A 144,179-nucleotide genomic window follows, 5' to 3' on the forward strand; every position below is an offset into this window, starting at 1 on the left:
ATAAAATTATGTCATTTTAAGGTCGTACAATGATATTTTGAAAGAGAAATTAAGCTAACCGATTTAGATTGTAGACCATCCAAGATTCGAAAAAGGGTTGCGTTGACAAAGAATTAAGTTGGAATTTTAGAGATCAAATTGACAAGATTCTTCTAAAGATATCAACACATCTCCAGCCACATCGAAAGATATCAAAACGAAAATCAAGCCACATCGAAGCAATCTAAAGAGCACCACACTACTATTCGACCGCAAGAGGGAATCCATATATATATATATATATTAAAGGCTACTCACATCAACCAAATCCTCAAAAAGGGATCTCTCTCTGAAACATCAAATTCAGCATGTAACTACACATTTGAAGAAGAAGAAGAAGAAGAGATGGGAAATAGAACTAATTAAGGAAGAAAGGCAACATAAGGAATATTGGGAGTTCCAAAACCAATGTAAGTAAGCTGTGGGGTAGAGTTCTGGTGGAGGACGATGCCAACAGCTTCGGCTACAACCATGACGAACTCTATGGTGAGTCTTACTAGTTCTATACACATCTCCAGCCTCTGAATCACTATAACTTGGATAAAAAAAGGACCCTTTTGTATGATTGAAGATCTTCTGTCTCTTCTTTGCGTCACTCTTCTTTATCCAATTTCATTGCCTATATTTATAGCACACTCATCGGTAACTCTGAAATAGAACTTGTAAAAAGAAATGGGATTAGCTTCTCTTATGAGATTTCTCATAAGATGAAAGGGGTTTCGGGTAACAAACACGTGTATGCGTTAATGAATTTTACTTTAAATAATATATATATGTGTGTGTATGTATGTATGTATATAATCCAACTTTGAAGAAGGAATATGCATAGGGTAATGCGGTTGGAGCAAGAGATATGCTTCACGACAGGGGATGGCCATGAATTATGATAATTAATCGGCAAACAAAACTTAGCCTCACTTTTGGGAAAACGGCAAATATAATTATGCATATGGGGTCCAAAGCCAGCCTACAGCCGCAACCAGACGGTACACCAACCAATATAACTGCGAATATGATGGATCAGACTTTTAGCCCACATATAAAAAAATAAATTCACATATTAACATGGTTTTACGTGATGCATTAGATCTATTTTACATTAAAAATTATTTTACAATTTAATGCACTGCATTACAATTTGACGTATTGCATCAAGCCACGTCAATTTGTAAATTTACTTTTGTATAATGTCTTTGTAGCTAAAATATTTCTCATATATATATATATATATATAGAGAGAGAGAGAGAGAGAGAGAGAGAGAGAGGAATGACTTGCTTAGACATGACTTGTCATCAATAAAACTAATATGATAATTTAACATGTCCTAACACATTTACCAACAATAAGGTCCAATAATTTACCTGAATTGTCTTGCGGAAGTTCTTGCCTGTCCAATATTTGCCTGTCCAATATTTGCCTGTCCAGTTCTTACGATGAGAGAAAAAATAATGCGGCTTTCCCACCTTGTAGGAGTGTCTGCGACTCTGCATTATAAGGTGAAAATTTGTACTTTAAAACAGTCTGCTTTATTAATTAACAAAAAAACAATCGGGGAAGAAGAAGGGAGTTATCTGCCAAAACAAAGGCAAATATCTGAATCGTGGCTAATAACCAGTAAAATTCTTTCCAAGGTGAACCTAGTTGTAACCTCTGGGAATGCAAGTGGAGTCATCATAGATTTCAAGGGAGAAGTTGGATCCAAAATACCACAAGAGATGTCCATCAATACATGTATAAACAATCAAATTACAAGCCTATGATGATGAAGTTCTGAAGTATGTCAGGTTTCAAACGCAAAGACCAGAGCTTTCGAAAAGGCAACAGAGTTGTACAAAATAATAGGCAAAAGGCCAAAAACAAGAAAACATACCTTGGAGTACCCAAAATCACAAATCTTTAGGCGAGGAGCAGGACTTCCATCCAATAATGTGTTCTCTAATTTCAAGTCACGATGGCATACTTGCTTCATAAGAGATACGGATAGAAATCAAGCTCAGACATATAGTGGTATCCTCTTTAAGATATATATTATCAAACTTAGCTAACTTCTGATATAAGTTGCTGGAAGATGAAGCGTGCCCGCAACACAAGACAAGTAAACAATAAGCAATGAGTACAGGGTTACCGTCATAAAATAAATCAACGCAGTGGATAAGAACCTCGTCCTCACTGAACCGCCCAGCATTGCAGATCCGTTCAAAGAGCTCTCCTCCAGACGCATATTCCATCACGATAGCTAGATGCGTTGGTGTTAATATGACCTATAGTCACATCTTAATGTTAATGAATTTCAGAATAGTCTCTAGGGAAGAAAATATGATAAGATATTGGGATTGAAGAAACCTCTTCGAATCTGACAATGTTGGGATGCCTCAATGATCTGTGGTTTATAATTTCCCGTTGTACATTCTCATCTATCTGTTAACACAATACAAAAGGCGGGTAAGATACAATAGCGAGCAGAAATCCAAAGAAGTTCCAAGACTTTGCACAACACGACACTATATTTGCAAAGCATATTCAGACATGGTCTGTAGCCTATATCAAAGGGGACTGCACGACAGTTTCAGCCACCACAATCCAACAAAAGGATAGAAATAGGGCTTCAGTTGCCATGAAATATATACAATGAGATCTTGAACAATTACATAGCATGTCCTACTGTTTGCATTATAAATAAGATTAGTTTTATAAGTTTATCACTACTTGAATAAAAATTTGTGATCGAATAAGATGGTTTAAATTTTCAAAACTGTTTTATAGAAGAGTATAAATGCAGGGCAGTTAAGGCTCAACAAATGAAATTCTAATTCATTTATATAACTAAATAAGATCTGCTTTAAGGCCCTCAGATCTTTATAATTTGGACATAGCCCTTTCAATTGGGAACCCAGTAAACTATACAAAGCCGAATAGCATACAACATGAACAAGACGGTCCACGTAGGTTTGTAAAAGTTGAAACTCTTTTTTTCTTTTTTTTTTTTTTTTTTTTATAATAAACGATATTATTGATAAGAATAGGCAAAGCCTAAGTACACAAGATGTTATACAAGAGACAAAGACCTATCTAGGTCGCAGAAGTGTAAACAAGAAAATCATGTAAATTGCGGCCATTAAAATCTATAGCTATGGCCCAAAGAAATAAACGGGAAAATAAAGATCGAAGCTCCTCTATTGTCCGCTCCTTATCTTCAAATGTCTGATCGTTACACTATCGCCATATGCACCACATAATACAGATAAGGACCATCTTCCACACGGCTTTGATTTGTGTATCACCTCCTAGACATGTCCAGCTGGCCAATAACTCAACCACAGTGGCAGGCATTACCCAACTTAACTCTACTCGACTGAACACTTCGATCCACAAAGCTCTAGCTGTCTCACATTGTAGCAAGAGATGACCCACTGACTCACTAGCTTTCTTGCACATACAACACCAATCTAAGATAATGACACGACACTTTCTCAAATTATCAGTTGTTAATATCTTGCCTAAAGCAGTTGTCCAAGTGAAGAAGAGTGCTTTTGGGAGGGGGGGCGCCATGGGAAATGAGTATTCGGTAAAAGAGTAAGGGATTTATAATAGGATCGAACCGAGAAAACTCCATTACCTGCAAATGTCCACCACAACTTACCGTCTCGTATTCCATTCAGCTTGACAGAAAACACTAGGCTGAAAAAAGCATCAAATTTGTCTACTTCCCAGTCTTGGGCCGCTCTACTAAAGGTGACGTTCCATTGAACTTGGTCCCCCGATCAATCCATGAGGTCCGCCACTGAAGCTTCTGGGTCACATGCCAACTAGAAGACGGATGGAAATGAGTCCTTTAGAGCCTCCTCCCCACATCATAGGTGTGGCGCCCCCAATCCCCCTTATATAAATACACAGGGATCGAGACGCCAGGATGGTGACAACACGGTCACACATCCCAACGAAGTGCCAGTGTGTGTACATGCAACAGTGTACAAATATAATAACGCAGCGGATAGTCAACTAAGTACCAGAATTTAAATACAAATATTTAAAACAATTTATCTTTAAAAAATTATACAGTCATCCCAAATATAATACAAAAGGTGAATACATAAACTGATAAAAACACATAACTCACTAAACAGGAGCAATCCCAGATCACTCCTCCAACGGAGCCAAGCTAAGGCTCGTCATCATCATCTGCATCAAAATCTGCGATACCATAAAATGGTACCACAGGTAAGTATAAATCAAACAACTCTCGGGATAAAAATACATTAATGCAACCAACAATATAGCAAAATACAGTTAACCATAAAATACCATTTTTTCCCAGAAAAATGATTATTTCCAACACACGCCAAAAATCCCATTTTGGCCCAAAATATCCGTAACACATTTTCCCATAAAATGATTCACACAAACAATCCAATTATCGGACACTGTAGGCGGGAATCGCAGGCGGGACTCTACCACCGTCCCTGCTTACCACCATCCCTACCGCGTGCACCGTAGGCGGGAATCACAGGCGGGCCACAACCACCATCCCTGCTTACCACCATCCCTAACGCGTGCACCGTAGGCGGGAATCACAGGCGGGACTCTACCACCATCCCTGCTTACCACCATCCCTACAATCTCTTTTCCTTTTACTCACATGAAAATCCAAATCCAATAAATACATAAACATGTATGCAATACACGAAAACCCAGTTTTCTTTACAAACATGATCATGCATGCAATATGCGATGTACGTGAACAAGTCATAACCAACAACCACAATTCACAATGCAAACAAACACAACTCCGTCCACAATCCATCCAACCCCCGAAACTCCTCGGACTCAGTCCGGCAAAACAACCCAATTCACAGATAATATGCGTTAGTGCAAAAATATATTTAAATCACGAAAGTTCTTTAAGGAAAATACTTACAGTGCAATATAATAATTTCCGGAGGATCTCGAAGTTGCAAGTGGTGATTTCTGAGCAACACCACAGTGTAAAATACACTGTGGCCGTGGGTCACAATTACCAACTTTTCAACGAGGACAAACGAAGACCCAAGATTGATAGGGTAGGGCCTAGGGAGGTCGGTGAAGCCAATGGTGGCGGTGGTTTGCCGTGGGTGGCGGCGGAATGGGCGGTAGAAGACCAAAATGTCCAAATCGGAAATGTAGTTGGTGGAGCTTCACCGGTGACGGATCGGAGGTGGGGTTGGGTCCAATGGGTTGCCAAGAGGTCGGGGATGAAGTGGTAGGAAGATGGTGGCCAATGGTGGTGCGACGGCGGCGCAACGGCGGAAGGAGTGACGCGGCTTCGAAGAGCTACTGGTGGTTAACGGCGGCACGGATGGAGGTGAGATTGGTGGGGTGAGGTCGCCGGCGGCTGGGGAAGCTAATGGGCTGGGCGGTGAGGGCCACCGCCGGCTCACGGCGGCGCTGGCGTGAAGGTGGCCCGCGGCTTCGTGGGGGGCGTGTGGGCTACCGGCGGCGAGGTAGGGGCTGAGGTTTGGGAGGTGAGGTCGCCGGAGGGAGGGGGAGCTGGTCGGCTGGGCGGTGTCGCGCACGGCGGCGCGACGGCGGCGCTGGGAGGAGACGATGGAAACGGGCGGAGGAGAGGAGAGAGAGAGAGATCGCGCGGGAAGGAGAGGAAATGAGGAAAAAAAAAGAAAAGAAAGAAAAGAAAAAGGAAGGAAAGAAAAAATGGAGGAAAAGAAATGAGGTCCAATCCTCATAACTTGGGTCACAAAAAAGATCCAACGGAGATGATTTTAAAACCACAAGTTAAATAAAATAATTTAAACGTAATGGTAAAGTCAAATTGAAATAATTAAATCCCACAGTAATTAATTTAAATATTAAAAGCAATTTAAATGCATAACAATAAATAAATATTTAGAAAGCACATAAAATTAATTTTCACCAAATTAAAATCATAGAAGTAAACTTACTAAAAATCCAACCAATTTTAAAATAAGAGGATAAATTTTTGAACAATCAAAAATAATCCTTCAGTAAAAATACACTGAAATACGGGGTGTTACAATAGGTCCCTCCAAAATTTTATCCGAGTGCCCGTACCCAGCATAAATTTGGCATGGCGGGTAAACACCCCCTACCCTCGTCTAATGTGCTTCCAAATCCCCACTCCATAGGCCCTGTTCTTCTCTCTAGTACACCATTCCCCCACATACTTCCTTGTTTGCAATCAAACACCAATTTTCATAGGGCTTCCGGTTCCATATTATATCTCCATAGCCACTTTCCGAGTAGGGCTCGATTGAAAGTTCTCATATTTTTTAGCCTCAATCCACTAGAAGACATTGGCCTGCACACCTTGTCCCAATTGACTAAGGTCTCGTTTGTTTTCGCAAATGAGATAAGATAAGATGAGTTGAGATTAAAGTTAAAAAATTGAATAAAATACTGTTAGAATATATTTTTTTAATATTATTTTTATTTTGAAATTTGAAAAAGTTGAATTGTTTATTTTATTTTGTATAGAAATTTGAAAAATGGACCAAAGTCAACGCAAGCCAAGGATATGCCTAGGGTGTTGAGTCCTGCTTGATTGTCCACATTCACAACAGTGACGTTCGATCCGAGAGGATTTGAAGAGTTTCTGGGAACGTTTAGTCCCGAGAAGAAGAAATCATTGGTTGAGACAAGCTTTGGGTCCTTACAGAACTTTCCATTCACAAATACTGCAGGAAAAGATAAGTACCGTGTCATCATCACAAATGGGACGTACAAACCCTTCACATAACAATGGGAAATAACTGATTCAAAAAATAAAAAATAAAAACAATGGGAAATAACATAAACGTACATATGATGCAGAAACTGAAAGTATAGTTACATTAATCTATGGATTCATGACATGAGATAAACAATCCATGCATGCAGATGCTTGAAATAATTTCTAGTGCAGAACCTAATGATAATAATAGTAATGATAATGTTTACGTACAAGCAGACGCGGGATCCTTGACTGCAACACAAAAAACTTTTATTTTTGTGTAGTGTGTACAAGGTACTTAGCTTTCATGATCTGCATGTTTGAGGATGTCTCTAGCACTTGCTTTTAGCGTTGTGTGTAGTGTGTACTCTCGCTTGGGTGAGGGATGAGATATGTTGCCTGGAAACATGTCTATTTATAGATCGAGGGGGAGTCTGAAGTACCGAACGGGTCTATGCACGTTTTCTTCTTAGCACAGAAAAGATCAACGAGAGTTGGTAAGTCTTCTATATCTAATGTACTTGAAAATGTAGATGTAATAAACTTTGCTTCACACATATCTGGCCTCAAATCCAATTATTTGATCTTATCTCATAGAGCTAGCTAATTTTTTTTATTTTTTATTTTATCGTGCTAGCTGATGATCAAGTGTTTGTTCATCTGTACCGAATAATTTTACATGGTAGTTTGAATTAAATGATTTCCCAGAACTAGCAACTACGTACCATATGCCCCAAGGCATTTGGTATATTCTTGTTCAACATATATATATATATATATATGACTTATTCTAACTTTTCTTGATACCTGCCCTCGCTCTCTTCCAGAAAAATCGTGAATATTTACCAATTATTAAATAATTAATAAGTAAATGTTCATATATAATTAAGATCAAGAACGGCATGGTGGGTTTAATGGCGTACGCTAGTTGCAAAAGTCCAGCATCAGTACTAATGATCATCATAATCTATATTTTATTTCTTCGCTTTACGGCCTATCATCTGCAACATAAAAAATTTAAAATAGGTTGTTGGGCTCAAACTGCCTTAGCTTGATTAATGGCAAAAGCAGTACTACTACAGGCGTTCATGTGCGACGTATATTTATTTGAAAAATGTTAGATATAGTAGTTTTGTAACACCCGTCTTCGTGGGTCTGGAGAGTTAATTTATATTACCTAAAATCATCTCCAATAATACTTTAAAAAAGTAACCTAGTCTCTATAAAATATTAACCTATTTGATCAACACAATTATCAATGTTCCTACATAAGGACACAACAAAATTAGTATCTCAATAATATACATTAACATTTTCATAAATACTTAGAAATATGTATGATTGAAAATACCAAAACAACATAAAATATCAACACTACCAAACAGACTCTCCAAAAAAAATCCTTGCACCCTCAGACACTCAATCTTGATCTATGATCAACAAAACTTGCTAGCACTCCCTATTCCTGACTTTCAGCTGATGCATCAAAATTATCTGAAAAATCTTATGAAGATAAGGGATGAGTTATCAACAACTCAGTAAGCAGAGAACATATACTAGTATGCAAATATGAGCATTTATAAAGTTCATAATGCAAAACAAAATATTTTTATTTTCAGAATGCATAATTAGAACATGTTATCAAAAATATCAGAGCAAAAGTTTAAAAATATCTATAATCAAAGTCCATTTGGCATAGCATAACTAAAACATCATATCGAACATAATTCCATGTTTCACCCCCATGGTAGGGTTGGGCAAACCCCGACGGCCAACCAAGCAGAAACAGAATGTGATTTTTTTCCTTATTATTCTTGAAGCCCCGAGTGTGCACATAGAAAAGACCACGCAGAAAATCACTTTGTTTCCAAAGTAGGTGTACCAGAAACAGAAAAGTTGGTACCAACCCAAACAGAGGCCACAGTTTTACACCCGTGGTAAGGTTAGGACATAAACAGAATGTCATGCCAGAGGTTTTAGAAATCACATCATATCATATCAAAGTACATAACATTTTCAGAACAGAATCAAATCACAAAAATATAATTTAGCACAAAATTTCATATTCGCTCTCTTTTGCACAGTTCAAAAACAAAATGTCAAAATAAGCTCATGTCTACACCAGTCATGACAAAAAATACATTCTTCTTATACAGAATTTCATGAGTAATGCAGAACAAATAACTGAGGTCGTTTCTAAAATTTCTTTTTATAACAAAATATGCATATTTTCCAAAATCAACCTCAGGTCATTTTATTTTATACAAAGTGTAGTATAGGAACCCCGCTTACCTGAACTTTTTATTCTTAGCTTTTCAAATTTTTTTCCATAATAGTGTTGAACAAATTTTAACCGTCACCTATAAAATAGTCACGTAACTTCCATAAATTCGCAATCCACGTATTTCGATATTTAAGCCTAAAATCCTAAAATAACTTATTTTAATTCCTCAAAAACCTAAATTCACGAAATTCCAAGATATTAACACTTCTCAAATTCCAACTAAATCTCTGACTAAAGTATTAAACTCTAACTTATTTAATAAACTAGAACATAATAAAATTACAACATTATCACTTACTTTTGAAAGAAAACTTTACTTCAAATAAAATTAACTTACCAAAATAATTTATGTAAACATGGAAAACTTAGAGTTTACAAATACATATTAAAACTTTAAAACACAAGAATGCAACTTGTAACTCAAAGGTAATAATGTAATTTTTATTTATTTAGTAGACAAACTATGCAATAGCTAGGGGTGTAAATTTAAATCGGAAAACTGGAAAACCGGACCGGACCGAACCGGACCGGACCGGTTTGTCCGATTTTGAACCGGTCCAGACCGGAACCGGTTTCTATATTATGAAAACCGGCCGGAACCGGTCCGGTTTCGGTTCCGTAGTTTCCGGAACCGGACCGGACTGAACCGGACCGGTTGGAAAAATACATATATAAAAATTAATTTATATATTATACAAAATATTTATATATATAAGTTTTATATATAATATATAATTACATATTAAACTTTTATATATAATACATAATTATATATCATATATGAAATAATTTCATATTATAATTTATAAATTATAACATAAAATGTTAATCTTAAATATGAACATTTGTAATTTTTTTGATCATATGTTATTAATATAATTATATATAAGATAATTTTATTATAATTTATAAAATAAAAGTTTAATCTTAAAGATGAAAATTTAATTGATTATATGCTTTAAACGTAATATATATATATATATTAAATTATTAATAACATTTTATTATAAGAAGTAATAATTTATTATATATTTTTTACATTTTAAAAAAATGGAAAACCGGACCGGAAACCGGTAAAACCGGATGTACCGGTTTAGGAGGATAGCCGGGGCGTAATCGGTTTTGAAAAATGAAAAACCGGTACATACAGGTTCGGTTCTAGATTTTGTCCAAAACCGGACCGGACCGGACCGGTTACACCCCTAGCAATAGCTTCTGTAATACTTATCATTTGAAAACATGATCAAATGGCATAACGGTAATAACCCCTATTCAATTAGGTTACAGAATTACCCATATATAAATATGAAAAATTCTACATTCAGTCGACTCAGGTAGACGCCGCGTAAGCGGTTGCTGATGTGGCAAAATGAAAACCAACTGTTTCACTCCCTCAATTTTTTTTTTCATTTCATTCCCTCCCTCAACAATTTCTTCAGTCCCTCCCTCTCTGCGTTTCCTCTCTTCCTCAGTCCCTCCCTGTTTTGCGTTTCCTCTCTCGATCCTTCCACAAATCGCATATCGTCGAAGACCATGAGTCCATCCCCTGGAAGCACCGAAGAAACCTCGACGGCACATCCCTCCCCTTGAACCTGCCGCCCTCCCTCCCTCAACTGACTGATGGAAGTCTGAGATCACAAATTGCCGCCTTCGTCTTCAGCCACAGCGTTACGTCGTCTTCCTCAGTTTCCTTATCTCGAACCATACATAGCCCGCCCCAATTCCGTTCATCCCGAAACCAGTTAGCCCTAACCCTAGCCCCCTTCCTAATTATCCTGAAGGCAAGCAATTTCTTCAAACTCTTGCAATATTTTTATTTTTTTGAATTTCAGGACTTATATAGTTTTATATATATTAATATTGCATATGCATTGTCACCGAAGATTAGCTCTGGATTTAGAGTCTCATTGCTTGGAAACATGGGATTCAGTTGGTGGGTTTGTGTTACTTTTCAGTATCATTTTTCATGAAAGCTAAGGTTCTGATTTCTTAGGATTTTAGGACTTATTTTGTGTTGGATCAAGTGCTTAGATATTAAATTTAGCCGAACATTCTGTTAAGGAGGTTTCTCTGTAGAATTGAGAATGTTTCTCTGTGGATTGTTTTGATTTTCTCTTTTGTTTTATTCATGAGCTTTGCTACACATCATTGTTCTGATTTTCTTAGGATTTTAAGACTTATTTTGTGTTGGATCAAGTGCTTAGATATTAAATTTAGCTGAACGTTATGTGGAGGAGGTTTCTCTGTAGAATTCAAAATGTTTCTCTATTGATGTTTGTTGATTAATATTTCATTTTTTTGAAAAGAAAAAGGTTCTAGTCAATGTAGTCATTGATCATAGGTTTCGTGTTTGATATTATCCAATTTATTTATCTACTCTCCGTAGATATTAAATAGTGTATTGACTTAACTTAATTTGGTAAAGTTTTATGTTTACACAAAACGAGAACATAGCAACTTGCATAGCCACCTGAATTGAAAGCAACTAATGAATCATAATCGAGTCTTGACAGCTGCATCCAAATAAGGTGTTGTTCTTATTTTCCATTGTTTAACAAGACTCTCTCTCTCTCTCTCTCTCTCTCTCTCTCTCTCTACTTTAGAGGCATACCAAACACTGAAACAAAGGAAGAGATTAATTATTAAGAATTATGGTAATAACTTTAAAGTTGGTTGCAAAAGTGATGAGAGAATCCCATGCAAAGAATTAGATTAGGGCAAGATTTTGGTGTTGAGCATGATTTTGATACTCTAAGCAAATTTGCCTTTTGAAAATTAGCATAGTTTTCTTTTTGGGTTCCACTGACTTACAGTACCATGTTTTTAAAAAAAAAAAAAAAAATCGAAGTATATGACTAATTAATTAACAAGTCCAGAGGTGTCCCTCTCCTCCCATGCATCTGCCTTAACTTATTCCCTATGGCCTACACTATCTAATTGATGCCTTTGCAAGGTCTTAAAAAAGTGTATCTCCTCTAAGCAGATTTGCCTTTTGAAAATTAGCATAGTTTTCTTTTTGAGTTCCACTGACTTACAGTACCATGTTTAAAAAAAAAAAACAAAAAACATCGATGTATATGGCTAATTAATTAACAAGTCCAGAGATGTCCCTCTCCTCCCATGTATCTGCCTTAACTTATTCCCTATGGCCTACACTATCTAATTGCAAGATCTTAAAAAATTCGTTTGTATCAATATATTAGCACCCTTTCATGCAAATGATATTTTCTTGAATATGTCTTTTCATATGTGTGCCTTTACATTGTGCTTCTAATTCATGTTAGAATGTCGTCATTAACTGTCTTTTTTATCCTCCGGTATATGTACTTTGGGTCAACCATTCTGCTTCTATGAGCTTCAAGCTATATTGAGATACTCAAATACTATAAAAAATTCAAGACGACCATTCCTAGGGTGTCCAAAGTACAACACAAAGATAACTAAATGACTTGTAATGTAACTTTAAAATAAATTGATTAATATTACGTACATCTAACAACATTTATATATGTTTGCAAATATTAGGGATTACCATTCTGAAAGTATTTCAAGTGGGCAGATAGTGATCAATACATAGAGTTGGATCTACAAGAAAGACAAAACGACCTGTTAAGGAAGGAGGAAGAGGTCGAGAAGAGATCCCGCGATATCGAAAAGAGGGAGATTGAGTTCCATAAGAGGGCCGATGAAATTGAGAAGAGAGAGATGGTGCAAGATGGTAGAGATGAGGAGTTTCTGAAGAAGACAGAGATGCTTCTTGAGCAAGAAGATGGAATAAGACATTCACGCATGCTTCTCCGGGTGTATTCGGCTTTTGTAGTTGTTGTTTGTTGTTACTTAGTGACTTGGTAGTGGTTTTATGTTATAGCTTTGGCTGTTTAGTGAGTGCAATGTAATAGTTGGGGACTTTTTTGTTGCATTTTGCCTCTTATGCTTGTGGCATGACAAACACTAAATTGGTTGTAAAATAGCTGTATTATAATCAATGGATGCAGTGGTTTTGTGCATTCCTTTCCAGAATGAGATTTATAGCATAAATAAATGTTATATTGCACATTCCTTTCCAGAATGAGATTTATAACATAAATAAATGTTATATTGCACATTCCTTTCCAGAATCAAATTTATAGCATAAAGTAAAAAGTTATATTGCACATTTCATTCCAGAATTGATAAAGTAACAAGTTATATTGCACATTCCATTACAAAATCAGATTTCTAGCATAAATAAATTGTACATACAAAGAGATGACCAAGCCTTTTTGTCACTGGTCAAGCTTCTCAGCTTATAGTCTCCGGGAAGCCTCATACGCGGCAGCTCTAGGAGTGAGGCTAGCTCAACCGTGAGTGCGCCCCACCCGGGACTCACTCTTGTTTTGACCATACAAAACCACATGACTCTTAACATCTTATCTTAATGCCAAATGGCACAAACTATAATAACAACAAATCGATTGAATATGCTAGCAGGTCGCTTGAGGTTTATATGAAAATGCAACTGTTGAGCTTTTGGCCTAATATCTCTACATTGAATTTTTCCTCTACATTTGCTAGTGTGATCGAGGCTTGCTCTGTGTTGACAGATTCTTGAAACTGGCCAACAAGATCAAAGTTCTATATGATTTGCTTTCCTAGCCCTCGTTAATTAGGGATTCCCATTTCCTTACATGTTTCTATATAAATTGTCAAAGTTCTTTTAAAGTGTATTTGACAAGCCCAAACATATGCATTTCCTCCTTAATAAATTCAACCAATGTGCCAAATTGAAGTTATTACCAACAGATTTTCTTAACATTGTTCCTAAAACAATAACTCCCAAGAAATCATGAAACATGAGCAAGTAAAAAAAATGGTCCTTACCATAATAAAATTACTGAGAAGCTACACGGAAAATGAAGAAATCACTCACACATGTTAGAATTTGTATTTCAAATATTTATCTCACTTCACTTATAAGCGTTTATACTGTGCTCTATTTATAGAGCTGAGGGTGCCGAGGGTAGTCTGTCATTTTAACAAACATAAGGTGTGCATGATGCCTATTGCTAGCTGTACAGATCATGGTGATAACAGAAAATATTCCTTTTATACAAACAGGATCACAAGAATTTTCTAGAGAGAATTTACAACAGAATTTCATTTTCTGGAAGGTTCTTATAGTTGAGGCTGGTTGTTGTCATCGTGTGCTGGTGAGGTGGAGTAGTGAGTCATGGATGAGCTGGAGATCATTGGTTTGCTGTCAACACGAAATGAGCTCGAGCACAAATCCACTTCAAAACAAATGAGCTCGAGTTCCGAAGACCACACCACTTCACAGATCCACAAGAGTTCAAGCTGCTGAGCCGAAGACCACAAATCGCAGAAGAAAACCAAAGCACCAATGCAAGAGAAGTTCCAAAATGCACTCAAATTGCCATCAGTTTTTGGCAAGAAGAAAACCAGAGCAAGATGAGAAGCTAATCGCTGAAGACAAGAAAATGCACTCAAATCGCCATCATTTTCAAGTAGCATTCAGAGAAAATCGTCGAAGAAAGTTCTGGCCGAAGAGAAGCACAAATCGCCAAACAAAAGGAAGAAGATGAGAAGCGAAGCGGGAATCCGAAATGCACTGCACTCTGTTTTTCTTTTTTTTTTTTAAAAAAAAAAAAAAAAGCAGCTGCCACATCAGCTAACTGACTGCACGGCGACTCTAGCCCGCGACTGTACATAGCGGAACTATATAAATATATAACTCTTCAAGTCAACAAACATGAAAACAAACAAATGAATTAAAGTGTACCGGCATGGACTTACAACTAAAACTGAGATATGTGTGGGGGGTAAGGCGCGACGGGCTGGGCGAGTGGAAGGTGGCTGTCTCAACGGTAGTGCACTGAGAGAAAGATGAGAGAATGAAGAGAGAGTAATCACGGCATGAGGAAGAAGTTAATACCAAGAGAGAGAGACGGAGGGGTGGTAGTGACTTACAAAGGAATTAAAGGGAGTCTTTCGGCAGCAACACGGAGGAGCAGTGATAGCAGCTGGGAAACTTGGGTGGCACTAGGAGGGTCACGGTGGTGGAGAGGGCTTCGGTCTGTGGTATTCCAACAGGGACGGTACTCTGTTTTCGAGAGCTAAAACAGGGGATAAACGATTGGGTTTTCCGTGAGATAGGGGAGGGGTGGTGGCGTCGGTGGCTTCTGCCGTGTGAGGGAAATCTCGTCCAGTTGCTCGGAGCTGTTGTACCGTGAGGTGGGGAAAATTTTATTCATCTCCGAGTGAATGGGAAATCGGGCTGTGATGGAGTTGGGACGGCGTGGCTTGTTCACGATGGTAACGTGGTTGACACTAGGAGAAGTGGCTGCTGGACAGTGGGCTATGGTGGTTGGCATATGGAGGTCATGCTAGCGGAGAAAAGATGAACATGCATGAGGTTGGTGATGCTACGGTGCGGAGGATGGCGTTCGGTGCAATTTGTTTGGCCTCGGGTGCTAGCTGGTTAACAACATGAAGAAATTGTTTCAAAGATAAAATCTAGTGGTGGCAACACTATAGGAAAGAACACTAACGTCTAACGCATAGGTGTTGTATAAGAATTGTGATAGTTGCCATAAAAGTGAGGGATAGAGATGTGCATTAGGGGTAGCAATATGTAACACGATCCGTTAACCCAATACGAACACGGCACAATAAAATCAGGTTAGGGTTTAACCTTAACTGGTTCAGGTCAAAACGGATTGACCCGTTAAGACACGATTGCTTAACGGGTCACTAACGGGTCAACCCGTTATGAAAATTAAATTTACCTTTATACCCTTAGACCTAAAGGGCAAGGAGGACGCTCCACTTCCTTCTTCAAGTTCTAAATTTGTTTAGATCTGTATTTTTAATTTTTTATTATATTTGGGATTGTAACATTAATTTATTTACATTGTATGTTTTGTTTATTATATTTGAAATGTAATTTTAATAATGAATATTATTACAAATTGTGTGGATCATATTTATTTGAATTGTAATTTTAGACTTGTAGTTAGTTTTTTATTTTTTATAGATATTATTTATATTTAAATATTTATATAAAATCAATCAAGTCAAACGGGTCGTGTCGTGTTGTATTGTGTCTATTCAACCTATTAACATAAACAGGTGAAACGGGTCATCTCGTGTCAATTTATTTATTATTCATTAACGGGTCATAGCAGGTCATGTCGTGTCAACCCGTTATCTCACCATGTCGTGTTCGGGTTTGGAATTTTAACAACAAATTCTTAACGGGTTGTGTTCGTGTTGACCCATTAAGTATAATGTATACACCTTGACACAACACGAACACGACTTGACACCCCTAATGTCCATGGGTGGTGAACGTGGACTGCTACAGTTTAAAGGGAATAAAAAAATAAAAAGGTGGTACGTAGTCAAGTATTTGTTTTACTGAGTAAATTAGGCCACGCAGTGGGAACTTTGCTTGTTTCCGTACACGCAGGGACGTGCATGGCAATTAGCATGCACTAAGTATTGTGGTGGCCCTATGTTCAAAAAAATAAACCTCTCGTCCAACCATATCTTTCAATCATTGAGCCTAAAGAAATTTATACTCTGTTAAAAGAGAAATTTTAAGCCTGTAAGCTACTTTGAAATTATTCGTTAAAACTCAAATGAACTTTTCATACATAAGCTCAAAAATATTTAATAGACTTGGCTAGACCCTAGTGTTACAAGTTTCCAAGTGCCACGGGCATGCACTCCACTTGAAAAAAAGTTGATAAATATGAAATTCACATAAAAATTTATTTCTTTATTGGTTTGCTCTACTATTTTTTTAAAATGAGTACGTGACGCTTGCATACTTTATGATTGTATATCTAGTATTCCTCGTATTTTATTTTTATTTTTTATTTTTTTTGGCTAAAAAGGAGGGCAGCACCTCCGACACTTTATTAAGAAAGTCCTCACTCATAGCGGAGGAAAAACTTATACATGAGAAAATCAAAGCTACACTATAAATAAAAACAAACCCAACAAAGCAAAATCAAACCTAACAAGCTTACAAAACCAAGTTGCAATCTAACATGTGGTAGACCAGCCTTACCCAACTTAAGCATACCTTTCAATTTATAAGGCAAAGAAACAAAATAACAAAAGTATTATTGTGACCTTCCTCTCCCCGACGAGCGAGGAAATCTGCCGCATTATTCCCTTCCTGAAATTAATGTTCAATGGTGAAATGCACATCCCTCAATAAGACCAAGAGATCATCCCAATAATCTCATAAGTACCAAACCATGCACTTGTAACTAAGCAATTAAGAAACCACCAAATTGGAATCACTCTCAATAATAATCTGACTGAAACACAATCTTTACATAAAGATATACCAGCAATTAACACCCTAAATCCAGCCTCATTGTTCATACCCTGTCCAAAGAAAGAGGGAAAAAACCCCTTTGAAAGTACCTCGATGATCACGAATGATGCCTCCTCCACAACCCCTCCCCGGGTTGCCACAGCAACTCCCATCTACATTCAGCTTGACCCATCCTTTAGTTGGTTTTCCCCAATAAACAAGCCTTGGTCTGGGCCGAACACGATCAACGCAAGAAACTTCAAGAGCCCGAAGAATATTCTCATCTCTATCTGAAAGAGGCCATTGTTTCACTTGGAGAGATGAAATCTTCCTTAGCCACATTTTAACTGCCATCCAAACCTCTGACGCCGACTCTATTTTATTTTCCATCCGAGCCTTGCATCGTCATAACCAAAGACGCCAAGTGATAATGGACGGGATGATGCCAAGCAAAGTGTCCTTATGGCTCGATTTCTTTGCTAAACTAAACCACTATAGAACTATTGCCCACCATGACATACCAGCAACATAATTAATTCCCAATGCAATGGCAACCATCTTCCATACTTCTGCAACTAGACTCCCATTACGAAATACATGATTTAAATTTTCAGAATGGCCTTGAGAGCAGCAGTCACATTGAAAGGCCAGTGGGACTCCTAGATCTTGCACCCGAGAGTCAAAGGACAGCCCATTAAAATGAGCTTTCCACGTACACACAAATACCTTGTTTGGGAGGAGGTGGTACCAAATCCAATCCATACCCAGATGCTCAATAGCTTTTACATGAATTACTTCCCACGTCGAGGCCAACGTAAACACTCCAATTCCTACCGTTTCGAGATGGTAATATCTTCTCCAGTCTTCCCAGCCACTATTTCGTGCATAACTTCCTTTGTTTTATCAATCCCGATTAGTTCAACAAGGTAATTCTCATCCCATGATCCATCGATTCAAGCATCCTTTATTTTTATTTTAGTATGCACAACATCCCTACTGGCATATAGAGGCCCACTCGCCAACCAGCAATCAAATTGCTATGAATGTGTGAAGTAAAAAAATCATGTGGCGCTTGCACAGCTTATGCATGTATCTAGCATTACTATTCATTTGTTCTTCCTGGAAATATGGGAAGTACCCACGCATTATATTGTAGCTTCTGCATTCCCTTTTGACAGGGATTTTGTATCGTTTCAGCAGTTGCTCAAAGTTTTGGTCGATACTGTACCTAAAAAAATATAAAAATTATATGCTGAATTTAAAGGAATGGTGATTGTGATACTCTGTACATCGGTTGGAAAAGACTGAAAAGATGTTCAATGCACTGAATTCATCGTATTTTAGTTAAAAGAATTAAAACAGTAGCATTTTGTGTCGATTAAAAGTAACCCTTTTGAGATGGGGGCTTGGGACTCGGGAGTACGATGTTATCCATACGTAAACATGATAATAGCTAGATCTTGGAGGCCTTTGACTAATCCACATATTTTCAAACTCTGATTTAAAAGTTTTGATAGAGCCAGAAAATCACTCAGAAGGACTGCAAGCAAAGTTGAAGAAGCAATGGCTAAAAAAAACCTCTACAAGTAAAACAACCCAAAATGCATGTGGTCGGGTTTCTCGTGGAGTACTACTCCTGGTCCAACTACTACGGTCTCCGGAAACACGTACGCCCGAGTAATTTAGCAGAGAGGGTGATTACAATGTTAATTTTTGTGCACATATATAGGGATTTGTGGTCTCTAGGACCATGGGCGTGTAACTGTTCAACCCATTCTTTACTAGTCTTCGAGCTTACAATAATTATTCTATTCGAACATATTTTTCTTTGTAATTCCTTGAGAAGAATATCACTATATAAGAAGTAAGCATATGGACTCGATGTCTGGAAAGCAAAATACTCTATAATTTTCATATACATATATATATATATATATATATATATGCGCTGCTACCCAAAAAGAACAAAAAAAGAAAGAGAGAAAGAGAGAGAGAGAGAGAGGATAGTGCATAAATTAAATACCATCTTATTTCATTGTAATTCTAATTTTATGACGTTACAACGAAACATAGGAAATCTTAATTTATTCGAACCATGCATACAATGGATCGTTATGGTTGTTACAAACATTTCTCTAACTGTTGTTCAACTAGAACTTCTTCTGAAGGTACTCGACCAATTTCTTGTCCACCTGGAAGGCCTTGGTGAGAACATTGGGATTGATTTTTGGGTCAGATCCGAAGACTGCATTTGCAATGGTGATGTGTCCTGGATTCTGGCTGTTAAATCCAGAAAAGGCAACTGCGTTGGTCTTTCCCACATTCAACTGGAAGTGAATGAGACCAATTGGGAATACAAAGACATCTCCTGGGTATAGCGTTTTGGTGAAGAGGCGGTTACCTGCATCTTCGTCGGACGTGACAAACCCAACGTACAGAGTACCCTCTAAGACTATGACAAATTCACTGCCACGTGGGTGGATGTGGAGAGGATTCAGACCATATGGAGCAAAGTCAATGCGACCCAAGGATATGCCTAGGGTGTTGAGTCCTGCTAGATTGTCCACATACACATCAGTGGCGTTCGACCCGAGAGGATTTGAAGTGTCTGCGGGAACGTTTAGTCCCGAAAAGAAGAAGTCATTGGCTGAGGCAAGCTTTGGATCCTTGCAGAACTTTCCATTCACAAATACTGCAACAAGAAAAGTAGTGTATCATCATCACAAATTGGACGTCCAGACACTTCCCATAACAATGGGAAATAACATAAACATATGATGCAGAAATCGAAAGTATAGTTACATTAATCTATGGATTCATAACATGAGATAAACAATTCATGCAGATGCTTGAAATGATTTCTACTACAGAATGTAATGATAATAATAGTAATGGTAATGTTTACGTACAAGCAGAAGTGGGATCCTTGACCGCAACACAAAAGTCCTGCAGAGGACTAGGGTCATAGGCAGAGGCGAGAGAGCAAACCAAAGCCAACAGGGCCACTGTGACGATCAGGTACTTAGCTTTCATGATGATCTGCATGTTTGAGGATGTCTCTAGCACTAGCTTTTAGGTTGTGTATTCTTAATTGCTTGGGTGAGAGGTGAGATATGTTGCATGGAAACATGTCTATTTATAGACCCAGGGGGAGTCTGCAGTACTAAACCGATGTTTATTTTTTGGCATGGATAAGAGCATCTATTGGCTTGGTAAAAATTAAAAAATTATTAAAATTTAGATAATTTGTATCAAAAAGACTTCACATTAAATTTTTGTTACAGTGGTTGACCAAATATTAAAATATTAATTTCTCACTCAAACCACTTGTAGGTGTATATGTAGTTACAGATTTTTTATTGACATCGAAATAGGTATGTTGTTAAATATTTGGTTAGTGAATAAGAAATTTAGATAGAATTTTAGATAATTTTAATCTCAATTTTTTATTATTAGCATTAAATGACTTTTGAAAATATGATTTTTTTTATATTAATTTAATTAGAATATAATTATTATTAATATTAAATTTATTGAATTATAAAATGTGATACAAATAAATTAAATAAATAAATTATTAATTTAATAATATTTTATTATTATATAAAGAGTGAATGATTAATTTAATGTGATGATTGAATTTAAATAAAATAGATAAATATAAAAAGAGAATGATATTGATTAAAAACGGAGAGGACGTTGTTTTCAGAGAAATTTTGGGCGTTTAGATGTTTTAGGATTTGCACGTTACGACTTTAAAGAAATAAGAGATCAAAGACGTACTGAAAGTGGCCCGGAGAATGACTGAGGAAGTCCTAATTTCTTCTTCTTCTTTTTTTCTTAATACACGTGATTATGTATATGATATAGATTTTTTTTTTTTTTGTCTTTTTGAAGTATTTGTTGTTGACAACTATCTCTATAGCAACTGTTTATCGGATGGAAAACGTTGCGTCTTAATATTATAAAGTTAAAAGTCCCTCCCATGAGATGTTTTTAAAATGAGTTTTACTATAGAATAATCATTGTAGTTGTGCACACATTATATACACTATGTAGTTACTTCTATTCTTTTAGTTTTTTTTTTCTTTTCGTTTTGCATCAAATCTTCTCATTTCTCTCTTCCTCTCTCTCTCATCAGATCTCTATCATACCGTGTCTCTCATCTCAGTCTCTCTCTCATACCGCCTCTCTCTCTCATCTCTGAGTCTCTCTCATCTCGGACTCTCTCTAATCATTTCTTTTGTCGGCTCTCTCATCTCTATATTATCAATGGTTGCTCTTATGACACGTAATGTGTACAATTTTGATGTACCAAAACAGTTGCTCCTATCAAGACTTTTTCTTTCAAAATAGATAGTGAAACTAGAACAAAATACATGATCCAATGGCAGATCAAACTTGGGATTTGGGTAGCTCTAACTGCGGCCCCCTAAAAGGAAATTCCAACCCCCGCCACAGGTTTCTTAAATCAGTTCATACCCAACGTTTGCCTGCAGCTTGATTGGGAAACCTCAACCATCTAGACTAGTCTACAAAACGTCACGACATGACACTTGACATAAATGGAAGCTGTTTATACGTATAACGTTACTTCTACAAAGCCGTAAAATCCCATGAAATATAAATAATGAATTAGTATCATCCAAGGCAGGCATCAACAGAGCAGACTTTATCTAGCAAATTAAACTAATAGAATATTTAGCTTAATGAGAAAAGATCAGATCGACCATTATAAATTGAACACGCATGCCCGGCCTAGTGATCTGGACTCAGGACTAGGACTGGACAGGGTGAATTTTTTTTCCGGGAAAGGAAAATAGAAACGAATGGGTCAAATTAATTACATGGCCAGACTTCACCCATTTCAAGATATTTTAGGTAACAATGTGGACTTTATCATGAGTTTTGTGGATTGATGTATGTCTAGCTAGATCACGTCGTTGTTGCGTCTTAATCGCAAACTGATTCTGTTGATGACTTTAGCACTAAGGAATATCTTATACCACTATAGATGAATGCTACTTATTCATCTATAAGCTGCAACCAAAACTTAAATGGAGGCCCATTACAACGTCACCCTAGCGGCCAAAAAACTCATATTCATATAAGTAATGTTTTTTTTTTTATCTTAAATTAATTGTATCATTAGTAATTATATATGCCATGCATTGATGTAGCATATTTTAAATTTTTTGTATTGGTTAAATATTGAAATAATTATAAGTTATTTAAAATATATCATATCGACCTTATTTGCGGTGTGACTGGAAATAATAAAATTCATAATAAAGAACAATATTTTTCTTCAAATGTAAAGTATATATAACGAAATTAGGAGTTCCTAAGTACAAAGTTAATATTATAGTAAATATTAGAAAAACTATATTTATAAACCGGTATAAAAAATATCATCTCCACGCTAATTTGTAAGTAGAAAGACCTGTGAACGTCATTAAACTAAGACCAAGATTTAACACAAACCACATTCTAGTATGGAGATCGAATATTCGAAGAGCTAGATGGGCTTTTGCTTTCTTGTAAAGCTCAATTGTATAATATTAATGTGTTATATATGACGACATTATTAATGTAAAGGCCATGATTTGTTTATTAGTGAACTACGCTATTTCATTCCCATTAAATATTATATAATATCTCATGAAGAGGTCGACTTTGCTTGCATTTTCAATAATATATATAGGTGCCTGCCCACAATAGTACTGCATTATATATATATATATATATATATATATATATATATATATCTGGCACATAAAACCCCGTGGCAAAATTGTTAGAATCTAGATAAAAAAAAAAAAAAAAAAAAATCTAAATAATAAAATCAGAGTAATTATTTCTACATTCTTCGAATATATTAATTTCTCGCAGGACTTTTGTAATCTTATATTGAAAAACAAAATGTAAAAAAATCACCGTTTTCTGCTGAATTAGTTCACTTTTCTATATAAATATACAAAATATCTTCACAACCTCCTAACACTCCACATTCCACATTTTTTTTAATTTTTATTATTTTTTCTTTTATTAAATATTTATTATATGAATAATAAATAAAAAATTTAAAATAAGTTAAAAAGAATAAACTCAAAAAAAATTTTAAAAAAATATTAAAAAATTTTAAAATTTAAAATAATGTGGAGTGTGGAGTGTGGAGTGTGATGGAGGTTGTATAATAAAACTCATAAATATATAGTTTGTGCAAGATCCGCATCTGTGCAAGCGTATGACTTGGACACCTGGAACTTATCTGTCAGAATCCTGAAAAAATAAAAATAAACATGCAAAATTCATGGCTGTTTAATTTCTTGCATAATACTGATTTTTTAATTTTTTTTATTTAATGATTAAAAAAATATTTTTTTAATAATATTATAATTTTTTTTATTTTTTTTTCTTACCCTCATCTGTTACATTTGTCAGGATACCCAAGACAGAGGCAGGTTCAATGAATGTAGAATCCGAAAGAACAAAAAGCAAAGTAAACTACGGAAGTTGTCACATTTGAGTTTTTCTACACACCTACCAGTTTCTCTCATACGGCACGTAAAAAGTGATCTGGCTTTTCTTTTTTTTTTTTTTTTGAAATATTCTACCCATCTGCCTACTTTCCCCCACATACAGCATACGAAATCTGATGTGACTTTTTCCTTTTTTTTTTTTATTTTTTGAATTCCAGTTAAACGTGCGTTTAACTACAGAACACCCAAAATTGAATTTTAAATTCCCCCCGCCCCAGGCATTCTTCTTCTCAATATTTTGAATACCGTATCGGACGCCGTATCGGTTAAGATATTAGAACGAAATACTTCAGTACCGGTACGGTTTCAAGATAGCGTTTCAAGATAACGTTTTGGAATAGTCGATCTATACATAAATTATATATATAAATATATATAAAAATTATATTCCAAAATAATAGTCTATATATAAATAAATTATATACAAATACATATATATATATATAAATTATAAATAGTCTAGTCTGAATTGGGGGTTAAAAAATAAACTTGTAGTTTGAAAAAACGAAAAAAAAAAAAAAAAAACACAGGCCGAAATATAGGCCGGTACAGGCCGAAATTGAGGCCGGTACGACCGGTACGGAACAGGTATAGTACCTGTACCGGCCGGACGGTCGAAATGAAAAATTTCTGCTGTACCGACCGGTACGGTACGAAATTTAAAACACTGCTTCCTCCCCCTCCCTGAATCTCGAGGCAACCTCCTTTCAGAAATCCCTCTCTCAAGACTCTTGACTACCACGACGGCAACTCGACGTCTCGAGCTAGTTGTAGGACGGAGCACCCAAAGTCGCGACGGACTGATCTTGACGCTGAGAGAGAGAGAGCTTCCTGTCAGTGTTCTTCACAAAGGCGAGTAACACTCATTTTTTCAATTTTTTCAAATGCCGTGTAAAGTACAAGTGATTGTAATCTCATTGTTATGGTGATTGTAATCTGGGCTATGAAAATATTTTGGCATATGGTGTGATAACGCCACTTTGAGAAATGAATAGCATGTGTTTGTAAAAAAGACTCAAAGAAAACATTCTGCCTCTCAAAGAAAACATTTGCTCATTTTGTGCTGTGGTGATGGGAATGATGCGAATGGCATGCTTCATATCAAGTCAGCACTCATTTTGTTTTTTCCCAAGCCATAACCAGTCTGCACTTGGCGATTTTCAGTTCTTTTTCTAGAATATTATTAGCTGGATTTCAGAATTTACAACTTAGTCAAAGGTTGATGCATTTCAATGTTCCACCTGTGATTCTGGTGTATGCTCGTGCTATACACACAACTATAACTTTTGGGATGGGATTGTGGAGCATTGGTAATGTGGTGAGTTACATATATATATATATATATATATATTTATATAATAGGCAAAGAAGAACGATAGTAAGATGAAGATGAAAATGGCCTTCAATGATAAGTATCTGACTTGCTATTTTCCTCGATGCATGTGAAAATAGACTAAATAGTCTCATTCTAATTAATAGAACTTTTGGAGTGAAGGCATGCAAATTATCTTTTAATTACTAATGAAATGTACTCTAATATTATAGTTAGCAGATAATAAGATTGTGGTTATAGTTATAGTTTATGACGAGCAAGCTAAAAGAAACATGAATTTCTGTTGTTTGGGGTTTAATCAACCATCTCTATATATATTGGTTTTTTTATATTGGTCGGTGTCTTTAATCATAAGGGTATAATTCAGGTTCCAGTTTGGTTCAATTGTATGAGAGAAATGCAGAACTCTTTCACGAGCATTAAGGACCTGCATGCGAAGTAGACTAGCTCTTTGTTGTTGTTGGTAAATGACTACCTCTTGTCAAAATTTCCTCTATTTAATCGGATATTAGTACTTTCAAGACAATCTCAGGCTCTTCATTTGCATGTCTGAAATTGATTTTAATGGCTAGAAATGCCTATCTTCTTTTCAGAACAGTAAGCTAAATTCTAGTAACATTAGTGTCATTTCTGGGGTGGTTTATTATCTGCATTTTGACATAGTTTCTCACCTGATTTCTCATTCATCTCCGAGCTGTTTTATCATTAGATTTCCCATAATTATGTTGGTTCTGCTGCTTCACTTGAGCTTTGCCCTCTTTGTAACCACTTTCCAAGTGATAGAAACAATATGCTCGGAGGTTTGTTTTATGAAGTTAAGGACAAAAGGCCAGCTTGGCTGCTGTGTTGCTGAATGTTCTTTTTACCTACTTATTTGTGTAATTTTGAGGAGGAAATTAATTGTGGACATGTTAGTTAAATATCAAGAATATCTATCCATTTGTTAGTGAAATATGAGGTTTCCTCCAACTTTATTCTTCTCTTAACTATGTATATATATGATTTTGTATCTTATAAAAATTGAATTTGCAACTATGAATCTTTCTACCTATGCTTAAACTACGTGGTAGATAGACTGTGGATTCTTGAATTCCTATCTATTTTGAATTGTGCACCCAAAGTATCCATTTACCAATGACACAGCAGCCTATGTTTATCTATTTACTAATGACAATGTTTATCTATTTTTTAGCAAATGACAAGTTTAAGTACCAATACCGGTTCAAGTGTGTGGACTTCAAGAGGGAAAGACAAAGCAAGTTTGGACAGGCCACTTTGCTACTGTCGCATTCCATCGAAACTTCGAATATCTGGGAAGGGTCATAGTTTTGGCAGAAGATTTTACAACTGCCCAAACTATAAGATCAATAAACAATGTGAATATTTTGAATAGATTGATCTTGAAAGTCAACAAAATCCATGCTGCAAGATGACATTGGAGTTAGCTCAACGAAGGAATGAGAGGTTATTTCATGAACATGTAACGATCGAAGAAGCCAAATATAAAGCAATGGAAAAGAAGTATAAGGGAACCTTAAAAGTGTGTTGACATCGTGGTTGTTGTTTATTGCGATTTTTGTTGTAATTTTTATGTATCCCAAAAATAGTTTTGTATGTCGAGCAGTGCTTCGACTCATGTAAGCTGTTTTAGTTTTGGACAATTGATTGTAATGAACATGTGATGTAATGAGTTGGCTTTTGTCAATGTTTTAGAATGTTATGGACATGTTTTGACACAGGGGCCTTTTCACTCTCTCTCTCACTCTCTCTTGCTAGTGCAAAATGCTCAAGATATTGAGTTTCTTGTTTAAGCATGGTTGAGTTTCTTGTTTAGTGCAAATTAATTAAGATTGCAGGCAAGAATATATACATGCAGGCAAGAATATACAACGAATTAATTAAGAAGAATCATGTAAATGTTGCAAGGAGGGACTATATATACATGTAGCAACCTGTACATCTAGCAACATTTTTTTGTTTATTTTTTTAAAACAAAAAAACTAGTTATTTTATATACCAAAAGGTGGCATATACGAGAAAGTCACAAAACAATAATGAGAAGCAAAACAAAGCAAAACTCAACCACAATTGTCACATACAACCACAACCTCGAAATAAATGTGCACAAAAACATCTTCAAGATTTCTATGATTTATATAATAATGATTTTTATACAAGTACTGCATTAGACTATCTGTACATTCTTTACAACCACAACCGCCAACAAAAAGACTCCAGATTTTCACAAAATCTTTCAAATAACCCACCAAAAATATAATAATGATTGTCATACATGTTGAGCACCCACAACCTTGTCTTCCCAAAACCCATAAACAATGTTTCACAAATTTTCATCATTGCCCGATGGTGTTTGTTGTGTGACAGTACTATATTGGGTTCCAACAACAACATCTTCAACGTTAGCACCAACTTGGGGGGTCGGGACCCCACCAACTCCAACTTGTTCATCATCAAATATTTTCCTGCAAGTTTAATTTCCAAAATACCAGAAAATACACATCTATTAGAAAGGAAACACCACTAGTCCAACATATAAAACGTTAATAGAAAAAAAAAATCGAGTACCTGTTTCTTCTTTCTCTTGGTTGCAGCCTTCTCCACAGGTGGAACCTTTCTCTTCATTGGAGGTCTCTCTTTTCCTCGAACAACGTTAGGACTTAATATTTTCTTACCCTTATCCACGACGTCGCTCTCATTGACCTTGGTTGAACCGGACTCAAGTGGTAATCCTTTAAAATTATGCTCAAACTCATCCAAAACCAGCATGAATGCATTCACATGGTCATCACTTGGGGAGACACGCGTCGCTAATTTCATACATCTTTTAACCACAAGTTCATACCTTCGTGAGTCCGCATTATCCCGCAAATCATCATAGCTACTTTTGACAAGTGTGTATCTTCTCTTTAAGTCTTTCCTCCACCGATCCAAGATGTACCTCTCTGGCAAAACATGAATCTTCTTAATTTGACAAACTTTAAATACATGCCTACAAAGAATGCCCCTCGTCTCAAACAGTGCACACGTGCATTTGATATCACATTCCTCCTCATTATAGTAAACTACGTAATGGATGGTTTTGACATGATCACCCGTGGAAATTTCTTCGAACACGTCAAAGGTGGAAATACAACCCTGTTTGCTAACAGGTATGCAATTACAACAAATCATTCCCCACACCTCCCCTTGAATTTCTTTAAACTTTGCATTTGTATACACTGCTTGAAACTGCTTCTCAAAGTGGAATGGAGTCACACATGGGATGGTTTGGTTGCACGAATTGAAATCAGTCGTCGTCTCTACTTCCACTTTCTTTTTTAGAGCATTGTCAAATTGATCAACAAATTCCTTTAACGTTGTACTAGAATGCACATATCCGTCGAAAAAGGCATTCATGCTTTCAGACCGCTGTGTAGTGCTCATACCAGTCTAGAATACACCTTTCAAGTAAGCTGGAATCCAAAATGATCTCTCGGTATACAACCCTTCCAGCCACGCATTATCACCAAGGTCATATTTCTGAATTAGTTCCCCCCATTTGACATCAAATTCTTCACAGGTATGCAAATCATATAGGGCACTCTGAATGTCAGTCTTCAACCATGCGTTGAATTGGAAGTGAGATCCCAATTTCTCAGGCAGTTTCCACATGATATGCCATAGACAATATCTATGGCGAGTTTCTGGGAATACCATCGCAATGGCACTCTTCATTGCCCGATCTTGGTCTGTTATGATTGCTTTTGGAGCCTGACCATTCATGCAGTCTAACCATGCTCGGAATAACCACACAAAAGTACTTGTATCCTCGCTTGAAATCAATCCAACCCCTAACAGTATGGACTGCCCGTGATGGTTTACCCCAACAAAATGAGCAAAAGGCATACCGTATCTATTTGTTAGATACGTCGTATCGAAGATGATCACATCTCTGAAATACTCGTACGCGGCTCGACTACGTGCATCAGCCCAGAACACATTTCTGAGTCGCAGCTCATCATCTACATCAATCACAGAAACAAATCCATCATTCATCTTTCTCATCCTCTTAAAGTAATCACTAAGTGCTTCGCCACCTCCTTTACCCAGCCTCAAGTGTCTGACTATGTCAATATAATTTCGACAATCTTTCTCTTGAAATTCAAGATTCTCGAACCCGCCCGCATCAACAACAAGTGCTCCAAAATTTTTGTTCATTCGAATACCTGCCCTGTCATTTAGATCGAGCATTCTTTTACTGTATTCATCTAAACACTTGTGACTTCTAAAAAATCTAGACTTATGTGGGCTAACAATACCATGATTGTGAGTATTCTCAGCAGTGGTCAAAACCCATACACTCTTTTTGTCCAAGTGAGCGTTTAACTTTGCCTTACAGTCTGTTTTAATTGTTGGTCTCAGCTTCGAGATATTACTGTGACTCAGATGGTACTTGCCGCCACGTGCACACCCAATTGCCACATACTTCGGTTTTCCAGATGCATCTCTTTTCGTCCTCTGTGTGATAACACCAAAACCTTGTTGTTTGGCATATTGCTTATAATATGCAAGAAGCTCTTTATCAGTGGCGAACTCCATACCAGGTTTTGGCTCCTCAACTCGTTCATCATCATCAGATACTTCATTAGTTTCCTCAGCCTCTGCCACTTTATTTACATCCGACGAAGTTTCTGAAAATGAAAATGTATATTTTATATTAGAATTTATATTATAACACTGTATGTTTACTAACTGGATTAAGAGTCTAATACCGTTTGTCAGGTGACAGCTCTTATCAGTCGTGTATGATGTACCTCCAATGCAATTTTCAATTTCAGCACACAATGGCAATGGCAGAGTTGATGATTCACTTGCTAGTCGGGGAGTCTTTTCAGATCTCGTTGACTCCTCTGGATTACTCGATGGTGGTATCGATGGATGTTGTAATGAGGCACGGTGTTCAAATAAATTCAATACATATATATATATATATATATAACCTAAAAACAATTAAAATGAGTATACTTGATAGGTATGTTGAACTCGTGTGGACTCCTCCGGATTACTCGACGGAGGGTAGGGCATCATTGGTCCAAAAGATGGCATCGATGGAAGCTGTAGTTAGGCATGGTGTTAGAACATCCGAAATGCAGAAAAACTCAAAAAAAAAAAAAACTTAAAAATGTTTAAAAATAAGCTACCTGGATACCCCAAGTGCATGTATATGGATTTGGATATGCGTTTTGAGGCAACATAAATGGTAGGTAGTACGGGTTTCCTGGACTGTAATATCCCTATAATACACAAATAAAAAATACGTTTAACTATGTATAAAAAAAATACATTTAACTAAATGACAATATCAGACACAACAACATTTTCAAATGATCAGTATGTTCATACCTGACTCGGTAAAATCGATGTAGAAGGCGTAGATGGCGTAGGTGATGTTTCATCTTCCTCTTTGTCCATCCCGCTATTTCAACTGAGTTTTTAGGACAAAGTTACTAAACAAAAAGACATAAATCATTCCACAATTGAGTACGCTAAAAGCATGGTGGTTGAATACTTTAAAAGCATAAATCTTCAACAAAAAAATGATTACTCGTACTTTTAAATTTCAAACATCATACATTTGAAAACTAATGCTCAAAAAATAATTGGTTTTTAATGCAATTTTCTCATACTTACTTCATCAACCCTGTTACACAGTGCATCAAAAAAAAAAGCTTACAATGGCACTCATATGTGCAACCCAATTGGCTTTTAATGCAATTCCCACTCTTACATATAAAAAAAAAAAAAATTAACCTATACTAACACCCATCCCAAGTTCCAAGTTCACAAACAGATTGAAAAATGAAACCTAACAAATATACTGTGATTTTCGGGCAATAGTAGAACAAAAAAAAAACAAAAGCAAAGAAAAATCTAAATTTTATCTATTGTGATTTTCGGTGCTCTGTTTTCTTTGCAAGAGTTTAAGTAAACCATCAAATGAGAGCCTCACGTAGAATGGAAAAAGCAACAAATCTGAAAGCGAGCTGAATGTCTGTGTGAATTGAAAAAAAAAACATTAAAAACGAGATTGTAACACATAAGAAAAACAGAAATGGCTCAAAGATTATAAAACAGGAAAAAAAAAAGAAGAAAAAAAGCAAAAACCTGCGACATTGAATGTGGAGCTGTAGACCCGTCGATGCAAGCTGACGTTGGCAGTGGGTCTGTCGTGCTGGGTTCTCCTCGGCGGTCCCAGACGGTGTCGAAGGTGAAATGGCTGCTGTTAGAGGAACAAGAGACTACTGGCGGGAGGGAGAACAGAGGAAGCTGAACGTGGGCGTGCGGGGGGTGGGGGGTGGGGAGGGAAAAGAAATTCGAAATGATATTGGATATATTTTAGGTTTAACTAAACGCAACGTTTAACATTTTGAAAAAAAAAAAAAACTGTAATGTTATTCGTAAGCCTATCATATCCTTTTTCTACATTTTCTCACCCTCTTCTTCGAATCTCAGTTGCCGGTACCAGCCATGGGAGAGGTAGACCCTGCGTTCGTCCAAGCCATCGAGCACAGGCCCAGGCTCGAACCCATCGAGGTGGCTGACGATATCCCAGTCATCGATCTGTCCACCGTCCTCAACCCTCCTGATCACAACACCACCCAGCAAATCATCACTCGCATCGGCGCTGCATGCGAGACATGGGGATTCTTTCATGTCGTAAACCACGGAGTCCCAGCAATTCTGCGTAGAAAAGTTGCGGCCGTGGCTAAGAAGTTCTTCGACGGGTCGTCCGAGGAGAAGAGAAAGGTGAAGCGGGACGAGGTGAATCCCATGGGGTGCTATGAAAGTGAGCACACTAAAAACGTGAGGGACTGGAAAGATGTGTTTGATTTTTTGGTTCACGATCCGTCACAGATTCCGGCCTCCCATGAACCTGATGACAAAGAACTGAAGATTTTGACCAATCAGTGGCCCCATTTTCCGGCCGACCTCCGGTAATTTTTAGTGTTATTTGTACTGATCAAACTCTTGCCTTGGAACTCAATTTGTATTAATGGCCAGACCAAACTTGATTTTTCTAGGGAAGCATGTGAGGATTATGCACGTGAAGTGGAGAAACTGGCGTACAAGTTGTTGGAACTTATTTCTATGAGTTTAGGCTTATCTGCTAATCGCCTGAATGGTTATTTCAAAGACCAGACCAGCTTTCTCCGGCTCAATCACTATCCTCCGTGCCCTTTCCCCCACCTGGCTCTTGGTGTCGGCCATCACAAGGATGCTGGTGGCTTGACTGTCCTTGCCCAAGATGATGTTGGCGGATTGGAAGTGAGGCGAAAATCAGACAGGGAGTGGATTCCTGTTAAGCCTACCCCGGATGCCTATATCATTAATGTTGGTGATATTATTCAGGTACCATTTCTGAACATTTTGCACAATATTGTCAGCATTTAAAACTGTGTATATATCTCTCGGCATTGGACAATCTAATTCATTCAATCAGGGAATTAGAAAGAATATCAATCGGGTATGTTTATACAGGTTTGGAGCAATGAGAAGTATGAGAGTGTGGAGCACAGGGTGGTGGTGAATTCTACCAAGGAAAGGTTTTCTATTCCATTCTTCTTCAACCCGGCCAACTACACCATGGTGAAACCTCTGGAGGAGCTGGTAAATGAGAAGAACCCTGCAAAATACAGGGAATACAACTGGGGAAAGTTTCTGGCCACGAGAAGCCGCAGTGATTTCAAGAAGCGGGATGTAGAAAACATCCAAATTTATCATTTTAGAGTATCGGATAATTGAAGTAGTGCGGTAGTTGTGTGGAATATTATATACATCTACTAGCAAAGAAGAAACAGCTAAGCTGGCTTTTGGAAACATTAATTGCAGTACTAGATCCGGAATTTCGTTCTAATCCATGTTCATATTTAGCTGGAGTATTTATGGGCCAAATTAAATTGGGTCCTACAGCAAAAGCGGTTAATTTCAACCGAGAGAGAGAAACTTTTGTGATATACCATTTTCAGATAAGTGATCTTGGTATATAGATCCGTATTGTTAGGAAATGTAAATTTCTTATTCCTTATAATAATATTTTAATTGGATTTCAATTATATTATTAGTCCTTTTAAATTATAGACCACAAGATAAGTGATGAGAGTAGGTGCCATAAGAGAAGTGATAAAGATAGGTAGTCATGTGTATGATCTCATTATTTGGAATTGAGAAATTCTTATTTTTTATAATATTTTAATAGGTATAGGCTATAAGAAATAATATTTGTAATCGTAGATTGTATAAGTACTGCACAATCTTTTTAAAAAAATGAGTAAATATAATATTCACATAAAAAAATTATTTTTTTAATAATACACCCACTCTTTTTTAAAAATATTTTACGGTGTTTACGCATTCTACGACTGTATTTAACATTACTCATAGGCTATATGATTTGAGTTTTATAAGTCTCATTTACTCATTTTGAAAAAAAGTGAATAAATATACATAAATAAAGGAGAAAGAAAGGATGGTCAGTCGCCGGCCTTAGCTAAATACATACATAATCCCGTGAGCACTTCAACCTGTTTGTCACAATAACAATTTCCTAAAATCTGATCGAACCTCTAACCAAAAAAAAAAAAAGACCGCTAGCCCATTAGAAAAAGAGTCCATCTTCAAAACCTACCCCTTCAGGACATTTATAATAAGAATAAATATAGAAAAAAATTACTGTTAAGAGTAATCATTTAGCACACATGATGTAGCATCATCTAAACCACACATCTCTCAAGTTCAAAATTAAAAAATAGAGAATTAAAAGCAGCCATGTAGTAAGTGCAAAGTGTGCACTATTACAGTGACTTCTCTCTGGCATTACTCTTATAATAATAATAATAATAAGCCATTGATAATTTGCTTGGTCCACGGGAAGAAATTGGAACATATTATGGAGCAAATCAGAAAGACAAATCAAGTCCCTTAATGTCTTCTTTTACTTCCTCTCATCCACTGCGATTGGTGCCGCTATGGAGCCACCACGGCCTAGCATCAGCAAGCACTTTGTGCTGGTTCATGGATCATGCCTTGGAGCCTGGTCCTGGTACAAGCTCCTGCCTCTGCTCAAATCTTCCGGCCACAACGTCACTGCACTAGACTTAGCCGCTTCTGGTGTCAACCCAGTGCAGCTGAGCGATCTCCGATCCATTTCTGACTTCTTTAGACCCTTGAGGAACTTCATGGAAACTCTTCCTCCTCATGAAAGAGTCATCCTTGTCGGTCATAGCCTTGGTGGGTTAGCAATTTCTCAAGCCATGGAGTCTTTTCCGAGTAGGATTTCTGTTGCTGTTTTTCTCACTGCCTTAATGCCAGGCCCAACACTCAACATTTCCACACTCAATCAAGAGGTACTACAGATTAAATTAAAAGATGGTATCTTTTCAATTTCTCTCCATCAAAATTAATCAGGGTCCTTAGGGACCAGGGTAATAATGCAAGAACATGTCTACTCTTTGAATTATGAATTTATGACACTTTTTTTCCTGCATTTACTACAGTCGTTTAGCAGACAAGATACTCTATTGGACAGTCGTTTTTCATATGACAAAGGCCAAGACAAGCCTCCAACAAGTTTCATTTTCGGTCCCTTGTACTTAGCATCCAATGTGTTCCAGCTCAGCCCAACTGAGGTAAGAAAAACATTTTTGTAGGGATATTTTGTTGAAAGTGAGATATCAACCGCTGCATCATTATCAAACGGTTGCTGTTATAACAGTGTACGTGTATGATAAAAGAGAAATGATAAAATTGCTGTAGGATTTGGCACTGGCAACAATGCTGTTGAGACCATTACCTCTGTTTAGTGATGAAGACCTTTCTATGGAGCTGATGCTTTCCACTGGAAAATACGGCTCGGTAAATCGGGTTTACATCATGTCCGAAAAAGATAAGGTTGGGAAGAGGGACTTTCAATGGTGGATGATCGAGAGAAATCCACCCAACTGTGTGGTGGAGATAACAGGATCTGATCACATGGTCATGATGTCCAAGCCTAAACAGCTTTGGGCTCGTCTCCAAGAAATTGCTGAAAAATATTCCTAAATCGCTTTTTGATGTATGGGACTGTTTACTGTTAACATATTACCGTCAAAAGATGTATAGTTATCGTGTATTATTTGAAACTTTTTCCTCTAAATCTATTAATTGTCTGATAATTCTCTAATCATTTGAGAAACAATACTAATTCAATAGATTACAATGTTAAAAAAAAACATGTTTTTATATTTTCTTGCTTATTTCTTTTTCATTTTTTTTAAATATTATTAATCATCTTTTTAATTATCTTGTATCAAACAACAGTGAAAAAATGATGAATATCATCTCTCCTACCTGTCGCCACTAAGCTACCGACATACGTACCAATCCTGAGATATCCATAAAAACAATGGACACAAAGTGCTTGATAAAATGTCTCAACTAACGTGAGAGCATAGAGAATCTCTTATTCCTTTATTTAACGTGTATTACATCAATACATAAGTTATTGTACCGTTGGAGACTAAAGCTTAATAACGTAACTTCTGGAAAATGGAAAACAAATACAATTAACTAACCATGGCATGAGTCAAGGTGATTGGGAGAATCTTTAGTTGATCATGCTTTGGAGGTAGTCATTGTGACAGTTGTTGTGAGGTGTGGGTCTTCATTTGGTAAGTTTCCTTCTGTGTTATTATGCCCCCACAAACTGTGCCAAGGTATAAGGCCAAGTTTAGCGCGAAGATCCAAAACAGCAGGTTGTCCAAGCAACTTGGTAAAAATATCAACAAGTTGGAGAGAGGCTGAGACATACCGAGTATGAAGGAGGCCAAGAGCAACACGTTCACGAACGTAGTCATAATCAATCTCAATGTGTTTGCTCCGAGCATGAAAGATAGGGTTAACTGTCATATAAAGTGTACTAATATTATCGCAAAGTAAGAGCAAAGTGGAGGTGAGGTGAATGCCCAGATCACGAAGTAAGAATGATATCCAAGTTATCTCAGAAGTAGTATGGGCCATTGCTCTGTACTTAGCTCCTGAGCTTGATCGAGAAACTATATGTTGCTTTTTTACGGACCAGGATATGCAATTGCTATCGAGAAAGACACAGTAGCCAATGGTGGAAAGTCTAGTGAGGGGGCAACATGCCCAATCTGCATCTGAAAATGCATACAGATCAAGTATAGAATGGGAACTAAAATGAAAACCAAGATCAACAGTACCTTTTAAATACCGAATGATGCGCTTGACCATTTTATAATGGGCTTCAGTAGGGGAATGCATAAGTTGAGAAACAAAATTAACACTGTAAGAGAGGTCAGGACGAGTAAGAGTAAGGTATTGGTATGCACCCACAATAATGCGGTAGTGAGCAGGATCAGAGAAAGGTGTCTATGAGGTAAGTCCTTTGGTCTTGGGAATCATGAGAGTACCCATGGGTTTACAGTCACGTATTTTATCTCGTTCTAAAATATCAGTAGCAAATTTGGTTTGAGACAATGTAAGTCCATCAGTGGCTGGGGTGATCTGAATACCAAGAAAATAATGTAGGGGCCAAGTCTTTCATGGCAAACTGACCATGAAGAGTGAAAATAAATTCAAGAAGATAAGTAGAGGAGGAACCGGTCAATAAAATATCATCAAGATACAATAGTAAAATAAGAGTACCACGAAAGGAATGACAAATAAATAAGGAAGAATCAGCAGTGCTACAAATAAAGCCATAAGTTAATAAAAAACTGCTAAAGTTGTCAAACCATACACGGGGAGCCTGTTTGAGACCATAAAGAGCTTTATTTGACTTGCAATTATAAGAAGAGTGAGTTGGGTGAATAAAACTTGGAGGTTGTTCCATGAAAATAGATTTGTAGAGTTCACCATGAAGAAAAGCATTCTTGACGTCTAGTTGACGAATACTCCAGTGGTTGATCAAAGCGGGTGTGATGACAATCCAGATTGTACTTGGTTTGATAACGGGAGAGAAGGTTTCATAATAGTCGATGCCATCTTCTTGATGAAAACCTTTAGCAACTAAGCGAGCTTTCAACCGATCCAGGGTGCCATTAGCTTTGAGTTTGATTTTGAAAACTCATTTACAACCAATGATAAACATGGTAGACTCATAAGGGACAAGAGTCCAAGTGTTATTCACACGTAATGCTTGTAATTCATCATGCATTTCTTTTAACCAACCAGGATGTTTGAGAGCAGAGCAGATTGATTTTGGCTCAACGGTAATGGAAGTGAGGTCATGCAAGTGAGCATATTTGGGGTTAGGCTTACGAATACCATATTTAGAGCAAGTAACAATGGTATTATCAGAGGCCACTGAAGAAATGGTGGAAAGGTCAATAGGTGGAATAGGCATAGTAGTGGGCGGATTAGAAATAAGTAAAGGAGAGGATGGTAGACTATTAACGCTAGTGGAGGATGTACCAGGTGCAAGGGAAGGTGCGGGAGTGGATGGGTGTGAGAGTGGAAGGGGAATACCCTCAGCTAAGGTGGAGGCAAATGGTATGGGTACGGTGGAGTCAGATAAACGTGTAGTAGGGGTAATCCACATATCAAAGGTGGAGAGAACGGGCTCGATGAGAGAAGGAAGGTGAAGGTTCCCAAGCTGTTTAAAGGGGAAGGTAGACTCATGAAAGACAACATGTCATGAGATGAAGGTACAGCCAGATGGAGGGTGATAACATTTATACCCTTGATGCCTATCGCTATAACCTATAAAAACACACGACAAGGTTCTAAGGTCAAATTTATTTTATTTGGTATCCCATGTGTAGGGGAAGCATTTTGCTCTGAAGATACATAGGGAACTGTAGTCAGGATAGGATTTGTAGAGTATGGAAAAGGGTGATTGTAACGCGATGGTGATGGAGGGAAGGCGATTAATAAGAAAAGTGGCAGTGATGAAAGCTTTATCCCATAAGCATTTCAGAACGCCATTGTGAAAAAGCATGTCATACCAAGTTCATGAAGGGTACGGTGACGACATTCAACCATATCATTCTGTTTAGGGGTATAAGGACAAGAAAAATGATGAATAATACCTTGATTTTGTAAATGGGATGTAAACTGGGTATTAGTAAACTCACCTCCCTCATCAGTTTAAAAAATTTTTAATTTTTTTTTTTTTTTTTGGTTAAACTGACACTCAACATACTTTTTAAAAAGTGAAAAGGTAGAGAAAAAATTTGATTTTTTACGTAAAGGGATAAACGACATAAATTTAGAGAAAGTATCAACTAAGCATGCATAATAATGAAATTTACCAACAGAGACCATAGGAGCTGGACCCCATAAGTCACAATAAATTTTATCAAACACATTTTGAGTAATATTGCAAGATGGTAAAAATGGTAGTTTGTAAAGTTTGTCTAATTGGAAACTATCACAAAAAGAAGAATTTTTATTAGAACCAGAAATTTGAATAAGTTTTTTGGATTTTAGGACTTGTAAAGCAAAGGCCTGAGAATCCCAAGTGTTGGTGTCACACGCCGAAAGCGTGTGGAGAAGTGAGCTTCGTAAGGGAGGGACACGATGTAGAGGTTACCCTTCCATCGTCCGATCAACAGGATGTGGTTGGTCTCCCGTTCCTTAACAACAAAACCAATACCGTAAAATTCACAGTTATAAGGATAATCAGTAGTAAATTGCCCAATGGATAAAAGATTTTTAGCCAAAGCAAGTACTAATAAAACATTGCATAATTTAATCTTAGTAGTAGCATTATCAAGAGTATCACCAATATGAGTAATAGCATGAGAGCCACCATCACCAATAATAACAACATCATTACCAAAATAGCCATGAAGATTTTCGAGTATACCTAGGTTGCCGGTCATGTGAGCTGACACCCCAGTGTCAACAGTCCATTCAGCATCATGAGAAAAATTCTCAAGCATCATCGCAGTAAGGGCCTGAGGAATATCCTCAGGTTGATAAGAATGATTAAACCTGTTCCAACACTTAAGAGCAACACGTCTTTTTTTCCACATATTTGGCATATTTCACGGCAGAAGAGTCACAGTCCTTGTTAGTGGGCCTGTCACCATATTCACGTGTGTTAGACCCACTATTGGGTTGGTCAAAACGCGCGTTTTTTCCTCCAACCCCAAAGTTGGTCCTAGCCGATTGGTTGGAGAGTTGAAACCCACATCCCTTGGAGGAGAAGGATCGAGGCTGAGAACGGTGGTTGCTGCGGTGATCCTTGGTGTTCAAGGCACCACTTCTCAGTCCATAGAAATCAAACGAATTGGTGGAATCATAAAGTGAGAATCGGATTTCATACCCTTGGAGCAGATGGAGGAGTTTGGTGTAGGAGGGCATGGGTAGTTTCAGCATCGCCATCGTGAAGGGCACGTATTTGGCTCCAAGACTATTCAGCAATGAGAAGACCTTCATGTTGTCTTGCACAGGGCATCTGATCGAAGTAAGGCTGTCACAAAATCCTTTGAAGGTATGGAGGTGATCGGCCAGCCATGTCATAGTGTTAGGGACCTCGGTCTAGTCCCTAAACACTATGTTGTCCTCGCCTTGGTTCTCCTTGTGATGACAGAAGTGATTAGCCCTCTTGCTTGGCCTTAAACAAAACTTGACAATGATGGGTCCCTAGGTTAATGAAGGTTTGGTGTTTAATGATGGATTATTGCATAATGGTGATGAAAAGGGTGATCTAAGTGATGAACTCAAGCACTTGAGTACTGAGGTACGACTAGAATGGTGACTCTTGGAGTTGGCACCACTTGAGATGAGGTTAGGGTTTGGATGATGAGTGAGGCTAGGGTTTCAAGTGTTAGGGCAACTAGGGTTGTCGTGATTTGGGGTTTGGATATGGCTTGCACAGATTGGAATTGAAGAAGGAAAGATTCCTATATGGTAGGAATCTTTTTAGGAAGATGGGAATTTCGATTTTGGCAATTATGGTAAGTCTTGGTTGACTTTAGATATTGCAGGGATTTAGTGATTTAAGGGATTGAGATGGGTAGGAAAGTCCTTAAATCAAGGGATATGGATATGGAAGGGAATTAGGATTCCTAAAGTTTAGGAATCCTTATATGGTAAGTATGGTTTTCGGCTAGGGTAATTGGAGTATGGAAGAAGGGTAATTAAGGGTATAGCCGAATATGATAAATATAGAAAGCAATTTGGTAGGCGTATGGAAGTGTTTGGGAGGTGGAAATTATGCAAGAAAGTGTGTGAACACAATGAAAAATTTATAAACACTCAAGAACTTTGAATGATCACAATGATAAACAAATCAATTTCGATTCACAAATTGTACAAAGTTGAAAAGAAACCTCATATATTAGATAAAATGAATCACGCATATTCACGAATTACAAGGTGTGATTCTCTCTTTAGGAATTCACAAATTGCATCCAAAAGAGCCCAAGTGCATATGTACCGAAAATATGATCTCAAGAACAATAGCCGTCCTCTAGGAAAATTGTCAAAAGATGTAAATGAAATGACTAAGGATCCTATTTATAGAGATTACAAAGTGAAAATTCTCAAAAGGTCCCTTAGAAAATATTTAAATAAAAGTAAATGAAAGCAACAAAAATTTGTAATATTGTAACAGTTTAAGTTTATTAGTTTGTAATATTGTAATAGTTTAAGTTTATTAGTTCTCTTAGAGTCTTAATTTGTATAATTGTAAATTGTAATTTATAATAGCTTAGTGCCTTAGTGATGATTATTACTTAATTAGTTAATAGTTAAAATTTAGTATATAGTTAATAGTTCTATCTATATATATGTATCTTTTTTTTAAATTTTTAAATATATTTATTTTTTTAGTTAAATTATGAGCCCAAAGTGGCCCAAAAATGGATTCTGGGCCCAAATTGGCCCAAAAATAGATTCTGGGCCATTTAGGGCACAGAAAAATTAGTTGGGCCGAAGCCCCAATAGGAGGGGGCGGACGGATGGGGGTCCACCCCCATACCCCAGCGAACGGACGAGGTACGGTGGAAATTTTGACACCCCCGCTTGGGGCGGGGGAGAGGTGGCCCCACCCCATAGGGAGTGGGTAGCACCCCTAAATAAAATAGTCTTGCAATGGGGCCCGTGGCAAGCAATGGCCCATAGATAGGCTAGTGTGGTTCATGGCCCACGACTGGGCTGGTCTGGCTCATGGTTGATGGGCACGTCATGGTGCCATGCGTGGGCCTACTGGTGGGCATGGCCTGGTGTCGTGCGCTGATGCTGCATGGCCCAAGCAGGTGGCCTAGGCATTGGCTTAGCATGGCCCGGGCGGGTGGCCTGGGCTTTGATGCTGCAAGGCACGGGTTGGTGCCTTGCGCTGGATGGCATGCCTGGTGGGCATGTCACTAGCCTCACCTGCAAGGCACGGGCTAGAGCTGTGTGCTGGATGGCATGCCTGCAAAGGCATGCCACTAACCTCGCTGGGCTGCAGCTGCTAGCATGGCGCGTGCATGGGTGTGCGCATGCTAGGCCGCGCACTGGGCTGCGCGCGGTCACTAACCTCACTAGGCATTCGCATATTGGGCTGCACGTGGCCAGTAGCCTCGCTAGGCACCTCATGGGTGTCAAGGCATGGGCCATGGCACGCATGTAGGCTAGCTGTGGAGTTGTCTTGGCATGTCAAGGGCAATGTCGAGGCGTGGTCCGGGGTCGCTTTCTTAGGGGTTCTGACACATAGGCGCCTTGTGCAGGTACGTGAGTTGTTGAGTGAGATGGAACTTCCTTTCTTGGGAGTCATGGGCATAAGCCTCTTAGAGAGCCACCTAAATTTGATGGGCGTAATCAAGCCCCACACGAGGCCGAGTGCTTCTTCAGATAATGTGCCTATAATCCATCCATGGAGTAATTGGTCCGATTTGCACCATTGGAGGAAGGCTGGAGTGGGTTCAGATTTGCTCGAACTAGAGGCAGCGTTAATGGGGTTGGATAATTATGGAGATGGTGATGCATTCGTGAGATGCTCAACAAGGTCTTGGCTCTCAGCCAAGGCCAAAATCTGTTCAGGCCATAGAGGATAGTTGGTGTTGTTGAGTTTCAAAGTAACAAAGTTACCTACATTAAGGACGATGGTGGCCATGAGAGGAAGACTCTCTTCTCTCACAAGGGCTTTGGTACCATAAAAACAGTGAACACAAAGTGTTTGATGAAATGCTTCAACTGACGTGAGAGCATAGATGGTCTACTGTTATATAATATTACACCAATACATGAGTTATTGTACCGTTGGAGATTAAAGCTTAATAAGGTAACTTGTGGAAAATGGAAAACAAATACAATTAACTAACCGTTGCATGAGTCAAGGTGATTGGGAGAATCTTCAGTTGAGCAAGCTTTGGAGGTAGCCGTTGTGACAGCTGCTGTGAGGTGTGGGTTTCCTTCTGTGTTATTAATCCAGAACCGAAACCAACATGCTAAAATGGAAAATATGTGGTCGACATAATCCTTCCTATGCTTAGCATGTTGTTTTGGGAGGGGAGAGATGCAAAAGGACCTCTCTCTCCCCTACCAAAAAAATCTTGGTCCCTCATTAATATACCTAGTTTTGTTGTTTTATACGACATGCACAGCATGCTCTCCCAGACATTTTTGTCTAATTGCTCAAGAAAAAAGACAAACATTGACAAGACAACCATGAGAAAACCAAGCACAATACGCCAACAAAGATGGGTGCTCTTATTCTACATTATTAGCTTGATATGTACAAAGTCTCCATCTTTTACGGCTATTTTCAACAGAATTATTCTTTTTCTAATTGTTTCCCCTGAAATTTGACCATAAAATTATGTCATTTTAAGGTCATACAATGATATTTTGAAAGAGGAATTAAGCTAACCGATTTAGATTGTAGACCATCCAAGATTCGAAAAAGGGTTGCGTTGACAAAGAATTAAGTTGGAATTTTAGAGATCAAATTGACAAGATTCTTCTAAAGATATCAACACATCTCCAGCCACATCGAAAGATATCAAAACGAAAATCAAGCCACATCGAAGCAATCTAACGAGCACCACACTGCTATTCGACCGCAAGAGAGAATCCATATATATATATATATTAAAGGCTACTCACATCAACCAAATCCTCAAAAATGGATCTCTCTCTGAAACATCAAATTCAGCATGTAACTACACATTTGAAGAAGAAGAAGAGATGGGAAATAGAACTAATTAAGGAAGAAAGGCAACATAAGGAATATTGGGAGTTCCAAAACCAGTGTAAGTAAGCTGTGGGGTAGAGTTCTGGTGGAGGACGATGCCAACAGCTTCGGCTACAACCATGACGAACTCTATGGCGAGTCTTACTAGTTCTATACACATCTCCAGCCTTTGAATCACCATAACTTGGATAAAAAAAATGACCCTTTTGTATGATTGAAGATCTTCTGTCTGTTCTTTGCGTCACTCTTCTTTATCCAATTTCATTGCCTATATTTATAGCACACTCGTCGGTAACTCTGAAATAGAACTTGTAAAAAGAAGTGGGATTAGCTTCTCTTATGAGATTTCTCATAAGATGAAAGGGGTTTCGGGTAACAAACACGTGTATTCGTTAATGACTTTTACTTTAAATAATATATATATGTGTGTGTATGTATGTATGTGTATATAATCCAACTTTGAAGAAGGAATATGCATAGGGTAATCTGGTTGGAGCAAGAGATATGCTTCACGACAGGGGATGGCCATGAATTATGATAATTAATCGGCAAACAAAACTTAGCCTCACTTTTGGGAAAACGGCAAATATAATTATGCATATGGGGTCCAAAGCCAGCCTACAGCCACAACCAGACGGTACACCAACCAATATAACTGCCAATATGATGGATCAGACTTTTAGCCCACATATAAAAAAATAAATTCACATATTAACATGATTTTATGTGATACATTAGATCTATTTTACATTAAAAGTTATTTTACAATTTGATGCACTGTATTATAATTTAACGTACTGCATCAAGTCACGTCAATTTGAGAGAGAGAGAGAGAGAGAGAGAGAGAGAGGAATGACTTGCTTAGACATGACTTGTCATCAATAAAACTAATATGATAATTTAACATGTCCAACTCATTTTTAGGTTGATTTGCTACCAGCAATCTTACGTCAAGCTCTTTTTTTTTTTTTTTTCAATGCAACGATTTTCGGGGGTAGAAAGAACTCTCTCTCTCTCTCTCTCTCTCTCTGTTTTTTCTAATGCAACAATTAGAGTGCCTTAGCATCAGTTTGTTCTAATGGAAAAAGTTGTGATAATGGCTCTCACCCCTTTGGTCGGACTTTTTGACGTTGGGTTTATAGGAAATACGAGAATTGAACTCTCTTCTTGATCCTTTTTTCTCTGCAGATGAACCAAAACAAACGTGGTGTTAAGAGTTATGACCAGCAGGTAAAAAAATAATAAACTAATCTCCCAAATATGATAAAAAAGCATTTCTCAATAAGAACGGGCATGAGTTGACACACTGTTACATCTGTCACCAAAAACGAAAAACAATTTGCTTTATTACAGTGCTACAAATACATAATTCCACTTGGAAAGTGGCAAAGCATAAAAATACAGATCAACAGAAGCACAATGCTGAAAAAGATTATACATAGAGCAACAGCAGGAGCGGTATGAACAGATACTCATGGACATGTACAAACTTCACTCCACAGAATCCCTCCATTGCAGAAAAAAGGGCAGAATCTTCAACAGTTCCAACAAACAAGACCCAGGAGATGATTTTTAAATTCTTTAAAGACATGGATCCAAGCAAATCCCACACCACGCCTGGCAGGCAATGATCACCATTACATTGCATATACTATCTCTCCACTGCTATCAATGTCAAGGTCAGGATCAGTTTCCAGGTCCTCATCCATGTCATCGTCAATGTCCAAGCTGCCAGTTAGATACTGGTTCAGACTCTGGCTCCCTGCCGCAGGAATGGTAGCCTCTGAGATTATCTGCATGATATCAGCATCGCTTTGCATGGGTTGATCAGGCTCTTCAAACTGAGTGTTATTTGTATTTTCATCCATGAGTTCTGTCGGGAGGTTCTTCAGGAACCAATCGTGGTTCCTAATCTCAGGAATCGTTATTCTCTGTTTTCAAGTGGATTCATTAGAACATAAATTAGAAAGTCAAGATTTCTTCCCTTAAGCCTTTAACAGAGTAGGGTAATAAAGGTACAGGACAGAGAGCACCAAGGGGAAGCCCCACCATTGTTCGACACAATTAACCTCAAATTTCCAGTCCTAAAACAATAAGTTGTTTTCTTGTATCATAACCGAGTTTTTTGATAAAACCAAAAACATAGCCGAGTCTATAAATGAAAATATGAGACTATTGGAGTAAAGGCATAAAGGGGAAGGGTAAAAAGTTTAGAGTAGAACTTGACTTCTATAAATACTTAAACAATGTGGGAATAACGTTAACTTTTTTTTTTTTTTGGCCAGCAAGTATGTTGTGGGGGTCAGTTGGGCCTATGGGCTACGCAATTGGAGGTAGCCACTTGCATCTCTTAAATTCTTCAGAGTAAAGGAAGGATCAGATATGAGTGATTGCATGTCAATTCTATCAAAGCTCACCAGTTTGAACCTATTTACTGTACCTGAAGAACACGCCAAGGCAGTAGGACATAAATAAAATAAGAAAACAACTAAGTCTGAAGTCAAATGACATAAATAAGTAACCATGACATCATGTTTGAAAGGAATGAATAATGGCAATCATCGTGGAAGGGGACATATTTAATAGAAGCAAACAAACTTGTGTCCTTAGAAAGTGCACCGACCTTCGCAGGATCAGCTACAAATATCCTTGAGATCAAATGGAGGCACTCTGGAGATATATGAACATAGTCAGGAATTGAGTACTGGACATTCAAAATTCTCTGCAAAGACATCAAATCATTTTAGCCAAGCATTCAATCTAGCTAACACATTTACCAATAATAAGGTCCAATAATTTACCTGAATTGTCTTGCGGAAGTTTTTAGGCTCCCCAGGATCCTCAAAAGGGTATGCACCCACCAGCATAACATATAAGGTCACCCCGCAAGACCACACATCTGCAATCTGTATTTATCCCAGCAGCAAACTAGTTAAGTATATGGAAATATAATTTTGAATGCAAGTGTAAAATAGAAAATATATACTTCATCCAATGATTATCATGTACTTATGTGACATCTAACGGAGTACTTTGTCAGGAAGCCCACCACACAACCATGGCAACATTTTATTAATTCAATACTGAGCAAATCTTGGGAGAAAATATGCCAAGGGGAAATGTAGGGTCGAAGGTTCTTTGTGAACAGCCCTATTGTCTAATGTCCCCCCTCACCAGACAAAACTTAAATCTTAGTCTCTTGCCTGTCCAATATTTGTGTGGCACATTATTTATCATTTTACTTCGACCACTCCATTAGCCCCAATCCTATGCCTTCTGAAGACTGCAGAAACCATACATTGAGAGCAAAATGCAAATCAATCAGCAATGAGGAAAAAACTTTTAGAGCATAATGATTTATTTCTGTCAGTTGAAGTTTTATATTTGTGTGCGCGCACGTGCACGCACATGTGCGGACCAATATTGAGACCAGTTCTTACAATGAGAGAAAAAATAATGCGGCTTTCCCACTTTGTAGGAGGGTCTGCGACTCTGCATTATAAGGTGAAAATTTGTACTTTAAAACAGTCTGCTTTATTAATTAACAAAAAAACAATCGGGGAAGAAGAAGGGAGTTATCTGCCAAAACAAAGGCAAATATCTGAATCGTGGCTAATAGCCAATAAAATTCTTTCCAAGGTGAACCTAGTTGTAACCTCTGGGAATGCAAGTGGAGTCATCATAGATTTCAAGGGAGAAGTTGGATCCAAAATAAGTTAAGAATATAAAATATTAGAATCACCAAAAATATATTTGGTGGATGTTAAGAAGAAAATATCTAATTAAAAAAAGTGGTGCAGTAGCTCAAAACTTTGACTTTATTAATGGTGAAAACTCAGATACAAACAGGTGAATCATGCCAATATATAGGGTTCCAGAAAGGCAGAAACCAACTTAAAGCCATAAGCTAATTTTTTTTTTTTAATAATTAAAGCCATAAGCTAATATGATAATAACAATTACAATACCTGATAAACAATAAAATGTAGTTGGATAGAATTGATTTCCACAGTGTCTTTTGACTGATCATATCCATAAGTAGTAATATTACCTTGCCATCATATTCTTTCTTAAGTAACACTTCAGGAGCAATATATGCAGGAGTGCCAACAGTTGATTTTGGTTGTGAATGCAGCACTGAGGACTGGGGAAAAAAGACGGGTCTAAATATGAAGATATTGATAATAAATAATGGAACAAACAAAGACAATGATATCATTAGATAAAACCAACAAATTGCCACATTACTGAACCAACATACTGTTAAAGAAGAGGCAAATATATTTTAGTTATATCACTACTCACTGTCAGGAAAATACCACAAGAGATGTCCATCAATACATGTATAAACAATCAAATTACAAGCCTATGATGAAGTTCTGAAGTATGTCAGGTTTCAAACGCAAAGACCAGAGCTTTCGAAAAGGCAACAGAGTTGTACAAAATAATAGGCAAAAGGCCAAAAACAAGAAAACATACCTTGGAGTACCCAAAATCACAAATCTTTAGGCGAGGAGCAGGACTTCCATCCAATAATGTGTTCTCTAATTTCAAGTCACGATGGCATACTTGCTTCATAAGAGATACGGAGAGAAATCAAGCTGAGACATATAGTGGTATCCTCTTAAGATATATATTATCAAACTTAGTTCACGTACCATTGCATGACAGTAGCTAACTCCTGATATAAGTTGCTGGAAGAAGAAGCGTGCCTGCAACACAAGACAAGAAAACAATAAGCAATGAGTACAGGGTTACCGTCATAAACAAAATCAATGCAGTGGATAAGAACCTCGTCCTCACTGAACCGCCCAGCATTGCAGATCCGTTCAAAGAGCTCTCCTCCAGACGCATATTCCATCACGATAGCTAGATGCGTTGGTGTTAATATGACCTATAGTCACATCTTAATGTTAATGAATTTCAGAATAGTCTCTAGGGAAGAAAATATGATAAGATATTGGGATTGAAGAAACCTCTTTGAATCTGACAATATTGGGATGCCTCAATGATCTGTGGTTTATAATTTCCCGTTGTACATTCTCATCTATCTGTTAACACAATACAAAAGGCGGGTAAGATACAATAGCGAACAGAAATCCAAAGAAGTTCCAAGACTTTAAGCACAACACGACACTATATTTGCAAAGCATATTCAGACATGGTCTGTAGCCTATATCAAAGGGGACTGCACGACACTTTCAGCCACCACAATCCAACAAAAGGATAGAAATAGGGCTTCAGTTGCCATGAAATATATACAATGAGATCTTGAACAATTACATAGCATGTCCTACTGTTTGCATTATAAATAAGATTAGTTTTATAAGTTTATCACTACTTGAATAAAAATTTGTGATCGAATAAGATGGTTTAAATTTTCAAAACTGTTTTATAGAAGAGTATAAATGCAGGGCAGTTAAGGCTCATCAAATGAAATTCTAATTCATTTATATAACTAAATAAGATCTGCTTTAAGGCCCTCAGATCTTAATAATTTGGACACAGCCCTTTCAATTGGAAACCCAGTGAACTATACATAGCCAAATAGCATACAACATGAACAAGACAGTCCACGTAGGTTTGTAAAAGTTGAAACTCAAATTTTTTTTTTTTTATAATAAACGATATTATTAATAAGAATAGGCAAAGCCCAAGTACACAAGATGTTATACAAGAGACAAAGACCTATCTAGGTCGCAGAAGTGTAAACAAGAAAATCATGTAAATTGCGGCCATTAAAATCTATAGCTATGGCCCAAAGAAATAAAGTACGGAAAAATAAAGATAGAAGCTCCTCTACTATTCGCTCCTTATCTTCAAATGTCCAATCGTTACGCTCTCGCCATATGCACCACATAATACAGATAAGGACCATCTTCCACACGGCTTTGATTTGTGTATCACCTCCTAGACATGTCCAACTGGCCAATAACTCAACCACAGTGGCAGGCATTACCCAATTTAACTCTACTCGGCTGAACACTTCGATCCACAAAGCTCTAGCTGTCTCACAATGTAGCAAGAGATGACCCACTGACTCGCTAGTTTTCTTGCACATACAACACCAATCTAAGATAACGACATGGCGCTTCCTCAAATTATCAATTGTCAATATCTTGCCTAAAGCAGTTGTCCAAGTGAAGAAGAGTGCTTTTGGGAGAGGGGGGGGGGGGCGCCATGGGAAATGAGCATTCGGTAAAAGAGTAAGGGATTTATAATAGGATCGAACCAAGACAACTCCCTTACCTGCAAGTGTCCACCACAACTTATCGTCTCGTATTCCATTCAGCTTGACGGAATACACTAGGCTGAAAAAAGCATCAAATTTGTCTACTTCCCAGACTTGGGCCGCTCTACTGAAGGTGACATTCCATTGGACTTAGTCCCCCGATCAATCCATGAGGTCCACCACTGAAGCTTCTTGGTCACATGCCAACCGAAAGACGGATGGAAATGAGTCCTTTAGAGCCTCCTCCGCACACCATAGGTCCCTCCAAAACTTTATCCGAGTGCTCGCACCCAGCACAAATTTGGCATGGCGAGTAAACACCCCCCACCCTTGTCTAATGTGCTTCCAAATCCCCACTCCATAGGCCCTGTCCTTCTCTCTAGTGCACCATTCCCCCCACATACTGCCATGTTTGCAATCAACCACCAATTTCCATAGGGCTTCCAGTTCCATATTTATATCTCCATAGCCACTTCCCGAGTAAGGCTCGATTGAAAGTTCTCATATTTTTTATCCTCAATCCACCAGAAGACATTAGCATACACACCTTGTCCCAACTGACTAAGTTCTCGTTTGTTTTCGCAAATGAGATGAGATAAAATGAGTTAAGATTAAAGTTAAAAAGTTGAATAAAATATTGTTAGAATATATTTTTTTAATATTATTTTTATTTTAGAATTTGAAAAAGTTGAATTGTTTATTTTATTTTGTATGAAAATTTGAAAATTTTGTAATGATTAAATGAGATGAGTTGAGAAGTTTCTTGAAAACAAACGAGGCCTAAATGGAACTTGAATTTGTCCCCCATCCCGCTCCATAAGAAATCACGATGAAGTTTTTCAATCTTATTCGCCACACAAGCTGGAATTGGAAATAAAAACAGAAAATAAGTTGGTAAGTTAGAAAAAGTACTCTTGATCAGAGTCACTCTGCCTCCTTTTGACAAGTAACATCTCTTCCATCCTGCCAATCTTCGTTTTATCTTCTCGATAACTGTATCCCAAATAGAAAGAGCCCGTGAGGCTGCCCCCAACGGCAATCCCAAATATTTCATAGGAAGAGAAGCGACCTTACACCTAAGTGTGCGGGCCAAATGCCGAGTGTTGTTGACATTCCCAACCAGCACTAGCTCTGATTTATCAAAGTTTACTCTCAAGCCTGACGCTACTTTGAAGCATAATAAGAGTGCCTTTAATGCCCTGAGTTGGTTTTGACCTACCTCGCAGAAAATTAACGTGTCATCTACAAATAATAGATGAGAAATAGATATGCAGCCCCTTATTGGGGTCACCTACTAAAAATCCAGCCACAAAACCGTTTCTAACCATAGCCAATAGCATCTGACTAAGGGCCTCCATAATAACAACAAAGAGAAGTGGGGACAGCGGATCTCCTTGTCTCAGGCCACGAGAACTACTGAAGAAACCAACTGAGCTGCCATTAATCAGAACTGAGAACTTTGCCTTTGAGATGCACCATCTAATCCACGTACACCATCTCTCCCAAAATCCACATCTCTCCAATAAAAAGAGAAAGAAATCTCAATTTACATGATTGTATGTTTTTTCCATATCTAGTTTACAAATAATCCTTGCAATCCCAGACTTTAATCTGCTATCCAGACATTCATTGACTATAAGGAGTGAATCCAGAATTTGATGACCCCTTACAAATGCATTTTGCGGCTTCGTAATTATCTTACCTAAAGCCTCCCCTAGCCTGTTTGCAAACACCTTTGAAATAATTTTGTACACCCCATTGATGAGACTAATGAGCCTATAATCTTTCACCTCCAAAGCTTTGCTCTTCTTTGGAATCAAAGCAATAAAAGTAATATTTAGACTTTTCTCAAACTTTCCAGCTGAAAACTATTCTTGAAACACGTTCATTATACCCATGGAGAAACCGTCTGGACCTGGTGCTTTGTCGTAAGAGGAATGAAACTGGAGGTCTTTGATGTAGTAAGAGGAATGAAACTCAAAAATAAGTTTCTGGAATCTTTGAAATTACTTCTGTCATAGAATTGAACGCTCGACAATTCAGATATTAGACAAGCAACCCTATGTTATAGAACTTATTCCATCCGGTACATACTCTCTCGGAACAAGCGCGCACACATATTTAGGAACCCACTAATCCTCCAAAACCCCCCTCACAATCTGGTACACCAACATCACAGACACACACCACTAATTAAGAAACCCATTAATCCTCAAAAGCCACCAATTTGATAAAGCATTCGATCCACTAGAATGCAACGGAAGCCAAATCCAAATAATGTCAAAGGGAATCAATCAATAGGCCATAAAATCAAAGCTGCCAGTCTTAAAGCATGAAGAATCCAATAATGCACATTATTTCCATATGAAAAAGAAAAAGAAATATAACTCAATTTTAACTACCCAGAAACAAACACATATACCAAGTAATGAGCAGGTACTGTATTGAATAACCAATATACCCTCAAGGACCAAAACCCCAATAAAGCATTCAATTCCTATACAACATAAACACGGACACATCGAATTAAACAAAATAAAGAAATCTCATTGATCCTCAAACCCCAAAAGCCCGATAATCCACTCAATTACCACGAGAACTACGGAATTTAGTTCAAATCAAACACTACCAACCAAAAGCCAAGTCCTATAGGGAAAACCCATTATTCCCCAAGGACCAAACTCCCAATATAACAATTCCTTTTTTAAAAAAAAATAAAACAGTCATATCCTCAAATTTGCCATTAAAAAAAAAAAAAAAAAAAACTTAAATTGAGCTCGAATTTAAACACAAACAAACGAAAAGAAGAAAAAGAACTGATTTCAGGCACTAACCTTCTCACCTCTCTCGATGTACTTCACGGCGACCAGCTCCTCGCTCTGCTTGTCCCTCATCAGCCTGGCCACCCCGAAATTCCCAGACCCAATATCTTTCACCAGTTCGTACCGATCGCTATTGTGCATGATCGGCATGTCCATGCTCGGCCCCACCGTGATCGCCGACCGATCCATCTCTGTCTCTCTCGCTCTCTCTCAAAAAGCCAAGCACTAAAGCACAAGCTTTAGCTCCTCTCTCACACGCATACACATTATATCATTGTGGCGAATGGTTAAGTGAGAGGTAGCCAAAACAAAACCCGAATCAAGATCGGGCTGTAAGAGGGGCGGTGACGTGGCCCGAAATGAGCCGCTGGATTGAAGAGAAGCTGGTGAGCGGACGAAAGAGACTGGAAAATAGACTGGAGCCCGTGAAAGCTATACCCACCCCCCACACCACAACACAACTGGTTCAGGTCCTCAGGATTCCGATATTTTTAGAGTTGCAGAGATAAAGAAAGAGCCGGTGACGGAGTTAGTGACCCCTCTCTCTCTCTCTCTCTCTCTCTCTCTCAGTTCTGTTCTCTCTCTACTCTCTCTCTCTGTCTCACTGCTTTTTTATCCAGACTCTGGATTCCAGAGCCCTCCGGAAGTTGGCAGGGTCTGAGAGGAGGGCAAAGTGAGATTTTTGTATTTAATATATATTTTCTTGAGGATTTCTTCGGTACAAGTACGCGAAAACTGTGTAACAATACTCATATAATTTTTTTTATTATAAAATAAATAAAAAAATACCTTATATTTAATATTGATATTCGCGCAAAATCACTTACAGTAAAATTTTTTCATTTTCTTCATCTCAAAATGAGGGCAAATATTTCGTGAGTCCCGTTGCGTACAGTTGAGATTACGGAGGCAAGGTGCACTAATACGTGGTGGTGCGCTGTCGTCAGTTTCAATAAATAAAGAGTTTTATAATGTGTAAATACAAATAAATCTATGTATATATTAATATTATTATTTTTATATTCTAAATTTAAATTAATATTATTTTTAATCAAATATATTGCATGACCAATCATATTGAATGGGTGCATGTATTAATACGCATAATCACTTATAATTAATTTTTTTTATAAATAGAAAGAGAAATTTTATTTGTAATAATGAGTGAAGAATTGCATGTGTAATTTTATTAATGAATATGAATTTAAAAAATTATTTAAAAAAATATTATTGTAATTTTAATTTTTTTAAATATAATTGAATGGACTTACATGAACAATTCTCAAATGGAGACTGTATGTAGGCTAACTCAATAAAAAAAATAGTAAGGATCCACTCATTTTCCCACTCTCATTTTTTTTAAAAAAAAAAATTGTTTAATAATATTGTAAATTTAAAAAAAATTATGTGAAAAAAAATTAAATACTATTTTGTTTTTTCACATTATTTTTTTAACACTTTTAAATATTTAAAAAAAAACTCACAATATTATTAAACAACATTTTCCTAATCACTAAATAAATAAAAAAATCTAAAAAAAGCCCCAACGGGAAAATGAACAAGATCATCCCCTAGCGGGATCCCTAGAATTGTCCATAAAAAAATAAGAAGAATAAGCAAGCTTCGCAAGTATAAATCTTGATTATTTTCTCTCTCGATAATATGTATTTACAGTATTACTTATACTCTTATTTACAAAACTCATTTTATTAATTTTATTTTAAAATTTAAATTTTATGATTTTTAATATATTAATAACTGATACGTGAAGAGATACATTTTTTTATAAATTCTTTTAAAATTCATTTAATATTTTTCAAAGAGAATATATTATTAAGTTAAAAACCTTATCCAGGTTAATTTTCTCTACCTTTGTCGTTTGTGTGTTTTAAGTGCCGTCTTTATCATGATCGGTTGAGTGTCTATGAGGAAGTCCATTCTTAATGCCAACATGTCAAAGATCGATTCAGAAAAGCGATGATCATTGCCTCATAGAAAGGGGGCGCACCTACCTATTTTATCCACAAAACCTAACTCCATTGTCTTTTTAGACACAACTTTGACATATCAATGTGGCCTAAACCCAAAACCATTGTCTTTCTTTTTCTCTCTCCCTCTCTGAAAAGGACTGTGGATAATTTAGCTCTAGTTTTTAAGTGGTTAAAAGTCAATTGCTTCATAGATTGCGGCTTAAACTGAACCGTAGAATGACTTGTAATTTTTCAATCGCATGGACCAAGCCGGCTTACTCGTGATGATCAGATACTAGATAAGGCCAATCTCAAAGTACTTGTTTGACGTTAAAACCTATTTTCCAGAACATTCCACAGCCAACATTTTAGCCTTGAAAAAGCATGGGAAAATGCTAAATAGATGCATATTTTGCTTTGGAATGAACCTATAACTTCATATGTCCTATAGCTATTTATTGTTTATGCATGAGAGGAGAAGATGTCATTCATCATGACCATTGGGGCCGGGATCATTCATTTTCAATATTTTGTAACCCCGGCCTGGTGAAAATAAAAACTGAACTTTTGAAAGGTGAGGGCTGTTTTAAGCCGGTCAAAACATATGCTTTCAAAACCTATATATATATATATATATATATATGTTGGATGGTACTAGCGGCCGCATAGCATTTTTCATATAATTTTATTAATAGTCATTTCTTTAATTACTAAGTAAAAAATTAAAATATTCAAATGATAATTCTGAAAGAGCTAAGTGCATTTTCCATATATGTTCAAACACACATACACGGGATTACCGGCCGGAGCTATATAATTGTACTCATAATTCACAAAAAACTTAGAAAACAAAACATATGTACCATGTGGCTTTCTCATCTATTCAGCACGCAACACTTTCATTAAAAAAATAAAAGATAAGAAAATAAAAAAAATAAAAATAAAAACTTTGAAAAATTATTATCACACAAACTTTTCATGTGCTTGTTTACTATTTCGCATTTTAAATTATTTTTTCTTCCATATATTTCTGCGTACATATGTGATCGAGCGAAGAAATGGCATATATTTGCTTATTGTGCAACTAATTATTTCAGAAAATCAGTACGTACGCATACAGAGAGAACAAAATTCAGAAAAGCGGACATGCATGTGATATAAGGATGGAAATGAACTCAGATTAATGACATGAACATGATTGAGAAACAAGCTGGTCCAATTATACAGCTAGCTAGTAAGATTGGGTAGGATCGCGTATGAGCCTCTTACAAAGCTTGAATCGTTATCATTTTTGTAATATCGGAAGTCATCTTTCTCAGATAATCGTTAACGTGATCATCTTCATGATCTTGTGATTATTTTTAAATTTTATGCTAAATTAACCTACTTGTGCAAAGAGTAATATCCTCAGTGCCATATTGATCTTCTACCAAAAAAAAAAAGTTGTGAAATTGAGCGCCCTGGGCCAAGTAGATGGCCGGATCATAGCCAATTAATACACCAGTCTGTCAATTCTTGCTGCATGGGCCAATTGGGTCCTGCCTTGATTGGAGTGTCAACTTTAAGTGCCCACTGCTAATCATGGATCCAATGTTTCTGTTTGTATTCTTACTGCCAATGCTCGATCCTCGCATGCATTTTCTTTCTGAAATCTTGTTGGCTGCAGGCGTAGCTAGTGCGGGGGGTAAGAGATCAATCACCTAGAATTTTAGAGACCATTAGGAAGTGGAAAGCTAAGACATTGCCACTCATGATCAAAAGCAATCCCAAGTGCCCTAGCCTGACATCTTTTGGGGACAACAAGGTCAAGGAAACGTTCATTTCCTGTTTGATCCTTCACAACAAAATCCCTCTCTCGAACATGTTGCAGGCTTGCCGTGTACAGACAAGATAATAAGATATAAGCATGCTAGTGTACATCATAAGACTATAAACATGTATTTTTTTTTTATTCTCAGTTGATCTTAGATTGTAGCTTAAACCAATCTATTGTTAATAATTCTAACAAGACTCTAATTATATCATTAACTAATCTTTTTAAAATATAGACTCAGATGTAGCTTGAATAATTTTTCAAAAAATATTACAAATAGTATCAGAGACATAGCTTTTTCTCTAAATGAACTAATTGTACATCAACCGTTTGTGTAGAGGGGAAAAATACACTAGTCCATATATTGGGTACAGCCTATCAAGATCTCATTAGGGACAAAAGAGGGGGATAAAAGAGATATAAGGATTGGAAATGTCATGAGGAATCAAGGAGAGCAAGTTAGACAAGCTAAGGGGAGAAGTTATATCATGGCATGGAGCTTTAGAGCATGCCAGAAAGAAAGCAGACTAAGGAAGGAAGCTGACACATGCAATAAATGGGTACATATATAAAGCATACTGCCATATGAAAATAAATAAACTAATGAACGACTTCTACTTCTGGGAGGGACCTAGCTCTCCACTAATAAAATCTTCTTCTTCAAGCAACCCCTTGAGGAAGACATCGCCCTCAACAAGAAGAGTTTCAACCTTCTCTATACAGTGAGATATGAGAATCCATGAGTGATTGTAAGCTACTATATTATATGGGAGATTTCCCTCCTCAAACTCCTGTGGACGTAAGTATATTGTCGAACCACGTAAATCTTGGTGTCATCTATTTTTTACTTTCACAACACTTATTTTCCATTCGCCGTCATGAACGTACGAAATGCCACTCTACAGTTACACCGAAACACTGTCAGAGGCTCTAAATAATTCACAACGCGGTATCGGGGGTGTGGATTTGTCCAGACCCACGAAACACGACGTCAATAATTTAGTTTATGTGTTTATAAATTAAGTGACCCCCCAACTGAGTGGGCACCAAGAATTCAACATCAAGCATACGAGAACCAAAGGAGAAAGGTGGGTTTCTCAAAGAGCTAAAAGAAAAGGAGTAATGAAGGGTGTAAGATGGTTGTTTTCACGCAAATAGAAGGGTGATGGACTTTGCGTTAGTGGCAGAGAGAAAAGGAGAGACCTTTTTCTTCCTTCGTTGGGAAGGTGTAGTGGAAATATGGAAAAATAAAAACGTGGTCGTGGAAAAAGAGAGAGTAGACAATTGTCAGAGGGAGAATCCAATACTTTTTAAGGGTGGGATCCACCAATATTCTGAATTGTTGAAAGCACCGCCGTTCGTAACTTCGTATACTATGCGGCGAACCGATTCCCTCACATTACTAATTTCCTTCTTCCTTTCCTTGTTGCATAAATATCTCGATCGGCCAAATTATTTTCAACATATCTTTTTTCAGACAATTTTTTTTTTTTTTAATTATTCAAGATTTTCTGAAGCCATGAATAATTTTCAAAAAATTCAAAAAAGAATCTTTATGAAGCAAAAATTATAAAAGAAATTAAAGAATTTTGCTACTTTAATTCAAATCTGGTATCTCGCCATATTATTTATTGTAAAATCTATTATAATTATAAAACAAAATTGAGGGGATGTTTGGAAATATTTTCTATCCCATCTCATCTCATTTTAACTCATTTCATTTCCTTCCCAAACATTACGCAAATAAAAACACTTTCAAACTAATAATTACAAATTTTTCAAATCTCAAAATAAAAATTATATTAAAAAATTATATTATAACAATATTTTAACTTTATAATATTTTGTATTCAACTTTTTATTTCTCCTTTCTCAAAACCGAATAAATATTTATCTCATTACCATTCACAAAATTCGCATCTCATCTCATTCTCCAAACATCTCCTGAATATGAGAGAGAAAGACTATAAATGAAATAAGGTTCAATATATGAGATATTTTTTATATTACTTCACTTATTAATAAATTAATATTTATATAAATAGAATTATCAAAATACATCATATTATATATTAAATAGAAAATACTAATTTAAAAAAAATAGAAAATATGTTATTCCTCACAAACAAGATCCACAAATTCACAACTTTTAAGTATTAGAGAATCAAAATTATATTATGATCTAATACTAAGCAACCCGACCTCTACCCCCGGCCACGTATATATTTAATAAATATATCATTAAATAGTAGATCCCTAGAAAAAGAATAATATGACGCCATATATTAATGAATACGCGCGAGCATGCATTTATATAATTTAATGGTGAGATTTTACGTTCAATGCATCTAACAAGTGCATTTATTTTTCAAAGCAAAAGGAATTTTGTTTTCGTTGTTTTGGCTCATGAAGCTGTTGAATTTTGGCAATACAGATCAGAACAACAACTTAATATTATTGTTTGCATGCACCTCTTTCTCCGAAGATGCCATATATGCATTTAATTGGTTAAATGAAAAGTAACTCCCTTTACCCTAGCAAATGCTTATCACTATACTGTAGGTGATCATGAGAGAGAGAATTAATGGCATGCATGCAGCATGTTGATATATATATGATTAACAAAATTAAGCACATTTTACATGCATGCAATCCAATTCGTAGAAATTGTAGGGATATTCCCAGAACCCAAAGAGTGATATATATATCCTATATATATATATATATATATATATATATATATATATATAGGAGATTAAATGTTAGATTATACAAAAATTTTATAGAAGTGAATTTAAATCTGATCATATAATTTTATGTGAAACATTAAATTTACTTTAAAGGAGTACTTTTATAATCTAATATTTTACATCAAGTCACGTCAATTTGTAAATTTACTTTAGTAAGATTTTTATGTTGATCAAGCATTTATCTATATTTAGACATAGTACTTGTGAACAGGCTAACTATGCTTGAATATGGTATGGAAAATTAATATACCGATGGAATTTCATTAATGTAAGCACTGATAACCAAAGAATAAGATGATACAATTATGGTACTTCGTAGTTATATATGCAGACAACTTGGGCAGACCATTAAGAATGCTTTACAAGAATAATATATTTTACCTTTCAACATTCTCTCCAAGAGTACTACTTGAGATTGGATGGGTAAGATCAATAAGATGATGAGATCAATAGGCCGGAGATCATGATGACGCAGCCCTGCAATTTTTGGGTGAGGAGAAATAAGTGGAATTCTTGCCTGCAGAACCGAGCAGGAGCAATGATAATAATGCCCATTCAACAACTCCCAAAAGTAGACAAAGGCAGTACCCCAAACCCTAAATGACAAGAACAGCCTTATAAAGTTGTCCAAAAAACCAAAAAAAACTGTTAGAAACCCTTGATCTGGCTATCTGCATTTTATTAGAAAAGATTCCAGCTTGACAAAACCAAAGAAGAAAAAAGAGATGGGGACAAAGGATACTGTCATACTCAAAGGCCATAAACACGAGCTTGTCACCACGTGAAAGATGCTTTGAGGGTTGTAGGATAGTGTGTGTCTTTTTCGATAGCCTTTGAAATAATAAGAAAAATATCTTAATTTAATGATCTGTTCCTTCGGATTCGATCTATTGCATGGGTGGTTTCAATCTTTTTCTTGAAAGCGTAGGAGAATTGGCTTGCTCAGTGAATCTTGTGAAAACTTCCTACGTAGAACATTGCAAAGTGCAAAGGTAGTCTTTAATATCAGTGGGGTAACCACTTTAATTCCCAAGTTCGTATGTTCTCTTCCACGCACAGTGTTATGTCCTAAAGATTCTTGTAAAAGTTGCACGATATCAAGGATCCAATTCAACATCTTTCTTCCAGACAACCCACTTATATACGTTAACCCTAAGTCGAGAAGAAGTTGCGAAAATTGTGAGGATATTTCCCATTGTCTGTTCATCTTTTATTTGCTTGATAATCCAGACGAAAAAATTAGAAGAAGAAAGAATATTATTTTGCTGAGTTTGGCTAAACCTGATCGTGAAGTACCTTTTCATGATCTGGTTGAAATGAAAGATCCTCCTGAATCCTGATCATGATGAAGCAGTGGCTCCAATTCCATGCCATCATGATTACTTTCATCAGAAGCAGGATTAAGGCAGGAATGTAATACCCCTACGTACCCAGCTTTGACCTTTCATAAACATGGGCATAAAATCCCTTAACAACGGAAAAGATCGCTACCTTCCAAATACAGAGAGTACGCACGTAGCGGCTCATATTTGGATTTTAGCATTCTTGCATTGAAAGCATCGTGAATATAATATATATATATATATATATATATATGAGTGATAGTCATAGTTGTAAATGTATAAATGACGCGTAATTATTTTATAAAAAGTGAATAAATAAAGAATCTACATTAAAAAAATTAATTTTTTAATAATAAATCTCATTTTTTTTCAAAACGACTAAATAACACTTACGTACTCTACGATTATATGTAATATTACTCACATATATATATATATAAAATAAATGAGCTTATGCTTTCTATATTATATTTGGACGCTTCTACGCCCACCTCTCCCAGCTCTCGTTAGGAGCCATCATTAGTTATTTTGATGTGTTTTTTTTACATACATTTTTTTAACATTTTAAAATTTTTTTAAAAAAAAATGTAACATCATTAAAAAATATTTCCTTAATCACAAAGTAAAAAAAATTACCAGCAGAAGCTGGGAGCTATGGGACTAGCATTATTCATTATATTTTATACATACACATACACATGTGTATGTGTATGCATATATATGTGTCTGTATATATATATATATATGTATGCATACACATATGTATTATATATACATGACTTTGTATGTATACACATATGTGTACGTATTATAATAAATTAGCTAGTCATGGGATTAGTAAAATGGAAATAATAGTAATAATAATATTAATTAATGAAAAGAAAGAATACTTGGCAATCTTTTCACTTCAAAATGGATTAATAAAAGGGTCAAAAAACAAATGAAAATTCTTCCAAATGAGTGGCCATAATTGGAAACCGACGTGTAGATTCTTCAGGATACAAGCACCCGACAAGACCAACGGAGATGCGAGAAACCGGAGGGGATCCAATCCAAACACCGCGTTCAAGATATAATAAATATGTGTATATAACAAAATTCATATAGTAATGGTATCTCGCACTAGTAGACAAAAAAATAAATATATTAGAGGAAAACAAAGAAATGAATTATACAGTCTTAAATAAGACTACATTTAATGTTAAAACGAGTTCATTGAGTTATAAATAGTAATATTTTATAGATTTTATTGAGATGAGTTAAATTTTTTTAAATTGAGATGTATTTAACTTTTTAAATTAAAATGTATGAATTAGTAGGTTGATATGAGTTTAACCCTTTTATAGGAAGTTGAAAAAATAATAAGTTTCATCAATAATTAGTTTGAGATGAGTTGAGTTTGGTTCAACAACTAAATACAACCTAAGTCTCGATCATGCACTCCCTTTAAAAAAATAGAAAATAAAATTCTTATAAAAAAAACTAACATTTTCTTAGTAGACATTGATTTTTTTAAATAAAAAATACAAGATTTACAAACTTTAAAACTATATCTAACTTTATTGAAAACATATTTTTCATTTTTTCTCTCCGCAATGCTAACATGAATGTGTTTTGTTATTTACATATTTTTAAATTAATGATCTGTATATTTAAAAATAATAAACATTATGAATAAAGATCAGGTAGTCTATAGTATTTTAATATATCATAATTAATATTTAAAATTATCCTATTCGTAATGTCGATCGAAATTGAGAAGACCCCGCAAACACCCAAAGGATTCTTATCTCGATCTAAGCAGAAGGTGGGGCAGTCATGACATGAATGAGGCTAGCTAGCTGCATGGGGATCTAACTCATTATCAACCCCATATCGTCCCTATTGCGACCGAGGATGGTGCCATTAATTATGAACCCCATATTAATGTTTTTTTAAATGACTCGAGTTTTATGATTCCATCTCCAAGACAATCCCCATGAAACTAGTAAAGAGTATATTACACGCAATTTTGCCTACACAAACCAAAACCCAATCAAATATAGGAAAGTAGTGTTTTTTTTTTTTTTTTTTTATTTCTTATACTTTGTTATAAATTGGTGTAAAAAATATAACATTTTATATTATTTATATGACCTATGGTATTACTGATATATAATGTCATATTTGATTTCAATACGACATGTCAATTGTATCCCGACTAATAAATGAAATTTTTGGTTTTTTATTTTTTAAAAATGCTATAGTTACAAATAGAATTCATAAAAATAAATTAATAAATTGATATACAGATTTCATATGATAGATTAGTAGTGTATATAATATATACAAATTGGTCCTGATCTTTCCCACTTCATGGCCAATGGTACTAAGTTGCAGCCAACGCACAGATGCCGGTTCCCTTATGGACGGTCGAGGGAACACAGGCCAATAAATGGGTTTTTGGAATCAACAAAGCAACCAAATGTTGTAATCCACCGATTTTTAGAAAGTGACGATTCCAAAAGCACTGCTGCATGCACCCAGAACCAGAACATGCAAGAATCTCATGACCAACTGCTAATAAATGAATGAGTATTTTATTTATTTATTTGTCTAAAAGATAAGGATAGATATGTGGTTAAAATATATAGACTACACGTGTTGGAATCTCAATGAACATAGATCGGCCTCAATATTCTGGTTTGGTGGTTTTCTTGTTGCCCCCATAAAGGAAATGATTCTTGACCCACCATAGTGGAGATGGAAACAGCTAGCGTTACAAATAATTTATATGATGACCAAGTTTCTCTTATTTGACCATATATACAAATGCTTTTTATTCAAGATAAATATAAATCTAATTAAATCTAATTCTTTCTAACAATTTAATTTTTTAAGACAATTAATGCTTTTACACAGTATTAGAGTATAAATCCGGAGTTCAAATCCTGATTCACGTATTGGATTTTCTTATTAGAGGGAGTTTGGTCCATACTTGAATGAAAATATTAAAACAAATATAAATATGATTAAATATATATCTTTCCATCAATTTAAGCTTTTGAAGTATATAGTGTTCACGTAATGTATTTTTTTGCTCGAGTTTGATCATTCAATTTTGACAAAATAATAATAATAATAATAATAATAATTAGAGAGTACCGTCATGAGAAGACACAATATATAATGGATACCGAAATTAATTACCACAATATTTGGTTAGTTAAATAAATGAGCAGCATATTAAGTAAAATTATAACTCAATGAATAATTATAAACATATTCTATTCTACTCAAAAATAGATTAATATTCCATATCACATTTTGGAAGAGAATTAAAATTAAATTATCATGTTATTATATCACATTTTCATCTGATATGAAAATATCTATAAATTTTTATATCATTTGAAAATATTTAATTATTGATAGAATTTGCACAATATTTTGAATGGCACTTTAGGCATTTAATAACGATAACTATAAGAGCTAAAACCAAATGGAACCGGATCAGCTGCTGAGTTAACTAGGAAAGTCCCCGAGTCCTGTGGATAAAATACGCGACGACGCGGAAGTGATTATATATATAACATCGTCGAAACTCGGCGATGCCATCTCTCTCTCTCTCTTTCTCTCGACCTTCCTCATTCTTCAACCAAAAGGAATCTCCGCGTAAAAATTCAGTTTTATTCCCTTCAATAGTTCTCCCCACCCCCTCTCTCCAAACACGACCTCTCTCACTCTAGAACATATAATATACACACCAATAAATTATATCTATAGATCCTCAGGGTCCTTCTTTATATTTTCTGTTTACTTCGTTTTGATAGAACTTATATAGAGAAAGAAAGGTAATACGAGTGTTCGGGTGAAAGATCGGAAATGGGTTCGGTTCCCCCAGAGCTGAGCTTCGATTTCAGGCCAACTTTTGTGCCCAAAACGATCAGTGATTTCCTCGGTGAGGTTTCAATGATCGGGAACGTCTTGGAGAGAGCGTCGAAGCTCGAAGACTTCGTGAAGAGATTGGAGGAGGAAATGTGGAAGATCGATGCGTTTAAGCGGGAGCTTCCTCTCTGCATGACTTTATTGAACGATGGTTGGTCTCTTTTTTTTCTTTTCTTATTTCGTGCTGATTTTGGAAATAAATTTGGTTTTTAGCAATGGGTTTTCGATTTTAGTCCATTCTGATGATACATGGGTTTTTGTTTATTTTTTATTATGTTAGGTAAATAATACAATTTTGGAGATGGGTTTTTGGGTTTTGATTACTTTCGTTCAATGGATGTTCCATTCGTTATATATGAACGAACATCCTAGTCTAGAAATGGGTTTTTGTATTCCGATTCTGACATGGGTTTTAATTTTGAACATGTTGATCAAGAAGTTTATCTTATTTTGACATTTCTTCTCCCTTCTCTTTGTCCGTGTGCGTTTAGCGATTCGAGCTCTGAAGGAGGAGTCAATACAACGCATTACACCAAAGGAAGTTCAACCCGTGTTGGAAGAGTTCATACCACTGAAGAAAGAGTGTGATCGAAATGTGGAAAACAAAACAGAGAAAGACTGCAGGGACAAAAAAAATTGGATGAGCTCTGTCCAGCTCTGGAACACTGATGATTATCCCTCTACTGATTGCGCCAAACCTAACCCGAAATCAGAAACTATGGTATAAAGGACACAGTACAATTTTTTATGAATTCGTCGACCAAGAAAATATCTGGGATTTCTATTTTCAAAATATAATTGCTAATTATGAGACAACTTGATATAAAATAACCGAGGGAGTTGATGTTATTTATTTGTTTATGGCAGAGAAGCGACGAAGAAAGTAACTTAGGAACTGGGGATCCATTCCAGTCTGATAGAAGCAGAGATGAAGCCGTGGAATTTTTGCCACTTAAGAAATATTCGGGTTTTCCCGTAGTGAACAAGGAAGGGAAAGAGGAATTTCCAGTCCACGGGCTTTCGCTTCTCACTCCGGGAATTAAGAATCCGAGGGAGGAATCCGGTTCTAATGGTTCGAGAAATGCCTGTGGCAAAGCAGTTTCCTCCTCCGATCCTACTACAAATATACGGACCTTGACGCAGCAGCAGACTGCTAGGAAGCAGAGGAGGTGCTGGTCACCGGAGTTGCACAGGCGGTTTGTCAATGCGTTGCAGCAACTTGGAGGTTCGCAAGGTTAGAAACTGAAGCCAAAATAAAATTGAGAAAACCTCGAGACGAAAATATGAAAATTGGTATTTTCATTTTCACTTTTTTATTGAATGAGTCTAGACTCGCATACTTACTTCAGTTAATAGTGGTAACTGATGACACTCCTATTGCTAGATGGTTGTTTGGGCAAAACAATGGAAGAATAGAACTTATACTGTTTAATTTTGTTCCTCTCGATGCCACTTTTATCTAAAAGATTGAGATTTTGGATATGGACAGAGGGTTTTGGTTTGTACTTTTCATCCACATGATAATTTATAAATATAAATTATAAGGTAATTGGTTTGGAGGGAAGAGATACAAAATTGGGTATTAGTGTTTGTTGCATAAAATCCAAGCTGCTCAAAGCCTGGTACTGGAATTAATTGATCTCTGTGTGAACATAGCTGTGACAGATTGCATTACTTTCATTTTTTTGATGTAAAGGGGTCTGATTTGAACATTCCGGAATTTTTACAGCGGCCACGCCAAAGCAAATTAGAGAATTGATGCAGGTTGACGGGCTGACCAATGATGAAGTTAAGAGTCATTTACAAGTAGGTTATCGTTCTTTGTTCCATTCTTCCCTAGAAAGAATGATGGATGAATTAAGTGATCTCCATTTGAGAATCTGTTTCCATTAACCTTAAATTGAAGGACATTATTATTAAAGGTTGTCGCTTTGAATGGAGCTTGAATTTCGATGATGAAAATTGATCGAAGGTTTTCTCGTTCTTGCAGAAATATAGACTTCATACTCGAAGGGTTCCAGCTGCTGCATCGGCTGCCCTGGAAAAGCAATCTGTTGTTGTTTTAGGTGGTGTATGGATGGCCCAAGAACAGTACGGTGAGTCTTCAAAGGCTCACAGTTCCGAGTCTGGGTCACCTCAAGGCCCCCTCCAGTTAACTGGAAACACCGGAGGGACTTCAACCACAGGAGGTGACAGCATGGAAGATGATGAAGATGCAAAATCTGAGGGCTATAGCTGGAAAAGTCACAATCCGAAACCCGGTAAAGTGAATGTATAGAGTTCATACACCATGATTTTTGCGGACAGGAAGTATACATGGGAGGAGGAGATTTCCTTGTGTCTCAAGTTTGAGTTGTTATTTTGTTGCGGGACTGGTACCAGAATTCTACACACATTTATTGGGAGAAACAAGGCCGAATTTTCCCATATCATAAAGCCTCTCAGTTACCACAATAATATATTCTTTAATGTCTATCAACAGAATTGCAGTATGCACTTTTCTTTCACCCCCCGACATTTGTGATGTGCAAAATGCGTTGTTAAATGGAAATAAGGTGGCTCAATTGTTTCCATTTTATGGGTATTCATGCATTTTAGGCTGAAGTTAAAACTTAAAAACACACCCTTTTCACCCCAATTTGGTAGGATTTAAAATAATAATAAAAATAATTGAAGACTTCTGAAAGCTCGTGTCTGAAATCTGTACAAGGAATCTTATACAAGGAGAGAACCATAAGTTGAGCTCCATGTGGTTCACAACAAAATTGAGGAGAGGAACAGAAAAGTCCACATCGTACCAATGTTATACAACCAGTTTTTGTGTTTTTCCAATCATTTTGCCAGATACTGAAGTGGCTAAACAGGCATATAATTCGTTTTTAAATTTAGTTTTTCTGAAAATTCCAGACCCAAAACAAGGAGTAAGTGGGAGAGAAGTTGAGTTCTGAATGTCTCTGTCTGGTTTATTTTAAGGGTGGCTTTTGAATTAAAAGCTACATTCCTTGACACTTTAAATGATTTAATTTGCTGTATTATCTTTTGAGAATTAATAATTAGAAATAATCTTGAGAGAAGCTATTGTTTGGCTGCATCTATTGTACACATGATGTGGCATCTTTCAAACCAAACATTTTCCACACATTATCTAAAACCTAAATGAGAGAGAGAGGTGGAGGGCGAGATAGAGAGACTGAGAGAGAGGTGGAGGGCTTGGTTGGCTCAGAGGTGCTCTGAGAGAAGTCGCGATAGTCAGGAGAGTTGCTCAGTAGAACTAGAACTGACGCACAACGGCGATAGGATTGGATTATTCTTGACAGAATAATTATTAGAGTAGTACTACAAAGCAACATGTATTATTCTGTCCAACATTATTACTATTTTTTTTTTTTTTTTTTTTTGAAGGCTGGATTATGTCAATCAATCACAGCCACATTGTTACTATTGTGTTAACGGAATGATTAGAAACGTGTTCGAGTTAAAAAGAATATTTCAATATTCCACCTTTCAATTGGTGGGTGACATTGTTTTGGCCGTACAAGAAAACAGGACAATATCCGGACTTAATCGGGTTTATTCCTTTTCCTTGTTGAGGGGTTATCCCCACTTTCCCAGTTACAAGTTTGACAATTTTAGCTCTTAACACAAAATCTTTGCATCAAGTGAAGCCAGATTTTATGGACTGTCTTGTCCAATTGGAGATAAATACATCATTAACTATTTAAGTGAGATGGATATTCTTCTAATTTTTTTAAAAAATTATGAATTAAATAATAAAATCTATCTCTTCTCAAATTTTTTTTAAATAAAATAAAAAAATTGATAATTTCATAACCTTTACATAAACCACATTAAAGACTGCTGATTATTTCTCAAACAAAGGGGATGATGATGTGCACATCAATCTCAAACTAAATCTCAAATATTCCTTATTCACTGAATCAATCAAGATGCCATCCCTTCTGCCCATATGAAAACCCAAAATGTCCATACTTACTATTTAGAGAAAATGACCTCATTTCATAAACAAAGTACATAGCATGCATATCAAAAGCCAATCACAGTGTGTGATTCTGAATCAGCTGACACAATCATGTGGTCTCCAAAAACAGCCTATTAATGAGTCTAATTGCTCAAAATCCCAGAGTTCATCCCTTTTAACCAAACCCAGTCATATCTCAATGTGAAACACACAGAGAGTAATTATTGTTTATTTTGGGTGCATGTCAAAACAGTCACTCTCACAACCAAAATAATAGAGAATCTTGTAAACAATGTATAATTATAAATGAGGGCAGCCCCCACCCCAACCTGATAGGTCCCACTTTTATATATGGTATTAAATTCTTTTAATGAGTGAAAAAAATATATATGATAAATTTTTAATTTTTTTTTATAAATATAATAAGTCCTACCATAAATAATGTGTGACACATCAAACTTGTAAATAAAATAACTATTATTAATTTTTCAATATATTAGATTTTGGATGGGATATATTAATCTGTTTATTTTTTTAATGGGCAGATAAAGTTAGAGAGTTGGAGAATAGAATATGTTTAAACTAGCAGTTGGCCCTCAAGGAAAACCATATTCCTGTTGAAGATTGAAGATTCCTTGGCCGGAGATAGGGATGCCTTTGTGATTGGTAATGGGTATAAATTGGGAAATATTAAAATGCAAAAACAACATCAGAAAGGACATCTTATCTATAGATCGCTGCCAAAAGAACAAGAATTTGGAGGATAGGCCAATCATGCAACCAGAGTCCCGACTCTTAAAGCAAAATAACAAAATTAAATAAATAAAATTAAATCATTATTATCAAATTTTTTAGGTGTATTTTTAGGCAAACTTTTATTCACAAACTAGTATGGATAACACATATAGCAAAATATTTATACGATATGATTTTATTTAAAAAATAAATTTTAAATTTTAAATTTTACAAATCAAATGTTGCTATACAAATTATATGGATTGTGTGTTTCACATATCAGCTTTGATCTGTAGCAGTTTTATTGGGCTATAGGGTCATTCTCGGCCCAAATGGAATACGAACTAAAAAATAACATGTACTGGGCCTAAACCAATATATGTTGTCTGAGAGAAGAGGTGTATTGGTATTAGTTGGGCTTGTTGGGCCAATCTAAAGTGGGTACAAAACTGCCTAATATATTCCACTACGTAGCGGGCTTGTATATCCCACAAATCCAAATTGACTCAAAATGAGAATATTATTCTTGTTTAATTAAGTCGTCTAATTTTGCTTTAAATGATCACGAATTTTAAAAACTTTGTATTTTACTTTTTATAAAATTTTATTTTATTTTTTAATATTTAGATTATTACTTAAAATAATCGAAAATTCTTACCAACTAAAAACTCTACAATGAAGTTATATAATTTTACTTTTGATAATTTATTAGACATACCTGAACAATCATATTTTCAAGATTGTTCATATTTTTTATACCTTCATCCTCACGTTAAATGATTGGCAACATACATAGTGTTAGATATAAATATAAAGTAAGCTACTTATCATCACTTTTATCATCATTTTCTCGTTATTTTATTATGTGATATTGAATGATTGGAAATTTGATTTCTGGTTTCTCTATGTCAACTGGTGTGCCGTCTAATAATGTTGCAGAATTTATGGCTTTGCTGCAAGGTCTTCGAACTGTGAGATTTTTGAGTTTGAAAAAGGTGGAAATTGAGATGGACTCTATGTTGGAGATTGAAGGGCTAAGGAAAAAGAGATGTGGCCTCTGGTACTTGGAGTATTATTGGGAGGAATTACTTAATCTGATAGATGGTCTCTGCTTACGGGTTCGACATATTTACAGAGAGTGCTTCAGGGTCTACAAGGTTTGGCATCAAAGCTCTGAATTCCCTTCAAATCTCAAAGGTCTTTTTCGATTGGATAAGGGGAGATGTTTCTGCATTCGGTCCTAAGCTCTTTGTATTGGTTGGTAGGTTTCATGTTCTCTATTTGTTTACACGGTTTCTCCTCAGTCTTGATGAGGGTGAGTAATAATAAGGAGGCCTGACCTCCATCTTTTATAATAATAATAATTAAAAAAAAAAAAGTGGTGATTTTATCAATGAGTTCGAACTCCAATTCTAAATTTCACCTATTTAATTAAATATTTTTTTAAGTATTGAACCCGGTAATAAATTGTAGTCTAATCCACAAGTGAGAAAAGTGTTAAAGATGTTAATATAAATAATTAAATTTATATGTTTCCATGGAGAGGTGCTGAAAACAGTGGCTACGCCTTTGGCAAAGTTTGATGGCCTTAAAAAACCAGTGAAACGCATGAGCAATGTGCGTAAGAAATCAGTCCTCCCGTTGAAACATATATACGTAGATGCCCGTATTTTGGGCGCGAAGCGTGGACTCAACGTGAACAAATATAGACAGTTACTAAACTTGAGGTGGGAGAGACGGAGATAGATCAAAGAAAACAAACCAAGATTCGAAGACAAAATCTCATCAACTAGATAGAGAACTGAAAGAAATTAAGAACAAGAAGAGAACAATGGCACAAGCACAAGTAGTAACTGCGAAGAAAATCCAAAAAACACCAGAGAGAGAGAAGTGCACGAAAAAAACATACGACGGTATCATGTCTTTCAAGTTCAATGCACGGGCACGTGAATTTGTCCCAAGAACATATAACCACATGCCCGCCTCTGCTCATTTTTATCCAGGCTTCAACTTTCTGGGTAGGAGTAATATTGGTGGTGGGAGGTCTGATTGGCTGTTTGTTGGGTACCAAGAGCCACCTGCATATTTGATCTCTAACCGGCCTCATGTTGTCGCCCCACCCTATCGCACCAAGACCGTCCTTACTGATGACCTTAAGCAAAAGATCATCAAACAGGTGATTGATCTTGCCTTCCTGGTGTTTTTAGATTCCCTTTTGCGGCTGGTTAAACAATACACTCTTTACTCTCACAATCTCCGATTATCAAATACCACTATCTGTTTCCTATTTGTGTACTAATTCATTGTTGGTTTGCCGAGAGAAGGCGATGCTTTCTTATTGAATTAATGTATGTGAATCTTTTAATAAATATGAGCGTTTGGTTTGCTCAACCATATTGCTGTGCATATTTTCTTTTGAGTAGTGCTACCGCCAAAAAAAAGAAAAAAAATCATAAAAAAAAAAACTCACAAACTAACATTATTTTATGGGATATGGTATACCTACTTTATAATTTGATGTACCACGTGTCAATTTGTGAATTCAATTTTATGAAATCTATATATAAAACATTTATCTTTTCTTTTCCCTTTCTCATGTATTCCCCTTTCCAGCTCCGGAATGTTGATTGCTGCATTTCCTGTCACTGAGCCATCAAAGCATCGTTTGGCATAATTACTCTTTTTCTACTTTCATGTCACAGTTCTTTTCAAACAATGATGTATTTTTTAGTGCATCCCCTGTTCCAGTTTTTACAGTTTTTGAATTTCATGAGTAATATAATACAAAAAATTAAATCTATCTCTTTCCTATAACTTAAGTTTTTGGAACAAATGATAAGTTCACATTAGGATGGTTTCTGTACATATGACAGGTGGAATATCAATTCAGCAACATGAGTCTGCTTGCAAACGAATCTTTTGTGAAACACATGACTAGAGACGCCAATGGTTATGGTAAGGTCACCGGATTCAGAGTGCTCTTTGCAGTCTATTTCTATCACATATTCAATTTAAAACAAGAATGTCATTCTTGCGTGCGTGTTGTCTTTGTAACAGTTCCAATATCTGCTATTGCTTCAGTAAAAAAGATCAAGTCTCTTGTTAGTAATAACCCTATGCTTGCCCAAGCACTGCGGTCCTCTTCAAGGCTTGTATGCCATTTGATCAACTTCAGCATTTCCAACTCTTTTTCTTATTTTGAAAGTAGACGATGAATAAAACCTTAAAATAATTTCTTCGATTTTGTAACAATATTCGTCCTATTTTTTGTTGTTGTGAAGGTTGTCAGTGATGACGGCAAGAAGGTTAGACGTAAAAACCCTTTCACTGAGAAAGAGAAAGAAGAGTTGCAGGTAAGAACTGTGAGATCACTTCCTAGTAGTTCCTACATCAGATAGATATAACTAGAACTAAATGTTAAAATGTTTTTCTTGAAATGATTCTTTTGTCCTGCAGTCTCGTATTGTTGTGGCAGGTAACTTGCCTGAAGATCACTCTCATCAAAACCTTGAGAAGATATTTGGTGTGGTTGGGAGGTTGGATTTTTAGAACTCTGCAAACTGTTCCTCTTCTGGTTTTCTTACATGTGAACAAGGTCTTTGTTGCTTATTATTCTGCTCTCTGTAACTGATCAGTGTGAAAGCAATTCAAATATGCCATCCCCATGAATCCCATTCATCTTGCTCCAAAGGCGATTTTTCAATCAGTAACAAGGTAGTAGCTAAAGAATGAAATAAGCAGTTTTGTTTAAACCCGAGATATAATCTCCAAAGCTGTCTCTTCCATTATTTATATCTTCGAATTCCTTTTCTCTTTAGCTCCATGCACTTGTGGAATACGAGACCACGGATACAGCTCAAAAAGCGGTATGTAAATAACATGCAGATTTTCTTAGCTCTTCAATTCCTCTTTTTTGTTGTTGTTATTTTTCACCTTGCAACGGCATTAATAGCTTGTATCAACTTCACCAGGTTCAGAAATTGAACGATAAGAGGAAGTGGAGAAAGGGACTACGAGTAAGGTTGCTGCTTAGACGCTCGGTACGTCGAGTTTAAAATCAAAGCTAGTTTACCTTGAATCTTTTGGCTTGTTCTGTGACTATATATGCTTCTGTCTCGAACTTATTCTTACATCTCTATTTCAATGAATTCCAGAAAAAATCTGTTGTAAAGAACAGAAAGTCCGAGTTTGATGGCCTTTTAGAGGAGGAAGAGGCTTCATCTCCTCAAGCCACCGGAGATTCCTGTCAACCAAACAACAGAGTTACAGAGAGTCGGGAGTTGACAGCAACGTAAGTGTTCTTATATCAGAGAATCATTGCAGAAAACTCATTGGTATGGGGTGATTATTTTGAGTATATATAAAGAAAGAAATACTTCATTGGTAGGTCGAAGAGAATTCAGTGGGATCAAAAAAAGGATGTGGTCGAGGGCGTGCAAAATCGAGAGGACGAGATCAAAGCCATGGTGAGCGTGCATTGCAGCTTGCCCCAGGTTGAAACATCTGCCAAATAGGTTTCCAATTCCATGGCCAATGCCAGGGGGTTTCGCCGAGGGATGAGGCAAGCCATTGAGTACTCCTGCTCTAGGTAGTTCAGCTAAGGGGTGGTGGGTGTGGATTTTGTTTTTTGGTCTCCTATAGATTAATTACTACAATAATATATGTGGCTCTGCATATTCAATGCCGCATGGCAACTTTCTCTATTTAGACAAAATCCATAGCATTAATGTACATTTTGGGTTAGGATCCGGTTCTGTCTGTAATTAAATTGTTTAAATAACGCAATCTAGGGGCACATTGCATATTCTCTCTCTCTCTCTCTCAAATGAAAGAATGCTGTAATGGAATGAGATCATTGTTTCAATGGACAGAAGCACTGAGATTGATTCAATAAAATCATTGAGAAGTACCCAAAAGTTGAACTTAATTCCTCCCCCACTTCCTGGCTGGCTGGCTGGCTGGCCCTCACACCCTGCCAACATATTTCACTCTCTGTGTCATTGCTAATATTGAATGGTATTGTCAAAGTCTTTGTGAACGACATGTAGCATCCATCTTAAATGGAGAATGGCAAAATCGCAGTGTTTGAACAGGTTAGAAAAAAAATTTGAGACCAAAACAGGAAAATACTTTCTTCAATTTTCATTAGCAAGGGTGAAGAAAGTGTATATCCAAGCAAAGTACTCTTCACTCGACGATTTATAGCTACAACTTCCTCATCAAGCATTTATAGCCGTCTGTTTTGAATTCTGTAAAACAAAACAAATATGATAATCTAAGCCATCTAGGGCAAAGGCCTATTAGCTCAGTTGGTTAGAGCGTCGTGCTAATAACGCGAAGGTCGCAGGTTCGAGACCTGCATGGGCCAGGTAATGTTACTTTTTCAAATTTTTTTTTTTTTTTTTTTTTTCGGGCATTTATATAAATATAATGGCTGAAAGAAGACCGTAAAATTGGTTGCCCTTCATCAGAAGGGTAGCCGACTCATTACCATTGTACTTGTCATCGTAAATATATGCGTTTGTCTGCAATAATGCATGCGCGAAACAGCTAAGCCTAATTACAATTCGACCACATCTGCTTTTGTGTTACCAAATCTGTCAAAAACAGAACTCTTTTCTGCATTTGTTGGGGGTCTGCAGTAAACGTGGCTTTGCGATTGGATTAGAGTGACTCCAATATGTCGTATATGCAACCTCACCTTATCCTTGGCAACGAATTAAATTCGTTTGGAGTTGAGATAGTTTTAAATGAGTTGAATAAAATATTATTTTTTAATATTATTATTATTTTAAAATTAAAAAAATTAAGTTATTTATTATATTTTATATAAAAATTTAAAAAAATTTATAATAATAAATTAAATGAATTGAGATCAATTTTTAATCAAAACTGAAGTTTAGTCTCTCCTTAATTTTGTTCTGCTTTAGTTCGATCTTCACCAACTCATTCTCTGCTAAGCTTGTCAGGCTCACTGGGTCTGGGTCGATGCAAGCAGGTGCAGCCCATCCAATCACCTCCCCCATGTAAGATGCCATTGACAGGTAAGATAGAGGTTTTCTGTCGGTTTTAGTTTTTGTCTTTTACCATTAATTAAAGCCCAAAATGTGTGTCGTGTTGACGTGGTGCACTGCATTGTCATTTTTTTTTTTTTTTTTCCTTCTTCTGAATAAACTACACAGAATTCAGGTTCAATTGCATTTGCAGTCATGTGCAAAGTGGCGGTGGTGGAGATTTCTTATGTGTCAGCCTTACTTTCAGAGCACTTGTGCTCCCGCTGGCATGGCTTGATAAAGACTACAATGAATTTACTGGTTTTTTTTTTTTTTTTTTTATCTATAAAGTTTGAGTGGCGTTGAATTATTCGCTTAGCACCTAATGTTTGTGAGATGATCATGAGGTCCTAGTCACATTTATTAGCATATGCGTATGGAATTTTTATTATATATTTGGTGAAGTGAAGTGAAGTGTATGAGTTCTTCTAGTATATAGAAATATTTTAGTTATAAAAAATTATATAAAAAAAATTTATAAATTGACATAGTTTGATGTGGTACAAAAAATTATTATGTTACTTTATTATAAAGTAAATCTAACATTAATTTCTAAACTTACTTCTATAAGATCTCTCTATAGTACTTCTCACCTATTAAAGATATAGACATCTTTATCCTACAGGATACAAACAATTAGATTCAATTGCACGTGGTTTTGGTTTTTAAGAGTTTCAAAGCAGGGAACTATGTTTTGGAGGGTCATACCTCACACCTTGAGCCCCTGTTCCTTATCTTAAACATTCCAGTATTCCAGTTCTGATCAATGTAGCAATTAAGTAATTAATTATCAGGGTAAATAGAGAACAATAGAAATAATGGATGCTTTTATTTTTTATCTTTTTGAAATCTTATCACCTCTAAATTACTAAAAGTTGCAGATATGGAGACTAGGTTTTGACAACAACTCTAGTGGCATAGCCACTTCCTGAGTATAACCAATCAAAACCCTTCAATGTTCCATTGTTTTGCATATAAATCACCACTAAGCTCCCATCACTTGTAATCAGAATTAGCATCTTACGTACATGATCAGCAACTAGTTCGTGCTCACAAGCTATGGCTCAAAAGCTCTTCCCTTGTTTCACTTTTACCCTGTTTTTACTTGGTCCCTTGTCTCCCTTCATTTACAAGTATCCCCTTGTTTATGGCCAACTTGATTACAATTTCTATACTCAATCATGCCCTACTTGCTGAACATTGTTAGATATAATGTTTTATCAGCCATCAGAAATGACACCAGGATGGCTGCATCCCTCCTTCGGCTGCATTTTCACGATTGTATTGTAAATGTAATTGTTCTTCTCTTAAACCTCTTCTCTGTACCGGCCTTTTGACATCTCCCCGCATTTCCTGTTTGTGGTGCAATCTCTTGGAACACACGCACACAAACATCCACATGCGTAGGCAGAAAGACAAGTTTCTTTGATGTTTTATATATGACTTTTTATGGCTGCTAATGTAAGTGTGTGATTGCTTGGGATAGGGATGTGATGCGTCAGTACTTCTTGATGACACAAAAGATCTGACGGGCGAAAAGAATGCTCCTCCCAATCGCAATTCCCTTAGAGGTTTTGAAGTCATCGACAACATAAAGGCTGTTGTTGAAAGATTTTGCCCTTCAACTGTTTCTTGTGCCGATATATTGACTCTGGCAGCGAGAGATGCCGTTAGTTTGGTACTTGATTTGCTTCTATATTTAACTGTTACATTCATATTTCTGCAATCAACTGCTTGTTTTATTTTACTCTTCTCTTTTTTGATCTTTCAACTTCTGAATTAGGTTGGAGGGACTTCTTGGCCCGTTCCATTAGGCAGACGAGATGCAACAACAGCAAGTCTGACTGCAGTTCTTCAACAAATACCATCACCTTTCGAGCCTCTACAGAATATCACTGCCAAGTTCACATCTAAGGGTCTTGACTTGAAGGATGTTGTAGTCCTCTCAGGTTCTTGATTATATTCTTATAACCTCATCTTGATTTTAACCACCAACTTTGCATGACTCGAAAGGAAGAAGTAGTAAGTTTAAAATTAACCACCAAAGCACCATGCTTGACCAAAATCTCCCTTGACATTTATAAACGAAAAGCCATACTCCGGTCTGGTAGAGCCATCAGAAAAGATGGAACTCTCACCATATATAATAGCAAACCTTATTGAATAAATCACAGTACTATATACCCCTTTGAAATGGTTGGGTTATTCTCAAATGCCATGAAAAAAGAAAGTGGACTGACTAAAATATCATGCATGACATATTATATATTCGAAGCAAACCCTAGGGCAAGTACTGCTTAATGTCTTTTGACATGGAGGGCGTTACTATTCCTGTTTTACAGGAGGACACACCTTAGGATTTGCCCAGTGCTTCGCCTTCAAGCGGCGGCTCTTTGACTTCCAAGGCTCCGGCAAGCCTGATCCTGCACTAGACTCTTCGCTCCTCTCCAACTTGAGAAGCTTGTGCCCAGACGGAGACGCACCAAACAGCAATGTTGCTCCTTTCGACGCAAGTCCTACCATGTTTGACAATGCTTATTACACAAATCTCAGGAGCAACGCAGGGCTTCTTGAATCTGATCAAGCATTAATGGGGGATCCACTAGCTGCTGCAATGGTTTACAGTTATAGCATGAACCCTCGTCTTTTCTCTTTTGATTTTGCAGCATCGATGTCAAAGCTCGGCAATGTCGGAGTGCTCGCAGGGAAAAATGGGGAGATTAGAAAGAAATGTGGGTCTGTGAATTAATTAAGATGGACCCAATAATGATAATTTTAGTTAATGTACTGTACTGCATGGAACTTCGATCTCTAGTATATTTAACGTTGGAAAAAGGGCTATCTTCTAATAAAATAGTACTTACTGCAATCTTCTTTTTTCTCCTGATCAGTGCTCGCAATTTTCCTGTTCCGTTACTGAACTAACGTGGGATTCTTGATACTATTCAAATATCTTCTACCGTCGGGGCATTTAGGCTCGGTTTAGATTGAGAGTGCCTCTCAATCATCTCATTAATTTTATCTTATTTTATTATTATAATTTTTTATAAGTTTTTATATAAAATATAATAAATAATTAAGTTTTTTAAATTTTAAAAAAATAATATTAAAAAATAATATTTTAATAATATTTTATTTAATTTTCAATTTTATCTTAACTCATCACATCTTCACCCACCGTCCAAGCCTAAACTGAATGTTGAAATATAGATATTCTCAGCAACCTGTTTGCGAAACATAGTATCAAGCTTCCACATGACCACAAGTATGGAAAGATTCTTCCCGTTCTCAACTGATGTGACGTTGATTATGGAACAATCATCTATTAAGTTCTGATTTATTTTTACAATACATTTATCTCATTACATTTAATTATTATAATTTTTTTAAAATTTTTATATAAAATAAAATAAATAATTTAATTTTTTTAAATCTTAAAATAATAATAATATTAAAAATATATATTAATAATATTTTATTTAATTTATATTTTAATTTTAATTCATCTTATCATACCTCATCTCGTATTATCTACTAAAACAAAAGAGGCCTAGAGGTTAGTTTCAGTTAAGAGACCATCTCACGTGAATGTCTGATTATCTGCTAATCTGCACAAAAGCATTCTTTTCCATTTTCATACTTGGTTGAACTAACAGCTGGGAAGCAGTGCTCATCCAGTGGACTTTTTGCTTGACAGCTGATATTTTGTAGAGAGAGCCAGAGATGAAGTGTGACCAGTCATGACCACCATCCAGCTTAGCCCAAACCCTGAAACCCTTCAAATCCTTACAAGTTTTACAATTATTTATGAGCTAAAAGACAAAGTTTCCCAGACTTGGTACGTCCATAATTCGGAAAATAAAATTCAAGCCATTACGCATTACTGTTTTTTATTTTAAATAATCAAGCCATTATGGTATTCGGGCTATCTAAATCATGCTAATATATAGGTGCAGTTAAAGTAATAGCTTTTTTATTTATTTATTTATTTATGCAAGCTAGCTAGTAGTCATGGCGATGGCCCACTCAGACCAAACCTCCTGCTGTTATCATCAGGTACTGAAAAATTCTGTACCAACCGGGCCTTTGCTTCAAACGTATTTGACACTCACTTTTCTATTGGGCTGAAGAGGAGAAAGTTTCCTTTCTTTTCAAAGGGAAGAGGGGAAAGTTTCTATTTGCAAGATAACAGTAGAACAGTGAACAGGCTCAAATGCACGTATATTCAAAAAAAGAAGCCGACAAGGAGTGCCTAGAATCAAAAAAAGCATTTGATGAAAAAAAGCTGGTAGATGCCTGCCTAAACTTTGTACTGCCACATTGAGAATTCTGTCCTTGCCTCGTAGACGCCTCTCTCTCTCTCTCTCTCTATATATATATATATATGAGTAACACTATACGGAATCCACTGTAGCGGTGCACTCGGTGCACTCAGTACGTGGATTTAATTTTTTTTTTTTAAAAAAAAAAAAATCAAAACGTGCGTTTTGATTGAAGACTGGTTTGAAAATTCGTTTCATTCGTTTCTGCCATTTGAACTCATGCCGCGAAACCCCTGCTCCATCGCGACCCGCATCTCCTTCCACAACCCATCACCTCCCGGCGACGCCGTCTGTCTCATCAGTGCCATCGAGCGGCAGTCCTCCGAGTGCCCAGTGCCTCCACTGTCCCGTGAGCTCGTTTGAACGGAGCAAAGAATATTTGAATCCCGCGAAACCCCCTTCCTCGCCACGAACCCGCGTCCGTCGGCTTCCGCTTGCCACCTCGCGACGACTTCTTCTTCCCAGCGCCACCTCGAGACGCTCGTACGTCTACCCAGCGCCGCCGCTCCCCGCGAGCTGATCGAACGGACCAAACCAACGACGGGTAAGAGTGCTCTGTTTCGCCAAATGGTTTTGTAGGTAAATATTATACTACCATTTTCCCGTCCATACATGCTATGTACATCATGATTTTTGTGTTTTCTGAGATGGGTATGCTTAGGGCATGGAGAAAATTCCAGAAAATGATATTTGCTATTATAATCTGTATTTACATGTGAAAACATTGAGGAAAACCTGTGTGTTGTCTCCTAATGTTATCAAGATGCAACTGAGGTTGTCATTAACAAATATGCTAAATTTTAATTTTCAGATTTAATATTTATGCTGATGTGTGAAAGCTTGATCAGAAGTTGTTTATTAGTGATCATAGTTAATATTTGAGCTTATTTAATTTTGGTTGCTTTAAAAGTTGTTTATTAGTGATCATAGTTAATCATTCCAATGAATTGTTCCGTCCGAAACATATATTTTTTTAAGAGTATAATTAATTAGAAGAAAATGTGGTAAAATAGAAAACAGTTTCATGTCAACAAAAGAACAAAATCTTTTAAACTTCATGTGTAGTGAAGACCAATTTGATTAAACAGTATGAGAACAAAGCAAACTTTTGACTTCTTAAATAATAGGAAGTCTCAAAATATGGCTATAGCATAGATAGGATGCTGTCAAAGTAATTGTTTTTGCAATATTCATAAAAAAAAAAAAAAAAAAAAAAAAAAATAAATGTGTCCAATAAGTGTCTTGCAATAGTTTCATGAAAACACTATTAGAAACTATTCCGAGCACTGAGATTAGAATATATTTTAACTCATTTTTTTTGTTCTTGACAAGTAGAAAGACATGAAAATAGACTAACTAAATACTTGCTACATGATTCGATGGATTCCATGAATTGGAAATATCTGTTTCTGCTCACTGAGAGTGATTTGTTTCTATTTTTTCCGTTCAAACAATAATTGTACGTTTGTATTTCATTTACGTAGAAAGTGCTTATATTTTCAGATTTTGCATTACGTATGAGGGTTTAATCTTTATTTTTCTTCTTTTGCCATCTTGGAAGACTGGATAGAAATTATCGGAAGACATTCTTAGCCTTATTGTGATGGGGGAAAATGAAGATAGAATGCATCCTTTTGATATAAATATGCCCTACAATTCCCCGAGTACTCCAGTAGATTATAGCCCATTTTCTGATTCATTTGAGGTATATTTATTTGAATTTTTATATTTCAGAAGTTAACATGTTAAATTTTTTAGAGTCATCAATTTTCCCTAACAACGTGCCTGTTGCAGCATATGCCACCTTATATGTCCTACCACCATCCGCCGAGTAATCCAGATGACTTGAGGCAAGAAGTGCCCCCGACGTCAATTGTGCCAACCGATACCACATTTGAACAAAATCTTGGAAGTACATCACGGATGACTGCTGAAAGTTGTCTTCATGCCGATGGTAGTACAGTTTTATTTGCCTTGATTATAATCATTGTAATTTTGTTTTGATGCTAATCCATATGTTTCCATTTTTAGACATGGTCTTCGACATAAATGAATATTTAGAGGGTACCACTGTTGTCGATGATGATGAAGTACGAGTTGAAGCACCAAGATCTGGGATGGAATTTGACAGTATGAAAGATCTTACAGCCTACTATAAGCAGTATGCGAAGCAAGAGGGTTTTGGTGTACGGACACAAAGGACTAGGAAAGATGATGAAGGGAGGCCTGTGTACGTGACTGTTGGTTGTGCCCGTGGCGGAAAGTACAATCCTACGAACAATAATATCTCGAAGCCACGACCAACAACTAGAACGGATTGTAAAGCGAGAGTTAATGCGACATTGAGCAAGAATGATAAATGGGTTTTCACCACTGTTGAAAATGTGCACAACCACATAACTGTGAGCCCCAAGAAGACAAGATTCTTGCGATCTCACAAACATCTAGATGAATACAGTCAAAGGATCCTCGACCTAAATGATCGAGCCGGTATACGAATGAACAAGAATTTTTATTCTCTTGTCGTTGATGCGGGGGGTTTTGAGAATCTTCAGTTTCAAGAGAAAGATTGTCGGAATTTCATTGACAAGGCTCGACATTTAAGGTTGGGTAAAGGTGGTGGCGAAGCACTTAATCAGTATTTCCAAAGAATGAGAGATCGGAATGATGGGTTCGTTTCTAACATGGACTTGGATGATGAGGGAAGGTTACGAAATGTATTTTGGGCTGATGCTCGGAGTCGAGCGGCGTATGAGTATTTCGGAGACGTAGTAACATTTGATACAACGTACCTAACAAATAGGTACGGGATGCCTTTTGCGCCATTCGTTGGTGTTAATCATCATGGTCAGTCCATATTATTAGGAGCGGGATTGCTTTCAAACGAGGACACTGAAACTTTTGTGTGGTTGTTCCGAATGTGGTTGGATTGTATGAATGGTCGGGCGCCCAAAGCCATGATAACCGACCAAGATCGGGCAATGAAGAGTGCTATTGCCATTGTATTCCCTGAAACTCGTCACAGATATTGTTTATGGCATATAATGCGCAAACTTCCAGAGAAGTTAGGATCTCATGCGCAATTCAATGCGGGGTTGAAGACTGACCTTCATACTGCATTATATGACTCACATACCAGCGGTGAATTTGAGGAGAGCTGGGGTCAAGTAATTACGAAGTATGATCTCCACGGCAATAAATGGCTTCAATCCTTATATGAGGAAAGGTCTTTTTGGGTTCCAGCTTACTTGAAAAGTGTATTCTGGGCTGGAATGAGCACAACACAAAGGTCGGAAAGCATGAATGCATTTTTCGATGGGTATGTCCATTCCGGTACCACGTTGAAGGAATTCGTCGACCAATTTGATAATGCTCTTAGAAAGAAGGTGGAGTTAGAGACAATGGCTGATTTCAATTCTAACAACCAAACTATTCCCTGCGTGTCCCATTTTAATATTGAGAAGCAGTTCCAAAGGTTATATACAAATGCAAAGTTCAAAGAAGTACAAAGAGAATTACTGGGCCTAATGTGTTGTAATTGTTCGTTGGTAAGCACAGAAGGGTGCATTTTAAAATACCAAGTGTTGGATGAAATATCTACTGATGACCACATCAAAACCTTGGATTTCTGTGTTTACTATAACGAAGAGGAGGTGGAGGTCAAATGCACGTGTGCACTGTTTCAGACGAGGGGGATTCTATGTAGGCATGCACTTAGAGTTTGTCAGTTGAAAAAGATTAATGTGCTGCCAAATGTATATGTGTTGGATCGTTGGAGAAAGGACTTAAAGAGGACATACACATTAGTCAGAAGCAGTTACGATGACCAGCGGGACAGAGCAGATGCACGGAATTATGAGCGGGTGCTTAAAAGATGTTCAAAATTAGCCACCAAAATATCCTCTGATAATGAAAAAATCAGTGCTTTCTTGCGTGTTGTTGATGAGTTTGAGACAAAATGTGAAGGTTCAACACTAGAGTCGGCATATGAACAAACGAAGGCCAAAGCAAATGTCGTCTTGGATAAGGGTAAGAAGATACGAAGCCCCAACGTGGTTCGAGGGAAAGGGAGACCCCCAAGTAAGAGGAAGGTTCCACCAGTGGAAAAGTTGGCAACAAAGAGAAAGAAATCGGTATGACATCATGTCTAATTTTGTATTGTTTTAAGTTAATATTATGAATCTAATATCTGTCTATTTATGTATTGGACCTCAGACTTCCAGAAAAATCTTGGTAGATGAAACACAATTGGGTGAGACATCGGGATCTGAACAACACCAATTTGATGATGGGGTTGATGTTGGAACACAAAACAGCATTTTTACACAATCAACTGCAGAGGTTAATTGTGTCTTTTAAATAACTGAGGAACCATGTATTACATCATGATGCACACTTGTAACCCTACGATTGTTTTATTTCAGATGTGTCACCATCTCGATGCACATTTGTAATCTCATGGTGATGAGAAGCCACATTTTTTGAAGCTCTTGGAGAGGGTATGTTGTAGTTAAAGAGGAAAATAGCATGACAATTTTGATTATCTCGCAATCTTTTTATTTGAAAATGATGCAATCTCATTTCTTTTTTTTTAAGGAGAAGCTGGAATTTGGGAGTTCGGGGAGTAACTTGACTCTGGGGCCGTAGCTCATTCTAATTATCTCGCAATTTTTTTTCCCCGTTTAGTATTATTTTGCATGATTGAATCTCGCAATCTTTCTTTAAAGTGTTCTTTTTAGATACTTGTATTTCTCATTGATTTGTCTTTATATCCTCTAACATTGTATGATTGTATTTCTCAGATCTGTCGCCGGGAATGAGTTGCTGTTTTTTTGTGTTTTAGAGGGTTGGGTGGTAGTTTTGTGGCTTTATATCCTCCTAGTGCAGTTTTGGTATCCATGGGTGTATGTCAATGGTAAGGTTTTTTGTGGAGATGCAACGAGTAATTTTTTGTACCTCTTGGAGATTGGAGATCAAAGGTGTTTTGGTACCATGAGCCAACAACTTTTGGAGGAGTACTACAAAATTTTGGCAGTTGATGATGATGCAACTGAGGAAAATATCAGTTTAAATTACCTAAGTTTTGCACTGGTTAGTGATCTCTCTTTCAAGGTTAACATGTATGAATGCTGGTTTTTCCATTGCTTCATTGTCAAAAGTTCTTGTCATTAACTTCAATGGGACAATGGGTCAGCCGTCTTATTTGTGATTCTGTGGAAGGCAGCAATGGCTACTTTTGCTGCGTAATAATCACTTTTCTTGCTGGTGGAAGGCAGCAATGGCTTGTTTTAATAACTTCCTTGCTTTTTATATCATGCAGTTATATTTTTTATCATAGGTTGCCATTTTAGATTTGGTACATTTGAACATTTGGTACATTTGAACATGACTCAGTAATCTATTACTCCTATCAGCTTCCATTTCTTTGACTTATTCATCTCATTTCTTCATTGCACATATGAGTTTATAGTTTGGTTGGGGTGATTTTTAAATGAAGTTTCTTTCCAAGATAAATAATGTTCTATTTCTTCATGTTTTTAAATGTTCTATTTCTTTCCAACACAATTGGTTCTTATGCTTCTATTTGAAAGTAATGTGTATTTTTTCTTTTCCAGGGGCTTCTGTAATGCTGGCAGAGTTGGCAATAGCTTGTGTTGTTATATATGAATAAAATTATTTATTTGAAACATTGAATATCTGATGCAAGTTGTCAGCTTTATGATTATAAACCTTGAAGGAGCATATGTTTAATTTTGTATGGTTAATTATCTGGGTTTGCAGTTGGAGCCGAAGCTGATGATGATAAGATAGTGCTTCTTCTGTCACTGGTCAAGGGCAAAGACATTACAGAACTTATTGCTACTGGGCGAGAGAAGTTGGCCGTTATGTCTTCTGCTCATGATGGTTTTGCAGTTGCAGCCACCGTGCAGATGGTGGTGCTGTTGCTCATGCTGCTGCGGAGCCAAAGAAAGAGCTGGAAAAGGTGGAGGAGAAAGAGGAATCTGATGAAGTAAGCTCTTGATCTTGACGTACATTATGATCATTTTCCTCTAATTTTGCACCGCTCGTATTCTAATATTAAAATTGTAGTTGTGTCCAGTGGCATGCTAAATTTAATTAATTTACGTCATTGAATTTAATTACATTGTCTTAGATCTTTCTTGCCCATGTTAATGTAATAACAGTTTTACTTGTTCAATTGAGTACTACTGCTGCACGCATTATAGCGTATAGGGCGTTCAAAAAGATTGATTATATCATTATATAGCATGCATCTCTTTACCACCTAAGCAGTCAGCTTAAGTACTATATATTTATTTAGGTTAGATGGGCTAATAAATGTAATGTGCCACCTATATATTTTCATGTACTCCAACAAGAGAAAAAAAAAATGTTGACATATATATATATATATATATATATATATTATGATCTATTTCTTCATATTATCTGATTTGTTTTGCCTTGAACTTGTTGCAGGAAATGTGCTTCAGTCTCTTTGATTAAGAAGTACTTGGATGAATTGTCAGTCTATGAATATCCAAGCTCCAATACACGGCGCCGGCGTGAGAATGAATTGTAGTAGTTTATAGCTTATAATTTTGTAGTTTATAGCTTAGTTTTAGGCAGAAAAAGGCTGGATCAGTACTTACCACCCTAATGTCATATTTGAATTTGTTCTATTATTTTATCCGAGGATTTGATTTATTATATATCTTACTTATATCTTGCCCCTCTTGGCATATGATCTAAAATTCTGGGTTTATTGCTATCAACAACCAAAATAGATTCAGAAACCGGATGATTCGGAAACAAGCCAGCAATGGCTTGAAGAGAATAGATTCAGCTCATTTAATCGAGCTCAGCAGTAGCTTCAAACTGTTATTCTAACAGATTAGAGTAAGTCCTAATTTATACAACATGCTTTTTAATCTAATGTGTCTACATCAAAAATTACATAATTTATACAACGTGCTTTTTACATTACATTTATCCAAACCAAGCAAACAATATTACAAAGGTGATAATCCAGTACAAATACAATAACTTTCGCTTTTCCTTTTTTAGATTCTTCGCTATCTCTCTCACTTTTTCTTCCCTTTTCCGAACGGCATACTCGCGGCATAATACATCATCCCATGTATTACGCCGCGAGTTCTGTTTTAATAACATGTTCTCCACTAACAACTGAAAAATATCCGCCCATACGAAGAATTCACACCTCGCATCTTCCTGCACACAATACGAACTCCCAAATTAATATGACACAAAGTACAACCCGCAACAGCAAATCAATTAGTTTAATATGACAAATATTAAGTTGCTTTACCGTATTATATTTGGGGCAGGCAAAAAATCTCCTTCCTGGATTTTTCTTAGTGTAGGACGTCTTTAGTGGCGTTTTCAAACCACACCAACAAGTTGGTGACTCCATCACAAAATCATTATCTAAAGATGATGATTGAGAAGATGCCATAGTGATTCTGTCAAAGGAAAGACAACTACAAACACAAGAGTCTGTCTCATATGAACAAAATTGAATACATAGTAATATTGCCTAGTGAATGTCTGATTAACTAAGACCATCATCAAATTTAAACATAACTTGATTTCAAGTAACCCAACACTAGCAGCTCATTATCATGTTTATGACAATAACCACACACTTCCATTCAAGGATACAATATTTATAAAGTTAAAATAATTAATGATGTAGTTAGTCATGGTAAATGTATATCTAAGTACACATTAGTGTTCCCAAATGGATAAAGATGCCAAAAAGAATACAGATTTGGATATTCAAGTTGCAGGGTTCAGTTTTCAGCTAGGAAAGTCCAGTTAATTGCAACATGATTGGCCGTTTATTATTATTTATTTGTATGGTTCTATATACAAGTACAAGTAGAGAAGATTAATTTTGAGTCATGGAGAAAAAATAAAGTTTCAGGAAAAGAAAAATCACAACACAAGCAAAGAAAGGTGAGTCTAAATAGACATGCATTTAAAATGTGCCACTTAATAGATTTGGTTAAAGAGACAAAATTTAAGAAGATGAGTTTTACTCATATCTCATTTCTAGGTTACTTTCACTGCAATAGCCTTATTGTGATGGCATTGCTACTCAAACCTTGGAGAGTGCAATAATTTTTTTTCTTCGGTAAGGGGGTTTAACTACACTAATAGAAAGCCATAGTCTAATTTTCTATTAACTAGTGTCAATAAAGTACAACCACATGCATGGTCTATTTCAAAGTAATCAAACCCAACCTAGGTAAGTGAAGAGAATATGCATTTTATTCTAATGAGAGTTGGACATATTGGAAGACAATAGTCTCCCCCAAAGCTAGTCCGAACCAGAGAGCTAATATAATAGGCAAAAACATCTCTCTTGCTGAAGATACTCAAGAAGCTTGTCTTGTTTTGATGACTCTCGAACCCTTGCAAAGCTCTCAGCTAGTTTGTTTCCCTATGCTTGCAAATATATATATATATATATATATACACACACACATATTCTCAGATCATCTCTGGAAAATGTCAAGTAGATTATGCCTTGACATTTTTTTTACTAAAGAGGAAAAAATAATAAGGGTAAGTTATATTGGATGAGCGAGTTTGGCTCCAAGGAAAGGGGGGGGGGGGGGGGGGGGGGGGGAGAGGCTGGAAAAATGAACTGGAATTTACATATATCATACATACATAAATTATGGTCTTTTTTGGTAAGATGGCTGATCTGTAGCAGTTGGGGGTTTTCTAAAGTTTGGAGGACCATTGACCGAATTTAAGAAATTCAATTTTATAGTGATAATGCTTTCACTTATACATCGAGATAAAAGAAGAAAAGTCAGAAAGGTGCAATCTCTTTCAAGATATGAATAAGAAATACCATTATTGTCTGGTCAGTTCTATATTCAGGTTTGTTAAGATGGATAGCCGATGGAAAAATTGTTTCTCAAATTTGTTTAACCTGATATAAGACATTAACACATGGAAGTCCACTATTGTACAAACCCTTTCTAATAATCTCTTTCAAGCTTCATCACGAATTCTTAAAACCTGTGCTAATATGCTTGCCTAGATAAATCTCAGACTGGAATGTGTTTATAATTGGTTAAAGAGACAGTTTCTTCTTTAAGTTTCATATTGTTTGCCCAGTTTGACACATTACTGCTATTGAGGATTTCTCTGCTTGTTCATATATTTGACCAGTAAACCTACAGCTCATATAACTAAACCCTCGAGGAAAAAAAATGCTGTAAACACAGAGAAAAAAAAATAATCGTGTAAACCTACAGCTCATATAACTAAACCCTAGAGGACAAAAAATGCTGTAAACACAGAGAAAAAAAATAATCGTATGACTAAACCCTAGAATCAGATAGGAAAAAAACGTAATACATGAAAAAGCTTCAGGAATATTATTTACAAGAAACTGTACATTACCCCTCCCGCAGCTCTGGGCTTCGTGTCGGTGGATTGAGGGCTTCAATCTGAGTGTGTCGAACACAGAGAGAGAGAAGAAGAAGAAACCTTAGCGAATAAGTGTAAATCTTAGAGGAGGAGAAGACGAAGAAGAAGATATAACCTGCGAGGAGCTCGGCCTTCGGGGGAGGAACTCAAAATCGCGGGACAGGGCCTCCCTTAGGGCAGAGGAGTCTCGGGGTGGGGGGGAGAATAAGGAAAGAGAAGGGATGGGAGACAAAACAGGGAGGGAGGAAACGCGGTAGGGTTGGGGGAGAGTGAATCTTGAAGACGAAAGGGCAATCTCGCGTCTGGGGGGCTCGGGTAGGGTTGGGGGAGAGGAACGAATGTTGAAGACGAACGAATGTTGGGGGTAAATTCAAAATGAAACGAAAACGTGCGTTTGGGGGGAGGGGGGGTCTCGGACACGTCATGTGTGTAAATGAGTGCAGCAAACAGTGGATGTATAATAGAGTTTCCGTATATATAATACTATATTAATATCGTGAACATATTCTCTGCTCCCAATTCCCAGGTCAGATTCTCTATTCTGACCCCTGACCTCTATATGGTCATGTTGTATGATTGACACCTTAGAGGATTTGAACGATGCTTTATTCGATTCTCTCTTATTATTGAAATGGAAACTTATGGTTCACCAAGGTAAGATGTAAATCTTTTCAAATAGAATAGTGATAAATATTCAGTATTTTTTATAATATTTTTTACAATACATTATAAAATAAAGATATTTTTATAAAATTATATTAATTTTATAAAATATTTTACAAAAATACCATTCTTTTTAAAATATTATTATATAAAATATTATGTATTTATCATTTTTCTTTCAAATATACTACTTTACCCGTGACCAGCTAGCTTGGAGAAGCACTTATTTGTTTCCAAAGTCTTCATGTTCACTAAGTACCACGTATAATAAAAAAATAAAATCGCTATTTACTATTTTATTTTTTATTTTTTATAAAAAAATTATAAATATAAAATGTGATAATGAATAATAACTTATGCATAACATTTTTTATAATTAAATATCATAAAAATTGACTTGTGAGAATTGACTTTTCTAGTCTTTCCTTCTATCAATCCTTGCAAGGAAGGCCAGGCAATACTGCATCGATCGATCATAGCTTGAATCTTAAATTAGGCCAAATTCAGCAGTTCATCATGATCGGAAAAAGTAATATTTTTTTCTTCCTCAAATATTTTTATAATAGAACGATATGGCCGGGAATGAGAAATATAGACTTCAGAGATCCTAACAGTTGTTGAGGTGAGGTGAGGTGAGGTGGGGAAAAGAGATAAGAGGATGAGATTCAAGAGACGTGGTCCAATATAGCTTAAAGTTTTATGATCATGATTTTTAACTTTGTGATATTGGAAAAAAGAAAAGAAAATAATGTTGAACTTTTTGACCTTGAAATAAAAAAGCAAACCTATCAGGGCAGTACCCAAAAAGGCAACCTAATAATTTTAGAATGAGAATTGATTATTTGCCCCCATCGTGATATGCAGCTACCTAGATGCATTGAAAATCGTCTCCATGATGAATAGACAAATTAAAGACAATAATCAAATAGAAAAACCCAAATTACTGAAAGAAGAAGACGTCTATGGCTTGGGAGAGGGTGACTATTTAGTTAGGAGAAGGGATACTTTTACAAAAGATTTTATAAAAATAAATTTTTAAATTTGTTAAATCTATTTTATAATAAAAATAAATTACAATCTAACTTATTGTATTAAATCATGTTAATTTATGAGTTTACTTTTTAAAATCTGATCTTTATGAATAAAACATTTCTTTTTATCCTGACATTCTTTAATTTGTATAGCATTGATAAAATTATATGAAAAACTCTACAATACTATATTTTTTTTAATGAAGTGATAGTACGAAATTTGTATATTTATAACCTATAAAACTCATTACTCACTATCATATTAGTTGGTTTTTATATTATTATTATTATTATTATTATTATTATTATGGGGCGTTGGATTGCTGGCTCAAAGTGGAATTAAAGTGAGCAGATACAAATCATTTTCTCAAGTGCATGCCCTGACTCCGTACGTAAATAAACCATAAAAAAAAAAAAAAAAAAAAAAAAAAAAAAAAAAAGTAAAAATATAAACATCAGCTTATAGATGTGCTGTGGCTTTTAAATTTGCACTCAGATTCCAACCCCTCTCTCTCTCTCAATTACAAGGTTTCCGGATTTTGGGACATCAAAGTCTTTTGGCATTTTTTCTTCTATTTGAAAAATGATTTGTACAAATTTTTTTTAAAAAAAAGTCTCATACAGGTTATTATAAAAAATGAATTTAATCTTAAAAATATATAAAAGAAACTATTCGAAATCTACATTTTTACAAAATAGGTCTATTTTAAACTTTACCTGGCATCATCTTTTCTTTTTTTATAAGGCTTGTGAAAGTGGTTTCTCATAATGTATCGCAGCACTTGAAAAGGGTACCGAGGAAAATCTCGTTACTCTCCAGGCCACCATCTGAAAAAGGCTTTTCCTTGGGCTTTGCTTCTCATAACATTCCCCCATTCTCCACTTCCTCCCCCATCTTCCTTCTCTTCTCTCAACTAAATCCTTCTTCTCCAGGAAAACTCGAGTCTTGAGCTTAACCAAAAAAAAAAAGGACTCAAACTGATCAAGATCATATGTCTGGTGTTCTTTCTAAAGCTTTTGAACGCCGAACACAAGCCTCCTCCTATTTTCTCTTTTTCCATAAACTAACCCGATGTATTTTCTATCTCTGATAAATACAGTACATGCAAAACCGTGAAAAAGTTTCCTTCTTCAGAATGAAAATAATCCTCGTGGATTAATTCATTATTTCCAAGCAAACCCGCCTCTATTTTTCTTTTTCAACCCTTTTGTCCTTTGTTTTTGTTACTTTCGAAACCAAAAAGATACTCGACAAACTCTCATCCCTTAAACCTCTCAAAAACCCAAAAAGAGATTCATAGTACTACCACCTCAGAGCTTTCAAAGTCACACTCACATGTCTACTCCGATAGACCAATTACAGCCACCACCCGGCCTGGAGGCCACCCAAGAAGCCTACACCGCCCACTCGGGCCACGGCTCGGTGGGACCCGTGATTGCCGTTCTTGCAGTGATCATTATTCTTGGAGTCATAGCAGGCATGATTGGCCGGCTTTGTTCGGGTGGGCGGATCATGGGTTATGGACAGGGACAGTACGACTTCGAGAGGTGGGCCGAGAGGAAATGTTCGTCCTGCCTCGACGGCAGACTCGACACTCCGCCGCCTCGGTATCCGATCGAAACCGCCCCCGAAGAACCTATACCGGTGGCGGAGCCGGTGGAGACCCCACAAGATCAGATCAAGGAAGAAGAGGCTCATCAACATACACATGGACACGGACATGGCGAATCTTAGACCCACTCTCTCTCTCAATGTGAAATGGGTTCCTTTTTTCTCTCAGTTTTATCCTTGTTTTAGCGTTTGAGGTAGTTTCATCATCGTCATTTTGGGTTTCTTGTTTTCTTTCGGTAAGTTTTATGGGGCATGTAACATCGATCATACGATGTATATCATGATCAGCACGAGAAATTATGAGATTGGTATTTTTTTTTTTCTTCATGAACATTTAGGTTTTTCTTCCTTTCACATTTGAGATTCTTGTCAACATGATGATCTATGGGGGACAGTATTAACTTAAAACGAAAATAAAATTAAGATTCATATGTTTCTGCCAATGATGTTTGGTTTTCGTATGTTTCTACTTTCTAGGTTTGTTTTAGGTCTTTCGATTTTGTGTTTCTGTCTTGGCTACTCATTATGCTCAGAAAATAAAAAATAATAATAATAACAGCTTTGTCAGAAAATATTGTCCGTTATTTATTTCCATGAACTATTTTCTTTGGATTCTCTTCGCGTCAATGTCTATTGAGTTGTATATTAAATTATGCAACATTCCTTCTTAGGCACAAGAGACAAACGGGTTTTGGAGTTTAATGCGTTTGGGTAGCAGACTCTCCTTGAAAGAAATACAGACCCATTGAACGACGACTGGAAATTAGTGATCTTGCATGCCGAGGCTGTTTCATGTCTGTAAACTGCGTTTCATGGAGCTTGTATTTTTTCTTGGTCCTTGAACGCGCTCATGAAGATCATATATGTGCATGATATGTTACTAGCTAGCAATGTGCGGAGGAAAATCGTGTATCAAGCTCCAACTCGTATCGGGAAGCCATGGATAATTAGGAATTTTTATCACAAAATCATGGATCAGAAACTCTTATCTTACATTCTTATTGATCCGTTGTTCCAGTTTTTGGTCCATATTTGAAGAGATCTAGAGTTGAAGAGTGTTTGAATCTGCTAGTAGCTGACTGCTACTACTGTATATATTAAATATTAAATGCCATTTGACGAATTTATATAGATAGAAATACATTTATAAAATCTACACTATATTTCTATCTCTCGAATCTTAATCGTTTTAACTCAAACATATAGATCTGGAACCCAGAAAACCAATGTGGAATGGTTGTTCGCGGCCATAAAAAGGGTTTCCAAAAGGAAAAAAAAAAGATTCTTCTTTGGATCCTGAAAAAGTTAAATGATGAAGGTCCACTCTCATCATTGATGGTTCTGAGCTGGTTGGCTAATCTAAGTTTTATAGCCAAAAGCCTTTTTTCTAAACAAATATATATATATATATATATATATATATAAAATAAGATTATTATCCTCTTATTATCAATTTACTACTTTTTTATATTTATTTTTTTATTTTACTTAATAATTAAAGAAGTGAATATTAATAAATTAATATATTTTTTTAATGTTTTTTTAGTGATTAAAGATGTAAAAAAATACTTAAAAGAAAATGATAAAAAAATAAAAAAATTTGAAATGTACTTAGGTGGTAGATGAGTAATAATAAGGTAGCAACCCTATCACTTATATATATATATATATGTGTGTTGTTTCAACTTATATTATTCTAATATTATATTCAAATAATATTTTATTTAACTTTAATCTCATCTTATCTATATAATCAAACGAGACCACGAACAAAAAAACTACAAGAGAAAAAGCAAAAATAACATAACTAATAGTTACATTTGGATATTGTAGTGATTTTAGATGATTCGTTAATAGTAATAAAAAAATAATTAATAATAATAATAAAATAATAAATAAAAATAAATAATAGTGAAATAATCTAATACAGAGTTTACTAACCAAAAGACATCAGATATTGTTCACCAAGTTGCGAAGCCTCGTACACAGACCTTTTTACATGTTGCAGCAAGTTTGATTCACTCTCTTAATCAGTGCATTCTTATAATTTTATTAATAAATAATAATCTAATATAAGAGAGATATTGCATGAATTATTAATTATATATCTATGGTAGTAGGAAAAAGTTTTCATTTGAATCTAGGAAAATGTCTACAATTTGGTCGTCCTGCACTGTTTGACCAAATTTATTTATAGAATGATGCTCCTAGTGCTAACGTACGAGGAAAGTAATTACATCTTAATTATTTCATTATAATTCGGAGCAGCTACAAACAAACTACTTCTCTGGCTTTTGTCTTTTTGAGTAAATGTTACAGCTGTAATTTCAGTTCCGAGGTTTTAATAGTAACATGAAATAAAATCATTTTTTAAGATTATTTTTATTTTTTAATTTAAAAAAATTAAATAATTTATTATATTTTATATAAAAATTTATAATAATTAAATGAAATTAATTGAAAGATTCTCTCAATTCAAACAACCATGTAGAGTAGTTTGGATTCAGATATAAGTTGAGATAGTTTATGAATACTAAAATAAAAGTTGAGTTATTTATTATATTTTGTGTGAAAATTTGAAAAATGTGTTTTGAAATTTGAAAAAATTGAATTATTTATTATATTTTATGTTAAAATTTGAAAAAATTGTAATAATAAGATGAGTTAAGTTGAAGTAAGTTCTGAATACAAACGAGGCCTTCACTTATTAATTCTTCGACCTGTCATATAAAACATATATAATTTCAGCCCTCAAAATCGATTCATCCACGAGGTCATGTACATATAGCATCTCAAGAAAACGTGGCCAAAAATAAACACCAAGCTAATAATTTACATCGGCATGCATGTCACTTTCATTCTTGTCTTGTTGTATTTACGTATTATTATCTAATAATCATGTCATTTATCATTTTGAAAATAAGAACTGATTTAATGATTAATGAGTAATAACACCTCAATATTGTGAATAAGAATAAAATTAAGAATATTATATATATAAAATGACATAAAGTTATCTATTCTTGAATTTATTGCATGACATTAGCATTTTTTCCGAAGATTATTTTTTATTTATTTTTTATACATAAATGAGGAGGAAGTCGCCGCTTAGTTCTTTTAGTAAAATATTAAAGGGTTGCCAATTGGTCTAATAAACCTATAATTTTCTGAGGATTATTAAATGGCTATACAGAGAACATTGTTCATAATATAGAAATGTCTATGTTGAGTTTTGAAAAAATTCAAACTGTCGCCTTTATTAAATATTCTAACCTAAAAAAGATGGATTCTCTTTTCTATCTGTGAGGGGAATTTTTTCCATACAATTTTCTAGACTCAACCAAAAAGGAGACTCATTAGAAGATAAAATATAAGAGAATGAGAGCGGATAAGAATGGACTAGAGAGTGAGGGTGCAAGGAGAAGAAAATGTGAAATTTGACATAAAGTGAGAGAAAGTAGGGTGTAAGGTATCACGAGAGAAAATTATGAAAATGACTTGAAATAATGGAGGGCACGTAAGTAAAGGGTTAGATAAAATGGACAAAAAGCCTACCGTTTGGGAGACTTGGACTCTGGATTTTTCTTCTAACTTTTGGGTTCTACTTTGACTTCTTCTTCAACCTGAGAGTTCCAAAGAGAACTTCTCCTCTAGCAAATACAGTTTCCATTACACAATGAGAAATGAGAGGCTATGAGAAACTATAAACACTCTTATTATAGTGGAATCTCTCATTCCTAAACCTTCGTGAACGTAGGCCTAGTGCGGAACTATATAAGTTTGTGTGTTTATCTCTCTTTATTTTCGATATTTAAATACTGTTTATCGCCATTAATGTACGAACCGACACCGTACAACCACACTAGACCACTATTGGGGGCTTCATACAACACCGATCGAGGTCCAACTCAGAAGACCGGAGCTGCTGGAACTTGGCTCAAAAGTGTGCAAAATACAACATTAACACACTTATTATCAGCTTATTAATTTAATGAGATCAAAATTCAAAATGTTTGTTCATCACAGCCCTTGATATGAATGACCAATATTGATTTGGATGGTTTGAACTGTTATAAGACAATTTGCAAGTTAACAATGAAAAAAAAAACTAGGAAATGATAGATTTACAAATATTTTTTAATATTTTTATACAATCATATTTTAAATGAGAGATATTGTTATAAAATAATTTACAAATATAACATTATTTTACACAAGAATACTCATTTTAACACATAGTTATATAAAAATTATAAAAAATAGATGTACATATATCGTTACTTAATTAAAGTAAATCTTTTATTTCAAAATTTATCATCTTTAATTATATATATTATTTAAATATTTTTATCTCAAAATATTTAATAATATCACCCTAAAATAAGTCAAGCATTAATTTTTTATAAGAAAAATACTAGGAGGACCATGAATTGGACCCCAAATCATTTAAAAAAAATTGAATGATTAAAGAAATATTTTTTGATAAATTGATATTTTAAAAAATATATATATATTTAAAAATATTTTTAAAATATGTTAAAAAAAATTACCGGTCGAGCTATTAGTACCGATAGCTTTATGATACTGATAGCAATACCTTTATAAATATTATATGGATAGCGCTGCAAGGACCGATGATTAATCAAATGATTCAAATCGATAAGTGTTAATATATATTTTTTTATTTTTGTATTATTTTATTTTAATCATATATTTTTTAAATATTTTTTAAAAAATAGAAAAGAAATCAATTAATTAATATTTACTTTCTTATCCATTAAATAAAAAAGTTAAAAAAAATTAATCGATCAATTTTACCGATTAATTTTATAGTTTGAACGAGTATTTTTCATAGTATATTCCAGGCGATATGACAGATTTTGTGTCAGCCCCCACCACCGGCTTTAGGCTTTAGCCACCGCCAACTCACCAAAGTTCTCTCTCTCTCTCTCTCTGTGTCTGACGCTTCCTACCGTCCTACGTACAAAATGTACAGATTTTCGGGACTTTTCTCTTTATTTCGATTGTATTGTCAGTCAAATCTTTGAATAATAATTGCCGTTTAGGTGGACAATAAATTATTAAATTATTCCGATATATAGTTATTTGATAATATTAATTATTAATCCGTCGAATGAGTATTAATACCGTCGAGATACTTTATATAGGAAAAATGTTACTTTCACACTTAAATTTCACACATCATTTTACCACTTCCTTTATTTTAATTGTTTTTTTTTATTTTTTTTAAAGTAACTATTAATATATTAATTTTATTTATATTTTTAAACATACTTAAAAATAATTAAAAATATGAATAAATAAATTAAAAAAATAAAAAAGCTAATTTGGCCTAACGGTCAATTTGAGCTATGCTACTCAGGCCGCAGAGTAGCATCGCTCTTTATATAAATAAGGTCATATATAAAATTATTTCATCTCATTTCATTATTATAATTTTCACAAACTCTAATAAGCAATTCAACTTTTTAAAATTATAAAATAAAATTTGTATTTTAATAAAATTTTATTTAATTTTAAACGATAATATAGTTTTACATAATATATTAAATTTAATTTATAGTAAAAATAATTTTACAAATTTAACATCTTAAATTACGTTAATTTATAAATTTATTTTTTTAAATTATGATTAAAATAATTCTTTATTTTTAGAAATTCAATATTTAGACAATATTTTGTTGAGAAAAAAATGTATATATATAGAAATTTCTGCTATCTATTTCAATATCGACTGTCCACACAAATTCTTAACCAATATATATCTTTTTATCTTGAAAAAGAATGAAAAGTCACTTTGCATGTAAAACTAAAAAGGCGCATTCTTTTAGCTTAGAATAACTATATTCTAAAATTGTTACACTACATATCATTCACGTGGTATAATTTAATTTAAAAGATAAATTTTAAAATTTAAATTTTATAAATTAAATTACGTCATGTGGATAGTGTGTGATATAGAGCTCTAAGATTACGTTTGAATACTGAGATGATCTTAAATAATATGAGTTTATTTATAAATTGTAATATTTTATTGATCCCATTGAAATGTGTTTGAATGTAAATAGATTAGAATGTGTTTAAATTTATGAAGTAAGCTGAAATGATTTTAAACAAAAATGGGTCCCAACCAAACATATAATAGCAATGATCTATGCGTGGACTAGGCATGACTCAAGTGGATCGGTATCACCAACATAAAATCAATATTTTTTGCTTTCTCCACAATGCCAAAACCTAAAATAAATATTAGTTCTTTACGTTTCATGCAAAGTAGGTTCAGGCCAAACAAATTAATAATAATTAGAAAGAAAAAGAAATTAAAAACCAATTGTTTTCAGGCTTCACTTGTATTGGGTCCCAAAACAGGCCCAATTTTTTTGCATGTAATTGAGAAAATAATGGGCCAATTCTTCCAGATGGGCTTAACAACTGCTTCTTGGTTCCTTAATTCCTAATTTACGACACCCCAGAATTTACTACGAAATGTGAATTGGATTGGGCTTGGCATAGGCCGACAACGGGGCAAGGAATCAATATTCTGCATGCGTGACGGTGACAGACCTAATCTTTTTGCGGTATTCCTCCAGCAAGCTTTTCAAGCAATACTGCCCCGATATTATATTTCAGCGCCACACATTTACAAGAAATATTACAGACATAAAATAATTACATAAAAATAAATGTACAAATTAACATAATTTTATGTGATATATTATATTTTATTTTACGGTAAAAATAATTTTACAATATAATATATCATAACATATTACGTCATTTTGTAAGTTTATTTTTGTATAAATTTGTTGTGCCTGGAATATTTATCTTCTATAAAACCATAGCGTATATATATATATTATCACCCCCAACGTTACATTAAAAATCACACCAGCTTTCTCAATTAGCTTATGCAGTCATAATTGCTTCTTCTTCTCTACTTTATCTTTATTTTCCAACTTTAGGAGGGGGTGCGTTGTTAAAAAAAAGCAGGCCATATAATGCCTTTTGAAGTCGATACACTTTGTTTTCTTCACTTTTTTTCACATAGCCATTTGGTTGTTCTATATATACTTCTTCTTCTAATTCACCATTTAAAAATAATGACTTACCATCAAGTTGAAACACTCTAATTGTGCAGCTAAAGCCAAAACAGTTCTGATTGTTTCCATGCGACCTACCAGTGCAAAATTTTCATGAAAATCCACTTCGGACTGCTGTGTATATCATTTTGCAACCAAATATGCCTTGTGCTTTTGAATTGTGCCATCTACATTGTACTTGGTTTTATAGATCCACTTCAAACCAATCACATTTCTTCCGTTGGGCATATTCACTAACTCTCAAGTGTGATTTTTTTCAATGCTAGCTATTTCCTCATCCATGACCTTTGTCTATACATTTTCTTTTACATCATCTTCAAAAGTTTGTGGCTCACAAGCAAAAAATGCAAATTCACAAGATTGAGATGCATCTGACAATGAATGTACATTTCTTGGAGGACTATTTAAATCATATGAATCTGGATTTGTTAAGGATGTGCTTGGAGATCTCGATGATGTTGTGACATGTATTTGTGTTTGGACAAAATCTGGACTTTGCAGAGAACTTGAATTTTCCTGGGTCTTTTCTGATGAAGGAAGCTCGAAACTTGTGGTATGTTGGAGATTATCTTCCCACTCCCAAGTTGCCATTTCATAAAAAATATCATCTTTTGAAATTACCAACTTGTTTGTATTAGGATTCAAAAGGCGATAACCTTTAGATTCATCACTATAGCCAATAAAAATAAATTTTCTCCCCTTTTCATCAAACTTCTCTCTTTCTTGAGAGTGAATGTGAGCATATGCGATGCATCCAAACACTTTGAGTTGATCTACCAATGGTTTTTGCATGTGCCAAGCTTCAAATGGAGTTCTATTACGTAAAACTTGAGAATGTAAATTGTTGTGTTGACAGCTTTTGCCCAAAGTTTATTGGGAATTGCTTTCCCTTAAGCATACTTCTAACCATTTCTTCAATTGTTTGATTTTTATGCTCAACAACTCAGTCTGTTGAGGAGTTTTTCGAACTGTCAACTGCCTTTGAATGTCATTTTCTTTGCAATACTGCATAAATGGCTTATAAATAAACTCCCTACCACGATCTGTTCTTAGTCTCTTCATTTCATAGCCACTTTGCCTTTCTACCAGAGCTTTAAATTGAAGAAAGAATGAAAAAGCTTCTGATTTTTTTTATCAAGAAAGCAGATCCATATCATCCTTGTAAAATCATCAACAAACAAAATAAAATACCTTTTGTTATTTAAAGATGGAGTTCTAGTTGGTCCACATATATCTGCGTGCACAAGCTCTCCAAGCTGTCTTTGGAAATGGAAGGCGATGCATTTTGCCATAAATGCATTCTTCACAAATATTGTCATTTTTTTGTATTGAAGGAAGGCCAAACACCATATTTCTTTGATTCAACAATTGAAGGCTTTGATAATTCAAATGACCATATCTTAGATGCCAAAGACGAGATTCATCTACACTCTCACTTTTTAATGTCATTTTCTCATTTGATGACATGCTAAGAGGAAAAACATTATTTTGAGACATGCCAACTTTGGCCACAGTCAAGTTGTTTTTCTTATCATATATTGTGCATTCACCATCATCAAATAGTAAAGAATAACCCATTTTGAGTAAATGACCCATTTTGAGTAAATGATCAACACTAAGGAGGTTTTGGGATAAACATGACACATGAAGAACATCATGAATAAATTTTCTATTACCTCCATTACTGTGAACAACAATGATACCTTTACCTTCAACATTTTTTAACTTTCCATCTCCAAGTTTTACTTGAGAAGAAAAGCTGCGATCAAGCTCCACAAAAAAATCTGAATTCATTGCCATATGGTTGCTGCAACCACCATCTAGAAACCATGTGTTTTGTGTTTCTAGTTCAGGATTCATGCAAGAGTAAAATAGCTGATCATCTTGGTTATTTTCCACAAAATTTGCGTCATTTTTGTCTTGTTTATCACGGTACTCGCGATCTCATTTAGAATGATTAGGAATTTAGCATTTAGTGCATCTAAAATGACATTCTTTAGATCTATATCCAGATTTTTTTTGCAAATGAAACATTGATTGTTGGGGGTACCTTTTTTTTATGATATTTTTCTCCATTTCTTCCTCTTCTTCTGTTCTGCCTATCTTTGAAGTTGCTAAGACTTTTTCCATATTGATCTTTCTTTTGGTTGCTGCCTTCTCTTTTTCTTTCTTTGATGAAATTCTTCTATGTGACATTAAGATTGGATTGAAATGCTTGCTCCAAACGCTGATTTGAGAACCTGCTCATTCTTCCTTCATGTGCTTCAAGGGATCCCATCAACTCAAATATGGTAAGTTTTGATAAATCTTTTGATTCCTCTATTGCTGCTACTATATGTTCAAACTTTTGTGGCAAGCTTCTAAGAACCTTTTCAACTTTCTTCTTTTCTTCAATGGTATCTCCACAGCTTCTTATTTGATTAATTATTTCTACAACTCTTGAATGAAAATCATTGACAGATTCACTTTCTTTCATTCCCAAGTTGTCAGAGTCTCCATAAGTTTTGAAGCTTAATGGAGATGACCTTGCTTGAGCCTTGAAATTCTTTTTGTAGAATCTCTCATGCATCTTTTGCTTTTTTTACACCAAATATTCTGGGATAAAACGACTTGCTTACCCCTTGATGAATAATCCTTAAGGCAGTTGCATTTCTCTTCCTATCCTCCTTGCACTGCTTCTGATTTGCTTCTATCCAAGATGAACTCCCAGCTGCTGGTGGGTCTTGATAACCCTCTTCAATCAACTTCCAAAGATCTTGGGAGATAAATATCGTCATCATTTGAGAGCTCCATTAGTCATAGTATTCTCAATTAAAAATAGGGACTTGGTTTGATGTATAGGCAAACAAGGTGTCTCCACAATTTGCTGCCATGGAGACTTGCAGGAGAGTGTTGCTAACTTGAAAAAACTCAAGCGTGGAATAAGCTTTTGATACCAAAATTTCTTGGCGTATGCAAGAAGCATGGTGTGAAGTATATTTTTTGGAAAATGTTAGTGGAGCCCATCAAAATTACCGCTCAATTATTATATTTTTTATTTTTTTTACTTTATGATTAAAAAAGTAATTATTTATAAAATTGTATATATATATTTTTTTTTAACGATTAAAGATATTAAAAAATTAGTAAAAAAAATAGACTAGCGGTACGCAGCCCGCAAGCACTATCCATATTTTTTTTATTGATAACAGAACAAATTGAACAATGGATTAATAAAACTCTATTTTTTATACTTATGCAGTGCTGCACCTGCAGTATTACACTTTTTTTTTTTTTTTTTTAACCATAGGCTGACAACTATCGTATATTTATACTTGAAAAAGAATTCAAGATACATCTAGTCAACTTTGAGAATATCAAAAGTCTTATCTTGAAATACTAAAAATTATTTTCTCCAAAAACTTCTGTGTAAAATTACAAATTAACTTCCAACATTATCTTCTTCTCTCTCTCTCTAAGTTCTGACCAATCCTATCCTTGTGTGGTCTATTGTTTAAAGACTTACTGCTGCGTTTTTGCTTTTTGTTGTTCGTTGATCCCGAATAGCCTTTAATTTTATTTATTGTCCTTTTATTTTTGAAATCGACCTTGTCTTTATCATTAATATATCTTAAATTGTTAGCATACTTACTGGTCGGACGCCATTATCTTAATGTACATTGTAAAGTATGATCCTGGACATTATCACCGCCCCGATTATCTCTGAGAACAGATATTGCGCCGAAGATTACCTGATCGGCAAATAAATTGTGCAGTTCCTCGATGGTGGAGAAGGTGAGCTTCAGCTTCCTGTAACATTTTGGGTGGCTGGAGCCGCTGGACGACGTACGGACTGGCTGCGTCGAACTGGTAGTGGTCGTCTGCTGGTGGCGGCAGCACTACCCAGTACCATGTCAACTTCTAAAACAACCAATTATATTAACTTAACTCTCAAGTTAATTAATCAGGAACGCTACAAGAAATTAGACAAACCCTTATTGACAATATATATATACGTATGCCCTCCATTGTTAACAGCTTGATTAGAGAAAAAAAATACCAACAAATGAAAACACAGAAGAGGAGAAAATTATAACCGGAAGAGATCAGAACGCGATGCATCTCAAACAAAACTCCATTTATTTCTATGTGAGGACGCGGGGGGGGGGGGGGGGGGGGGGGGGGGGGGAGGTGGGGGGGTTTTGCATACTAGGAGAATCATACAAACTAAACGAAACCCAACATAGGAAATATTAATATTACAAACAGAAATCACATAAAGTAAGCAGAAGCAAGCAGTCTATTTAATTTGTTTTTTCTTCTCATCACGAAGCTCTTGAAAGTATTTTTGGGCGTTCTCTTCAAAGTGAGCCCTGGAAATGCGAGTATCTTCCCTTCCTGGGGCTTTCATCGTTTTCTCTTCTGCGGTTGGCCCTGGCTGCTCTGAGGCTACAGTTGATAGCAGAGCAACCGCACCAGCCAGCACACCCACACCAGCCGCTACTGCACCAGCCACCTTCGCTGCTTTTGCATAGGAACTGGAATCCTCCTCGGTTTGAGTGTCGTTCTGAGTGCTTCCGTTGTTGCCCATTTTCACCCAACTCTTTGTGCTAGCTCTGTGTTCTTCTGATCTAATTTCCGGCTCTATGATACAGACGATAAAGAACACGGAAATTATGGGGGTACTTATACTATGCTGTGGTAGATAAACCGCCGTTGGTTTTAATTAAAGTAAAACTGCCATGGTTTTCACACCTGGCCATATAAAAGATGTACTGTGTTCTGCCCTTCTTCTTGGAAGCTGCAGTTTGCTCCATCGGTGAATACATGGAAGCCACGTGTAAATAAAGTTAGGTCTATGGTCCATACTTCTTATGCGTAATAATATGCTTGCAGCCGCTTTACTACTCTTTTATTACTTATATTATATTTTTAATTTTTAATTTTTTATCATTTTTTAAAATATTTTTTAACATCTTTAATTATTAAAATAAATTAAAATATATATAATTTTACTAATAATCACTTTTTAACTATTAAGTAAAATTAAAAATTAAAAAAAATCAAATATAAAAAATAATAAATAATAAAAAGATAATAATCCTCTCATTTTTCACTTCTTATAGCGTTATATATGCAAACGTCACTTCCTCACAAAGTGGAGAAAATAATTAATTCTGAAAATAGAAATTCTTTTCAAATAAAAAACAAAATTTATATTTTAAAATTTTAAATTTCCTTTCATAGAGTCAGTCAATGATGTGAGGACATCACCTATCTATATATGTGATACGTAAGTGAAACAACTCTATCTAAGTCTGGCCGTACAAATTTATTTCTTCATTATTTAAAAAATTGCATGTTAGAAATAAGTAACACACTATTATACTCACTCTTTTTTACACCTTCATCTATCGTTAGTCAATTTTTTATTTATTTAGTGGTTAAGAAAGTAATTTTAAATATATTGATGCATTTTTTATTTTTAAAATATATTTAAATATATTAAAAAAATGTAAAAAAAAATTTTTCTTTTACACTGGACGGTCAAGATGGGGCGATATAGTAGCCACACCTTAGAAATAAAAATAAATAAATTTGTAATTTTTTTTTTTGGCAAACTAACCACGTCATATATAAAATAAATGTTAATTTTTTTTATTTTTATAGATACAATAAATCTTATAATAGTGATTTATTAAACAATGAAAACTTCTATATATCGTAACTTTAAAATAATGAATCAATTAAATAATATTATATAAAAAAGTTAATTCTATAAATAATTGAAAGAAAGAAATGAACCAATAACAATATATTTTTTGAGCAACGCTAGATAACATTTCAACTTCTGCGTACTATATATTTTTAAATTTTTTCTTCAATTTTTTTTAAAAACTAATTCAATTTTTCTATTTATTATTCATCTATTAAATATTTGATAAAAGAAAAAAATTAAAAATTAAAAAAAATGTAATATACAGAAATTATGTGAATAGTAAAAAATTGTATATATATATATATATTTTTTTTTTTATCGTTTCCAGAAAGTTAAAGGTGGCTTTATCTTCATTCTTCTCCTTTTCAAAAAGAAACCTGGCCATGTAAAAGTGTACTATGTTCGGCCTTTTTTCTTGGAAATTGCTGGGATAAGACAGGCCATCTCGATTCTCAATTCATATTGCACCGATTTATTTCATAGTCTGTCAAAGATGCGACGACATCACCTCTGGATAAAACTCAAGAGCATTATTTTCCCCTCTCATGCTTTCTCTTCCCCCTCATAGTTACTTTGGAAGGTAAAATAAGTTGAGTTTTATTGTAAATAATAATATTTGTGGATTTTATTAAGATGAATTAAATTTTTTTTTTATTAAAATGAGTTTAATTTTATAGGTTCAATGTATCAAATAGGTTGAAATGAGTTTAATATTTTTATAGAAAGTTAAAAAAGTTGTGGATCCCATCAATAATTAAGTCTCATTTAGATACATAAACACTCTCAACCTATCTCTTCTCATCATTACTATTTTCTTACATTTTTATACAAAATATAGTAAACAATTCAACATTTTCAAATGTCAAAATAATAATATTAAAATATAATATTGTATTCAACTCTCATTTTAATTCATCTTATGTCAACTCACTATTTAGACATTTACTAAATATTTATAAGTAATGCTTTTTGAACCGATGATGGACGGGTACCGATGATTTTGACCTATATTTAAAAAAAAAAAAAATCTTAATGGTTAAGAGAATGAGTATTATTAACTGAAAAAAATATTTAAAGATTTTAAAAAATTATTTAAAAGAAAAGAAAAAAAATGGAATTGTACTTATTGGTTGGAACATCATCATCCCAGTAGCATCATCCTATTGTGTATGGTTTATATTGCATTATTCTTCCAGAAGCTTTTCAAACAATATTGCACCCATAGCATCATTTTCATATTTCCCCACAGAAAATTCTACATATTTTTTCTACAGAATAGTTGAACTTTTTTTGCATTTATTTATTTTTTCAAACCCATTTAAACATTTTTAAAAATAAAAAAAATCATTAAATCATTAAAAGAACATTTTCTTAATTATTAAGTAAAAAAAAATCCATACAAAATAAATATACACTTTTCCAGTAACCCTATCATTTCTCTTTATTATATATTCTCCTCTGCTTTATATTTATTTTGGAACTTTAAGTGATTGCTTTTTTTTTTTTTTTTTTTTTTTTTTTGTAGGCACTTTAAGAGGTTGCTTGATTTCAAGTTGTTAATTTCTTCAATGAACATGTAGCATTAATGGGGATACTTTCAACTTTCAAGCGGAGTTTGAGTTTCAAATGGCAAATATTCAACGGGTGAGGGGCCCTGGCCTGCTTTTATTTGTTATTGCATTTAGCTTTACACTTCTCCGTATTTTTCTCAGCCTTCTCTTTTAGCTGCACAGTAGCAAATATGGAACTCCTTTCTCGACTTTTAAAGCAACCAATTAATTATATTGTCTTAACTCTAACTTAATGAATTCATCATGAGGCACGTTACAATAAATTATACAAACCCTTTTTGATAATATTTTCTATATATAAAAGCGCAAATTGCAATAGTGTTTTTTTTTTTTCAACTTTGTTCTGACGGTTTTATCCCTCATGGATTTGTCCGTTCGTCCCTTAGATTTTTCCCATTTTGTTTACTTTTTTTTTTACAGTACATTTCGCAAGCAGCTCCTCCACCTCCCGTTCTCACTTTTTCCATGTGCTGATCAACCCTCGGGCCACCAAGGAGCAGCCATCGGCAAAAGTTAACTCAAAGGCCACCTCGAGCCACTATCTTACACCACCCAACCCCAATGCTTGTCTCTCTCTTCCTCTCTGTTTCTCTATTTCTCTCGACCAGTTCCTCAACGCTGACCTCCCATGCATGATAGCAAGGCCACAAGCAACCAAGGAAATTGAGTAGAAAATTGAGCCTCTCCTACACATGCACAACCATGGGAGTCTACGTAAAAATTTTACCCATGAGCCAGCATGCAGCTCTAGATGTGGTGATGGAGGCGCAAACGTAGTCCTCGAGCTTTGGCCCGCGGGTGGTAAACATGGATGGATGGGTTGCCAACCTCGCTACTTACAACTGGTGTGTGCAACCGTCGTGTAACCAATTGACATAATTGGGTCCCACTTTCTCTTTTTTCCGTCTTTCTTCCTCCCTCTTTCTCTCCCCTTCATTTTTCCGTTTTTCAATGAAAAATTCAGAAATTGTTCTCTATACCTCCATTTATTTCTCTATCAGTTTCACTGTACCCCAGGCCCCCATTTCTTGTTGTCATCCCAGTAGTTGTAGCAGCTTTTGTTGCAACATCAGCCCAACCACGATCCTCACACAAACCCGAAAAAGATTTATCAACTTGTCAGGACAAGTTGATATATTTTGGGGATTGATATTTCGGTCAAATATTTGGTGGGTGTATAGCTCGAGGTGAGTTACATGGGGGAGAAAACAGTGGTGATGAGTCTAACATGCAGTAAAAGAATAGATACAATGGTTAAACTTTGTGAGGTCTTCGAATGTTTGGAGCTCAAAATCATTATGGAAAACAACATCACTTTTTTTGGGATGCTTGTGAAAACAGTTTTTGTTGATGTCAGTCCCTCTTCTTGCTTTATACTGATCTGTACCATAAGATTTTTCTTCTTTCACAATTAGTTAACCACAAATGGAATACTGAGTTGCTAAGCACCAGCAAGGTTGAATTTTTTTTATTTAGTTTGAGTTCGTGTAGAAGACGAATAGGGCTTTGTTATTGTTCATCACTTCGCTTGTTGAATTACAGGCTTCGTTTCTTTTTTTTTTTTAAAATGAAGAATTCTCATTTTTGGTATGTTAATTAGTACAAATATCATTTGGTTGACATTCAGATGGATAAGGATTTGATAATCAAAGACACTATTGAATATATCCAATAGCTCTAAGAACAAGAAAGAAGAATCCAAGCCTAGATAGTGGAGCTTGAGTCAAGGAAATTGAAGCAAAATCCAAAACCCAACTCCTCACCATGTCAAAAAGAGGAGAATAAACCCGCTAAAGTAAACACCTCTGATCTGGAAGACAAAAGAACCTCTATGCTTGAAGATGAGCTCGAAGGCAAAGGAACCTCTGTGTTGGAAGACAAAAGAGGGTTCCTCTGTGCTTGGGGAAGACGAATGAACAAATGTGCTTGTTCGATTGAGATGAAGGAATAGTTGGAAAGATGAAGACGTTGAGACGAAATGTGGAAATGAGAATGAATGGTTTTGAGATACGAAGAAATGAAACTGTGTCGTCTCCATCTAATGCCACATAGGACGCAGTTACGTCACGATTTCCCCCGCAGTTGCCTCTAGCATTTTTCGGTGGGTTGCACCAGCAGTCACATCATGATGTTGATCTTGCGTTACGTGTCGTTCATAGAACCTCCGTAAAAAAATATGTCAAGAAATGCTTGGGATCCCGAAAATGGGTCCCGAGCATATTCCCCGAAAGTATTTTTATTTTTATTTTTATTTTTATTTACTTACTGATTAAGAAAATGTTTTCAAAGATTTTGTGATTTTTCTTTTAAAAAAAATTAAGAATGCCAAAAAAATGAATGAAAAAAGAATCAGAAAAATAGAAAAACTTTTTTGTTCTTCTTGATACTAGTCTCGTGCTACCTCCTCGGTGGATGTAGCAGTAATAATCAGAGATGATATTCTTCAACAAGAATACGTATCCACCCGTGGTGTTTCTGTCAGTATTGGGCCTACTAGCGTGAGAGAGAGAGAGAGAGAGAGAGAGAGAGGTTGAACCTGAGCTGGGGGAGGTAAAGACATGGAAGAGGGAGAGAGAGGAGTCGTCCAAGGGCAAGTGGGAGTTGGTGTGGTTGGAAAGAGAGGAGTCGAGCCAGTTCTAGGGAGAAGAATCCATGTCTTCGATCGATGAGCATGAAAAAGATGTGTGGAAGCCGGGTGAGTAGGTTTGTTTCGGGGTTTCTGTCTTCAGAAGTAGCAGTAGGAGAAAAATAGAGTTTTTTCTATCTTAAATTTCATGGAAACCAGCCAGGGTGGGGGAAGGTAAAATGGGTAATGAATGAGGCTGAGGATTGATACAGATATACAAATATAGAGGAAAAAGAGAGATGAATATTGAGAGAGAGAGAGTCAGATATGATGGGGTAGGTGGAGGGGCGCCCACGTGGGGCTGACCCCTCCTGCTAGGTAACGCATGGCTTTAAGCCATGCGTTACTTGTAACTTATCTTGTGTAACGCATGGCTTAAAGCCATGCGTTACACAAGACTATTGAAGGCTGGCCTTTAAGGCCAGCCGTGCACAGGAGGACTATATATAGTCCTCCTCAATTGTGTTTTGAGTGCACCTATCTAAAAAATAGAAAAAAGGCTCTCTCTCTTTTTGTTCTCTCTTGATAAAATACTTAGGCTGTGGATTTGTAAGTGTTACTCTAGTTCCATACTACGTAGTACACTTTTGCCACTAAGAGGAAACGCTTGGAGTTTATCAATCTGGAAAAACTTGTGGAGCAATTCTTTAAGCTGAGCTTGAGGTATTTTTCCGCTGTGCATTCTAACATTGGTATCAGAGCCATTTTTTGAATTGCTTCCAGTTTTATTTTTTTTTCTCGCATATGCTTGAGATTTGTATGGTGTTTTTTTTTTTATCCCTTTTTTTTTCTGTTAAAAAAAAAAAAAAAAAAAAAAAGGCGCAGCAGGTGGTGCTGCGAGCACCAACGCAGTGGTGCTGCGCGCACCACCGCAAGGCGCTGCTGCACCACAGTGGTGCAGCGCGCACCTGCGCGGTGCTGCGAGCACCAGCGCGGTGCAGCGCGCACCAGCGCGGTGCTGCGCGCACCAGCGCGGTGCAGCGCGCACCACCGCGGTGCAGCGCGCACCAGCGAGGTGCTGCATGCACCCCCGCGGTGCTGCGCGCACCAGAGAGGTGCTGCCCGCACCACGGAGGCGCAGCGCGCACCGGCGAGGTGGTCGGCAGCACCTTGCTGCTTGGACCAATCACTTCCGCCGCCTGCGGTGCTGCGTGGGAGGCTCCAGGGCGTGCTGCTTCGAACGGCTACTGTTCACGTGAACAGTAGCCGAATGGGAGGAAGAAGATGACCCTTAGGTCATCTGATTTCCATGGGCTGGGCTTGGGCCTCATGGCCCGGCCCACTCTTTCTTTTTTTTTTTTTTTTTTCTTTTCCTTCTTTTTAAATATGGGCTGGGCTTGGCCCAACATTTTTTTTTACTGGGCATTTTTTTTAATAGCCCAACTTTGTTCTAGCCCATTTTTTTTTAAAAACAGAAAATAAAATGAGGGGATGAAATTTGCTCTAAGATATATTGTTATATTAAATGTGATTTTTTATTTAATTGTTTTTAGATTAAATGTGATCACATGTGAATATATAGTTATATTCATGCTATTTTTTTTTTTCCATTATGTTATATTACATGTGATCTTTTATTTAATTTGTTATATTAAATGTGATAACATGTATATGTGAATTGAACATGTGGATATGTGATTATTTTTATCATCTATGAATGTTAGGCTTGAATGTTTATACATTAGTCTTTATTGATAAAAAAAAAATAGGAAAATTCCCACTAAGTAGTCTTAGTTAGAAATGTCAGTGTAGATGATAGACTGAAAAAAATTGCAGTGACCCCAGTAAGAACTGTAAATGCACTGTATAGCCAAAAGACCACAGTGACCCCAGTAAGAACTGTAAATGCACTGATGGAACAAGAAAAATGGACTGTAATGGTCTTATATGAACCATCTTTGTAGACTGGCCCAACAGGTTACTGTGGTTGAAGTAGCTGTCCTTGTAGACTGGCCCAAAAGGTTACTGCGATTTTAGTAGGTTATGTCTTTACATGTGACTAGGACTAGATGACTACTTAAGATAGTGGGAGTATGGTTGAGAATTATGATTAATTCTCCCATATTTTTTTTGAATTTGCGCGGGAATTAGGTTAGAAATTTAATAATTAGATATTGTGGCGCAAGAGATGATTCTGAAGCCTAGCGATTTTTCGATCTTGCGACATGTCTAAATTATTTTTTTTTCTAACTTGGATGGACGCGGCAGATTTCTTAGGTGTGTGTGTAATATCCCTTCTTTGCGTATTGTAGTGAAATGGCATCCAAAAGTATAGTTGCCGATTTAAACAAAGGGGAGAAATTGGATGGGGAGAACTACGACATTTGGCATCGCAAGATCCAATATGTTTTAGATGAGCAAGAGGTCTTGGAGGCCTTATCTCACTCCCTTACTGAGCCCGGGGAAGGGACCTCGGAACAACACAAAATAGATCAACTAGCCTATACTCAATGGGCTAAGAAAAGTCGGTGCGCACGCATAATAATGTTAAGCAGCATGCACAATGATCTAATGTGTGAGTTCGAGATCTATGACACTGCCCAAAGCATGTGGGAGGCTTTGAAGTTGAAGTTTGGTGGAACTTCAGCCACTAGGTTGCGTGGGTTAACCATGAGGTTTGACTCCTATAAGATGCGCTCTGACCACACGATGAAGCAGCATCTTAGGGCTATGTCAACCATGATCCGCGAACTTAAGTCGGCAGGAAACAACCTGACTGATGAACAGCAAGTCCAGGCAGTGATAAGATCACTGCCGAATTCTTGGGAGAATATGAGCCAGAACCTGACGCATAACGAGAATATCAAAGACTTTGATGATGTCTCGCGTCACTTGGAATTGGAGGCTGAGCGCCTAGAGGCTGCCAAGCCCAATCACACGGTCTATGTGGCTGATTCTGGTTCGCGTAAGGCATCAAGGCCTAAGCGCAAGAAGTCTAAGAATGGAGTAGCTGCTGGACAAATTAAGAAGGTGTCAGGAACTTCTCAGCGCAGCAAGAGGGGCAAGCGCGGGAAGAACAAGTCGAAATTAGAGTGCTTCAACTGTGGAAAGAATGGCCACTTCGCTCGTGACTGCACTGAGCCGAAGAAGGTACACTCTGACTTTTCTCGCATTGTTTTTGTAACTAGCCATGTGATGGTTGCTCACTCCTATCCTGTGTGGACTGTTGATTCAGGAGCGACCGAACACATAGCGCGAGATAGAGTTGGATTTGTTGAGTATCGCCGGATTCCAGCTAGGAGTCGTGATATCAAGGTGGGGAATGGAGCTAGCGTTGAGGTACTGGGACTTGGTATCTACAAGCTGGACTTGCGGGGTGGCCGCACTCTTTTCCTTCACAATGTGCTATACGCTCCCGAGATCCGACGAAACTTACTTTCTGTAGTCACTCTATTAAGACTTGGTTTTCGTACTGTATTTGAAAACAATTATGTTTCTTTTTATTTGGGCCATGTGTTTTATGGCAATGCTTTTCTACAAGACGGTTTTATGATATTGAATTTAGATTATTCAAATATAAATGAGTCAATTGCTTTTCTTTCTACATCTGATAATTTGGATTCATATAAATGGCATGCTAGGCTTGGCCATATAGGGCAAGATAGAATGACTAGGTTAGCTAGAGAAGGCCTTATAGGCAATCTCGCTAAGGTCATCTTACCCACATGTGAACATTGTCTAATGGGAAAAGCTAAGAGAAAACCGTTTGAAAAAGCCACAAGGGCATCTTTTCCACTGCAATTAGTCCACTCAGACATCTGTGGTCCAATGAGTGTGAGGGCAAGACACGGAGGTGTCTACTTCATCACATTTATAGATGATTTTTCACGTTACGGTCATGTCTACTTAATCTCCCATAAGTCTGAAGCATTGGAATGCTTTAGGCGATATCTAAGAATGGTTGAGAATCAGTTAGACAAGAGTTTAAAAGCTCTAAGAACTGACCGAGGACGAGAATATCTTTCTGAGCAATTTAAAAGGCTCTGTGATGAAAAAAGAATCAAAAGACAGTTGACGATGCCGAATACGCCCCAGCAAAATGGCGTGGCGGAAAGGAGAAATCGAACACTGCTTGAGATGGTTAGGTCAATGATGGCGCAAGCAAACCTACCAATTTCTTTTTGGGGGGATGCACTTTTGACTGCTGCCTACATTCTTAACCGAGTGCCCTCCAAATCAGTAACTTCCACCCCATATGAACTATGGACAGGCGAGAAACCCAATTTGAGTAACTTGCGGCCATGGGGTTCAACGAGTTTTGTTCACAATCTTTCTCATAAGTATGGGAAGTTAGGCCCTAGAGGGAAGAAGTGTATCTTTATAAGGTACTCAGAACACTCTAAAGGGTATGTATTAATAGGTGAACAATCTGATGGAAGTGTGACTGAGATTGAGTCACGAGATGTGGATTTCATTGAAGATGAGTTTCCAAGTAGAGGTAAGGTTGATAGGAGTTTAGAACTTCATGAGATTGTAGAACAAGAAGAAAGTGCTCCAAGGAATTTAGTTGAGAATGAGGAAGAAATTCTTCAAGCTCCTACAAATTATTTGAATCCGAGTGGGAGCACACCACTTGTCAATCAATCACAACAACCTCAGCCGCGTAGAAGCACACGCGAAAGTATTCCCCGTCGTCGTTTTGAGATTGAAGGGGAAGCTTTTATGGTAGCTCTGCATAATGATGACGAGCCTAGGACAATTTATGAGGCTCTCTCATCTTCTACAAAAGATGAGTGGATGAAAGCTCTTAATGATGAAATTGAGTCTATGAAGATTAACCAGGTCTGGGATCTGGTTGATCTACCAATAGGACGTAAGACTATTGGGAACAAATGGGTTCTTAAGGTCAAACGCAAGTCGGATGGATCAATAGATAAGTACAAAGCTCGCTTAGTGGCGAAAGGATATACCCAACAGGAAGGTATAGACTATGAGGAGACTTTTTCACCAGTGGTGAGGTTTGCCTCAATTCGCCTGATTCTAGCTATAGTAGCAAACATGGATTTGGAACTCTACCAGATGGACGTTAAGACAGCATTTCTCAACGGAGAACTAGATGATGAGATCTATATGGATCAACCAACTGGTTTTGTGGTCAAAGGTCAAGAGCGCAAAGTGTGCAAGCTCAAACGATCTATATATGGCCTAAAACAATCATCTAGACAATGGTACCTCAAATTCCATCGAGCCATTCTCTCGAATGGGTTTACGATGATCACAGAGGATCACTGTGTTTATGTCAAAAGGTCTAAGAAGAGTTTCATTATGTTGTCATTATATGTTGACGACATACTACTAGCTGGAAATAATAAAGGGTTGATAGTCGCCACAAAAGAGTGGTTATCCTTCAATTTTGAGATGAAGGATATGGGTGAAGCAGAATACATTTTGGGAGTTAAGATCTACAGAGATCGCTCAAAGAGACTTTTGTGTTTGTCTCAACAGACTTACATAAAGAAAGTCCTCGAACGCTTCCTAATGAATGGATGTAAACCCATTGACACCCCTGTTGCAAGGAGCGAGAACTTGTCTAAAGTGATGTGTCCTAAGACTCAAAAAGAAAAGGAAAAGATGGCTCGTGTCCCTTATGCTAATGCTGTGGGTAGTCTGATGTACGCAATGATGTGTACTCGACCTGACATATACTATGCAGTTGGCTTAGTGAGTAGATTCCAATCAAACCCCGGACTAGCTCATTGGAAAGCGGTCAAAAGGATTATGCGATATCTCAAGGGAACTGCGGACTATGTGCTGTGCTATCAGGGTTCAGATTTGCAGCTAAGAGGTTACAGTGATGCCGATTGGGGCAGCGACCTAGATGAGCGCAAATCAACCACTGGGTATGTCTTTCTGCTCAACCAAGGCGCCATTACGTGGAGCAGCAAGAAACAACCATGTATAGCTTTATCCACCATGGAGGCAGAATACATAGCTTGTTCTGCAGCAGTTCAAGAAGCTGTTTGGTTACGGAGGTTCCTCAAGCATTTAGACATTGGCACGGATACTTCAGATCCGGTGACAATATTCTGCGACAGCATGGCAGCTCTCGCATATGCTAAGGACTCAAAGTATCATGGAAGAACCAAACACATAGATATCAGATATCACTACATCAGAGACATGATAGCGCAAAAGGAAGTGGTTCTGAAACATCTTTCTACGAGTCGCATGATTGCTGATCCCTTAACGAAGCCTATAGCAAGAGATGTCTTCGAGGCTCATGTTAGGAATCTAGGACTGCGTAGACTATAAATGTAATTTGTGTTTCAAATGACATAAAGATGTAACATTTCCTTTGGGATATTAATACAATATGATTCAGTTCTTGTCTTTATCGTATTGTTTTTAATACACATACACAAGATATGTCAACAGGCTTAGATCGGCTCACTCACACGAGCGATCGCCTCTAGCGCTTAAGTAGCGAGTAGAGATGAGACATTGTGTCCCTAGGTACTTGTCCAAAGGGATAAGTTGGTTGACACAAAGTTATGTCGCCTTAGTGGGAGCTAAGATGAGGTCCATTGATAGGACTATGCATGGGTTACCCCACCATCCATGTAACCTGTAGTAAGCCAGATGCGAGTTCCTCTTTGACGTCTTGGAGACGTGCAAATTGAGGAATTCGGGTTAGACGCTTAAGGAGCGGCTAGACTAAGATCTGTACGGTGTTGATATAGACATATGCTCTTTGAGAAAGAGAAATCCACCGTAGCATGTGTTTCATACTATATGTGCTTATACGACCATATGAGTAAGTGAGTAAAATATTTCCCTCTTTCTCACTGTGTGAGTCTCATTTCTTAAAAAAATGTCCTTTACTTTTGACTATGTCACGAGATGGAGGTTGTGATGTTTGCTACTTTGACATGCTGTCTATGGCCATGATTGATACGGTCTAACGAGGCATTGTTGGGAAAGCAGTTCGACCAAAATTGAGTGATATGAGTGTAAAGGGAAGACTATTCGATATCGTATCTTCGATAGTGTTTGCTGACGTCATACAAATGACGCTACATCTTGGTAGCGGCTAAAGGTTGTGAACACATTGAAATAGTTGGAGGTAGTCAAGCATTGTTCTGAGTTTTTTTTAAAAACTCAAGAGGGTTCGAAAATGCTTGATCTTGATGCGATCGAATATGTCTAGGACATGACCAGACACTTTAGGGATGTTACTATGCTGGTCTTCTCTGGGAGAGATTTGGTGTATGTACTCCCTCCTTTCTACAAATGTGCTTGGTGGTCGCACGACCTATTTATTTGTATGAACAAGATTGAGAACATTAGAGAGATGCTGACCTGGGGTCATGCCCACTGTGTGCGAGTGGGAGATATTAGTTGGAGGGGCGCCCACGTGGGGCTGACCCCTCCTGCTAGGTAACGCATGGCTTTAAGCCATGCGTTACTTGTAACTTATCTTGTGTAACGCATGGCTTAAAGCCATGCGTTACACAAGACTATTGAAGGCTGGCCTTTAAGGCCAGCCGTGCACAGGAGGACTATATATAGTCCTCCTCAATTGTGTTTTGAGTGCACCTATCTAAAAAATAGAAAAAAGACTCTCTCTCTTTTTGTTCTCTCTTGATAAAATACTTAGGCTGTGGATTTGTAAGTGTTACTCTAGTTCCATACTACGTAGTACACTTTCGCCACTAAGAGGAAACGCTTGGAGTTTATCAATCTGGAAAAACTTGTGGAGCAATTCTTTAAGCTGAGCTTGAGGTATTTTTCCGCTGTGCATTCTAACAGTTCTGAACATGTGTTGCAATTGAAAAATTCTATTTGTGATCCCAGATACGTAATACCACACTTTTTATGTAGATATATATATATATATATATATATATATATATTTTTATCTCTTACTAAATATGTATTTTTATCTCTTGTTAAATATGTAAAATATAGATGATGAGTATAAAATTTAATAAATTTAAGAAGAATAAAATAAAAATAAAATTTAAAAATAAAAAAATAAAATAACATATGATATATAAAAATCATAAATAACAAAGCTCGATATAATTTTAAAGATACAAGTGTCTTTTAATAAGAAAGATGATTGTAGAGCTAAAATGTAAATGTCAGCATAGCCCCTAATGTAGGTGTCAGAATACAACCCCGATCCTTTTTTTTTTTTTTTTTTTTAAATCTATTCTATGATAAGGTGTTATCAGTGAGAAACAGTATCGAATAGTAATTTTTTTAAATCCGTTTTTCATTTTGTTTTTTATTATCTTACCGGTTTTGCCCTGCTGTTAAATGCATAAGTTGCGTTTTGCTTTTATTTTAGGGATATAATTGTCTTTTGGTGCGTGGTCAGCAGCTTTAGTATTTTTTTTTCTCTTTCAATCTTCTTTCTCCACCGTTGGATCATTTTAGTCTTCTTTTTCCACCGTTGGATCAGATTTAGATACCTAAATAGCTCCCTCTATTTTTTCTCATCACTTTCCTCTTCTCCCTCTCCCTCTCTCTCTCTCTCTTCTCTCCCACGCTGGCAGCCTTCCCCCTCTCTCCTGATCTCTTCGCTTTAGGCTTACCAACCACTGCGGCCAGCCTCAGCTGCCGCACTACCACCATCAGTCTCCCCTCGCGACGACAAAAACCTCCATGGACCCAAGCTACCATTGAAGTCTCCACGACAGCCCCATCCGCAACTCCCTTTCCCGAATGGGTCTCACACACGGGTTCTCCATCATAGCATCGTCGTACACGGTCCCCAAGCAACCACACCATTGCAACAAGCTCCCCTTCCTCCGACGACCACCCCATGCTCTTCTAGCCACCCCTAGCTCCTCTCCCTTCCCCATAGGCATTAGAAAAAAAAAAAAACCAAACACAATTTGTAAAATATGCCTAGGTCTAAATTAATTGGTGCCGAGCGGATTTAACAAACACAAGTTGCTTCTTCGAATTTTGTGGAGGGTCGCGTCAGGAGTTGTTGGAATACCAACCAAACAAAGAGGACCGAAGAGAGAGAGAGAGAGAGAGAGATGGAAGAGAAAAGTCACCCTAGATTTTCTCGACATTGTCAGCAACTGAGGTAGCGACGATGATTTGTCTCAATGACTAATAATGGCGAGATAGGGAAATGACGATGAGCAACAGAGGGAAGAGAGAGACAATTTTGACAAATGGATAATACTAGAGCCACTGCTGGGAGCTCCCGCTAGCTCTAACATGTGTTTTTTTTAGTTTTTTTTTATATATTTTTTTAACACTTTTAAATATTTTAAAAAATAAAAAAAATTTACATCATCATTAAAAAATATTTCCTTAATCATGAAGTAAAATAAAATTTAAAAAAATCCAACAGGAGCTCCCATTGGGAAGACTAATATTTTTTATGATTTTTTTTTTTTTTTACTTTGTGACTGAAGAAGTGTTTTTTATTGATTTTCTAAATTTATTTTATTTTTTTAAAATATTTAAAAGTATTAAAAAATTTATATAAAAAATAACTCAAAGAAAAATACATAAAAAAATACATACTAGAGCGTAGCGAGAGCTCTCAACGAGAGCTAACGATGGAGGAGAGAAGAAGGAGAAGGAGAGAGACCGAAAGAAGAGAAGAAAAATTTAGTTTATGGTGACAGGACTGTAGCGTAGAAAGGGAAGAGAGACATATGGAAGAAGGGAAAGGCTTTCGGCACTGTTCACATGCAGAGGAGATTTTATGAACTTGCTAGGTATAACCGGTTTGACGCACCAAGTCGCGTATTAACACTCATATAACTTTTTTATTATAAAAAGATAAAAGAATTTTTTTTAGCAGAATAATAAGGTCTTTTGTCTCTTAAAAATAATTTTCATTTTCAATTCATATTATTTAATTAAAGGAATTACTTACATCTAATATTGATAAGTAATTTTCCAAAAAAAAGTTTTGTTCCCAATATTGGGCACAAACAGAGAGGAGAGAGAGAGAGAGAGAGAGGGAGAGTTGATGGCGAAAAGAAAATAGAAATGAAAATTAGCTTTTCTTAGGAGAGAGAGGGAGAGAGTTGACGGCAAAAAAAAAAAAAAAATGCAAACATCAGTTTTTTCAGCCTTCATTCATGTCAAAAAGTATACTTGCACTCGGCGTGGGAACCCCCGCGTACCCGTCTCTCCACGTGAAAAAATTAAAACGGCACATTTTGTGTTTAACCCAAATGATATGTTTGTCTTCTTCGTCTACCCACAAACAGAGCATGAAAGGCTGGGTCTTCTTCTCATCTTCTTTGTCTACCAACGAAAACGAACACGGGTTAGGTTCATCTCATCTTCTTCTTCTCAGATTCGGTGATTTTGGGTGATTTTGTTGTGTTATTTCTCAATTTTCTTTTTTTTTTCTTGAATGTGTGGGTAAGTTTGAATATATGAATTTTTTTCTTCTTTTCAATTTTTTTTTCCTGAATGTGTGGGCATAAGTGTGCAACTCGAGTGGAGACGAAACATGAAGAAGAACAGGAACGAGAACACATGCAAAATATTCAAATAAGAACAAGGAAAAAACAAAACGAGAGGAGAAGAAACATGAAGAAGGAGGAGGAGGAGGAGGAGGAGGTTTCGTCACCTGGGATTGAATCTTCTGCATAGACAGATTCCTAGAAAAAAAAATACTCCTAAACAGCTATCCAAACAGTATTGTAAAGATCAAGGAACAATGCACACTCCTAAAACAGCTATCCAAAAAATCATTTTCAAAACAACAATTTTTTTTCTGGGATGGGTTTGATGTGCTTCTTAGACTGATTTTGGCATTGGCTTTAGATGGGTTTGATGTACTTCTCAGACTATTTTGGCGTTGGGGATGAGTTTGATTTTCTAAAATCTTTTGTTTTTTTAATAATAATATTGACTGACGTGACATTAACCACGTCAGCCGATTTCGCTAAAGGTACCCAACGTCAAGTACCTGTAGCAGAGTTGAATTCATATTGGATGGTTAAATGAGTTTAAAGTGGAGGATACTTCTGTTGGGGAATCAAATAGGATGGAAGATTCTTTATCTTATTTTTTAAAATATATTATTAAAATTTATTTATTTTTATTTTATATACTAATTTTTATAATATATCATCTATCGACTTATTTCTTTTATATCATTTAAATATTTTTTTTCTTTTTAAATATTTCATTTCTATCAATAAATTTACAATATCTATATATTTTTTTTATATTTGCAATTTTTTTTATATACAATGTAAAATAATTCAGTCCTATACAAGTAAAACAAGAATATATAAACCAAATAAAAAATAAAATCAAAATCAAAATATGAAAAAATTGGTTTAAAAATATTTTCAAAATATTTTTAGAAGAAAATGAAATATATATGTATTTTAAATGATGAACAACAAAAAGAATTTTCTTACATGATAAAGATCAATGTACAAGAAAATGATGGAGTAAATGAAATATCAATAATAATAATAAAAAAAATTTACAAGGTGAATAGTACCTGCTAGATATAGCAGGTTACAGTAGCTAATTGTATTTTATAATTTCTTTTATATAATCGGATGGAACTCTTTTTTAGAGCAATTCTTCAAATAATTTACATTTTTTGTACAATACAAAAGCCATTGAGAGTACTCTAACTATTTATAAAAACTTTATGAAAAATATTGTACTCTTGAAAAAAAAAACTTTAATCTTGGGCAGTATGTTATTTTGTTTCGTTTTAAACTATTTGATTATTGAATTTATTTGTTACATTTTATTATTAGGCATTATATAGCTTTTGCTTTAGTGTATTTTACATATGATTAGTTACAAATTTAGAATTAAAATGTGCTCCTATTGTACTAATTTTTTTTAAAAGAAGTTATCAAAAATCAACTTGTGTAAATCCTTGACTTCTTTTTTTAAACTTTGTTTGACTATATTTCTTCATTTCCTTCTATCTCATTAACTGTCAATTTTATTTTCATATAGAAATTTGTAAAAGTTATATTTAACATTAATATAAAGCGTCAGCAATGGATAAACATCTTTTATAATTTTTTATTTAAATATATTTTTATTAATTTAAATATATGTAAACACATGAATCTATGTAGATGAAAAATTCTACTCATCATCCTCATATCACACACGCCACACATAATTTCTTTTATTTATTTTTTATTTTTTTTTCTCTTACCAAATGTGTGGTTATGTATGGATGATGAATAGAAAAAACAAATTAATTTCTAAAGAAAAAACCAATAAAAATTTTAAAAAATAAAAATAAGTGTGGTATGTAGAGATGATCAATAGCAAAATTCTATATAGATATAGTATATTAAAGTTGTATTTTAAAAACATTGTACCGTTTGATGCTTTGTAATGAGATTTTAGTATTGATATTTGCATTATTAATTTAAGGCTTCATTAAATCTTAACTTTCAGCATTTTTTTTTTTTTTTTTGGGATTCAAAACTTAAATAGATCTAAATATTTGTTAAATCTCATTAATTTTGTTTATGGGGATGCTTTCTAATTGGAATACTTTTAAAATTTGGTTGCATGTTCATAGATGTGACAACTTTTCGATACCTATTTATCTACCAAAGGGTTTTGGTGCCCACATAATCATACTGATTCTATTATTTTAGCATGATTTTAGAGAGTTCAAAAATATAATTCCTATGTGGCCTATTTTTTATGCATTTTTTCTGTTCTCATCAAACTTTTCAGTGTTATAATTATATAACTAGATAAAACACTAACATAACGTATACTGTTGGTTGGCGAAACTGTTACTTAAATTTTTATAATTTGTAACTTTGCTTATCCACTAAACTTGTATGGATCTATCACTTGTCTTCAATTCAGGGGCGGACTTACGTTAGTAGACAGTACCCCCAAAATTTTTTAAAAATATGTTTTAGTACATGGTTTTATCAAATATATCCTAATATAAAGATAATTTGCCCCTCCCAAAATATTTTCAAAAATCTCATTTAGTACTTAGTTGTCTAGGTTTCTTTTAGTTTTGTAATAATTTTTTTCATAATTATACCTATTTTTTATCATTAATAAAATCTCACATTCTCAATTTTTTTTTTTTTTTTTTTTTTACATCTCATAAGAGGCAATGAAATATCTTGATCTTTTTTTATAAGCTATTTGGTAAATTTACAACCTCATTTTTCCTATTTATTTACACTTTTCCTTTTAAGTCTTCCACTAACTAGCTTGTTTGGATTAGTTTTGTTAGTAAGTACATATATACTATCATCAAGTTAATAATTAGGAGTGAATACAACAAATCTAACATAACTATTTCTATCTATATTATAGAGACTTTACAATATTCAATCTTAGATTCAACAAAAAAATTTATCTTTGTTTACTTAATTTTTATCATTTGCTTCAAAAAATTTTACATGGCTATTTCTATCCTAATTTTTATCTTTCACTTGAGTCCGATGAAACTCAAGTGAGAGGTTTAGATGGGTGGCTTTAATAATTTAGTTTATCCCTAGATAACAATCTTATATGATTAATATTAAATGTCGGTGACATACTTTGCTATCTTAAATGTCGGTTGTTGTTCACCTCTACATACGACACATTTTGCTAATCGCCCCTCCCCCCTCTCCACGCACCAAATCCTAGTTCCGCCCCTGCTTCAATTTGTATTAGGTTTACTCTAATTTGTATAAATCTATTATTTGGTTGAACTTTGTATCATAACTTATTACATATCATAATTATATTTATTAATAATAATTCTCATATTTTTGCCACTGTGCACAGCGTGCGTGCCCTTTATTAGTGTGTATATATACACACACATGCCCTCCTTTGTTAACAGCTTGATGAACAGAGAGAAAATACCAAAAAATGAACAGAGAAAAGGAGAAAATAACCGGAAGAGATCAGAACGCGATGCTAGGAATTTTAATATATTATGGATCAGAACGCGATCCATAATATATTGGAAACATTAATATTAATTAATCCTAACAGAAAACACATAAAGTAAGCAGCAGCAAGCACTAGTCACTGTCATATGACGTTTTCACTTCCCATTGGCCATAACCATTCTGTTGAAAGTAGCGTTTGGGGTTCCTGGAAGTGCGAGTACCTTTCCTTCCTGGGGTCTTCATCGTTTCCTCTTCAATAATATTTTATAAAAAAGTTAATTCAATGAATAATCGAAAGAAATAAATGAACCAATAACAATATTTTCTTTTCCTTTTCATAAAATTGCCTATTACAGGTTTCTTTATCTTTCTCTTCTTTTTCAATAAGAGAAATACTTAATCACAAAAATAAATATTATCCACTAAACTTCTAAATATCATAACTTTAAAATAATCGAATCAATTCAATAATATTTAAAAAAAAAATTAATTCTATGACCTATTTCTTTATCTTTCTTTTCTTTTTCAAAAAAGGAAATACTTAGCAAAACAAATTATAAATATTAGCCACTAAACTTCTAAATATCATAACTTTAGAATAATGTCTCACGAATCAATTCAATAATGTTTTATTAAAAATTTAATTTTATGAATAATCGAAAGAAATAAATGAACCAATAAAAATAATTTTTTTCCTTTTAAAAAAAACTGCCTATTAAAGGTGTCTTATCTTTTCCTTTTCAAAGAAAGAAAAAGAATACTTAACCACAAAGAAATTACATACAAATAAATATTACCCACTAAACTTCTAAATATCATAACTTTCGAATAATCGTCTCATGAATCAATTCAATAATATTTTATAAAAAAGGTTAATTATAAGAATAATCTAAACAAATATATGAACCAATAACAATATTTTTTTTTTTTGCCTTCCAAAAAGTTGCCTATTAAAGATATCTTTATCTTTCTTTTCCTTTTCATAAGATGGAAACTTTGCTACAAATAAATTATACAAAAGTAAATTATCTAATAAACTTCTAAATATCGTAACATTTGAATAATCAAACCAATTCAATAACATTTTATAGAAAATTAATTCTATGAATAATAGAAAGAAATAAATGAACCGATAATATTTTCTTTTTCTTTTTCAAAAAATTGCATATTAAAGGCACTACAAAAAAAAATAATCTTTTTTAACTCCAAAAATCGCCGGATTTGATCTTTCTCGGCGATTTTTACTGCGCTAAATAGTTGTCGCAATTGTCTGCTCAGTTATAAATTAAACCAGTGAACTGCAAAAATCGCTGCAAATAGTTATTTTTTTGGGCGGTTTTTTTCCGTTGATTTTATTCAAAAAAATTGTTGAAAAAGGCATTCACGTTTAATGTTAAATCGTTGAGAAAAGTGAATTGCGGCGATATATCATCTCAAAAAGTTCAAATAATCACTAGAAAAGTCTCGATTTTTTTTAGCGATTTTCAATGATCATTGTAGTTATATTTTTCAGCGAGTAATTGTCGCCATAAAAGCAGATTTGCAGCGATTTGTAGTCGCCATAAATAAACATGTATGACGAAAAAACTTATTTCCGGCGATGTTTACTCGCCGAAAATGATGTTTCAGAAAATTTAAAAAAAAATGCACAGAATCGAATAAATAAAAAATATAATACACATCCAAATTGTATTTAATAAATAAAAAATATAATACACACCAAGTGAACAGTTCTTGTACAAGTGGTTACACATAAACACTAACTACATAGTAACACATAAACATAAAGAAATCCAAACCTTAACTTCAAGGCTTGTGGCATCCTTCATTAAATACATCCTTATAACATCTATGGCTTTTTTACTTACACCAATAGGTACTCTTAGACACCCCATTACAACACTTTTGCAAGTTTTCCCTCTACGTAAACTCATACGTAAGGAGCAGTTCCTTGCATACATAGGCAACAAATTGACGAGAAAGAGATCAGTAGATCAGGGAAACCAAAGTCTCAATGGCAGTCAGTGCCATTATTAGTTAACACAGTAGGAGCCTCTCAATACAACATCATGAGTATATGTTACTTCTTGGGATCAGTACAACATCACTAGTATATGACAACAAAAGTTGAAATGGGGTATATGGCAACGCATGTATCCTATAACATTTGCACATATATAGTTGTCACTTCTTGGGATCTAGGCTATGTTAAGACACATGCATATAAAATAGCCTATAATCCCACCGTTGGAAGCTAGTGCTGCCTATAAGCTACAAAGTAAGGATAATCATGATTAATCCCATAATACTTTCTTGGTAAAGGTGGGATTTAATCTCGACTTCTTTTTTTGCAGTCAAGAAACATTAAAACAGTTGGCATAATAACTAGATACTTGTAACATCAACATCTTGTCCCCTTCCTTAGGCCAAGGAGTCATGCACGTGCAGTCACCATAAAGTTCTCTAAGTTGCAGTGGATTTAACCTGCTAGATGGTATCAATCTTTATCACTTGCACCAATGCATACAACTATAAGTACATGATTCTATGGCTAATGCTATGGTCTCTTCATGGAGCAGGGATTGCTTTTAGCAAGTGGACAAGTATTTGTTGGAACATGTTTGATTACTCACCAAAAAACATTACACATCTTTATTCATTACAGTTTAGCTTGCATTAGTGTGCTAGTGGTGATTATTCTCCATTAATAATTCTCTTGAATGTCGTCTGATCATGACACAATTTTGAGAATTTAATTTGATGCAAGACTTGGCTTTGCTACACCCGAGACTTGAAGTGATCACTGCAACCTATTATGCAAAAAATAAAATAAATATTATGCAGAAAACTATAAAAAAAAGTTGCCTACCTAGCATAACACACTTCACAAACTACACAACCATCTCATTACTTCACAAAACACAACCACATCACAAACTTCACATTAATCTCATCACTTCACATTCATAGTTCATAGTTCACAACACAGAGCACATTCACAATAAAAAATAATCGACAAACTACCTTTCACAATATCATTTAAGCTTCATAAGCATAACAATTATCAAGATCTGGAGATAGAATACCATGATTAGGGGCTGAAAATGTTGTGTGTTGCTACTGTCCGGTGGTTTAGCCGTGCGTGTAATGTACCCTGTGGCTGTCCAACGTAGTGGAAAAAGGCAGAGGGACTCTGGTGGAGGCTAACCATGGGCAGTGGCACTATGTTGAGGAGCAAAGGACCGTGATGGTCTTGATTGGTGGCTAGGAAGCTCACGATGGGTGGATTGCAGTGTTGTCATGGTAGGGATGGGCTTTGCAGATGGTGGCAGGGGTTGTTTGGAGGAAGGTCACGGGGTTCTCCACTGGGTGCAGTGGTTGTGGTAGTGGGTGAAGGAGATAGCAGGGGCTGGAGGCATTGCTGTCGGTTCTTCATGGCAATTGGTGGTGTTGGAGATCGTGGTAGCGCTAGATGAAGGATAGAAATAGAGAGGGAGACAGATGGTGAGAAAGAGAAGATTTGAGTGGGGGAGGCAGTTGAGAGGAAGCTTCCAATGGAGGAAGAAACCACGATGGCTCGTGGTGGTGCTGGGAGTGCACAGCGACGACGCTAGGTTGAATACCAAGAGAGAGAGAGAGAGAGAGAGAGAGTCGCACGAAGAGGGAAGATGTGTGAATTGCAGTTGAGAGGAGGGGGGTTCCTGGTGGCTCACGACTGGGCAAGGGCTTGTGAAGAAAACTCAAACGAGAAAAAGAAGAACATAGAGGGGGGAGGGGGCGGGGGAGATGGATGGAGGGAAATGAGTGGAAAGCGATCACATATTTAATTTTATAAGCTTTTTGCAGCAAGTTCATATCTCGCCACTAATAATATTTTAAGTGGCCGCAAAACCATTTACGGTGACAATTTTCGCCTCAAAATTTATTTATTGTGGCAATTTGTGGAATCGACAGAAAGAAAATGCTGCTACAGTGAAAAGTTTTATTGCGGCGGAACAAGTCGCCACATAAACGTAACAGTTAATTTCTCCGACAGCGTCTTCCAACCTCGTGATTTATTTTGCAGTGATAAAAAAATTGTTGGAAATAGCATTTTTTTGGTGATTTTGAAAGTTAAAAAATAGCTGCAAAAGACCACTTTCGCAATTGCAGCGATTAAAGAATCGTCGTAACAAGGTTTTTAATATTCCGGTGAATTTTTTTGTTGCAAAAAAGTTTAAAAATACTACAAAAGGCCAATTTAGTATTTGTGGCGAAATTGTCCATCACAAAAAGTAAAAAAATTGCTGCAAAAGACTAGTTTCAAAATTTGATGTAAAAAGATGGCAACAATGTAAAAATCGCTGCAATTAAAGGCTTTTTGCGGCAATTTTATTTCCAACAGACATAAAATTGTCACAAAAGGCCTTATTTCTTGTAGTGAGGTGTCCTAAATTATCTTTCTTTTCCTTTTCAAAAAAAGAAATACTTAACCCCAAAAAAATTATATAAAAATAAACATACAAAGCAACGTGATGTGATACGTTAGATTATAAAATTACTTTTATTATAAAATAAATATAACGAATCATATAAAACACATTTGGTGTTGCATAATTGGGACACAGATGCCTACTCTCGTGAATTATTGTTCATCTAGCAAGTTTTCCACATAACAATTACTAATCCAATTAGCAATATCCCTCGAAGCCCCCACATCCTACAATCAAATATGTATATTGTACCAACATGACAAAAGAAATTATAGTTTTTATGTATAAAGAATTAATTACATGAGTAGTTCAGATGTTGGAGAGCTTATGCAGTTGTCTAGTCGCTTGTTTTTATGTATTTATGTATTTATAGTTTATGATTCAGATTTGGGGAATAAAAAATTATAATTCGTCTACCAAATTCATTCAATATTTTCTAGGATTATTTTGACAAATAAGATCAGTATCCCGATTTATAAGTCAATAATTTGAAAGGTGAACCTGGCAGATTATGAGAAATTTTAATTCATAAAATAATACATATAAAATTACTGCCCTCATGAAGTGTATCATGCAGTGTGAAAATGGTAGTGGCTCAGTAAATTATCTTCTGATCAGCGAACTGTACATTTGACCATTATTCTTCCTGAAAGCTTTTCAAACAATATCCCACCCTCCCAATTATCATTTTCAGAGTCCCACATAATATACAAATAAGGAGATTATATAAGAATATTGCTAGTATGTCACTTTGGACCCCTTATATATTTAATTTTTTTTTAAATTTTTAAAGAAATGACTATTAATATATTGATTTTTTTTATTTTTTAAAAATGTTTAAATATCTTTAAAAAAATATTTGAAAAAATGGTAAAAAAAAAAAAAGAAAAGTATAATTTACACTAGACGGCACAGAGAATGGGCACATTGCAGTAACACCACTCGTTATATAAAAGCAAATTCATATATTGACATTGCTCGTATAATTTGTTAAATCTATTTTATGATAAAAATAATTTTACAATCTGATATATTTCAATTCACGTTATTTTGTGAATTTATTTTATATAATTGCACTATTTTTAGTAATTATCTTTATCACACCAGCTTTCCTAGAGCTTATGCAGCCATAATCGCTTATTTAATTATTGTGCTAGCTAGCTACTTTATCTTTATTGTCCAGATACAAGAGGCCGGCTGCTTGTTAAGCAACTTTAGTTTGAAGTTGCTTCTTAAATATTTAGCATTGATAATACTTTCAAATGGAGTTTTTGTTCTTTAAAATGGGCAAATATACTTTTATTTGTTTTTGCATTTAGCTTTACACTTTTACTTATTTTTCTCAGCCTTCTGTTTTATATAGCTGCTACACAGTTGACAGTAGCATGCAAATCCTTTCTCAACTTCTAAAAAAAATCAATTATATTAACTTTACTCTTAAGTTAATTCATCAGGCACTTTTCAAGAAATTATACAAACCCTTATTGATAATATATATACGTATGCCCTCCTTTGTTAACAGCTTGATGGGAGAAAAACAAATTACCAAAAAATGAAACAGACAATACGAGAAAATAACCGGAAGAGATCAGAACGCGATGCATCTCAAAACTCCATTTATAATATATAAATATGTGTGTGTGTGTGTGTGTGTGTGTGGTGGGGGATGGTGGTTGCATACTATTAATTTACAGACAATTAAAAGGAAAAGAAATCATTCAAACTAAACGAAATCCATAATATATAGGAAATATTAATATTTCAAACACAAAACACATAAAGCAAGCAGCAGCAAGCATTAGTCTTTGTCATATGTTTTCACTTCTTATAATTACGAAGGTCGTGGAAGTAGCTTTGGGGGTTCCCTTCAAAGCCAGCCCTGAAAATGCGAGTACCTTTCCTTCCTGGGGCTTTCATCATTTTCCCTTTCGCAGTTGCCCCTAGCAGCCCTGAGGCTACAGTTGATAGCAAAGCAACCGCACCAACCGCTAGCACAACCACACCTACCGCTACTGCACCAGCCACCATTTTCACCCAACTCTGTGTTCTTCCGAATTAATTTCCGGCTCTATGACACAGACGATGAAGAACACCAAGATTATGGGGGTACTTGTACTATGTTGTCGTAGATAAACCGCCCATACTTTTAACTAAAGTAAACAGCCATGCTTTTCGTTCGTGGAAAACCTAGTAATAGATGTACCACGTTCGGCCCTTCTTCCAGGAAGGCTTCCTTATTAAGGAAGCTGCAGTTTTCAAGTCACATGTATTATGTATAGTTCGCAGATAGTATGTGAGGACATCGCCTCTACGTTGAAAGTCGGGTAAAATGAAAGTTTGAAAATTTAATAAAATACTTTTTTAATATTATGATTATTTTAAAATTTAAAAAAATTAAATTACCCATTATATTTTATGTAAAAATTTTAAATGATTGTAATGATTAGTTAAAGAAAACAGATGAAATGCTATTTTTATCAGAATCTAGCCCAAGTGAAACGACGCAATCTGTCTGGCCGTACATATTTATTTCTTCGTTATTTAAAAAATTGCACGTTAGAAGATAAATCTATTTGTAATTTTTTTTATTCACAAACTTACCACGTCATATATAAAATAAATATTAATTTTTTAACTTCATTTATAAATACATGCAAGAAATCTTATAAGAAGTGATTTATTACCCACGAAGCTTTTTATCATAATTTTAGAATAATAGTCTCACGAATCAATTCAGCAATATTAATTTTATAAAAAAGTTAATTTTATGAATAATCGAAAGAAATAAATGAACCAATAACAATATTTTCTTTTTCTTTTCAAAAAATTGCCTATTAAATTAGGTGTCTTTACCTTTCATTTCTTTTTCAAAAAGAGAAATACTTAACAACAAAGAATGAAAGAAATTATACAAAAGTAAATATTACCCACTAAACTTCTAAATATCATAACTTTAAAATAATCGTCTCACGAATCAATTCAATAATATTTTTTAAAAAAGTTAATTCTATGATCTATTAAAGCTATATTTATCTTTTTTTTTTTTTCCTTTTCAAAACAGGAAATACTTAGTCACAAAAAAAAAAAAAAAATTATACAAAAGTAAATATTAGCACTAAACTTCTAAATATCATAACTTTAGAATATGTCTCATGAATCTATTCAATAATATTTTATTAAAAAATTAATTCTATGAATAATCGAAAGAAATAAATGAACCAATAAAAATATTTTTTTTTCCTTTTCAAAAAACTCCCTATTAAAGGTGTCTTTATCTTTCTTTTCCTTTTCAAAAAAAAAAAAATACTTAGCCATAAAGAAATTATACAAAAATAAATATTACCCACTAAACTTCTAAATATCATAACTCTAGAATAAATGTCTCACGAATCAATTCAATAATGTTTTATTAAAAAAGTTAATTATATGAATAATCGAAAGAAATACATGAACCAATAACAATATATATATATATATATTTTTTTTTTTGCTTTTCAAAAAGTTGCCTATTAAAGGTGTCTTTATCTTTCTTTTCCTTTTTCAAAAAGAGAAATACTTAGGCCACAAAAAAAAAAAAAATATATATATATATATATATATATATATATATATATTACCCACTACACTTCTAAATATCATAACTTTAGAATGATATATCGTCTCACGAACCGATTCAATAATACTATATAGAAAATTTAATTCTATGAATAATCGAAAAAAAATAAATGAACCAATAACAATTTTTATTTTCCTTTTTCAAAAAATTGCATATTAAAGGTAATGTCTTAATTATCTTTCTTTTCCTTTTCAAAAATATAAATACTAGTCACATATTTCATATTAAAAGTGTCTTAATTATCTTTCTTTTGCTTTTTAAAAAGGGAAATACTTAGTCATAAAAAAAATTACACAAAAGTATACCAACAAAGCAACGTGGTCTGAACAAATCATATAAAAACTGCACAACTGGTGCTGTAGGATTGAGACATAGATGCTAATCTAACGTATTATTATTCCTCCAGCAAGTTTTCCACATATAACTACTAATCCTATTAGCAATATCCCTAGAAGCCCCACATCCTACAATTAAATATGTATATTGTACCAACATGACAAAATAAATTACTATATAGTTCAGCTGTTGGAGTTGTCTAATCGCTAGTTTTTATGTATTTATGTATTTATAGTTTATGATTCAGATTTGGGGATAAATCACTTGTCTACCAAATTCATTCAATATTTTCTAGGATTATTTTGACAATAAGAGTATCCCTATTTATAAGTCAATTTGGAAGATGAACCTGACAGATTATAAAAAATTCTAATTCATAAAATCATACATAATTACTGCCCTTATGAAGTGTATCATGCTGTGTGCAAATGGTAGTGGCTCAGTAAATTATCTTCTGATCAGCAAACTGTATATTTGATCATTATTCTTCCTACAAGCTTTTCAACAATATCCCACCCTCCCAATTTTGATCATTTTCAGACACTACAAGAAATCAGGCATTTTCCAGCGATTTTAAAATCGTTGCAAAAGAAATCGCTGCAAATATATGTTATTTCCGGCGATTTTCAAGTCGCCACTCAATTTGCAGTGCAAAGTTGGGAAATGGAGGAATAGAATTTAGATTTCACTTTTTGCGGCGATATTTTTATCTTTAGCGGCGACTTTTGTCACCGCAAAAAATAATTTTTAACTGTAGCGGTGTTAATGTTCTGTCGATTAGAAAAATTGCTGTAATTAATAATATTTGCGGCGAACATTGTCGTCGTAACAAATTATGCAGCAATTAAAGCTTATTAGTGGCGAATGAAAATCGTCGGAAAAAAGCACATAAAATTTAGAAGTTGCGCGTTAGGTTTTCCCCTCATTCGTTTCTCTCGAGCCCCCTCCCCCGCCCCCCGCCCCCCGCCCCCTCTCCCCAATCTCTCTTCTCCTTCAAGCCTCCGCCACGCACAACCCGTCACTGACGACCCCACCATACCACCGCCATCTCACCTCGACGACGACCCCCTCCTTTTCCCCCAGCCCCACGCCGATCTCTTGCCTTTTCCCCAAATCTGGCCTCACCTCTCTCTCTCGGATTTCTCTATATCGCCGCCGTTAGGGGCGCCGTTCACCACCACCCACACCTTGGCGTCGTCGACAGTCTTCTGTCGGAGCCCCCTTCTCCTCCACGCCTAGCCGAGCAGCCCGAGGCCCTCCCTCTCTCCCTTGCTCTGTTCGAAACCCACGACCACCAGCTCTCCTCAGCACTGCCGTGCTCCTCCCGAGCCACCACTCCACGCCAAGCTACCACCACGACCACCCCTAATATTGCCTTCGGTTTTCACATATGGGTTCTTTTCATTCCTTTTATCTTTGTTTGATTTCTTGGTTTAGTTTATTCAGAGATTGGATTTTGTGTTTTGTACCTATTGTAGAAATATATGCATATCCAAGAAGAAATTCTTATTAGTTCTTAGGTTGCTCTGATTCAGATGGTCTCTTAAGCTTGTCCTTTGTGTTTTAAGATTTTCTTTGAATCTTGGAATAACTGGCACTGACTTGAAAGTTGACATTTGATTTGCGTTTATAAGGTGGAATAGTTATTGTTTGATAAATGTTAATAATTGCATTTCTCTTCCTCCGCACCAAGGTTAATGGATTATTGTATTCTTTTGTTGATATTATTTTTCTTGAATTTTGCATGTGGGATGCATTTGAATTGTTATTTCTTCCCTCTATCATCTTGAGAAGTCGGTGAATTCCTGTTTATCTAAATTTTGGGTCCTTATGATCATGTGCATGCTTTGGTGGTGTCTGAAAAAGTGGTGGTTTGAAACTGTATTGAATGGAAGACTGTCAACATTTGAATGAATGAGAAAGATGTGAGAGAAATGTGGCATCTAAAGCTAGCTTACAGTTAATTTTTTTATAACGAGAGTAATGCTAGTTATAAGTTCTAAATGTACAAGTCTTGTACAAAATTCTTGGTAAAAATGTTGATTCTATCAAGAAAAAGTAAGTTTTTAAAACTTTTTCATGATGAGATTCACTTTTTTATAAAGTACTTGCATGAACCAGCCTCTAGAAATTGTATATATCATTTTTCTTGTATAATATTCTTTTGTATAGCAAAAATTATGTATAATAGTTTTTGTACTGTACCCTTAATTTGTGTGATATTCCTAATTACGTATTGGAACGGGGTGAATGAATTATGAAATCATCTCACGTTTTTTGGGATGAACGAATTCATATCCTTTATATATATAATGATTTCAATTATATATATATATATAATGCATTGACTAATTAATTATTATATATGATGGAGTATATATAGATCTATCCAAATTGACAGCTTGGACCTTCCTTAATTAAGTTTTGTCAAGTACTTTTAGCGGTTGGTTTCCGAAATGAAGCAAGCTGCATGCATGCAAGTAGAACTAATTAATTAGTACGTAGCATAATAGCATTAATGCTTGATCAGTTCAATATATATTAAAGAAGTTCTAATAATTTCTGGATCATGTGTCTAGACAAATTGCTTAGATCTGTTTTAACTTGTATTTTCCCCACATATATATAATATCATCATCGGTCGATAAGCTGTATCCAGTCATGTTGAAGTTCGGTATGAATTAATGTCTAGTTTTGAATCAAGTCAAAATGCATTAAACGTCTTAGTACTGCATGTATTTTGGATCTTTCTTCATGAAAATAAAAAAGAAATCAATAATTTTAAAGCTCTAAAGAAATAAAATAATATAGAGGTTGTCAAGATTGGAAAGAAAACTGCATCAATATATAATTGATACACTGACCACTGTACGTAGGCTGCGAAGAAATATTCTTTTATTTATGTATTCTTATTTTAATAGCCGTAAGCAATCTTCCTTTCTTCCTTAGTACTTTATGGTTGAAACTATTAATGCCATTGATCCTTTTTCAGTTGTCATTCCTTTCCCGGCCACCTTCGACTTTGTAACTTTAATAGCTCCAATTATAATTGAGGAACGATTTTTTATCGACTTGTTTCTTGTTTATAGTGCAGGAACACCTTAAACATCCTAATCTCTCCTTTGTATTCCTGTTACAGGTGAGTTACTGATGTTATTATGTCTTGTTGCTTTCATTTGTCTGTATTAGTACCATTTGGCTTGAACAAGAATTCTGATCTGTTGTTTGGCCTATACATTGATGTTTCTTGGGATGGCGGTGAAGTTCTTGATACTTTAAATTGCAGTTAAATAATTATTTGAATGAATGTTACACATCCTAAACAGGATAATACTGATGTGAGATTTCGATCGATGGTTTTAATGTCATAATATTGTTCTGTTGTATTATAAAATGGTTCTCATTTGTGACTAAATATTTTTTTCAGTGTTAGTAAATAAAACATGTTAATAAAAATGACCATAACAAAGCTTGGGAGTAGGTACGTGCCAGTGACATACGACAACCAAAGATACAATCAATAGCTTAATTTGTCACATCCTAAGGTTGTTAGTATGAGTCATATTTTGAGAGCTGTGTGTATGAGTTAATGTTGGGAATTTACCTATCAAAAAAAAAAAAAAAAAAGAGTTAATGTTGGGAATATTTGGATGTAAAATATTGGGAAGTTTTTTATGAATAGGAAAAAAATGGAGACTTAAACCATTTCAGATTGTTGTGTAAATGTGAGTATCATTTTAAAAATATATATATAAATAATAAATATGTATAATATTTTAATCATATTTATTGTTTAAGTTAATGCTTATTTGTTTTGAGATAATATACTTTAACGACAAAATGAAATGTATTGAGATGAGAAGTTTTATATATTTGGAAAGAAGTTGAGGAAAGATTGTTAATGTAGATGGAAAACTACTGATCTCTAGTAAATGATTTACTTCTACATCCATTTTTGTTTTTTTTTTAGAAGAAGAATAATCTTTATTCAACTTATTGCATCAAATGATAGATACAAGGAGGGACTCCCTCCAAAATAATGGTCTCGTCAGAGAGTCCTTGGATGGACAATGAGCTAAATTATTGAAATTCCTAGAAACAAATTTCACTTTCCAGTGTTACAGTTTATTAAGCATCACTTTGATATATTGAATAATAATGCTAACTGAGCTCCAGTTTTCAGTCACTCTGTTAATGTCATTAACCACATTCTGTGCATCACCTTTTAGAATCACATTTTGCAGCTTCAATAGATACAAAGAATTACTGCTTTGAGTGCTATTACGGCCTCAGCTAGTTTTTCATTAGAAAATAAATTCTTGTTGGACAGCAAAGATGCTACCACCTTCCCTTCATGATGTCTGATGATTACCCCTATCTCCATTTTACAATTAGTGTGATCCACTGCTGCATCCCAGTTAACTTTAAGCATATTGGATGGAGGAGCTGTACATTAGTTTACTACTTGCTTGGCAATCACATTTTCTGTTGTATCCTTCTGATGTGTTGCCTTATAGTCTTCTACCACTTGAAATGCAATATGTATGATAGTATATGGGGACAAAAACTTCTCTTCAAAAACAAATACATTCTTTCTCTTCCACACCTAATACACTGTTGCTGCAAAAATAGCCAAATCATCTTCACTTAACACAGAAACCAGATAAGTCACCAGCTCACTAAACTTAACTTCCATTATCTTCACTTTTTGTAACTTCTTTGAACTGGAACCCCAAACACATTGAACTGAGGAGCATGACCACAACTCATTGATGAATTATTTGTTATTTGGCTTGGTTTCTTACATAGCAATTTTTACAACTCAGATATTTTACTTGCTTTGTGACACTTGTTATTAGTTTTTAGATCATTTGTAAGTTTGGTTTTGTGCTTCCCACTTGTGCAATATCTTTTTGAGCAAGAACATATAATTTGGATGTGCATAATATTTTTTGTGGATTCTGTTTTTGGTTGCTTAGAGCTGGTTTTGGTTGAAATTTGAGTTCACTTGGTACTTCTCATGTCACCTCTTGAGGTTGAGATGGAGGGATGGAATAAAGGAAGAGAAAATGAAAAATAAGAGGTTGAAATGTTAAGAGAACAGAGAATTAAATCTACTGATTTATTGCAATGTGATTGTTGCAATAAGAAAATAAAATCTACAAAAAGTTAACTAAGTTACATTAATTTTGTTGTTAATTGGCAAATTTTATTTGGCATTCTTGTGATACTCTTCAATCCTTGCAGAGTGCTCCCTGTAAATGTGTTTTTTTAGAGTACTTTGTTGTTAAGTTCAATGATCTTGCTCAACTCTGTTTTTTCCCTTTCAACAAGTCTTAATTAGTTTTGGTGTAGTTCTTAGTGTAGTTACTATAGATCTTGGGTTTTTTATTTAAGTTACTATAGACTTGGATCTTTTTTGAGTATATAAAAAGAATATTAGGGCAATCTATAGTGTAAGATAAAATTGTAAAGCCTGCAAAACTTGGATGTGTATAATATTTTCTCTATATTGTTTTGAGAATTTTTTTTTTATTTTCTGAAACACTTTTTCCGGCAAGTAAAATTCGCCGGAAATATTTTTTGCATAGCTAAAATATATTTGCGGCAACATTACCTCGCCGCTAATATTCTTTTGCGGCGAAACTTACCCGTTGGAAATACTTAATAGCAACGATAATTTAAAATCGCTAGAAAAATAATGAGTTATTTGCGGCGATTTATATGATTTTTCGTGATGATACATATCGCCGAAAATAACTTTTCTCAGTAATTTTAATTGTAAATGGGAAGACCATTTCCGTCGATTTTTTAGGAATTTGCGATAGATGAAAATCGCCGCAAATAGTAGTTTTTTGTGACAATTTTTTAAAATTGCTGAAATTGATCAAAAATGGCTTTAGGATTTCGTCGAACCTGCGGCGATTTATAAATCGCCGAAAATGATCAAATGTAGCGATTATTATATGTATTTGCGACGATTTTAAGCGCTGGAAAAACTTTGTTTTCTTGTAGTGAGAGTCCCACATATTATAGAAATAAGGAGATTATATAAGAATAATGCTAGTACGACTCTTATTTTGACCGCTCATCTATTTAATTTTTTTGTTTAAATTTTTTTAATGGTTAATGAAGTAATTATTAGTATTTTATTTTATTTTTTTAAAAAACGTTCAAATATATTTGAGAAATACTTGAAAAAAAGTTTTAAAAAATGTGCAATTTGCACTTGGCAGCACACAAAGTGGGTACATAAAGGCGGCAGACAATACCACCCATTATATAAAAGCAAATTCACATATTGACGTTGCTTATATAATTTGTTAAATCTACTTTATGATAAAAATAATTTTATAATTTGTTATATTTCATGTTCCATTATTTTGTGAATTTATTTTTATATAATCGCACTATTTATATTAATTATCTTTATCACACCAACTTTCCTTGTGCCAATGCAGTCATAATCGCTTCTGTAATTATTCTGCTAGCTACTTTATCTTTATTGTCCAGCTTGAAGAGGCCGGTTGCTTGTTAAGCAACTTTATTTCGATGTTGCTTCTTCAATGAAATATTTAGCATTAATGATAGTTTCAAAGTGGAGTTTTTGTTCTTTAAAATGGGCAAATATACTTTTGTTTGTTTTTGCATTTGGCTTTACACTTTTACGTATTTTTCTCAGCCTTCTCCTTTATATAGCTGCTACACAGTTGACAATAGCATGCAAATCCTTTCTCAACTTCTAAAAAAAATCAATTAATTATATTAACTTTACTCTTAAGTTAATTCATCAGGCACTTTACAAGAAATTATACAAACCCTTATTGATAATATATATATATATATATATATATATGTATACACACACGTATGCCCTCCTTTGTTAACAGCTTGATGCATGGGAGAAAAAAAAAATATACCAAAAACTGAAACAGAGAAGACGAAAAAATAACCGGAAGAGATCAGAACGCGATGCATCTCAACACTCCATTTATAATATATATGTGTGTGGTGGGGGATGGTGGGTGCATACTATTTTACAGACAATTAAAAGGAAAAGAAATCATTCAAACTAAACGAAATCGATAATACATAGGAAATATTAATATTTCAAACAGAAAACACATAAAGCAAGCAGCAGCAAGCACTAGTCTATGTCATATGTTTTCACTTCTTATTACGAAGCTCTTGAAAGTAGCGTTTGGGGTTCCCTTCAAAGTCATCCCTGGAAATGCGAGTACCTTTCCTTCCTGGGGCTTTCATCGTTTTCACTTTTGCGGTTGGTCCTGGCTGCTCTGAGGCTACAGTTGATAGCAGAGCAACCGCACCAGCCAGCACACCCACACCTGCCGCTACTGCACAAGCCACCTTCGCTGCTTTTGCATAGGAACTGGAATCCTCCTCGGTTTGAGTGTCGTTCTGAGTGCTTCCGTTGTTGCCCATTTTGACCCAACTCTTTGCGTTCTTCCGATCTAATTTCCGGCTCTATGACGCAGACGATAACGAACACGGAGATTATGGGGTACTTATACTATGTTGCGGTAGATAAACCGCCCATGGTTTTAATCAAAGTAAAACTGCCATGTTTTTCACACCTGGCCATGTGAAAGATGTACTATATGCCCTTCTTGTAGGAAGCTGCAGTTTGCTCCATCGGTGAATACATGGAAGCCACGTGTAAATAAAGTTAGGTCTATGGTCAATACTTCTCTATCTAACCCTTATAGCTTCATGGGCAATGATGTTTTTGCAACTGATTCACTACTCATATATTACTTATATTATATTTAAAAAAATTTATTTTTTTATCATTTTATTTTAAATTTCTTTAACAACTTTAGTCATTCAAAAAAATAAAAATATATATGATTTTATCAATAATCACATTTTTAATCATTAAGTAAAATAAAAAATTATAAATAAATTATAAAATATAATAACCTTATCATTTTTATAAAGTCATATATGCAAACGTCATTTCTCCACAGAGTGGAGAAAATAATTAGTTCTCAAAATAGAATTTCTTTTCAAATAAAAGACAAATTTTATATTTTAAAATTTTAAATTTCCTTTCATAGAGTCAGTCAATGATGTGAGAACATCACCTCTCACGACTCCATCTAAGTCTGGCCGTACAGATTTATTTCTTCATTATTTAAAAAATTGCATGTTAGAAATAAAAATAAATCAATTTATAATTTTTTTATTCACAAACTAACAGCTTCATATACAAAATAAATGTTAATTTTTTTATAAATGCAATAAATCTTATAATAAGTGATTTTATTAAGCAATAAACTTCTAACTATCATAACTTTAAAATAAGAGTTTTGATACTCATCATCTCTACACGTCACACATTATATTTTTTTAAATTTTCTTAAACTAATTGAGTGGTAGTGGTCGGTGTCTGTAGTGGTAGGTCGAATCGGTGGAGGCGGCAGATCTGGGCTGCGATGGGGACACAGGTGAGAAGAGAGAAACAGGAGGGAGAAGGGGAAACAGGTGAGAAGAGAGAAACGAGTCTTCAGAAGGAAAGAAAAAAAAAGTGATTAAATCGTGATGCATAAGGTGTGTTACGAATCAGCCGTGAACAGGGGCTGATCCATTGCATTACTCTTTGAGAAATATTACTTTTCTTCATTTCATACTTTAAATATTTTAATTTTTTTTCTTTATTTAATAGTTAAAATAATGACTATTAGTGTATTGATATATTTTTATATCTTTTAAAAAGATTTTAAAAAAATAAAAAAAAATAATAAAAAACAAACGTCACTTCCTCACTGTGTGGAGAAAATAATTAGTTCTGAAAAATATATAAAAAAAAAATATTTTGTTGGAGAAATAGAACTAATTATTTCAGCATGTTTTTGTTGGATTCAAAGCTTAAATAGATCTAAATATTTGTTAAATCTTCATTAATTTTGTTAATGGGGATGCTTTCCAATTGGAATATGATTAAAATTTGTCTGCATGTTCATAGACGCGACAGCTTTTATGTGTGTATGCGTGAAAGATAGAAACGAGAGCTCTTTATGTACCAAAGGGTTTTATGGCCCACATATCCAAATGATTCTATTATTTTCAATATAGCATGATTTAGAGAGTTCAAAAATATAATTCCTATGTGGCCTATTTTCTAGGCATTTTTCTATTCTCATCAAACTTTGTAGTGTTGTAATTAAAACATTAACATAACGTATAGTGTTGTTTGACAAAACTGTACTTAAATTCTTATAATTTGTAACTTTACTTATCTACTAAACTTGTATGAATCTGTCACTTCTCTTAATTTTGTATTAAATTTACTTTAAATATTATAAATCTATTACTTGTTTAAATTTTATATAGATTTAAATTCTCATTTTGTTGTTCATTATGAAGTGATAGGTAGCTAAATAAGATCTAATTTACTATCATATCTCATTTATATAAATTTATCCAATACTAACACTTATTACATATCATAATTATATTTATTAATAATAATTATCATATTTTTGCAACGGGGCACAGGGTGCGTGCCCTTACTAGTGTGTGGGGGTACTTGATACTATGTTGTCGTAATAAACCGCCAATGCTTTTAACTAAAGTAAAACCGCCGTACTTTTCCTTTGTGGAAAACCTTCTAATGCAAAAGACGTACCATGTTCTGCCCTTCTTCTAGGAAGGCTTCCTTATTAAGGAAGCTGTAGTTTTCAAGTCACATGTACAGATTCTATGCGAGGACATCGCCTCTACGTTGAAAGTCGGGATAAAATGAAAGTTTTGAAAATTTAATAAAATATTATAATTATTTTAAAATTTAAAAAATTAAATTATTTATTATATTTTCTATAAAAATTTTAAAAAATTATAATAATTAGATAAGATAAAGAATATACGAGATAAAATGTTATTTTATCCGAATCTAGTCACCGAATCTGTCTGGCCGTACAGATTTGTTTTTTCATTATTTAAAAAATTGCATGTTAGAAATAAGATAAATCTATTTGTAGGTGTTCTTATTCACAAACTTGCCACGTCATATATAAAATAAATAATAATTTTTTAACTTCTTTTATAAATACAAGAAATCTTATAAGAAGTGATTTAATACCCACTAAACTTTTTATCATAATTTTAGAATAATAGTCTTACGAATCAATTCAATAATATTTTATAACAAAGTTAATTTTATGAATAATCGAAAGAAATAAATGGACCAATAACAATATTTTCTTTTCCTTTTCAAAAAATTGCCTATTAAAAGTGTCTTTATCTTTCTTTTCTTTTTGAAAAAGTGAAATACTTAATTATAAATAAATTATATAAAAGTAAGTATTACCCACTAAACTTTTAAATATCATAACTTTAAAATAATCGTCTCACGAACCAATTCAATAATATTTTTTAAAAAAGTTAATTCTATGACCTATTAAAGCTATCTTTATCTTTCTTTTCTTTTTTAAAAGGAAAATATTTAGTCACAAAAAATTATATAAAAATAAATATTAGCACTAAACTTCTAAATATCATAACTTTAGAATCATGTCGCATGAATCAATTCAATAATATTTTATTAAAAATTTAATTCTATGAATAATCGAAAGATATAAATGAACCAATAAAAATATATTTTTCCCTTTTAAAAAAACTGCCTATTAAAGTTGTCTTTATCTTTCTTTTTCTTTTCAAAAAAAAGAAATATCTAACCATAAATAAATTACACAAAAATAAATATTACCCACTAAACTTCCACATATCATAACTTTAGAATAATTGTCTCATGAATCAATTCAATAATATTTTATGAAAAAGATAATTATATGAATAATCAAAAGAACTACATGAACCAATAACAATATTTTTTTTTTTGCTTTTCAAAAAATTGCCTATTAAATGTGTTTTTATCTTTCTTTTTGTTTTCAAAAAGAGAAATATTTAGCCATAAAGAAATTATACAAAAATAAATTACCTACTAAACTTCTAAATATCATAACTTTGGAATAATCGTCTCACGAACCAATTCAATAATATTTTATAGAAAAATTATCTCTATGAATAATAGAAATAAATAAATGAACCAATAACAATATTTTTTTTTTCAAAAAATTGCATGTTAAAGGTGTCTTAATTATCTTTCTTTTTCTTTTCAAAAAGAGAAATAATTAGCCACAAAAAAATACATAAAATTAAACTCACAAAACAACATAGTCTGATATAGTATATTAGATTGTAAAATTATTTTACTATAAAATAGATCTAACGAATTATATAAAAACTGCACATTTGGTGCCGCATGATTGGGACATGGATGCCCAATCTGATGTATTATTATTCCTCCAGCAAGTTTTCCACATGATAACTACTAGAGAAATAATGCTTGGGATAGTGATAATGGGTCCCAGGCATTTCTCCCGAAACTGTTTTTATTTTTTTACCTAATAATTAAGGAATATTTTTTAAAGATGTTGTAAAATTTTTATTTTTTAAAAAAATGTTTATGATGATTAAAAAATAAATAAATAAAAGAAAAGGAAAATAAAAAAATGAAATGCACTTATCGGACATTTCACAGGACACTTTTTCGGTGGCTATGGCGCCCCTCTATTGCTAATAGGTTAGCACTATCCCTTGAAGCCCCACATGAGCCTACAATCAAATATGCATATTGCACCAACATGACAAAGGAAATTACCGTATAGTTCAGCCGTTGAAGAGCTTATGCAGTTGTCTAATCGCTTGTTTTTATGTATTTTTGTATATTATAGTTTATGATTCCGATTTGGGGAATATAAAATTATATTTTATTAAATTCACTTGTCTACCAAATTCATTCAATATTTTCTAGGATTATTTTTACAAATAAGATCAGTATCCCTATTTATAAGTCAATTTGAAAGGTGAACCTGGTAGATTATCAGAAATTTTAATTCATAAACTAATACATATATAATTACTGCCCTCATGAAGTGTATCATGCAGTGTGAAAATGGTAGTGGCTCAGTAAATTGTCTTCTGATCAGCGAACTGTACATTTGATCATTATTCTTCCTACAAGCTTTTCAAACAATATCCCACCCTCCCAATTATCATTTTCAGAATCCCACATATTTTACAAATAAGGAGTTTATATAAACTCCCATTTTCACTGTTTATATATTTATTTTATTTTAACTTTTTTTAATAGTTGATAAAGTGATTATTGGTATATTGATATTTTTTTATTTTTAAAAATGTTTAAATATATTTAAAAAATATTTGAAAAAAATGTAAAAAAAAAAAAAGGCAACAAAGTCACATATTGACGTTGCTAGTATAATTTGTTAAATTTATTTTATGATAAAAATAATTTTACAATCCACTTTATTTTATAAATTTACTTTTATACAATCACCCTACTTGTAGTAATTATCTTTATCACACCAGCTTTCCTAGAGCTTATGGAGCCATAATCGCTTATTTAATTATTCTGCTAGTGCTAGCTACTTTATCTTTATCGTCCAGCTTTAAGAGGCCAGCCGGTTGCTTGTTAAGCAACTTTATTTAAATAAAGTTGCTTCTTCAATGAAATATTTAGCATTAATGATAGTTTCAAAGTGGAGTTTTTGTTCTTTAAAATGGGCAAATATACTTTTATTTGTTTTTGCATTTAGCTTTACACTTTTACTTATTTTTCTCAGCCTTCTCTTTTATATAGCTGCTACACAGTTATATTAACTTCTAAAAACAATTCAATTATATTAACTTAACTCTG

The 144,179-nt window shown here is 35.1% G+C and overlaps 12 protein-coding genes, 5 long non-coding RNA genes, 1 other non-coding gene and 1 pseudogene across 22 annotated transcripts in view; 11 read left to right on the forward strand and 8 right to left on the reverse strand.

Moving 5' to 3' along the window:
• Positions 1 to 9,325: 9,325 nt before the first annotated feature.
• On the reverse strand, positions 9,326 to 23,507 carry LOC121258415. The gene is made up of 3 exons (XR_005939397.1): positions 23,353 to 23,507; positions 22,340 to 22,344; positions 9,326 to 9,338 (listed from the first exon to the last, which is right to left on the reverse strand). It is a non-coding gene; the product is annotated as an uncharacterized LOC121258415 (long non-coding RNA).
• Positions 19,384 to 20,501, reverse strand: LOC121258387 (germin-like protein subfamily 1 member 13). Its single transcript, XM_041159897.1, has 2 exons — positions 20,284 to 20,501; positions 19,384 to 20,066 (listed from the first exon to the last, which is right to left on the reverse strand). The coding sequence occupies exons 1-2, from the start codon at positions 20,417 to 20,419 to the stop codon at positions 19,525 to 19,527; spliced, it is 678 nt and encodes a 225-aa protein (XP_041015831.1). The 5' UTR covers positions 20,420 to 20,501; the 3' UTR covers positions 19,384 to 19,524.
• Positions 23,508 to 25,240: 1,733 nt separating the features above from the next.
• On the forward strand, positions 25,241 to 26,983 carry LOC121258411. Its single transcript, XR_005939393.1, has 2 exons — positions 25,241 to 25,712; positions 26,442 to 26,983. It is a non-coding gene; the product is annotated as an uncharacterized LOC121258411 (long non-coding RNA).
• A 737-nt stretch (positions 26,984 to 27,720) lies between these two features.
• Positions 27,721 to 28,693, reverse strand: LOC121258826 (protein FAR-RED ELONGATED HYPOCOTYL 3-like). Its single transcript, XM_041160358.1, has 2 exons — positions 27,836 to 28,693; positions 27,721 to 27,732 (listed from the first exon to the last, which is right to left on the reverse strand). The coding sequence occupies exons 1-2, from the start codon at positions 28,691 to 28,693 to the stop codon at positions 27,721 to 27,723; spliced, it is 870 nt and encodes a 289-aa protein (XP_041016292.1).
• A 6-nt stretch (positions 28,694 to 28,699) lies between these two features.
• LOC121258828 (protein FAR1-RELATED SEQUENCE 5-like) lies at positions 28,700 to 30,721 on the reverse strand. The gene is made up of 3 exons (XM_041160359.1): positions 30,653 to 30,721; positions 30,459 to 30,543; positions 28,700 to 29,940 (listed from the first exon to the last, which is right to left on the reverse strand). Exons 1-3 carry the CDS (start codon positions 30,719 to 30,721, stop codon positions 28,700 to 28,702), a joined length of 1,395 nt encoding a protein of 464 aa, XP_041016293.1.
• Positions 30,722 to 30,900: 179 nt separating this feature from the next.
• Positions 30,901 to 31,687, reverse strand: LOC121258413. The gene is made up of 2 exons (XR_005939395.1): positions 31,415 to 31,687; positions 30,901 to 31,301 (listed from the first exon to the last, which is right to left on the reverse strand). It is a non-coding gene; the product is annotated as an uncharacterized LOC121258413 (long non-coding RNA).
• A 6-nt stretch (positions 31,688 to 31,693) lies between these two features.
• On the forward strand, positions 31,694 to 33,129 carry LOC121258369 (protein DMR6-LIKE OXYGENASE 2-like). The gene is made up of 3 exons (XM_041159876.1): positions 31,694 to 32,244; positions 32,332 to 32,659; positions 32,789 to 33,129. Exons 1-3 carry the CDS (start codon positions 31,778 to 31,780, stop codon positions 33,050 to 33,052), a joined length of 1,059 nt encoding a protein of 352 aa, XP_041015810.1. The 5' UTR covers positions 31,694 to 31,777; the 3' UTR covers positions 33,053 to 33,129.
• Positions 33,130 to 34,188: 1,059 nt separating this feature from the next.
• LOC121258378 (salicylic acid-binding protein 2-like) lies at positions 34,189 to 35,471 on the forward strand. The gene is made up of 3 exons (XM_041159888.1): positions 34,189 to 34,653; positions 34,804 to 34,935; positions 35,063 to 35,471. The coding sequence occupies exons 1-3, from the start codon at positions 34,276 to 34,278 to the stop codon at positions 35,345 to 35,347; spliced, it is 795 nt and encodes a 264-aa protein (XP_041015822.1). The 5' UTR covers positions 34,189 to 34,275; the 3' UTR covers positions 35,348 to 35,471.
• Positions 35,472 to 44,699: 9,228 nt separating this feature from the next.
• LOC121258362 (serine/threonine-protein kinase SRK2E-like) lies at positions 44,700 to 53,162 on the reverse strand. Its single transcript, XM_041159868.1, has 9 exons — positions 52,500 to 53,162; positions 48,410 to 48,484; positions 48,226 to 48,327; positions 48,092 to 48,145; positions 47,913 to 48,005; positions 47,485 to 47,577; positions 46,235 to 46,339; positions 46,057 to 46,155; positions 44,700 to 45,364 (listed from the first exon to the last, which is right to left on the reverse strand). The coding sequence occupies exons 1-9, from the start codon at positions 52,674 to 52,676 to the stop codon at positions 45,071 to 45,073; spliced, it is 1,092 nt and encodes a 363-aa protein (XP_041015802.1). The 5' UTR covers positions 52,677 to 53,162; the 3' UTR covers positions 44,700 to 45,070.
• Positions 53,163 to 63,937: 10,775 nt separating this feature from the next.
• On the forward strand, positions 63,938 to 66,765 carry LOC121258358 (transcription factor HHO6-like). The gene is made up of 5 exons (XM_041159862.1): positions 63,938 to 64,441; positions 64,782 to 65,011; positions 65,158 to 65,524; positions 66,020 to 66,096; positions 66,281 to 66,765. Exons 1-5 carry the CDS (start codon positions 64,228 to 64,230, stop codon positions 66,566 to 66,568), a joined length of 1,176 nt encoding a protein of 391 aa, XP_041015796.1. The 5' UTR covers positions 63,938 to 64,227; the 3' UTR covers positions 66,569 to 66,765.
• Positions 66,766 to 70,683: 3,918 nt separating this feature from the next.
• Positions 70,684 to 73,931, forward strand: LOC121258360 (la-related protein 6C-like). The gene is made up of 10 exons (XM_041159866.1): positions 70,684 to 71,180; positions 71,878 to 71,959; positions 72,062 to 72,156; positions 72,286 to 72,357; positions 72,461 to 72,540; positions 72,640 to 72,718; positions 72,823 to 72,870; positions 72,976 to 73,044; positions 73,159 to 73,295; positions 73,392 to 73,931. The coding sequence occupies exons 1-10, from the start codon at positions 70,836 to 70,838 to the stop codon at positions 73,516 to 73,518; spliced, it is 1,134 nt and encodes a 377-aa protein (XP_041015800.1). The 5' UTR covers positions 70,684 to 70,835; the 3' UTR covers positions 73,519 to 73,931.
• A 367-nt stretch (positions 73,932 to 74,298) lies between these two features.
• Positions 74,299 to 74,372, forward strand: TRNAI-AAU. The gene has a single exon. It is a non-coding gene; the product is annotated as a tRNA-Ile (tRNA).
• A 1,591-nt stretch (positions 74,373 to 75,963) lies between these two features.
• On the forward strand, positions 75,964 to 77,926 carry LOC121258373 (peroxidase 10-like). The gene is given in 5 exon segments (XM_041159880.1): positions 75,964 to 76,243; positions 76,246 to 76,349; positions 76,544 to 76,735; positions 76,841 to 77,006; positions 77,400 to 77,926. Coding segments are annotated over 5 exon segments (996 nt in total). The 5' UTR covers positions 75,964 to 76,116; the 3' UTR covers positions 77,807 to 77,926.
• A 3,056-nt stretch (positions 77,927 to 80,982) lies between these two features.
• On the forward strand, positions 80,983 to 84,199 carry LOC121258829 (protein FAR1-RELATED SEQUENCE 6-like). Its single transcript, XM_041160360.1, has 5 exons — positions 80,983 to 81,084; positions 81,174 to 81,315; positions 81,411 to 83,512; positions 83,595 to 83,720; positions 84,182 to 84,199. The coding sequence occupies exons 1-5, from the start codon at positions 80,983 to 80,985 to the stop codon at positions 84,197 to 84,199; spliced, it is 2,490 nt and encodes an 829-aa protein (XP_041016294.1).
• A 172-nt stretch (positions 84,200 to 84,371) lies between these two features.
• On the forward strand, positions 84,372 to 85,886 carry LOC121258830 (annotated as a pseudogene).
• Positions 85,887 to 86,325: 439 nt separating this feature from the next.
• LOC121258407 lies at positions 86,326 to 89,020 on the reverse strand. Of its 5 annotated transcripts, none has more exons than XR_005939387.1 (4): positions 88,966 to 89,020; positions 88,819 to 88,870; positions 86,710 to 86,881; positions 86,326 to 86,612 (listed from the first exon to the last, which is right to left on the reverse strand). It is a non-coding gene; the product is annotated as an uncharacterized LOC121258407 (long non-coding RNA). The 5 variants fall into 5 exon arrangements; XR_005939386.1 differs by having other exon boundaries at positions 88,824 to 88,910; positions 88,966 to 88,996; XR_005939385.1 differs by having other exon boundaries at positions 88,819 to 88,910; positions 88,966 to 88,996.
• Positions 89,021 to 91,369: 2,349 nt separating this feature from the next.
• LOC121258401 lies at positions 91,370 to 92,483 on the forward strand. The gene has a single exon (XM_041159917.1). It carries the CDS (start codon positions 91,881 to 91,883, stop codon positions 92,277 to 92,279), a length of 399 nt encoding a protein of 132 aa, XP_041015851.1. The 5' UTR covers positions 91,370 to 91,880; the 3' UTR covers positions 92,280 to 92,483.
• Positions 92,484 to 99,381: 6,898 nt separating this feature from the next.
• On the forward strand, positions 99,382 to 102,257 carry LOC121258412. The gene is made up of 3 exons (XR_005939394.1): positions 99,382 to 99,521; positions 101,478 to 101,568; positions 102,119 to 102,257. It is a non-coding gene; the product is annotated as an uncharacterized LOC121258412 (long non-coding RNA).
• A 36,153-nt stretch (positions 102,258 to 138,410) lies between these two features.
• Positions 138,411 to 144,179, reverse strand: part of LOC121258400 — a 6,929-nt gene continuing 1,160 nt past the window's right edge. Inside the window, exons 2-3 of the mRNA XM_041159916.1 lie at positions 140,072 to 140,087; positions 138,411 to 138,723 (exon numbers count right to left, since the gene is read on the reverse strand). Coding sequence (XP_041015850.1) covers positions 138,605 to 138,723; positions 140,072 to 140,087 — 135 coding nt within the window. The 3' untranslated portion in view covers positions 138,411 to 138,604. The remainder of the gene's footprint in view (positions 138,724 to 140,071; positions 140,088 to 144,179) is intronic.

The sequence above is a fragment of the Juglans microcarpa x Juglans regia genome, chromosome 3S, assembly GCF_004785595.1.
Source record: "Juglans microcarpa x Juglans regia isolate MS1-56 chromosome 3S, Jm3101_v1.0, whole genome shotgun sequence".
Classification (NCBI taxonomy): domain Eukaryota; kingdom Viridiplantae; phylum Streptophyta; class Magnoliopsida; order Fagales; family Juglandaceae; genus Juglans; species Juglans microcarpa x Juglans regia.

Coding starts and splice junctions, on each gene's coding strand:
- LOC121258387 (XM_041159897.1), bottom strand. CDS start 20,419: ATGCAGATCATCATGAAAGCTAAGTACCTGATCGTCACAGTGGCCCTG. Junction 20,067..20,283: donor CAAGGATCCCACTTCTGCTT/GTACGTAAACAT, acceptor TTCTTGTTGCAG/TATTTGTGAATGGAAAGTTC.
- LOC121258826 (XM_041160358.1), bottom strand. CDS start 28,693: ATGAGCACTACACAGCGGTCTGAAAGCATGAATGCCTTTTTCGACGGA.
- LOC121258828 (XM_041160359.1), bottom strand. CDS start 30,721: ATGGACAAAGAGGAAGATGAAACATCACCTACGCCATCTACGCCTTCT. Junction 30,544..30,652: donor CATCGATTTTACCGAGTCAG/GTATGAACATAC, acceptor TGTGTATTATAG/GGATATTACAGTCCAGGAAA. Junction 29,941..30,458: donor TCCATATACATGCACTTGGG/GTATCCAGGTAG, acceptor TTTCATTTTCAG/AAACTTCGTCGGATGTAAAT.
- LOC121258369 (XM_041159876.1), top strand. CDS start 31,778: ATGGGAGAGGTAGACCCTGCGTTCGTCCAAGCCATCGAGCACAGGCCC. Junction 32,245..32,331: donor CATTTTCCGGCCGACCTCCG/GTAATTTTTAGT, acceptor TGATTTTTCTAG/GGAAGCATGTGAGGATTATG. Junction 32,660..32,788: donor ATGTTGGTGATATTATTCAG/GTACCATTTCTG, acceptor ATGTTTATACAG/GTTTGGAGCAATGAGAAGTA.
- LOC121258378 (XM_041159888.1), top strand. CDS start 34,276: ATGGAGCCACCACGGCCTAGCATCAGCAAGCACTTTGTGCTGGTTCAT. Junction 34,654..34,803: donor TTTCCACACTCAATCAAGAG/GTACTACAGATT, acceptor CATTTACTACAG/TCGTTTAGCAGACAAGATAC. Junction 34,936..35,062: donor TCCAGCTCAGCCCAACTGAG/GTAAGAAAAACA, acceptor AAATTGCTGTAG/GATTTGGCACTGGCAACAAT.
- LOC121258362 (XM_041159868.1), bottom strand. CDS start 52,676: ATGGATCGGTCGGCGATCACGGTGGGGCCGAGCATGGACATGCCGATC. Junction 48,328..48,409: donor ATATTGTCAGATTCAAAGAG/GTTTCTTCAATC, acceptor ATGTGACTATAG/GTCATATTAACACCAACGCA. Junction 46,340..47,484: donor AGAAAGAATATGATGGCAAG/GTAATATTACTA, acceptor GGATAAATACAG/ATTGCAGATGTGTGGTCTTG.
- LOC121258358 (XM_041159862.1), top strand. CDS start 64,228: ATGGGTTCGGTTCCCCCAGAGCTGAGCTTCGATTTCAGGCCAACTTTT. Junction 65,012..65,157: donor ACCCGAAATCAGAAACTATG/GTATAAAGGACA, acceptor TGTTTATGGCAG/AGAAGCGACGAAGAAAGTAA. Junction 66,097..66,280: donor AAGTTAAGAGTCATTTACAA/GTAGGTTATCGT, acceptor TCGTTCTTGCAG/AAATATAGACTTCATACTCG.
- LOC121258360 (XM_041159866.1), top strand. CDS start 70,836: ATGGCACAAGCACAAGTAGTAACTGCGAAGAAAATCCAAAAAACACCA. Junction 71,960..72,061: donor TAGAGACGCCAATGGTTATG/GTAAGGTCACCG, acceptor TCTTTGTAACAG/TTCCAATATCTGCTATTGCT. Junction 72,358..72,460: donor AAGAGAAAGAAGAGTTGCAG/GTAAGAACTGTG, acceptor TTTGTCCTGCAG/TCTCGTATTGTTGTGGCAGG.
- LOC121258829 (XM_041160360.1), top strand. CDS start 80,983: ATGGGGGAAAATGAAGATAGAATGCATCCTTTTGATATAAATATGCCC. Junction 81,316..81,410: donor ATCACGGATGACTGCTGAAA/GTTGTCTTCATG, acceptor TTCCATTTTTAG/ACATGGTCTTCGACATAAAT. Junction 83,513..83,594: donor CAACAAAGAGAAAGAAATCG/GTATGACATCAT, acceptor ATTGGACCTCAG/ACTTCCAGAAAAATCTTGGT.
- LOC121258401 (XM_041159917.1), top strand. CDS start 91,881: ATGTCTACTCCGATAGACCAATTACAGCCACCACCCGGCCTGGAGGCC.